The 124,478-nt window shown below is 51.8% G+C and overlaps 1 protein-coding gene across 4 annotated transcripts; it reads right to left on the minus strand.

Moving 5' to 3' along the window:
- Window positions 1–9,466: 9,466 nt before the first annotated feature.
- On the minus strand, window positions 9,467–120,594 carry SCMH1 (Scm polycomb group protein homolog 1). Of its 4 annotated transcripts, none has more exons than XM_054011903.1 (15): window positions 120,517–120,594; window positions 94,974–95,058; window positions 91,641–91,709; window positions 83,918–83,988; window positions 82,705–82,939; window positions 77,639–77,727; window positions 76,201–76,444; window positions 41,188–41,420; window positions 40,221–40,347; window positions 37,565–37,765; window positions 31,623–31,805; window positions 29,861–29,992; window positions 25,786–25,989; window positions 15,672–15,814; window positions 9,467–11,639 (listed from the first exon to the last, which is right to left on the minus strand). In XM_054011903.1, exons 2-15 carry the CDS (start codon window positions 94,996–94,998, stop codon window positions 11,514–11,516), a joined length of 2,082 nt encoding a protein of 693 aa, XP_053867878.1. In that variant the 5' UTR covers window positions 94,999–95,058; window positions 120,517–120,594; the 3' UTR covers window positions 9,467–11,513. The 4 variants fall into 4 exon arrangements, with proteins under 4 accessions (XP_053867878.1, XP_053867879.1, XP_053867880.1 ...); XM_054011904.1 differs by lacking the exon at window positions 120,517–120,594 and adding an exon at window positions 120,115–120,201; XM_054011905.1 differs by lacking the exon at window positions 91,641–91,709.
- Between the last annotated feature and the right edge of the window lie 3,884 nt (window positions 120,595–124,478).

Consider the following 124,478-nt stretch of genomic DNA (forward strand, 5'->3'; position numbering starts at 1 on the left):
GCTGAATGCAGAAGTCCCACAGGCAGAGGGCCTCCTGGCACAGAGCCAATGAACACGCCCCCCCCCCGCCCCCCCGCCCCGTCTGTTGACATAGAACATGGAGGTCATGTTGTCTGTCAACACCTGCACTACCCGACCGGACAGCTGGGGAAGGAAAACACCACAGGCTAGACGGATGGCCCTGAGCTCCCTTATGTTTATATGTAATGTGAGCTCCTCTTGAGACCATAACCCTTGAGTCCGCAGCGTACCGAGATGTGCTCACCAACTGAGGTCAGATGCATCCGAAATCAGGGAGACCGTGGGTTGCAGGCTCGCGAACGACACTCCTTCCATCACCAACCTGGGGTCGGACCACCACTGCAGAGAGGTAAGCACCCTTGGAGGGATCGTGATAACTTTGTCAAGGTGATGTCTGGCTGGGGAGCAGACTGACACCATCCACATCTGAAGGGGGCGCAGCCTGAGTCTCGCATGGCGGACAACATATGTGCATGCTGCCATGTGACCCAATAGTCTGAGACAGATCCAGGCCATGGTGAGCGGATGTGCGGTGATGCTAGCAATCGGATCGGACATTGCCCTGAACCTGGCCTCTGGATGCTCTGGCTCTGGCCGAGTGGAGCATCGCTCCGATAATCCCGGTCCAAGGGATGGAGTTTAACATTGATTTTTGTTCGTTTATCAGCAGGCCCAGGGGTCGACACGTGGCTTGCAGCATCTCAACGCTGTGCTGGACTTGGACCCTGAGCGGCCCTTGATGAGCCAGTCATCGAGATACGGGTAAATCTGGATACCCCGACGCCTGAGGTAGGTCATCACCACCAACATGCATTTCGTAAACACCCTTCACACTGTTGCTAGGCCAAAAGGGAGCACTGCAAATTGGTAATGGGCGTGTTGGAGACAGCTGACGTGCCCGCGGTGAACCGTACTGGCAATTGGTGATGGGCTGCGGGGACCAGCGTCTTGACTCTCCGGAGCGGTGCTGTGAGCTGGGAGACAGGCTCGGGAGCTCTCAGCACCAGGGCTCTGGGGACTGGTGCCACGCCTCTGCGGGTCTGTGCTAGCCCACTGGCTATCACCGCCTCGAGGCTGAGGAATGCTGCCTGGAGTCCAGGGACAAACCCTAGGAACTCTGGCAGGCAAGCCGACCCGCGTCTGGTGGTGCTGCTCAGGTGAGCACTGACGGGGCACCCCCTGCGGCGAGGAGCAGTGCTGCACTGATGGGGACCGCTGAAAGGGTCCCAAGGCAAGTTTACCCCTTGAACGGGGCACCTCAACAGCCAGCATGGGCGGCACCAGAGGGGACAGAATGTCCTTTGCAGCCTGAAAAGCCTCCAGTGTGGACAGCACCACCAGGTGCTGACTGCCTCTGCCACTCCCCAGGGTGGTGGGCGGGTCTTGGAGTGAGCTCAACCGTTCAGCAGGAGTCGGAGCCTGACCACCATCCGGAGGGGAAGAGCTGTCCCTCATGGATCTTTGCTCTCCTCCCCTTTATGGGGTGTAGGAGAACGTCCCCTCCCAGCCTCTCTCTGCTTTTTAGCTGGTACCAGGGATGGAGATCGGTGCCGGTCTGAGGCCGGTGGTGCACTCCGCACCGAGGTCGCAGTGCTCGGAGTAGAGTCCGATCTGGTCGGCTCTGAGGACAGTGTAAGGGCCATCTCCATAAGGAGCGCTCGGAGATGAATGTCCTGCTCCTTTTTGGTCCACAGTCAAAAGCTCTTGCAAATGTGACACTTGTGGCTAACGTGGGTTTCCCCTAAGCACTTCAAACAGCTTCTCTGGGGATCACTGACTGGCATAGGTTTCTTGCAACAGTCACAAGGTTTGAAGCCCGGGTGCTTGCTCATGTCCATTCCATTGTAGGTGTGTGTGCTCGCCACATGCACCAGTGCTGGAAGTTTTTCCCTCAGTGGTATCTGTGGGGGACCGGCTCTGGAGCCCTCTGGAGTGGCACCCATATGGCGCGGTATAAGGAGCGCCGCTGGCTCCCCCCACTCTCAGTTCCTTCTTGCCAGAAACTCCGACAGTGGGGAAGGAGGGTGGGTTGTGGAATGGACATGAGCAACACATCTCGAAGAACACAAGTTATGAAACTGTTTTTTTTTCTTCAAGTGCTTCCTCATGTCCATTCCATTGTAGGTGATGCCCAAGCAGTGCCACCGGAGGCGGGTAGGAGTTCATAGACATGTCGATTGCCACAGTTCTGTCAAACCCAGTGTCATCTCCGGCCTGCTGGGTAATAGCGTAATGCATCATGAATGTGTGTACTGATGACCAGGTGGTAGCCCTGCAGATGTCTTGGATGGGGACATGCGCTAGGAAGGCCCGTGAGGCTGCTTGTGCCCTGGTCGAGTGGGTCTTTAGTATAGGTGGTGACTCAGTCCATGCCAACTCATAACAGGTCCGGATGCCCGATGTGATCTGCGAGGACACCGGTAGGCCTTTCATCCTGCCCACGGTCGCAATAAAGAGTCGGGTCGACTTGCGGAAGGCCTTGGAGCGCTCCAGGTGGAAGGCCAGAGCACGCTGGACATCTAAGGTGTGCAGCTGCCTCTCCTCTGCAGTCGAGGGTGGTTTTGCACACAGAACTGTGAGAAAGATATTCTGGTTAATGTGGAAGTGAGACACCACCTCAGGCCGGAATGCCAGGTGGGCTCGCAGCTGGAGCTTGTAGAAAACCGTGTAGTGTACGGGCGCTCCGAGGCGAGGGCTTTAATCTCGGCGACTTGCCTCGCCGAGGTAATGGCTACAAGAAAAGCTACCTTCCTACAGATGTGACAAGGGGCACGAGGCCAGGGGTTCAAAGGGAGGCCCCATGAGCCTCGAGAGGACGAGGTTGAGGTCCCATTGCGGAATCCGGTCCTGGACCGGTGGGAAGAGCTGCTGTAGTCCTTCCAGGAACCGGACGGACATGTGATGTGAGAACACCGATTTGCTCTGGACCTGCTGGTGGAAAGCCAATATGGCTGCTAAGTGCACCTTGATGGAGAAAAGCGCGAGGCCTTGCTGCTTAAGGTGGAGCAGGTAATCGAGGATGGACTGCACAGGCGACTGTGCTGAGGAGATACCACGCTCCTCCGCCCAGCAGGAAAACCACTTCCACTTTGCCAGGTAAGTCGCTCTGGTGGAGGGCCTTCTGCTTTCCAAGAGGACCTGCTGTACCCGGCTGGAGCAGGCCCTTTTCTCTAGGTTCAGCCACTCAGCAACCAAGCCATGAGGTGGAGGGAGGGAAGGTTTGGGTGCAGGAGCCATGGTCTTGCAAAAGGAGATCCGGACGGCTGGGCAGTAGCCATGGGGGAGCCACGGCCAGGTCCATGAGTGTGCCAAACCAATGCTGGCAAGGCCACACCAGGGTGATCATGATGACTCTCGCCTTGTCTCTTGACTTTTGTTAGGACCTTGCTGACCAGCAGAATCGGCGGGAATGCGTACATCAGACCCCCCTCCCATGACAGGAAGGAAGGTGCCAGAAAGGGAGTCCCTGCAGAATTGCTGGCACTTCCTGTTCTGTCTGATGGCAAACAGCTCCCAAAGAGCACCTGCACTCGTAGGGACAGGAGGAGGACCTATCTGCTGAGGCAATCCGCCAGCGCATTCTGGATGCCGGGGAGGTGCAACGCCTCCAGGTGGATGTCGTGCTGGGTGTAAAAGTCCCACAATTGGAGTGCTTCCCGACAGAGGGCTGTTGAGCGAGCCCCCCCCCCCCGCTCCCGCCTGTTGAGGTAAAACATCGAGGCCGTGTTGTCCGTGAGTACCCACACACTTTGGCCAGAAAGGTGCTGCAGGCAGACTCCGCAGGCTAGGCGGACCTGCCCTGAGCTCCCTGACATTTCTGTGCAATGTCAGCTCCTCTGGGGACCACCTCCCTTGCGTCCGGAACGTGCTGAGATGAGCTCCCCAGCCAAGGTTAGAGGCATCCGGTATCAGAGATACTGAGGGTCGAGGACTCTCAAACAGAACTCCTTCCAGGAGCATCCTCGGATCGGTCCACCCTTTGGTGCAATCATGACAACCTTGTTCAGATGATCTCTGGACAGGGTGTAGACTGTGAACAGCCACCGCTGGAGGGGCCGCAACCTGAGCCTCGCATGGTGGACATGGTGGCCGCCATGTGGCCCAACAACCGGAGGCAGATCCAGGCCATGGTTAGGGGATATGCCAAGATGCTGGCAATGAGACTCGCCATCGTCTCGAACCTGTCCTGTGGCTGAAATGCTCTGGCAAGGGTGGAGTTGAGAACTGCTCCAATGAATTCTATTCTTTGTACTGGGACTAACGTTGATTTTTCCTCGTTTATCAACAGGCTCAGGGCATGGCACGTGAGCTGCAGCACTGAGATATCTTGCTGGACTTGAGACCTGGAGTGGCCCTTGATAAGCCAGTCGTCGAGGTACGAGTAAACCTGGATGCCTCGCTGCCTGAGGTAGGCTGCCACCACTGCCATGCATTCGGTAAACACCCTCGGGGCTGTAGCCCGGCCAAACGGGAGCACCGTGAACTGGTAGTGGGTGAGACCCATCGTGAAACGCAGGAATTGCCTGTGTCCTGGGAATATTGATACGGGGAAGTACACGTCTTTCAACTCGAGGGCGGTGTACCAGTCTCCCGGATCCAGGGTGGGAATGATGGAGGCCAGGGATACCATGCGGAACTTCAACTTCTTGAGATACTTGTTGAAGTCTCAGAGGTCCAGAATGGGTCTCAGACCCCCTTCGGCTTTGGGGATCAGAAAGTACTGGCAGTAGAATCCCTTACCCCTGTACTCCTGAGGGACTTCCTCCACAGCTCCCACTTGCAGAGGCTCTGAACCTCCTGGGTGAGTAGCTGCTCGTGAGAAGGGTCCCTGAATAGGGACAGGGAAGGGAGGTGGAAATAAACTGGAGGGTATAACCCTGCACCACGGTGTCGAGGACCCAACGATCCAAAGTTATAGAGGCCCATGCAGGGAGGAAAGGAGACAGGTGGTTGGAGATGCGCGGGGAAGCACCCTCAAAATGCTCGCTTCCCACCCTGTTGGTGTCAGGTGGATTTACAGGGAAAGCGCGTATCTACGGACTGACAGAAGAGGCTTGCCGAAGCAAGATGATGTTCCAGCACCGTCACTGGCGGTAAGAAGGAACTGAGGGTGGGGGAGCTAGCACCCCTTATACCGCGTCATACGGGCGCCACTCCAGAGGGCGCCAGAGCCGGGAAACACTTCCAGCGCTGGTGCATGTGGGGAGCACACACCTACTATGGAATGGACACGAGCAAGCACTTGAAGAACTAAGGCCTTCTGCTCAAATGTCGCATGGCTTGTGCTCGGTGCACAGGCTGGATAAAAATGCGTTGGACACAAACCAGTCACAAATTAACGGGCGGACGTTGTTGTACTTTGAGCTATTCGGAGAGCAGACAGAAGGCAACGTTGGTCACTGGGAAATAACCTCCCGTGGCAAATCCTGCACTGGTAAACACGGTGAGGCCTGCACTACTCATGGGGTTGGGGCTGGTAGCGCTATGGGAGAGGGGTGAGCAGGGCAGCCCCCCCTTATACTGCTCTAGAGGTGCCTTCTACCTATCCAGCTTCCTCCCCTTCCCGTACAGGGCTAGCTAGAGCAGAAGTGCATTTATATTGATTTCACTGTGGCCACACTGGGGTTGATTGGTCAAAAATCACAGCCCCAGCAAAGCACAACTGGTGCATAGACAGGGCCAGCTGCCGCCCTTGGAAAGAGAATCACTTTAAAAAACTGTGCTTCTGGTCACCCCGAAGATTGAGTCCCACTCCCACCAGCCCAGCACTCAGTCCAGTGGGCTGCTCCCAAGCTATAACCAGAATGATACCGGGGGACCTGGGCAGAGCACACGACAGCACAATCCTGAGGCTTGAATCTTCGTCCCTGACTAGTCTCCATGGACTGGGGGCTTGGGGGAAGCTCCTGCCCCTTCCTAGTTCCCAGGGATCTCAGAAAAGCAAGAAGACAGGAGCTGGGTTACCATCAAAGGGCTGGTGGTCACATCAGTCAGGAGAGAGACTCCAGCGTTGGTCACCCTTCCAAAACTCCTGGTGTCTCAACCCAAGAACAAGCCAACCCAGGGCTTTCCTTGCCCTGCCCGTTTCTGCTGTGAGCAAGGAGATGGCTTTAAACCAGGCGTCTGGATTGTGAGGTCACTGAGCATCATCAGTGAGGTGCCTGACATAAGGTGAGATGTCATTGTGCAAGGAACTGCATGCCAGCAGGAATGGGGCAGACTAATGCTTCATGCACCTGGCAGAAATGGCCCAAAAGGTTGGCCTGAGTGGTTAGCCAATGTTCAGGGCATTCCTGGGTTGGAGGAGATATAGATAATGGAGTCAGAACGTATAGAGTTTGGTTTCCCTGAACGAAGGAGGAACAAACACCAGCAGGCAGTTTCCAGGTCAGAAATCCAAGCCTGCTTTCCAGCTAGTCTTGTGCCCAAAAGAAACTCTCTGTCATGGCTTCCTCCTAGGGCCACACTCCTACTGCTTCTCTTGCTGTCTGGTCCTGTCTGCTTCTCACACATCCAGATACGCACAGCTACCAGCCAGTGCCCCAATATCTGCATCTGCAGTTGGGCCCAGGGAGCCCTCATTCTACCTGGATTAGGCCTTCCCGTGGGGCCTAGTGCTGCGGCTTCTATTGGTTCAATGCCTTTTAAACCAGGGGCCATTGAAGTGCTCCCCCAGGAAGCCGGAATGAAGTGTGGCTATCATGGCCCCCAGTGTCTGCGAGGTCTGTGACTGCCTGGAGGTCAAAGACACGGCAGGCAGACAGGAGCAGCCTCCATCACGGGCCAGTAGCCCATGTGCTGTATGTGGAGAGACAGTGGAGCTCAGCTCTGAGCAGGCGCTGGAACAGTTTGTACAGTGGGGGAGCTGAGAGTCATTGAACCAAACTGTAAACCCTGGATAGGATAGAAACCGCTTCAGGTCAGGGGGTGCTGCAGCCCCATGGCTGTGAACGATGGGCAGGGCTCCCATCTCCCGAAGGCCATGGGGTGCAGCGAAGCCAGAGCCACACAGTGCACGCCAGAGATTTTTCAAAGACATGGTTCACTGCCCAAAGAACATAGAGTCCCTGTTACCTGGAGGGGGATGAGTACAGGAGGGGAGCGGCTACAGGTAAGGGTGGACATGGGGGTGAAGGCGGATGTGGGTGTGCCGGGGCAAGGGGGGACGCAGGGGGTGAGGTGGGGGTGCTGGGGCGAGGGCGGACGCGGAGGTGCCAGGGCGAGGGCGGACAGGGGGGCAAGGGTAGACGTGGTGGTGCTGGGGCGAGGGCGGATGCAGGGGGTGATGTGGGAGTGCTGGGGCAAGGACGGATGAGGGGGGTGCTGGGGCGAGGGGGTGCCAGGGCAAGGGCAGATGCAGGGGGCGAGGTGGGAGTGCCGGGGCGAGGAGGGACACGGGAGTGAGATGGAGTTGCTGGGGCGAGGAGGGATGTTGGGGGGGGGATGCGGGGGTGCCGGGGCAAGGGAGACGTGGGGGGTGATGTGGGGCTGCCAGGGTGAGGGGGGGCATGGGGGTGAGGCAGGGGTGCCAGGTGAGGGCGGACACGGGGGCGAGGGTGGAGGTGGGGGTGCCAGGGTTAGGGGGGATGCAGCAGGGGCGAGGTGGGTGCTGGGGTGGACGTGAGGAGTGAAAGGGGGGTGCTGGGGTGTGGGGGGGTCAGGTGGGGGTGCTGGGGCGTGGGGGGGGATGTGGGGGTGCCGGGTGAGGGCGGACACGGGGGGGGATGTGAGGGTGCTGGGGCGAGGGGGGACAAGGAGATGCCAGGGGGACGTGGGGAGATGCAGGGGCTGAGGTGGGACGCGGGGGGGGGACGCAGGGATGCTGGGGTGAGGGCAGAAGCGGGGGGGTCCTGGGGGTGCCGAGGCTAGGGTGGATGCGGGGGGGACACACGTGGGGTTCCAGGGTGAGGGGGGACAAGGGGATGCTGGGGCGCTGGGGGACACGTGGGGCTGCCGGGGCAAGGGGGGAATGTGGGGGGGCAGAGCAATGCAGTGAGGGTCTGGAGTCGAGGAAGCAGCGGAGCGAGGCTCAGGTGGGAGGAAGGAGCAGAGCAGCGCGTGAGGAAGAGGCAGAGGAGGGGGGGCGACCAGCGAAGCTCTCCCAGGTGCCCCCCGCCGAGGGGAACCAGCTCTGCAATCACAGCACCAGCTGCCAGCGCTCCTGCGTCTAGTCCTGGGACTGGCGCTGCCTCGAGCTCTGAGGCCCATCCTCTTAGCACGCCATGGGGATCACGCCCTGATCTCCTGTACCAGGCCCTGGGCCGGGGCGGGGCGAGGCCAGAGGAAAGGCTGGCCCCATTACTGGCTGTCACCTTCTGCTGGTGTGTGGCAAAATCACTTCTCCGCCCAGCTCCTGAGACTGAGCAACCCCTTCCTGGCACCGCGTTGTGCCGACACAGCTGTGGGGGGAGAAGCTCACCCCGCCCAGAGGCTGGGGGATGGCACTTCATTTAGCAGGCGTCACAAGTCCCAAAGCGTGAGCAATGCAGCGCCCAGGGCACTCGGGCCCTGCCTGATCTGCGCCCCTCACCAGATGGCTTCGGTGATGAAATCCCAGCAGGGAGCTGCCCTGGACAAGGCAGTCGGGGCAGCCGAGCCTAGTTACGCTCACAGCCGCCGTGGGAGCGTCTGCAGCCGAGCAGCCAGGGGAAGGAGCTCTGGGCAGGGACGGTGCATGTGGCGGCGTCTGGCACGCAGGGATGTGCAGAGCGTGAGGACGTAGGCAGCCTGTGGCCAGAGACAGGCTGGCTGGTTCTGGTGGTAAATCGACTGCACTTACCAGAGCAGGTCTGGGATTCGAACTCCCTGCGCAGCCCAGCTTGGCCCACACTCTCACTGGGCCCAGCGCTGCAACAGCAGCACCTGGGGGGGAAACAAAGGAGGAAAGCAGGTGCCAGGCAATGCACCGAGTACCCAGCTCAGGCCTGGGAATGACTGGCTCCTCACTAGGCTCCCCGTCAATTCCCCAAGACGCCTGGGGCTCCCCCAGATGCAGACAGAGGTGAGGCAAGTGAGGAGAGGGGCAGTAAAGACACTGACAGAGTTTGAAAGGTTCCAGGGATTAATCACAATCTACTGCTGGGAACTTCAGTTCTGTGATCCCAAGCCAGGCGAGCTGCTGTTGCAGGCAGACACTCTCGCAGACCGGCCAGGCAGCTGCCTTGGGTTGCATTGGCTGCGGTAGTTTCAAAGGTGTAAATGCTCAGGAGCCGGATGTACAAGCAGACTGGGCTGGAGCCTGCCAAGGGCTCATTCCAATCTGTACGCGCCTGCAGCCTCCGGCAGAACACGCTTCCAGCGGCAGAGCGCGCCCTCCCTGGTGGAGAAGCAACAGTGCAGGGGCAGACTCCTGCTCGCCTTGGGTGGGGAGCTCCCAGGCTGCGTGGGGCGCTGACAGCCCTGTAGACTGGGCCTCGCTAACCCCCTGACAAAGCCAGCCGAGGAACGTTGTTATTCTTTTATTTATAAACAACTCAACAGAAAGTAAGTGCCGAGGAGCACGCGGGCTGCACTGCATTGGGACCTGCCTGCGAGAGGCACGTCTGCAGCTGGACAGCAGCAAAGGAAATGTGAAAGCCAAGGAGGAGGTTAAGGTGCTGCCGCTGGCCATGGGACGAGCGACAAGGCCGAGCCCCTCACCCAGTTCGTCGTGCTGTGCTGGGGACAGCCGCTAGGATTGAGCAGAGACCTTGTTTTACAAACAGCCTTTTATTACGTTTGGGTTTTCTTTCCAATTTCCCCTTAGGGGTAAAGCAGAGCCACATAAGAGCTCCCGTGGCCCTCTGACCCAGGGAGCCCCTGGCTGGGAGAGGACAGACGGCAAGAGGGAAAGGCAGGAGGGGGAAGAAGTGCTTGTGATGGACATTTCCCTACATCCTGTCCATTTGGGCAATGTTCTCAGCGTATGGGTAGCAGGCCAGTGCTCAAGCCCCACCATGCCCTCGAGCTGACTCATGCGCACACCGAGAGGCATGGCAGCTTTTCCCTCTGCTTGTCACACACCAGGCAGTGAGACTGTGCGGGGCATTACCCAGCCCTTGTTTTCCATTGCAGGGCTCTACCAGCTAGGATGAAGAGCCTGCTCCCATCGGAGTTCATGAAAAAGTTCTGTTGGCTCCCTAGGGAGCAGGTTCCTGCCCCATGGCAGGTGTGGGGCACCTGGCTAGGTTCTTCTCCACCTCATTTCTCTACAGCTGCAGCAACTCAGACATGGGACAGTGGGTCACTGCTCAAGTGCCATCACAAATAAATACATTAAACAGCTTGAAACAAGCTGTGCCGACCGGGAGCTGGGACAGGCCCAGGAAGGGCAGCGAGAGGGACGGCCTTCCCAGAAGTTGTGATCCTGCTGTCACACAGCCAGCCCCGGTCACACACCCCTGGAACCTGCTGATGGTTGACAGAAAGAAATGGAGAGGTAAGGCCATTCTAACAGTACCATCTGGACAGACGAACCTTTACATTGCTGGGTAAAGAGCTCTGAGGGTTGCGATTTCATAACAGATACAAAAACATTTCATTGTTGTTTCCTAAACAGATGACCCCTTAAAAAGAGAGAAGAATTCAACAGGGCGCCCAGCCCTCCTAGCCCACAGCCCACGCTAACAGTCCGTTCTGGGCTCTCAATGGTGTCTGCCCCAGCTGAGCTTCCCACCTTGTCAGAAATAAATACAAAGGAATTGCCACCTCGGCATCGCCAGCATGAGGAAGTTCACCAGCTACGGGCCTCCCGGGGCAGGAGGACCCAGCCAAGGAGGAAAGGCTGCTCTGTCAAGACAGCAGGACTAGCAGGCTTGTGTGACCATGCTCTGGGCTGCAGTCCCCCGCACACAGCCCTTCACGGAGGGCTGGGAACAGGGTGCACAGTCTTTTAAGCTTGCCATAGTGTTACTCGGAGTGGATTTGCAACTCCAGGAGTTGGGTTCTCATAGCCTGTCCTGCCCCAGCCTGGCATGGAAAATGCCAGCATCGTAGGATCTGCAGCAGAGCTGTCCATCTGATACAGAGTGAGGAAACAAGGCGAGGCCAGACCAGACAGCCAGGAGAGACAAGGGAACCGGGGCAGAGGAAAGACGTGAGAGTCGCACTCCTGCAGGGGAACAAAGGGGAAAGGATCCAGCACCACAGAAGCCCAGGGCGCTGAAGAACTCCGCGAAACACAGGGTGTCTTCGTCCCCTCGGGTGCAGAGGGACTGGGCTCTGCAGACGAGTGTCAGCGGAGGAGCAAGGAAAGGGTTCTTCTGTTTGCATCAGGACGTCCATGAGGCGAGCTCTGTTTGGTCCCCGGGGAGCCAACAAATGGTCTCCTTTCACATGCCTACTGTGCTCCTGACAGTGGAAGGAGGGGGGCTGGTGGATCCATGTAGTGATCTGCAGGCGTTTCTGGGCCGTGTCTGCCTGCGGTGGATGCATGCGTGCCAGTCTGCAGGGGGGCGCGACTGGGTGTGGCCAGGAGCCCGGCATTCCCACGGGCTGTCCCGCAAAGAGTCCTCTCAGAACTTGCCTTGCTTAAGTTTGTCAATGTGGTAGGTGAGCTTCAGCGCCGGCCCCAGCTTCAGCCCCATGTACTTCATCATCATGTCGCTCCGCAGCAGGAGCAAGGCTTTGCCGTCGATCTCCTGGCACCAGGGAGCAAGAGAAGGTCAGCGTTAGCAAGGCTTGCTCTGCCCTACAAACCCTGGCACCGCCTGGTGCCATCACTAGCCCAAAATTACTGCCCGGCTTAGCCAGGGCACCCCTGGAACTCGCTCTCCCAGGAGTACTGTGGGGGGCGGCACTAAAGGACGCTGGCACCGGGGCTGGGCAGGTTTTCCTTCCCTGCAATTCACTAGGTACTTGTAAACCCTGTGGGAACACCTGACTGACGCCAGCTCAACAAGGGCCTATGTCAGCCATTTCCAAGGCATTCCCTCCCTACCCACTGCTCTGCAGCTCCCACAGGCAGGAATCCTTCCCATCTGCCTGCCCTGGGCCCAACGAGAATGACCCAACATCCCGGGGGGGCAGGCAATTCCTACTGGGAGGCTGGCTCAGGTGGCACTGCCTGGTGGGGAGGGGCTGCAGTTCAGAAAGGAGAAAGACAGGGTCCAAAAGAGCAGGACATTCCTTGCAGTGACACCCTCCGTCTCCCCACCTCATCCTCGGCCCCACAAGGAAATCACAGCTGCTAAATCTTCCTCTGTCCACCGCCCCTCAGCTCTCTCCCACCCGAGCTGTGCCTCTATTTAACCGGGGTATTTGGAGGGGGTTGATCAAGGATACTCCAAGCATGCCATGGCTGGGGCTGTTAGACAACAGGGATGGTTTGTTGAGGCGCACTCCACTGGGGGTATTTGAGGGCTGTCAGGCATGCACTAGAGAGCTCTAAGCTGTGGTCTGTGGCCCATGGGAACTGTTAAAGACCTGGCTGCCCACATGATACTGACTCCCCCCCGCCCTTTGTTTCCAGCTGTTCCTAAAGCTACCAAGGTTCGTCACTGCAAAGAGCAGCCTCACGTCTCTGTGACACCAGCGAGAAACAAGGCTCTTGTAGCCACTACTGCGTAGGAGGAAGTCAGGAAAGAGAATGTGCCTCCTGCCACACCCAGACGGAACCCCCTTCCAAGTCACCCACTGCTGTGGTGCCACATGCAGGTGGGTGACTGCCAGGGGAAAGGGAAGGAACATGTTGGATGCCTGGGGCCTCTTCAGGTCTGGGCAGTGGCTGCTAATCCCCAAGACTTCCCTCTTGAGGAAGGGCAGGCCTGCTGGCAATGTGCAGTAGGGGTTAGCAGGGAAAGCCGAGATGCCCCCCCAATGAACTCTGAAAGTACAAAGGTGAATGTGATTGTGAAACTGATTAAACAGCTACTCTGAGGACTCCCTTAAGACAGCTGAACAGGGATGTTGGCTTGTGTCAACACCAAATTCCATCCCACAAGCACTTTGGGCTTGTGCTATTTTGAGGAGTAGAATGAACTACTTCATGGGCTTTGTCTGATAATGTTTTCATCTTCAGATTCCCCCTCTGTCCCTCACTCGGAGAGAAGTCTATCCAAAGACGGGATTTAAAATCCTGGTTCTTCTGAGGTGGTTCTGTCCAAGAGACAGGCCAGAGTCAGCCAGGGTGCAATGCTGCTGGAGTTCTTTACTTCCCGTGGTTATTAACTGCATTAACCTGCACTTTTGTAGTGCCTTTCACCCAAGCATTTCCACACACTTCACAAACATCACTCACTTTAGCCTCACTGCACCCCATGCACGGGAGCCAAAGGCTGTCCTCCCCGTTCAGCAGCGAGCAAACAGAGGCATGGACTGATCGGGTGACTTGCCTAAGGCCACACAGCGGATCTGTGGCACAGCCAGGAATTGAACTTGGCCTCCTGACTCCCAGTCCAGGGCCTTAACCCCACAATTGTTCTCCTCAATTTCTCCTTTGTTTCAGATTTATTTATTATCCCTCACCTCACCCCCTATCTAGCCCTTCCTGGGTAGCAGGCAAAGCTCTCCCAGTGGGAAGAGGAGCTGACAGGAATCACTGGCGTACAAAGGCACTACTTGCTTCCACGAGCCCTAAGGCTCAAAGCACTGCTGAGGGGCTGCCTGCACTGTAGCGCTGAGTCGTGTTACGGCAGGGTGAGCTAATACACCTGTAAACTCACCCCAGACACAAGCCTCAATGCCCCCCCTTTAATTTCAGGTTGTAGCCTAAGGGAACAAACATTCAACCCCCTCAGCAGCAGGTCTCTGCCTGGCAGGGGCAGGTTTCTGGAAAGGCTGAGCAAACGTCACTTCCTGGAGGTAGAGTCCGGCTACAGTCCACATTGGCAGCCGGTCCCACACCATGTATGTCAAACGTGCCTGAAGCTTGAAACTGGAGCTGGACAAAACCCTCCCTGAGCACAAGAGGGTGGGAACACCATGTTCGAAGTGACCGAAGAATCACTCCTGAGCACGCTCAGTGGGCATCTGCTAAAGTTAGCAACTTATTACTGGCCCCCACCTTGTGACATCATCACTCATCGTTCTCTGTGCCTGGCTAGGCCACACGCTCTGAAGGGACAGGAGGCTGTCAATGGGACAGTGTCCAGGGGGGAGATTTTAGATGTCTCGCTGAAACACACACAGAAAAAGCCTCTAACAACAAACCACTCAACCTAAACCCAACCAACAGCTACTGTGATTTGAGGGCTCTGAAACTTTCGGTCCAATCTGCACTAGCCTGCAAATAGTCACTTTATTTGGTCATGAAAACAACATTTCTCAGAACTGTAGACCCAGCGCCTGCGGCATTAACCCTTGGTAAAGCACCAGGTACTCTTCTCCCATTTCAGAGCCATCTGTACTGTCCATGATAAAAGTGTCTCCCACCAAGCACCAGCAGCCGCCCATGTGCCTCCTCAAAGGGACGAGATCACAACATTTAAAAAAGTCACCAGAAGTCAGGACATGCAACTTTCAACCTGCAGCTGCCCGCTGCGCTCAGGGAGCGTGAGGCCTGCCCCAGCCCCATTCCAGGAGAGCACTTAAGCATGTGAGTAGCGCCACTGACTTCCTGTGGGATGAGAGGCAGGCTTGGAATTCAGCATGTGCTTAAATGCTCTGCTGGAACACGGCCAGGCGCTCAGCACCTTCCAGGTTCAGGTGCAGGCAGCACGGTCTTGTCTTGTTTTTCTGCCTGCACCTGCATTACCATTTAGGATGTGAAATGACAGTAAAAAGTAGCAAAGTGCCTGCTGGAACCTTAATCATAGATTCATAGATTCTAGGACTGGAAGAGACCTCGAGAGGTCATCGAGTCCAGTCCCCTGCCCGCATGGCAGGACCAAATACTGTCTAGACCATCCCTGATAGACATTTATCTAACCTACTCTTAAATATCTCCAGAGATGGAGATTCCACAACCTCCCTAGGCAATTTATTCCAGTGTTTAACCACCCTGATAGTTAGGAACTTTTTCCTAATGTCCAACCTAGACCTCCCTTGCTGCAGTTTAAGCCCATTGCTTCTTGTTCTATCCTTATGGTTGGGGTTACCACCCTTGTTGTAATTTTAACCATATACCCATCTCAGTGAATTGCTGCAGGGTTTTACATTTCACAGAGCTACACAAAAACACACAAACCTGGAACCTTTCAATCCAACCTGGCCTGTGGGGGAGGGAGGGTCTTTTGACCAGCAATTTGCTGTCATTCAATGGGATTCACCATGAAGGAGACATTTCCCTGCAGCAGAGGTGCATTTCAAGGTTCCAGGAGTGACCATTATTTCAGTAAAGGCAGGAAATAATAAGTGGCACAGGCTTTTTCGGTGCTGAACACTCTGGGTCTGAGAGCTGGAACGCCTGCCCCTGTTCACAGCCTTGGAGAGCTTGCCAATGCTCTGCCCTATCTCTCGGGAGATACACATAGATGTTCAATCACTTGAGTTACCTTCAACCACACAGGAAGTGACGCCAGCTCTCACCAGGGCAAGGCTAGGTTAGATCTCTCCAAACACTAGTAAATGTACATTGGGGGTGACCCTGCATTGGCCAGAGAGCTGGACTTGAGCATCTAACTGGGCTTTTCTGCCTCCATCTCTAGGACTGTGAGAGTTAACGTCACTGGAGTACCCCGATTTACACCGGGAGGATCTGGCCCCCAGCTGGACATACACACAGATATATTTACGTGTTTTCGAAAGAGATCGGCATGGGGTCCCAGCTGTGGGTCAGCTTCTCGTACGAAATGCATTACGTCCTCCACTGTCCAGGAAGAGGGGTCTCGGCTGTTCAGCCGGGAGGAGTCTCTAGATCCTAGGTATCTATCAGAGCCTGAAGGGTGAGACAAAGAGAGAAACAGTTAGTTAGAGCATCAGCAGTCTGGCTGTGCAGTGCGGATAGTGCCGGGGTGCAAGGGTGGAGATCAGCGCAGTGCTGCAATGGACACGGGCTGGGAGCAGCACGGTGATAGCATGGACAGGGGTGAGATGAAGGCTGAGGGCAGCAGGGCGCTGGCACAGACGGGGGTGGGATGAAGGCTAAGGGCAGCATGGTGCTGGCGCAGACGGGGGTGGGATGAAGGCTAAGGGCAGCATGGTGCTGGCGCAGACGGGGGTGGGGAATTAGGGCTGAGGGCAGCAGGACACTGGCACAGACGGGGGTGGGATGAAGGCTAAGGATAGCACGGTGCTGGTGGGGACGGGGGTAGGGAATTAGTACTGAGGGCAGCAGGGTGCTGGTGCGGACGGGGTGGGATGAAGGCTGAGGGCAGGACGGCGCTGGCGCAGTCGGGGGTGTGGAATTAGGGCTGAGGGCAGCAGGGCGCTGGCGCAGATGGGGGTGGGATAAAGGCTGAGGGCAGCACAGCGCTGGCACGGACGGAGGTGGGATGAAGGCTGAGTGCAGCACAGCGCTGGCACGGACGGGGGTGGGCTGAAGGCTGAGGGCAGCACGGCGCTGGCACGGACGGGGGTGGAGAATTAGGGCTGAGGGCAGCACGGCACTGGCGCGGACAGGGGTGGGGAATTAGGGCTGAGGGCAGCACGGTGCTGGCGCGGACGGGGGTGCGGAATTAGGGCTGAGGGCAGCAGGGCGCTGGTGCGGACGGGGGTGGGGAATTAGGGCTGAGGGCAGCAGGGCGCTGGCACAGACGGGGGTGGGATGAAGGCTAAGGGCAGCACAGTGCTGGTGGGGACGGGGGTAGGGAATTAGTGCTGAGGGCAGCAGGGCGCTGGTGCGGACGGGGTGGGATGAAGGCTGAGGGCAGCACGGCGCTGGCGCAGTTGGGGGTGCGGAATTAGGGCTGAGGGCAGCAGGGCGCTGGCGTGGACGGGGGTGGGATGAAGGCTGAGGGCAGCACGACACTGGCGCGGATGGGGGTGGGATGAAGGCTAAGGGCAGCACAGCGCTGGCGCGGACAGGGGTGGGGAATTAGGGCTGACGGCAGCATGGCGCTGGCGTGGACGGGGGTGGGCTGAAGGCTAAGGGTAGCATGGTGCTGGCGCTGACGGGGGTGGGGAATTAGTGCTGAGGGCAGCAGGGCGCTGGTGCGGACGGGGGTGGGCTGAAGGCTAAGGGCAGCATGGTGCTGGCACTGACGGGGGTGGGGAATTAGGGCTGAGGGCAGCATGGTGCTGGCGTGGATGGGGGTGGGGAATTAGGGCTGACGGCAGCATGGCGCTGGCGTGGACGGGGGTGGGCTGAAGGCTAAGGGCAGCATGGTGCTGGCGCTGACGGGGGTGGGGAATTAGGGCTGAGGGCAGCAAGGCGCTGGTGCGGACGGGGGTGGGGAATTAGGGCTGAGGGCAGCATGGCGCTGGCGTGGATGGGGGTGGGGAATTAGGGCTGAGGGCAGCATGGTGCTGGCGATGACGGGGGTGGGGAATTAGGGCTGAGGGCAGCAAGGCGCTGGCACGGACGGGGGTGGGCTGAAGGCTAAGGGCAGCATGGTGCTGGCGCTGACGGGGGTGGGGAATTAGGGCTGAGGGCAGCATGGTGCTGGCGCTGACTGGGGTGGGGAATTAGGGCTGGGGGCAGCATGGTGCTGGCGCTGACGGGGGTGGGGAATTAGGGCTGAGGGCAGCATGGTGCTGGCGATGACGGGGGTGGGGAATTAGGGCTGAGGGCAGCAAGGCGCTGGCACGGACGGGGGTGGGCTGAAGGCTAAGGGCAGCATGGTGCTGGCGCTGACGGGGGTGGGGAATTAGGGCTGAGGGCAGCATGGTGCTGGCGCTGACTGGGGTGGGGAATTAGGGCTGGGGGCAGCATGGTGCTGGCGCTGACGGGGGTGGGGAATTAGGGCTGAGGGCAGCAAGGCGCTGGTGCGGACGGGGGTGGGGAATTAGGGCTGACAGCAGCATGGCGCTGGCGCTGACGGGGGTGGGCTGAAGGCTAAGGGCAGCACGGTGCTGGCGCTGACGGGGGTGGGGAATTAGGGCTGACGGCAGCATGGCACTGGCACGGACGGGGGTGGGGAATTAGGGCTGAGGGCAGCAGGGCGCTGGCGCTGACGGGGGTGGGGAATTAGGGCTGAGGGCAGCATGGCGCTGGCGCGGACGGGGGTGGGGAATTAGGGCTGAGGGCAGCAGGGCGCTGGCGCTGATGGGGGTGGGGAATTAGGGCTGAGGGCAGCATGGCGCTGGCACGGACGGGGGTGGGGAATTAGGGCTGAGGGCAGCATGGCGCTGGCGTGGACGGGGGTGGGATGAAGGCTAAGGGCAGCATGGTGCTGGCGCTGACGGGGGTGGGGAATTAGGGCTGAGGGCAGCAGGGCGCTGGCGCGGACGGAGGTGGGGAATTAGGGCTGAGGGCAGCAGGGCGCTGGCGCGGACGGGGGTGGGGAATTAGGGCTGAGGGCAGCAGGGCGCTGGCGCGGACGGGGGTGGGGAATTAGGGCTGAGGGCAGCACGGCGCTGGCGCGGACGGGGGTGGGGAATTAGGGCTGAGGGCAGCAGGGCGCTGGCGCGGACGGGGGTGGGGAATTAGGGCTGAGGGCAGCAGGGCGCTGGCGCCGACGGGGGTGGGGAATTAGGGCTGAGGGCGGCACGGCGCTGGCACGGATGGGGGTGGGGAATTAGGGCTGAGGGCGGCAGGGCGCTGGCGCGGACGGGGGTGGGGAATTAGGGCTGAGGGCGGCAGGGCGCTGGCGCGGACGGGGGTGGGGAATTAGTGCTGAGGGCGGCAGGGCGCTGGCGCGGACGGGGGTGGGGAATTAGGGCTGAGGGCAGCACGGCGCTGGCGCGGACGGGGGTGGGGAATTAGGGCTGAGGGCAGCACGGCGCTGGCGTGGACGGGGGTGGGATGAAGGCTGAGGGCAGCATGGTGCTGGCGCTGACGGGGGTGGGGAATTAGGGCTGAGGGCAGCACGGCGCTGGCGTGGACGGGGGTGGGGAATTAGGGCTGAGGGCAGCAGGGCGCTGGCGCGGACGGAGGTGGGGAATTAGGGCTGAGGGCAGCAGGGCGCTGGCGCGGACGGGGGTGGGGAATTAGGGCTGAGGGCAGCAGGGCGCTGGCGCGGACGGGGGTGGGGAATTAGGGCTGAGGGCAGCAGGGCGCTGGCGCGGACGGGGGTGGGGAATTAGGGCTGAGGGCAGCACGGCGCTGGCGCGGACGGAGGTGGGGAATTAGGGCTGAGGGCAGCAAGGCGCTGGCGCGGACGGGGGTGGGGAATTAGGGCTGAGGGCAGCAGGGCGCTGGCGCGGACGGGGGTGGGGAATTAGGGCTGAGGGCAGCAGGGCGCTGGCGCGGAAGGGGGTGGGGAATTAGGGCTGAGGGCAGCAGGGCGCTGGCGCGGACGGGGGTGGGGAATTAGGGCTGAGGGCAGCAGGGCGCTGGCGCGGACGGGGGTGGGGAATTAGGGCTGAGGGCAGCAGGGCGCTGGCGCGGACGGGGGTGGGGAATTAGGGCTGAGGGCAGCAGGGCGCTGGCGCGGACGGGGGTGGGGAATTAGGGCTGAGGGCAGCACGGCGCTGGCGCGGACGGGGGTGGGGAATTAGGGCTGAGGGCAGCACGGCGCTGGCGCGGACGGGGGTGGGGAATTAGGGCTGAGGGCAGCACGGCGCTGGCGCGGACGGGGGTGGGGAATTAGGGCTGAGGGCAGCACGGCGCTGGCGCGGACGGGGGTGGGGAATTAGGGCTGAGGGCAGCACGGCGCTGGCGCGGACGGGGGTGGGGAATTAGGGCTGAGGGCAGCACGGCGCTGGCGCGGACGGGGGTGGGGAATTAGGGCTGAGGGCAGCACGGCGCTGGCGCGGACGGGGGTGGGGAATTAGGGCTGAGGGCAGCACGGCGCTGGCGCGGACGGGGGTGGGGAATTAGGGCTGAGGGCAGCAGGGCGCTGGCGCGGACCGGGGTGGGGAATTAGGGCTGAGGGCAGCAGGGCGCTGGCGCGGACAGGGGTGGGGAATTAGGGCTGAGGGCAGCAGGGCGCTGGCGCGGACGGGGGTGGGGAATTAGGGCTGAGGGCAGCACGGCGCTGGCGCGGACGGGGGTGGGGAATTAGGGCTGAGGGCAGCACGGCGCTGGCGCGGACGGGGGTGGGGAATTAGGGCTGAGGGCAGCAGGGCGCTGGCGCGGACGGGGGTGGGGAATTAGGGCTGAGGGCAGCAGGGCGCTGGCACGGACGGGGGTGGGGAATTAGGGCTGAGGGCAGCAGGGCGCTGGCACGGACGGAGGTGGGGAATTAGGGCTGAGGGCAGCAGGGCGCTGGCACGGACGGGGGTGGGGAATTAGGGCTGAGGGCAGCAGGGCGCTGGCACGGACGGGGGTGGGGAATTAGGGCTGAGGGCAGCAGGGCGCTGGCACGGACGGAGGTGGGGAATTAGGGCTGAGGGCAGCACGGCGCTGGCGCGGACGGGGGTGGGGAATTAGGGCTGAGGGCAGCACGGCGCTGGCGCGGACGGGGGTGGGGAATTAGGGCTGAGGGCAGCAGGGCGCTGGCGCGGACGGAGGTGGGGAATTAGGGCTGAGGGCAGCAGGGCGCTGGCGCGGACGGGGGTGGGGAATTAGGGCTGAGGGCAGCAGGGCGCTGGCACGGACGGGGGTGGGGAATTAGGGCTGAGGGCAGCAGGGCGCTGGCACGGACGGAGGTGGGGAATTAGGGCTGAGGGCAGCATGGCGCTGGCACGGACGGGGGTGGGGAATTCGGGCTGAGGGCAGCATGTCGCTGGCACGGACGGGGGTGGGGAATTAGGGCTGAGGGCAGCATGGCGCTGGCACGGACGGGGGTGGGGAATTAGGGCTGAGGGCAGCATGGTGCTGGCGCTGACGGGGGTGGGCTGAAGGCTAAGGGCAGCATGGTGCTGGCGCTGACGGGGGTGGGGAATTAGGGCTGAGAGCAGCAGGGCGCTGGCACGGACGGAGGTGGGGAATTAGGGCTGAGGGCAGCATGGCGCTGGCACGGACGGGGGTGGGGAATTCGGGCTGAGGGCAGCATGGCGCTGGCACGGACGGGGGTGGGGAATTAGGGCTGAGGGCAGCATGGCGCTGGCACGGACGGGGGTGGGGAATTAGGGCTGAGGGCAGCATGGTGCTGGCGCTGACGGGGGTGGGGAATTAGGGCTGAGGGCAGCAAGGCGCTGGCACGGACGGGGGTGGGCTGAAGGCTAAGGGCAGCATGGTGCTGGCGCTGACGGGGGTGGGGAATTAGGGCTGGGGGCAGCATGGTGCTGGCGCTGACGGGGGTGGGGAATTAGGGCTGAGGGCAGCAAGGCGCTGGTGCGGACGGGGGTGGGGAATTAGGGCTGACGGCAGCATGGCGCTGGCGCTGACGGGGGTGGGCTGAAGGCTAAGGGCAGCACGGTGCTGGCGCTGACGGGGGTGGGGAATTAGGGCTGACGGCAGCATGGCACTGGCACGGACGGGGGTGGGGAATTAGGGCTGAGGGCAGCAGGGCGCTGGCGCTGACGGGGGTGGGGAATTAGGGCTGAGGGCAGCAGGGCGTTGGCGCTGACGGGGGTGGGGAATTAGGGCTGAGGGCAGCATGGCGCTGACACGGACGGGGGTGGGGAATTAGGGCTGAGGGCAGCATGGCGCTGGCACGGACGGGGGTGGGGAATTAGGGCTGAGGGCAGCATGGCGCTGGCATGGACGGGGGTGGGATGAAGGCTAAGGGCAGCATGGTGCTGGCGCTGACGGGGGTGGGGAATTAGGGCTGAGGGCAGCATGGCGCTGGCATGGACGGGGGTGGGATGAAGGCTAAGGGCAGCATGGTGCTGGCGCTGACGGGGGTGGGGAATTAGGGCTGAGGGCAGCACGGCGTTGGCATGGATGGGGGTGGGGAATTAGGGCTGAGGGCAGCACGGCGCTGGCGCGGACGGGGGCGGGGAATTAGGGCTGAGGGCAGCATGGTGCTGGCACGGACGGGGGTGGGGAATTAGGGCTGAGGGCAGCAGGGCGCTGGCACGGACGGGGGTGGGGAATTAGGGCTGAGGGCAGCAGGGCGCTGGCACGGACGGGGGTGGGGAATTAGGGCTGAGGGCAGCAGGGCGCTGGCGCGGACGGGGGTGGGGAATTAGGGCTGAGGGCAGCAGGGCGCTGGCGCGGACGGGGGTGGGATGAAGGCTGAGGGCAGCACGGCGCTGGCGCGGACAGGGGTGGGGAATTAGGGCTGAGGGCAGCACGGCGCTGGCGCGGACGGGGGTGGGGAATTAGGGCTGAGGGCAGCACGGCGCTGGCGCGGACGGGGGTGGGGAATTAGGGCTGAGGGCAGCACGGCGCTGGCGCGGACGGGGGTGGGGAATTAGGGCTGAGGGCAGCACGGCGCTGGCGCGGACGGGGGTGGGGAATTAGGGCTGAGGGCAGCATGGCGCTGGCGCGGACGGGGGTGGGGAATTAGGGCTGAGGGCAGCATGGCGCTGGCGCGGACGGGGGTGGGGAATTAGGGCTGAGGGCAGCACGGTGCTGGCGCGGATGGAGGTGGGGAATTAGGGCTGAGGGCAGCATGGCGCTGGCGTGGACGGGGGTGGGATGAAGGCTAAGGGCAGCAAGGCGCTGGCGCGGACGGGGGTGGTAATTAATGTTGTGATTTACCTCCCTCCCCTGGTTTCTCTCTTACCCTTTCTGAAACGATGCCAGACACCATGTTAAGAACGCACCCTGCCAAGGCCTGAGCTATCCCTTTTTTCTTGCAGGCTCAACATAGCACCCTCCAGTTCTCCCTAGAGCTGCAGGCTCCCCTCCTCCAACCCCTCAAGGTGCCTGTGCCCATATCTCCGCCTGCCTGTCTTGCCCGATTCTTCTGCCCTCCCCTCACGGCCCCAACAGTCCCTGCTCAGCATGGCGTTCCTTGCGCCCAGCTGCATTTCCAACTACTACCCCATCTCCCTTCTTTTGTTTCTCTTCCCAATTCATTCAGTGCATCATTCACAGCCGCTGTCTGCAGGTCCATTCTGGAATCTGGCTTCTGTCCTCTACTGGAACTGTTCTCGCCAAGGGCTCCGACAGCCTCCCCTAGGCCTGGCTCCATCCTCATCCTACTTGCCTGCTCTGCTGCTCGTCACACTGCTGAGCACTTCCTCTTTGCTGACATGTCATCAGAGACACCTTCAGCCAGCCGGTGAGGTCTCCCTCCTTGCCTACCGTTCTGACCCCCAGCCTGAACACCTAGACTGCCTCCCTTCTAGACTGGATCAGCTTCAGAGCTCGTGCAATCACTTTCAGGGGCTCACAAAACTCGGCCCCTGCTTACTTATCCACTCGTTTCTTATCAAGTCAAAGCCCCTGGAAACTGGTGGGATGGGGTGGAAAGAGCTGAATTACAGAGGGAGAATGGCAAATGTATCCCATTTGTTAAACAAAAGCAGAACAAGGCCAAGTATCAGAGGGGGAGCCGTGTTAGTCTGGATCTGTAAAAAGCGACAAAGAGTCCTGTGGCACCTAACAGACGTTAGTCTATAAATTGCCACAGGACTCTTTGTCGCTTAGAACAAGGACAGTGAATATTAGCCTGATCACTCTAATCCTATGTTACACCCGCTTCCCGCACCCAGCATCTTCCTTCGTCCTTTGAGCTCTTTGGGGCAGGGACTATCTTTCTGGGTGTTTGGGCAGCTCCTACCACAGTGATCTCCAAACTTTATACCTTGTGCCCCCCTTTACCCTGCCCACATCCCCTCCACCCCCCAAGCTGGGGCTGCAGCTCTGGGGGGCGGGGGGGAGGACAAAGATGGGGTAAGGGAGTCAAGACTGGGGCCACAGCTGGGGGTGGGGCCGGGGCTGGCAGCCGAGACACCGGCAGCCTGGACCAGGAGCAGAGGTGGGGGGCACTCCCTCCCTGCTGCCCGTGGGGGCTGGCCTGGGCCCAGCCATGTCCCCCTGAAAGTTTCTCTGAACCCCCCGGGGGGTGCACACACCATAGTTTGGGGACCTCTGTCCTACCACATAGTGGTGCTGCTGCAAGCTAACCACCACCAGCCTTCGCAGGGAGCACTCAGCTCCTTCTTGGTCTCTTCCTGAAGGTAAAGAGTTCTGCACAGCTCCCCAAGATCCCTGGTGCTGTTTCTGAGCTATGGGCGAATGAAGGGAATAGCTTTTCTCTAAAGAGCTGAACAGAGCGGTGGCAAAAAGAGAAGAGGCCTGGCCCTGTTGCTCACTGACTGCACTTGCTAGGTCGGAAAACTTTGGTTTGGTTTTACAGAATAACTAGTGTTTGAAAGTGGTTCCCTGGGCAAGTAAAGCAGATTTTTCACCCCACTAGGAGGTGGGCACTGAGAGAGACCATGTGCAGCTGTCCGCCATGGGGAGGACTGGCAAAGCATCAGCCGTTGGACCCTGCCTCATTGCTGCCTCTTACTATGCCCTGCTCCAGCTCTTCAGCCTCCTTGGTTCTCCCACTACACTGAGGGGTTTATTTAGAACGTGCAGACGTCATTTTTGCCAAATTTAAACTGACTTCGTGTTTTCAATTAAATGGAGAGAAAAGTTCCAGTTTTGAGGGACAAGAAGGGAGTGGCACAGCTGGCAGGGGGAGGAGTTTGTGCATTGTAAAGGACTGTCCGCACATTTCTAAGGGAAATTACCTGCCCAGGTTTGGCAATGCAACACCTACAGACATTAGTGAACCTTCAAATACCTATGAAGCCCACGGTTTGTCAAGCTGGCCGTTGCCAATCGGCACCCATTAGAGAACTGGGGTCTTTTCATTTATTAAAAATACTCAAAGAAATACAAAAAATATGTTAAAGCAACGAAAGCTTCCAAGAGTAAGAACTCAAGGATCAGGAAATGCCAAGTAAACGGTAAATGCAATACTGTAGCTCTGTCCTCTTGAGCATGTGCATTACGATGCAGCTGTTAAATATGATCACTGCTTATCTTAATGGCACATATGCAGCTAATTAAAAAATGTGTCCCTATAAGTAAAGCCTGCGTTATAACATACACACAGGCAGACTGACGGCTGAATGTCAGCTCTCATTTCCTGTCTCAAGAACGCTGAATTGTGCAACCTTAACATGCCACTAACAGAGTCTGTTTGCACATGCTGCAGCCCCTCCGTGCGCTCTGCTCCCTTCAAGTGCTTCATCTGCCATGCCTGTCTTGTGAGGAGCTGCCATCCACAGAGACTGCAACAACTCGACTCTTGAGTGCCAGTGTTAGTTGTGCACAATACCATGGAGAAGGGGACCCAACTCCTAAGTGTGCTGTATTGTTGCTGGTTTTAACGCTCACAGCCTTGGTGCTGTCGTGCACACAATCACACATTTCATTACAAACAGATGGATTTGGCACAAGTGCGGATTTACTGCATTTAGCAGCTTCACTGCACCTGTCCTACACACCTGTTATTTTATATATATCACAATATAACTGATGTGTCACTAGTGATCGGCAAGCACCCACACAACTAGGTTCACCTCATCCGTTCATCAGCTGGCCGACATGCATCCCATCTGCCCACACATCCACCCCGCATGTCCTCATTCATAACTCAGCTAGTCAGTTCTCCTCACTCCTCATTGGACTGCTTCCAATCTCAAATCCCCATCCATTCAGCAATCGATTCATCATCTGAACTGCTTCAACTTACACATCCCAACCTATTCATCAACACCTAGCTCGTCATTTCTACCCATTCAGCCACTGACCTCCACATCCCTATTCAGCCACCAAGCCGTTCACTGACTGTCCACCCACAACTCCACCCACCAACGTACCATCCATCTCTAGAACATATGTCTAACAAACTGCCTGTTTAACTGACAATGGAGAGGCCAGTCTCGGGTACTTGCTGGCATTAGAAAGATGTAACAGGAGCTAGCAAAGCTCCATATTGCCAAACGAGGAGCCTTGGCAGGATGACTTACCCCCAGAGCTAAGCCTACGCAAAGCAGAAGCATTGCCTTGAGTGAGGCTAGAGGGCTGGTGCAGATGCCTGTATCCCTGCAAGCGGTAGTCTCTGCAGTTCCTGCTGGGACTGGATGAGTTGACAGAGTTCAAGGCAGAGTCCATTGGGTCCAGGCGAGGTTCCAGGGGCCCTGGGAGGCCGTCTCCCAGAACAAAGGTTTCACCTGTAAGGCACCAAGCTGCAGTCAGAACCAATAAGGGGTATGCAGTACACAGTTACAATTTTATACAGCACACACAAGCATGAGTAACAGCAGCATTCCCTGTACGGTGTGCTGGAGAAATCAGTCAGAAAGGGGTCATTTACTAAGTGCTGCAACGTGGTGTTTGTCTAGCAAGTTTCAGTCCTGCTGCTCTTGGGCGCCATTTAGCTGCATTTATGGTTCATACCAAGATATGTGCACTACCTGTTCCTTTTGTAGCATCAACACCAGTCCCATCCTGCACTCGCACATCCTCCTGCTGCTTCCACGAGCTCCTTCCTTTGTCTGCCAGTGGCAGCCAAGGGTGGAAAGTCGCCTGTTCTGAATAGGATTTGGAAGTGTTCCCCAAATCCACGCAGAGGGGAATTCCTTCTCTGGCTCACAATTCCACCAGTGAGAACAGGAGCTCTGGGACAATCTGGGTTAAAGGCATTTATTCTTTCCTGCTCTCCCCCTCACCTTGCTATCATCCACTAATGTGAACCCTCCCTCCCCAACTGAGCACCATCTCAGCCCCCTGTTGGGTGGGGGGAATTGGGCCAGGGAGTGAATTGACTCACCCCCTCCCCGCCGTTCTTCACATTCACACTGGTTCTACTGCTTGAGAGGAAGACCGAACTGGCAGTGGCTTGCAGAGCCCACATGGGACATAAGGCTCCAAAGCCTTGCCTGCTTTATTTATCCTTACTGCTGGCCCCAAGCCCTTGCTCTAAGAACAGCTCTCTGAGTGGAGGGAGGTGTTGGCTTGGGAGCCAGAGCCACAGGACTGGGTTGAGCCCATTCTGGGTCACTAACCCTCAAGGGACGGGCCCAGCTGACTGGCTTTGCTTGGGTTTTCCAGCTGTTGACATAGGCCTTTTCTGGACAAGGGCACAGGCTTTCCCCAGACACAGACAGCCCCAGGCTCTCTTCCTCAACCACCAGGGTTAGTTCTAATAATGACACGCGCCATTGTCACTGCCGCTGTCAGGCTGGCTCCAGCACTGAGATGCCATTAACCATCAGCCACTGTCCCTTTCAACCTGCCAGGAGGACTCTATTCATACACAGAACTGGGCTCCATAACGTGCCCAACAGGCTGTAGTTCTCCTCATTTAAAATAAACCTGCCAGGAGGACTCTATTCATACACAGAACTGGGCTCCATAACGTGCCCAACAGGCTGTAGTTCTCCTCATTTAAAATAAGACGTCCCAGAGGGTCTAGCAAATAGAGGTGGGGGAGGCCCTGCCATGCGGCTGGGGCCTCAGCAGGGATGGAACGTTACTGCAGCTAGTAACATGACTGCTGAGCTCGAGCGAGGCCTTTGCAGCTGTGATCAATGGATGCGCTCACACTACCCCTCCCTGGTGCCAGTGGGAGGGGGCGAGTAGCAGGGTGCTCTCGATGCAGGCCCACAGTATTGCAATTCACTTTCTCTCTAGCTCGACTTGAACCAGGATTTACTGACCTCCGGGTCACCTACTAGGGTCCCCTTTTCCCCAGGTGATGGGGGAAGGCTGGGAAACAAGATGGGGGGAGAAGGTGGGCTGTATGTTCTGGACGGTTATATGATGTTCGTAGGGATGATTTACAGCTTAAGCAAGTGCATCTAGTGCCCTGGGATACTCTCCTCTGCTGTGCATGTTACTATGCATGTCATGTGCAGGAACGGTCAGGATAGATTCTGTTAATGAATGCATAGCCACTACACAACAAAGTCAGCCCCGCCAGCCCAGAGCCCTAGGGACCATTCCAGACAATGCCTTGTGAAGGACCTGCTAAATCTAACTGCAAGAGAAGAAAGCGGTTAATGGACCAAGGTGCATTGCCTTTGTACTACAGGTTATGCTATGCAGCCATCACAAGACACCCTCCTATACCGGCCACAAGAGAAACTTTTCCCAGGGCCAGCAAAGAGACTCTTACAACAGTTCTGAGTTATTTGAGCTGCCACTCACCCCTGCCTCCCCCCCCAAAAACCCCCAAAACACTGGTATAGAGGAATCAAATGCATTTGTCCCAGCACAGAATTCAAGCTGCTCTTTGAAGAAGAAAATATTTGGATGGCAAATTCTCCAAGCATGGCAAAGCCTCCACCCTGATTGGAGGAGATGCTGAAGTGACACTGCGAGCACAGCATTCAGTCACAATTCCCAGCCTTCAAACCTGCCAACGCATGACAAACGTGATCCCCATGTAGGTAAAGTGGAACACCTGGACTGTGCTGCATCTTGCGCCAGACATGACAAATGCTAATGTCTTTTAATTGTAAACCTACTACGAAGGCTGTTTTCTCTCTGGGTGAATTAAATGAACCGTTTTTTAAAGAAAAAAGCTGGAAAAACCAATTTCCTGTGCAATGACCAAAGAGGAGCCATTTAACCAGTGACACTGCAGGCTTGGCTGAGGCCTTGTGGACACTACAAACCAAGCTAGGGCTGATGGCAGTTCAACTGCAAGCCTAGCCCCAAATCAAACTGCATTCAGCACCACTTAAGTGCTGAGGTTAGGGCCAAACTGCATTCAGCACTGGAAACCCTCGCCAGCAAGCATTCTCTTTGCAGCGCAGACAAGGGTTTCCCCTCTTGTAGCTGGAGAACCCACTGCTGGAAGGGCAGATTAGCTGCTAGTTATTTGTAGACTGTTACTCTCCTGACCGAACACCCTGATGCCTTACATCCTAATCGTTCCCGTCACTGGGACGTTTCTGGACACCACACTGCACGTCAGTCTGAGCGCAGAGGCTTTGGATGCAGTAATAGCCTTGAGCTGGTCTAGGGTTAAGTGAGTGAAAGGAAAGTGACTTTCATTTCTATTCCCTGGGAAACCTGTTGGCTGGAGGGAATCTTACAGACCAGTGAACGGTGTAAGAAAAGCTGAAAATGGCCTGCACAGATTCTCACTGTGATCCAAGACACGGATTTTATTCCTAATGTTTACTGAACACAGGGATTTAAACAGAGCAACTGATGCTCACACTCATTCCTGGCTAATGTAGTCTGCATCCTTACATCAAGGCCATTCGCACTGCACATCTGTTAGTCTAAAGGCTACAGGACGCTTAAAACATATTTACTCCATTACACAAAGACTGACAGAGAAGCTCAACAGTCCTGGATCTTTCAGCTCAAATCCTTAGGCAGAGAAAGCTTCCAACTACATCGGCCCTCTGGAAATATCTCCCGCGTGCACACTGGCTGATGGACCAAATGACAAAAAGGGCATTCATCCAGCTACGTTTGGTCATGTGGCCCAGCACATCCTCCCCAGCATTCATGTGACTGGCAGTTTAGAAGTCGAAAGAAACTCTCTGAGAGCCAAGAGGTTTGGGCAGGTGGGTTTACTTAGCTGGTTTCATGGATGCTGCTCTTTGAGGTAAATCCTGGTAGAGCTCCCATGCACTGACTGAGGGACCGATGGGATATTGGGGGGGGGAAATGGCTGGAAAAGGGAAGCAGGTTCCCTCTAGCACAGAGTCGACCTGTGGCACTCACTACAGCAGGTGGTCATGGAGTACAATACAGTGGATGTACTGATTAGGAATGCCTGGATAATTTTATGACCGTTAACAACATATAATAATAATAGAGACTAAAATAAGGGTAGTCAAGTCTCATGCTTCATGGCACAAGATGATCAAAGCAGGGGTCATAAAGGGTTGCTCCATGCAACTGGCTTGGGGTATTGGATTTTCTTCATCTTCCTATGATGCCTTAGGCACTGGCCCCTGCTGGAGTCTGAAAACCAGACTTGCTGGACCCAGGGTTAATTTGGCATTGTAAATCCAATCATGCTACACTGGTTAAGAGTAACTATAAACAGCCAGGTTTGGGAAGCGATGCTGTGCTCACCTTCCAAAGGGTGACGGTCATTCTTTGGTAACTTGGGGGAGAGAGGAGCGCTGTATGGAGGGGAATCTTGGGAGTATCGCTTTGTACCTCGGCCTGGTCCCTGCAGAGTGCCGTCTAATGAACTGCTCCTGTCTATAAAAGAGAACAAGCCCTACTTAGGAATGGAGACTTCCTGGGAAATTCAGTCCAGCCTGGATCATTTATGACTCATGTACAACCTCACATCAGCCTGGCAAACCTCTGGGAGCCATCTGGAGCTTGATGGCTTCAAATTTAATTTTCATTTTGCAACATTTTGAAAATCAGAGCTATTGGTGATGGCACACAACTATTAGGTGCGGTGCCATTCTATCTCCTTTAATTAATTTTATGCCGTTTCTCCTAGTTATACATCTCAATTCACCCCAAGCCATTCCTTCCCTCCACAGACTGCGCACTCTTTACATATATGCAGGCCTTAGACAATTAGGAAATTCTCTATCCCTTAGTCATTATTTGGCCCAGTTATACCCTGAGTTCTTCAAACCCATCCCTCCAGCTCCCTCATCAGCACTGTTGCGCTTCTCCAAATGCCTTTCCCTCCAACATGGCTCCAATTTTTGAATACTAAGGTCCATGCACAGTACGCAGCCTGCCAGGAACAGTCTCAGAGGGCCATCTAACAGGATGATCTGTGATGAGATGCCTCCAGATTTGTATCTGATTTTTTGCAACATTTAACATGGCAAGCTCAGATCCACTTTACTGCCCACAATGACCTCTTGGTTTCCTGAAAAGCTGCTGCTTCCCAAGTGTTTCCAGCCTGCACGCACTTGTGATTTGGGTTGTATTTCCCCCCAGGATGTATGTACACTGGAGATTCCTAGTTCCCAGCCACTAGCCAACAGTAGCTGGTTTCCAGTGTGAACCCTGGGCTGCCTTCACTTTTGCTAAGCTAGTCACTCACCCATTTTGGAGCAGCGGAGCAAAGGGACAGGATGACCCATTAGCCCTGGAACCTTTACTGAGTTTGAGATAAAGAGCTTGGGAGGGATTTCCTCTCCCATCCCCTCTACAGGATTCCAGCAGCCTGCCTCCTGCATTGTGGGGTGTCACCACTTAGTCCTTGCTGGGACACTATGTGTCCTCTTGTGAGTCTACCTCGTAGCACTTTAATTGCAGAGCTATATTGCAACCTAGTCTCTGTTGCACAGTGGCATGAGCCAACATGCCCAGGATGTGTTGCTTCAGACAGCGAGAGCACCAGCCATGCCAAGAGACCACAGTCCAACCATGCACAATACGCCAGCAGTGTGGCTCCCAGTCCCGAGGTGTAAACTGAGCTTTCCTACTGACAAGCATGTTCTTTCTGTTGGGTCAAGAGTCACAGCCACGACTTAGGCTGTGAAATTTTCCATTTACCTACTGCATGGGATCATCTTTCTGTTCTCTACACAAAGTCTCTCACCCTAATTCCTAAATGGATCAGTAACCTAGATCAGGTTACATTTCTCAGACTAGCCATGCAGGGAATGAGTGATGCAGAGAGGGTGAGACAGATGAGGGGAGATCTGTTGGCACAAATGGAAATCAGGTAGCACAGGCAGAAAGTGCAGCATCGGGGATCCTGGGGGTGTGAGTGACAGTAGATGTTGTGCAGTAAACCCACAAACTAGACTCTGCCGTCCGTACCACTGCCATCTCTTAGCTGAAGGGTAAAGTCTGGTTAGGACGTGGTGCTTCGAGGGACACCAGAAAGCCCACCCCCAGCCCCAGCTCCTACCTGGTAGGTACCTGTCGTGGCTGTACGCGTGGGAGTGTTGCATATGGTTCAGAGTGAAAGGCTGGTTCCCAAAGAGGTTGTCGCTGCGCAGGTTGTGGCAGAGTTTCTCCAAGAAGCGGAGGACGTAGGTGATGCTGTTTACTGCCGGCAGATTCAGAGTGTGCTGTTCCCGATCAAACACGGCTGGAGACAGAAACAAACAGAGCCGAACACATCAACTCCCAGGCTGCACAGCCAGCTCCTGTACCTCCACCTCACCTGGCTAACTACAGCAAACAAAAGCCACTGCTTTCCCCTGGCTTAATGCCGGGGAACTCTCCTCTCTGGGACAGGCCAGAACCAGCCTGCTGCACCCAGCATCAGGTGTGTCTGTTTTGCCTGAAAAGCTTATCTTTAAAGGTGTACTGAAGGGCATGCAAGGACAGGGGCTGTGCTTCCTGTTCGTGAGCGGTGGATAAATATGACCTCAAAGTACTTAATAAAAAAATAGTGGGTCGGAGAAGGGACTTGGGGCTATCTCTGGGGAGGTTTTTTTGCATGAGAAACAACAAAAGCTCCACCCCTCACCCTCCTCACCTACTCCTGGAGGACTCTGGCAAACTTTGGAGAGTCTGGAGTGCAACCTCACAGCTGGTGAAACCTGCGCTTTGGTTCACTAATACTGCGCCCCCTCAGCTGCGGCCGGGAGAGCTGCCAAGGGGAACGTTCTCTTTTAAGACACCTATTGGGTGGTGTCACATTATCCACCTAAACACTGGGCAAGAAAGAGAAAAGAGAGGCCTTAGGTCTAACTGGTGCTCTCTGTGCACTCTCTGGCCCCTGGCTCGGGGTCCCCGTCCAAAGATCTCAAGGAGGGCAATGTAGCAGCCTTGTGAATTTTTACAAGAAGCTTTTCTGTGTGTAAGGGGTTGCAGGGGGAGCCAGTGGTAGGATGTCAGAAGGAAATGACTTCGGGCTTGTCTGCATGGTGGAATTTGGTGGATTAGATTTGTGTGCACTAACAGTTGCGGAATAACTATTCTGAAGTAATTGTGTGCACATGGCCGGCTTTTACTTACTTTCTTTGAATCCGAGCGTACACACGGCATTTACTCTTTTCAAAGTTCTAAGTGGGTATTTCATGCTGCTGTCCAGCTGCTGGGCTCTGCTCATTCTGGGATTCTTCTCATGGTACATTGGGGGTTATCTACCATAAGGCACTGGAATTCTGAGTCTTGGGGTCAGAGCAGCAAATTCCTATGATTCCTCTCATCATATCCCAGGAGTCATCTGTCTTTTGCAAGTCAGTGCCATTTCCAAACTGCTGTCAGCCAGCACGGAAGGACACAGTTGTGTACTGCGATCCAGGCTGCCACATGTGTATTTGTGATCACACATCTGGGCAGCTGGCGTGCTGCTGAGCTCTTTTTGGTAGAGCAGGAGGAGAAGGATGAAATTGAGCAGCTAACTGTGGATAATGTTTTTCTGGAGCAGTTTTGCCCTACAGGATGCTGTTTCTAGGTTTGGGACCCCAGCTCTGGCTCGGGGTGAGGGAGTGGGGGGGACAATGATCCTGGCCTGAGGTAGAGGGGGCAGAACTTCAGGATGAGAACGGGCCCTTCCCGAGACATCTGCGAAGAACCCCAGAGCTGCAGTGGCATCGTACCAACATGAGAGCTGCCCTCAGCGTGGAGAAGGGCATGACCATCACTATCAGGAAGCTCACCACCCTCAATGCTGCTGATCAGTAGCTAACCAGTTTGGTGTTGGTAGATCAGCTATCTGTGCTGCTGTCATGTAGGTATGTGCTGATGTCCGGGGTCCCAGAGCCTGGCAATGCACAGGAGGTTGTGGATGGATTTGCATAGCTGGGGTTTCTGAATTTTTCAGGGCCATTGCCATATGCCTATCCTTTGCCCCCTCCCCAGGCCTCAGAGTTCACCAAAAGCAAGGAGTATTTCTCTCTGCTGCTCCTAGGCCTGGTTGACCTCCAAGGCAGGTTCACCAATATTAAGTGGGTTGGTCTGGAGAGTCCATGTTATCAGGATCTTTTGAAACGCAGCTTTATTTAATGAAAAGTGGAAATCGTGCTTCCAGGATGGCTATGGATATTAATGGTGCTGCGATTCCCCATCCGTGTGGGAGACCCAGCTCACCCCTGGGCTTATGAAGCCTGTTACAGGAGACTTGGACAGGAACAAGGAGCTGTTCGGCTCTGGCCTGAGTAGCTGCAGAATGACTCTGGAGTATGCATGTGGAAGGCTGAAAGGGAGACGACGACGTCTCATGATGAGGTGGGAGGCTGCGGTGCAGTAGCTGCCTCCTGATCACTGCCTTGGCTGTGCTTTGCACGTCTGAGAGAGCCTGGAGAGAGCCTTGCTGATGGCTGGGAGAGAGAGGTACTGAGACTTTCAGAATGTTATGAATGGCCACTGCATACTGCAGCAAACTGTCAAGGCCACAAGGTCAGGGGATGCCTTGGGCTCCTACTTTGAGGCTAGGAGCTGAAATGTTGCAATGTAATTTGATTGTGCATTGTGGGAGGGTTTCATTGCTCTGTATGGACTAGTGAAAAAAGTTTATTTTGCTTTTTAAATACTCTGTGCTGTAGTTTTGGGAAAGGGCATTTTATTATGTGCATGGGAGAGGTGGTATTTTATGAAAGTTTATTGAACTTTTGTTAAAAATCACTTACTGAACATCAAATAGTGCAAACAACATTTATTGATCAAAACTGTGTATCCATTGTAACATGAACCAGAACATAAAACAGTGCACACTGTGCATAACAATGCAAACTTTACACAACATGACAGTGCAGAAGTGCACCACATGACACAAGTACTGAGTGCACACGTTAGTGCTGCACAAGTCACAGGCATACGTAGGGCATTTCTGCCTAATGTCTTTCCTTGGCGTGTGGAGTGACACGGGAAGAAACCATTGTTTGCCATTATGGGGGTGAAGGAGCTGTTTTCAGTCTGGTGGGTGGGGTGGGAAATGCCTGTGGCCAGAGTTTTGGGAAGGGTACTGCTGCTCCCAGTACACATTCCTCTCCATGGATTGCAGGGTTGGAGTGGGTTGGAATTGAGGTGGTGGGGCTGTGGCAGAATATGGCGCCATCATGTTCTCGATCAAGACAGTCTGTTCTTGCATGAATTCCAGGAGTTGCCTCTGCCTCTCCCAGTCACTCTCTCCATGTTCTCTGTCCTCTCTCTGCAAGAACTTCCTCCACTCCTCTGGCTTCTTATCCCTCTTCGGCAATGCTGTCCTGAGGTCCTCAAACATTGTGTTTGGCCTTCTTTTCCCTGGCCCAGAGATTAGTCAGGCATTTGGAAGTTACTAACAGTCCTTTTCATGGTGTCAGGTGCAGAAGCTGGGAAGCAAGAAACAGAAGTAGTTATTATAATTGCCATAGGAACCAGAATCACAATGATAAAATGTTGCTTTTTCCTTAGTTTCGGAATGCAATTGCAACGGTACCTTCTCAACCTGGGGAGAGCTTGGAGGTGGCAGAAGAGTTTCACCTTACTCCCTCTTTGCACAACTCCTGTTCTAACCCTAGGCAGTTGGTGCGGTGGGGGGCTGCGGTAGGCAGTGGGGCTTAGGCCAGTGGTTTGCATGGGTGGGGTGGTGGGGGTAGGTGGAAGGATTTGGAGGTTTGCCTGGCCTGGGACTGGGGAGTTGCAGAGGCCAGGTTAGTAACTGCATGTGCACCTCTGCAGGCAAGCCTAACGTCGGAGGATGTAACCTTACTACAGATCACCAAGAGCAGAGAAGGGACTTGTTCAGAAAGGTGATGGGAGTTTAATTCTTGCATTTAACTCTGGCACTATACCTCATGAAATGCTAACAAAGCTGGAATCTCAGGGCATTGATCAAACTGTGAAGCAAAGTCTTTTATGTTGTATTATTTTCCTATAAGTGATGTTTCAGTAAGCATGTCTACATTACAACCACCACGGTACCATTAGCTTGACTGTGGCAGGAGGGCCAGTGGACAACTGGGAGAAGGGCCCACAAGGAGGACACGACCGGGGCTGGGGGGGGGGGGGGGTGACAGATAGCTGTGGGAAATGAAAGTTTCAGGGAAGTAAACCTGCAGAACTTTAATTCTGAGGCATGGATACCATTTTGAGCACGAGAGGAGGAGGACAGAAGCAGAGTTCACATCCACCCAAAATGGTGGCATCTAATGGGCTCCCAGAACAAAGTTTTAACCCCATCAACACAGTTTAATTGTAATACAGGACATCATACTTACTGGCCGAGGCCCTCTGCCCAGGACTATCAGGCTGTGTCCTCCTGGGGGCTATCTGTTCCTCGAGATCTGGTCAGGCTCTAGCCTGGAGAAGAGATCCTGGCTTGCTGGGGACACCTCCTCCTCCTCCAAGTCCTGGTTGGGACTGGGGTTTTCCTCGGTGCCTTTGGCACTGTCCTCATTGTACCAGGGAAAATCCAATCCAGCTCCTTAAAGCAGGAGCAGGTAATTGGAGCACTGTCAGGCCATGTCTGTCCTTGGCTGTTCTTATAATTCTGCCAGCAGCGCTGCTTTCCTGTGCTGCAGGAGTGAACTGCATCTCAGGACAGCCCCTCTCGGTCATCCTGCCACTGGCACTACTTCCCCGTGTTGCAGGACTGAGCCATGTCCCAGGATGGACCCTCTCGGCCATTTGCTTAGCTGTACATGTGTATTTTCTCCTCAGGGTGGCTGCTGTTTAGACATGACTGCACTGGCTCCTCAAGGAAACCCCACTGCTGCACATCTCCAGGTGTTTGCTGTAACACTCCAGGAGTGTGGAATCACAAACGGGGTGCTGCTGGCTGTGTGCCACCATTTAAACGTGGGGCCATCCAGTCGCCATGAGCCCAGCACAGCAGACAGCGTACCCACAGACAAGTCAGTCCTGGCGTGAAGCGATGCAGTGTGGGATATCAGTGGGAGGACTGAAAAGTTGATCCAAAATACAGACGTGTCCATATGAACATTTCTCCACACTAACTCATTCTGAAATTAACCTAATCCACTTCAAAGTGGATTATCCAATTCGCACAGTTGATTTGGAAGAACTGTGCTGTGTGGACACAGCCCATGTTAATTAGAAAAAACAGCAGTTAGTCTGCAATAAAGCCCTGCGTGCCCCAGCCCTTGATCAGATGAGTCTAGCAGCAGCATTCTGACAGACCTGATGGAGGCAAAGTCCAGCAGAGAAGGGTTCACACTTCCCAGCCCCTTGTACCAGATCGTGGGACTCTCTCTGGGGCATCCAGGAGGACTCGGAGCACAATTCCCTGGTGCTCATGGGTATATTTGCAGGCACCCTACACTGATGGTTAATGAGGCAGGGCACAACTAACATGATCCACCATGGATCAGCTTGAAGCTGCTGAATGTTCCCCTTTCTCTTACGGGTTTAGGAAGCAGCTGGTATCACTGAAAAGAAACAAACAATGTAGCACAAAGAACACTGATGAAACAGGGGAGGATGGGCTTGAGGCTAATGCACAGGACTGGGAATCTAGGAGGCTGAATTCTGTTCTCAGATCTGCCACCAACGAGCTGTGTGGCCTTGGATAGTCATGTCACCTCTCTGTGCCTCAGTTTTCTCATCTGTAAAATGGGGAAAAAGTGACACTTCCCACAGCACCCCATGAGCTAGGGACTGCATTGATTAGTGGCTGAGAATGACACTGTGATTCTTGGCTGGAAGGCACATGGGAGTTTTATTCCTACATGCACAAGCATGTTATACACCCCTCCTGCGGCTGGAGAAGCGATCCTCGCTTGTTTAGGCTTTATACAGCAGCCCGGTACAGCGCTCAGAGCCTTCCAGACTCCCATGGAGACTTCCCTGGCTGGGGATGGCCACAGCTGACATCAGGACGGTGCTGTGCTCCAGGGAGATGGTTCCATCAAAGATCTCTCAGAAAGCAGGGCAGGGGGGAGAAAGCTTGGTTCTTACCTGAAATGACCTCTCCCCCATGGCCTTGCTTCAGGAAGGAAAAGACAGTTTTCTGATGGTAAGCACAGTCAATACAGGCCTGTACTGCCTGTTGCAGCACCACAGAGGCCCGAGCTGGTCCAAAATGGTCAGGCAGCTGCTGAACTTTCTTTTTGTCCAGGTGAGGCCCGGTGCTGCTGGTCTTGTTCAAGTAAATGCAGACTGCAGAGAGAGAGAAGGCTCAAGGTTATCCTGCGAGAGCTGCTTGCCCAGAACACCCAACCCTGCTTTGCCACAGCCCTGCCCTCCTGCCAGCATGGGGCCTGCCCTGTCATAGGCTCACCATTACCCCGCGAGAGCTGCCCACCCACAGCCCTGCCATCCTGCCAGTACAGAGCCGGCCTGCTGTCATATGCTCACAAACAGGATGAAGCAAGCCAGTCCAGCATAGCCACTAGTCTGCTGCCTACCAGCACAAGGCATATTTAGAAGAGGTACAAGCCCACAATGCTGATTCCTCGCTTCCCTTGGGCTCATCCTCCGCCATGCTAGCATCTCCTCCACGGCCTCTGTCCTAGTGCTCCAAGTATGCCAAGCTGTGGGCGTGCTGAGCGTCCGGATAACGGTTGAGACTCTAAAAGGAGCCTAGGGGAGTTCAGCACCCAGCTCCCACTGAATTTCCAGCCTAGGTCCCTTAGGCTTCCCTAGATATCTGTCCAGCTGTGCTGAGGGAGAGTGGGCCCAGCCATACCGTGTGCTGGGCAGAGTTAGCATCAGACTCCTCTTTCTGGGGTCAGCTTTAATTCTGACTCAGGACTGGAACCCCACAGAAACTTTAGCTTGGTCTTTCTAGGCTCTCGACCCTGGCTCCTTTGTGCCCAACGCGACTCTGGCTGCCCCTCCACCCTACTAGGAGCTCAACGGACCCAGCAAGACTCTGCAGCAGACACCCTGACTTTTAATGCAGGGTTCTGGGGTGACTCAGCACAGCCCAGCCTGCCCCCCTCTCTAGTTTCAGAGATAACTAGGGTGCTGCAGCCCTTCCTGCCTCAGAGCAGCATGGGATGGAGAAATGAGTCCAGAGCGGCTGAGTTGCTAGGATGTGTGTGTCCAACCATACGGCTCCAAGAGAGCACTCTGCCCCTAGCTGCAAGGTGAGCCTCAGCCCAGGGTGAAAGGTCTCAAGTGTCCATGCAGACATCCCTCTGTTCAACCCAGGGGACACCTCTAAGCCAGTGGTTCCCAAACTTGAACAGCCCGCGAACCCCTTTCACTCAATTGTGAAATCTCGTGAACCCCCTCCTAAAAATGAATATTTTCAGGGATTTAAGTTTAAATTTCCTCAGTGTGATGGATGCCCCAACTGCCGGGCCCCAGAATCTATGAACCTCTGAAAAATATTTTTAATTGAAACTTTTTTTAACGAACATAGAAAAACCAGAAACCAAAAATGTTTCTGTAAAATGATTTTTTGGCTTTTGTTTAAAAAAAAAATGGTTTCGAATAAAAATAATTCATTTTTGGTTTTCAAAAATCAGAAAGTGTTTCATGAAAACAGTTTTTGAAAATGGACCATTTTTCCATTTCAGTTTTTTGTAAATTTTTCTTGGGGAATTTTGAAAAATGTGAAAAAAAATTCAAAACTTTGTGAAAATTGCTTGGTATGTTTCACCCACCTCTAGTTTCCGGTGAGGTTGTGGCTGGTGGTAACAAGGAGGGCTGTGGTTCTGGCTTTAGATGAGATTTGGCAAATTCCTGGGGCTCGGGCTGGGGTTTGGGCTGCCGGCTCCGCCGCTGACGGGGGCGGGGCTCGGGCTGCTGGCTGCAACTGCCCGCCCCTGCTCTCCCTGGGGCTCGGGCTGCCTGCCCCGCACAGAGCGCTGGGGTTCAGGCTGCCGGCTCCCCCGCTGACGGGGGCGGGGCTCGGGCTGCCAGCCCCAACTGCCCAGCCCTGCTCTCCCTGGGGCTTGGGCTGCCTGCCCCGCACAGAGCGCTGGGGTTCAGGCTGCCGGCTCCCCCGCTGACGGGGGCGGGGCTCGGGCTGCCAGCCCCAACTGCCCGGCCCCGCTCTCCCTAGGGCTCGGGCTGCCAGCCCTGCGCGGAGTGCTGGGGTTCAGGCTGCTGGTTCCCTGGCAGACAGGGAAGGGGCTCGGGCTGCCAGCCCCGTGAGGAGCACTGGGGTTCAGGCTGCCGGCTCCCCTGCTGACGGGGGCAGGGCTTGGGCTGCCGGCCCCAACTGCCCAGCCCTGCTCTCCCTGGGGCTCAGGGTGTCTGCCCTGCAACCGGGTCCCACCTGCTGTCTCCAATGCCCGGGCTCCTCTGTCCGCCATTAGTGAAATTTTTCTGGCGAACCCCCTGCAACGTTCTGCGAACCCCCAGGGGTTCGCGAACCCCAGTTTGGGAACCACCGCTCTAAGCAATAATTCATGGGAGGAAAATGCAGTGCAATCGCCCAGCTCTAGCTACGTTCCTGAGAAACGGAGGAGATGAGGGAAGGCACCGGGAGCCTCTGGGTCTCTTTGCAGCCTGATTCTTCTCTGCGTTAGGCCACTATTATTCCCACACCAGCCAGACTTGCTGCCATTTTTGAAAATCATGGTATCTTCACTTGATATTTTCTGGGTTCCCCCAGACTCCTTAACTCATCATCTTCCCTGAGGGGGCGAGCCCAGCGTACCTGTGGGGGCCTGCATGGCAGAGCTGGGGATAGTAGCAGCATCCTGGGGCACAGTGCTGGTGTCTGGCTCTGGGGTGCTAGTTGTTGGAGAGGTGGGGGCTGGATTCAACAAAGTCCGAGGTTTCCTCTGCAGAAAGGGATTGGGAAGAGTTCTCCTTTTACACATGCTCACCATCCCGCCACTCCCACACCATCCTGCCCCGCCCACCACCCTCATCAGACCACGCCCCTGCCCTGCTCTACCCCAGGCCACATCAGACCCCACTCTGCTCAAGCCCCCCACCCACATCAGACCCCACCCCCCGCCCTTCTGTCCCCACCCCCCTCGTCTGTCCCCACCCCCATCCTGCTCAACCCCCCCGGCCCACCACCCTCATCAGACCCCACCTCCCGCCCTGCACTGCCCTCATCAGACCACACACACCCGCCCACTGCCCTCATCAGACCACGCCCAACACCCTCTTCAGACCCCGCCCCCACCCAACACCCTCTTCAGACCCTACCCCGTTTGCCACGCTTCCTGACACTTTTAAATATGATCATCCCTGGGGGTGTGAGGCTGCAGTCTAGTTACTCCCTCCATTCCACACCCCTGCCCAGTGCATGTGCTGCCAGCCCCTGCTGGGTTGAGGACCTGGAGTCTAGAGATGCTCCCAACCCCCACACTCCATGGGTGTGCTCCCATTAGCCGGCAGTCCTAGGGCTGGACTTTGCCTCCTACACACACAAAAGCATAGGTGCTGCAACTAGGGGACGGAGGGTGCTGGGGGCGCTTCCGCAACTCCTCACTTAAAAGTGGTTTCCATCATATCCAGGATTTACAGTTTGGTTCGATGGCTCTCAGCCCCCTCACCATACAAATTGTTCCAGCGCCCCTGCACAAAAACACAGCTGCTCTCCACCCCAGAGGCACAAACACAGCACGCTCCATTCACATGTGATCACAGGCACGTACCCTGTCACCTACCTTACTGCCAGGCTTTGGTCCCCTCTTTTTGGGGAATTTCAGAGGCTCCACAGATTTGGAGGGGGTAGGGATGGGGTGATGGATCAAGGCCTTGGGCGTCCGGCCGCGCTTCTTGCCCGACTTGCGACGCTTTTGCTCAGGTTGGGGCCCCAAAGCAGTCTTCATGCTGCTGTGCATGCTGGGCTTCTCAGCACTTCCTTCAGAGACAGGAAATGGGCTCTTTGGAATCACAACTGCAATCAAACGAAAGATGAGGATCATCATTTACACAAGGTTACGATGGCATAATTATTCGTGCACACAGCTGTGGATCAGAATACGAGTGTCTTCTATCTGTAAACGCCGCCGTCCCCAGGTAGCAGCAACTTTCGCTGTACACTAGAGAGCTCAGAGCTGAGCATGCAGATTCTTTTTCTGCATCTCATGTAAGAACCAAAATCTCCTGACTTCCAGTCCAGTGCTTTAGCCATAAGATAGTCCTTTCTCCTAAAATATGGGACATTCTGGCTTAAGTTAGGTGGACTGTTCAATTAGCATAAGAACATAAGAACTGACATATTGGGTCAAACCAATGGTCCATCTAGCTCAGTGTCCTGTCTTCCAACGGTTCCAATGCCAGGTTCCCCAGAGGAAATGAACAGAACAGGTAATCATCAAGTGATCTATCCCCTGTTGCCCATTCCCAGCTTCTGGCAAACAGAGGCTAGGGACACCATTCCTGCCCATCCTGGCTAATAGCCATTGATGGACCTATCCTCCATGAATTGATCTAGTTCTTGTTTGAAACCTGTTATAGTCTTGGCCTTCACAACATCCTCTGGCAAAGAGTTCCATAAGTTGACTGTGCATTGTGTGAAGAAATACTTCCTTCTGTTTGTTTTAAACCTGCTGCCTATTCATTTAATTTGGTGACCCCTAGTTCTTGTGTTCTGAGAAAGAGTATATAACACTTCATTTACTTTCTTCACACTAGTCATGATTTTATAGACCTCTACCATATCCCCTCCCCCCCATCTCTTTTCCAAGATGAAAAGTCCCAGTCTTATTAGTCTCTCCCCATACAAAAGCTGTTCCATACCCCTAATCCTTTTTGTTGCCCTTTTCTGAACATTTTCCAATTCCAATGTATCTTTTTGAGATGGGGTGGCCACATCTGCACGCACTGTTCAAGATGTGGGCGTACCATGGATTTAGAGAGGCAATATGATATTCTCTGTCTTGTTATCTATCCCTCTCCTAATGGTTCCTAACATTCTGTTAGTCTTTTTGACTGCCGCTGCACATTGAACGGATGTTTTTAGAGAACTATCCACAATGACTCCAAGATCTCTAATTTAATTTAGCTAATTTAGACCCCATCATTTTATATGTATAGTTGGGATTATGTTTTCCAGTGTGCATTACTTTGCATTTATCAACACCGAATTTCATCTGCCATTTTGTTGCCCAGTCACCGAGTTTTGGGAGATCCCTTTGTACCTCTTCGCAGTCAGCTTTGGACTTAATTATCTTGAGTAGTTTTGTATCATCTGCAAATTTTGCCAACTTGCTGTTTACTCCTTTTTCCAGTTCTTTTATGAATATGTTTAACACTACTGGCCCCAGTACAGACCCCTGGGGGATATGGCTATTTACCTCTCTCCATTCTGAAAACGGAGCATTTATTCCTACTCCTTGTATCCTATCTTTAAACCAGTTACTGATCCAGGACAGGACCTTCCCTCTTATCTCATGACAGCTTACTTTGCTTAAGAGCCTTTGGTGACGGACCTTGTCAAAGGCTTTCTGAAAATCTAACTACACTATATCCACTGGATCCCCCTTGTCCCCATGCTTGTTGACCCCCCTCAAAGAATTGTAGTAGATTGGTGAAGCATGATTTCCCTTTACAAAAACCATGTTGACTCGTCCCCAACAAATCGTGTTCATCTATGTGTCTGACAATTTTGTTCTTTACTACAGTTTCAACCAATCTGCCCAGTGCTGAAGTTAGGCTTACCAGCCTGTAATTACTGGGATTGCCTTTGGAGCCTTTTTTAAAAATTGGCATCACATTAGCTATCCTCCCATCATCTGGTACAGAAACTGATTTAAATGATAGGTTCACATACTACAGTTAGTAGCTCTGCAATATCACATTTCAGTTCCTTCAGAACTCTTGGGTGAATACCATCTGGTGCTGGTGACTGATTACTGTTTAGTTTATTAATTTGTTCCAAAACCTCCTCTAATGACACCTTAATCTGGGACAGTTCCTCTGATTTGTCATCTAAAAGGAATGGCTCAGGTTTGGGAATCTCCCTCACATCCTCAGCCATGAAGACCGATGCAAAGAATTCATTTAGTTTCTCTGCAATAGCCTTAGCATCCTTGAGTGCTCCTTCAGCATCTTGATCATCCAGTGGCCCCACTGGTTGTTTAGCAGGCTTCCTCCTTCTGATACATTTAAACATTTTTTTGCTGTTACTTTTTGAGTCTTTGGCTAGCTGTTCTTCAAATTCTATTTTGGCCTTCCTAATTATATTTTTACACTTCACTTGGCAGAATTTATGCTCCTTTCTATTTTCTTCAATAGGATTTAACTTCCACTTTTTAAAGGATGCCTTTTTGCCTCTAACTGCTTCTTTTACTTTGTTGTTTAGCCATAGTTGCACTTTTTTGGTCCTCTTACTTGTGTTTTTTTAATTTGGGTATACATTTAAATTGAGCCTCTATTATGGTGTCTTTAAAAAGTTTCCATACAGCTTGCAGGGATTTCACTTTTGGCGCTGGACCTTTTCATTTCTGTTTAACTAACTTCCTCATTTGTGTGTAGTCCCCCTCTCTGAAATTAAAAGCTACCGCGGTGGCTGCTGTGGTGCCCCCTCCAGGGATGTTAAATTTTATTATGTTATGGTCACTAATACCAAGCAGTTCAGCTATGTTCACCTCTTGGACCAGATTCTATGCTCCACTTCAGATTAAATCAAGAATTGTCTCTCTTCTGGTGGGTTCAGGGCTAGCTGCTCCAAGAAGCAGTCATTTAAGGTATCAAGAAACTTTCTCTCTGCATCCAGTCCTGTGGTAACATGTTCTCAGTCAATATGAAAATTGTTGAAATCTCTCATTATTAATTATTATTATTGAGTTTTTTTATTTTCATAACCTCTCTGATCTCCCTGAGAATTTCACAGTCACTATCACCATCCTGGTCAGGTAGTCAGTAGTATATCCCTACTGCTATATTCTGAATATTCAAGCATGGAATTACTATCCATAGCGATTCTATGGTACCGTTTGGTTCACATAATATTTTTAAATCATTTACTTCATTGGCACTGAACTCTCTGAGGAGCAAGGCTCTAGTCCTTCCTCTTCATACAAGTTACCTGGCTTGTCATCAAGTCCCGCCTTTCTTTACCATACGTAGTGGCCTGTCATGGAGAATGCACAGAGAACATTCCAAACAGGAGGGCCAGTCAGCACCCGCCTGACAGTCACAGAGACAGTGCTCCGTTCGAAAGCCCCTTCTAGCACTTGCAGGCAAAAAGTCAAATTTGCAGTGCCCACAACTTTCCAATGCACTGCAGCTGCGAGGTGCAGCCTCCACCCTTGATCCCTATAGACTGGGGCTGCTATCCACAGCCCAAAGTGCTAGCTCCTGTCTGGACCAAATAAGATGGCATGCTCCACTCAAGGTACTGCCCAACCTAAATGAAGTGACATCCCAACTGCCTGCAGCTGGCACATGCAGTCCATTCGCATTTCCTTCTTAGGGCTCTCCAGGCTGCTAGGTCAGTCTGCCCCAGTATCAAAACACAGCCCTTTGGGATACTTGCCTACTATTAAAGAGGACAGTCCCTTTTTCCTCTCAGCCATTTTCTCAAGTTTCCTTGTTTTTCTGCATCAGCCCCCTTATCCCCCCTTAGTCACTCATCTGCTCATATTCTCATAGGGACAGGAGGTGAAGTGACCCAGCTCAGATGATTAACATTTTGCTCTAGAATTTAAACATCTGTGAAAAATAAAGAAATAATTTTGGGAGCCCAACCTGAGACACCAATGGATGTTTCAAATATTTCACATAGATTAGTAATTGCTTTTGCAATCGATCCAGATGGCCATGGGGAAGTTCAGGCTTGAAATTAGATGAAGGTTTCTGACCGTCAGAGGGGTGAAATATTGGAACGGCCTTCCGAGGGAAACGGTGGGGGCGACGGACCTGTCTGGTTTTAAGATTAAGTTAGATAAGTTTATGGAGGGAATGGTTTAATGGTAAAACATAGTAGTCAAGGAATAGCAAGCAATGGTAGGTAAATAGTATAATGGCTAACAGGGGTCAGGCTATAGACTCTTGCCTATATGCTCGGGGTCTTACTGATTGCCATATTTGGGGTCAGGAAGGAATTTTCCTCTAGGGTAGATTGGCTGAGCCTCTGGAGGTTTTTCGCCTTCCTCCGCAGCATGGGGCAGGGATCGCTAGCAGGAGGGTCTCTGCCGATTGAAGTCACTAAAACACAGGATTGGGGACTTCAACAGCAGAGTCCAGGGAAGGGGTAGGGACGGTTTTATGGCCTGCAGCATGCAGGGGGTCAGACCAGATGATCATAATGGTCCCTTCTGACCTTAAAGTCTATGAGTCTATGAGCTACCCTCATGGTCATGGAGAAAACCTTCAACATGTGAACTGACTGTAACTGATGCAGTGATGTCTGTCTACTTCAACAGTTGTAAACAACAGCTTCCAGAGGTGAACTGTTCATCTCCCAGATTAGAGGATTCCCGATGTGCGCGGGCACTGAAATGTCAACACCCCCCAAATTCCCAAGTCCCATATCTTTAGTCTTTGCTCACAGGGGCAGACTCCAGACTCCTCACCCCTTAAGTGACAGCCTGATACTGATTTCAACCTCTAGAGGAGTGGGTGGGAAGGTGGCTGGCCCTTGTGCATCTGGTGAGGAGAGCCCTGTGAGAACCCAGATGAAGATGCTAGTCAGCAAGGGGAAATGCAGTTATGGATCAGCTGAGCAGTAAGTGGCTGATCACCCCATATCCTATCTCTGCCCATTAGAGGGTTACAAGTGTTTGACACAGGAATGGGGTGGCCTAGCCTGCACCTCCAAGAGCTGCCTCACAGGCTTTAACAGCCTGAAGCCCTCAGCACCCAGACCAGAGACGTTGCCAGTGTTACCTAGGCACACAGGCTATTCTAGATGTAGGCTGGAGACTTCAGCTTCCGGGCAGGTGCCCCAGCCACAAGAAAGCCTCCTTAAGGCTATGGGCTCAAACCTTCCTCCCATCGCAGCCTGAGGGAAACTGCTAAGGCATAAGTGGGGATGAGCAGCTCCCCCATTTACATCCAGGGAGAGAGACACCAGACCTTGCTGGTGCAAAGGCAACAGCAACCAACGAACCAGAGAAGAGCACCCTGGGTCAAGACTCAGTGATGGAATGGAGGCCAGACGGCTGTGGCTTTGTGTAGGTCCTCAGGCACTACAGCACCAGGGACCAATACCTAGACAACGGGCGGAGCCGGGAGGGGCGAGGCGCCATGTGGGAGCAGAGGAGCCTAGGAGAAGTGGTCTGTGGGACGCTTGTGTGCACTGCATTGAGTCCATGAGCTCCAGCTACCAGCCACAACAGCAAGGGGTTTACTTGGGAGGAGGGATGAATATGAACTAAGACTTTTAAGTGAAAAAGTCAGCAGTGTCGTCGTCCCCCAGCTCATAAACCAACCCCTCACTTCCATTGGTCACTGCTACAGGAGAGACAGCTGTCCGTCACAGAGCCCTGGCTATTTTCCACCAACTGTCAGAGGAGAGCAGTGGTGCCGTACGACTGTCTCTCTGGTGGGGGCTCAGGCTGGCAGGGTGAAGGGATTCCAGCCCCCACCTGGAAACAAGATGCTCTGCAGAGGTGAGGTTAGCTCAGTGTCCAGTGGACGCCGCAGGCAAGGCTCTGGGGTCCATTCCCATCTCGGCCATGACTCACCGGGCTCTTGGGCAACCGACTCACACTCTCTCTCCTGCAGCTTACAGGAGAAAAGGAGACTTGCTGCACCTGGTGCCTGGGCCATGGGGAGTCTCCCCATTTACCCAGCCCCTGCTGGGATCGTTTACACCAGCGCCGAGTGGGCGTGAAACACTACGCTGCTGACAGAGAGTTTTAGACCCACACTGTCCTCACTCGGCAGTGGGGACAACGACAACAACCCATCCCTGAACTGGGCCCACTGTGGATAATATGAGATTTAGGACGACTTCACTTTTAATTTCCTTGCTTTTATGTGCTTGGCTCTGTAAATGATCTGAAATTAGAGGATGTGGCCAAAAGAAATCTGATGAGGTTCAACAAGGACAAGTGCAGAGTCCTGCACTTAGGACAGAAGAATCCCTTGCATCGCTACAGGCTGGGGACTGACTGGCTAAGCAGCAGTTCTGCAGAAAAGGCCCTGGGGATTACAGTGGATGAGAAGCTGGATATGAGTCAGCAGTGTGCCCTTGTTGCCAAGAAGGCTAACGGCTAATTGGGCTGCATTAGTAGGAGCATTGCCAGCGGATCGACAGAAGTGATTATTCCCCTCTATTCGGCACTGGTGAGGCCACACCTGGAGTGTTGTGTTCAGTTTTGGGCCCCCCACTACAGAAAGGATGTGGACAAATTGGAGAGTCCTATGGAGGGCAACGAAAATGATTAGGGGTCTGGGGCACATGACTTACGAGGAGACGCTGAGGGAACTGGGGTTATTTAGTCTGCAGAAGAGAAGAATGAAGGGGGATTTGATAGCAGCCTTCAACTACCTGAAGGGGGGTTCCAAAGAGGTTGGAGCTCGGCTATTCTCAACAGGTCTCAAGTTGCAGTGGGGGAGGTCTAGGTTGGATATTAGGAAAAACTATTTCACTGGGAAGGTGGTGAAGCACTGGAATGGGTTCCCTAGGGAGGTGGTGGAATCTCCATCCTTAGAGGTTTTTAAAGCCCAGCTTGACAAAGCCCTGGCTGGGATGATTTAGTTGGTGTTGGTCCTGCTTTGAGTAGGGGGTTGGACTAGATGACATCCTGAGGTCTCTTCCAACCCTGCTATTCTATGACTGTATGATAAATGTCAGTACACTGTCACTCAGCAACCTAATTTGGCTTTAAAATAAGGCCATTATGTAGTGGGAAGATATACAGAAAATGGGTGTGGGGTGATCAAGATTTATTTCTACATGTCTGAAATGGTACATTAGCAATGGAATCAATACTTGACCAGACAGAAAAGAAATACAATAGCACAAGTGCGATACAAGCTGAATGTTTGAAATGGCTGGTTATTTTCCAGATGACTGTGATGTCTGCTACAGGTGGTAGTACTGCAGTTCTGGTAAACCTGTGATCAATCCAGGCCTTACTGAGACCAGAGACAGACTTGGGCTGCTCTGGGCCCATACAGTAATGTCCAAGTGAAATATGAATAGTTATTGGCCCATGGAACTGGAATAGCTGTTTCGGTGAGATGCTTTTGTAACAGACTGGTATAGCCAAGGCCTCGGCAGCTTTCCTGGTAGAGGATCTCTTCCCTGGCTTTCTGACGCTATGTTAACCGGAACCTTAAGGCACATCGCCACATGCTGGAGTGACACGTAGTTCATCAGATCTGTGTAGTGGGAGAGGAAAGAGTTCCCTACGTATTTTACAGGGTACCAGACTTAGCCATGCTGCAAAATGTCAGAATGGAAGGCAACTGCCACTTGCATGTGAGCGCTGATTATGCAACCACAGCCCTCATCCACATAGCTATACGATTCACGAATGATCAGAGTGACTGACACTTCGTTATCTAACTACGTTATTTAGATCACTCCACGTGTTCTTAAGCTCCATGAGCTGAACCTCCCTTGCTTATTGGCTCCCGGAAGAATGCTCAGTTTTCTTCACATGTAAGGAATCCTACAAGATAACTAACCATTTCCCTCTATTCAGAGGATATGGAATTCCCAGAGTCTGATCTCACACATCAAGAACCTGCTGCCCTCTTTATTTTAAGCCAGGCCTCCCTCTATTCTGCAGCTGTGAAACTTACCATGGAATTAACTTTTTTAAAAACATGTTTCAAGCCTCACTGTTGAAAAGAAAATCTTCCAAAAGTGCCCCAAGAGTACCTGATGCAGCAACGTCTGCCTGAAAGGCGGGAACTATCCCACTCACTTTAAAGGAGCGTTAACTCAAAAAACGGAACGGGGACAGTTTAACTGCCAACATTAACTACTGCACTGCTGAATATTTTAGTTGGAACATCCAGCAAGTGTGCTTATCCCACAGCCATAACCACTTCCCTATGCCTTCCCAAGTACTAAAAGCTCATTCCGTCCTCTACCCAACTGTTAAAACCTCCAGCTTCCCCTTCGACAATTTCTGCAATGCACTCATATTGCCAGAACAAATATCTGTGGCACACTGAAAATGGGAAATTTAGGGCCCCAGGCTGAATAAATCAAATTGAGTAGCAAATTAACACCAGAATTACATTACTGATTGAATTAGTAATTTAGATATTAATTCCATAAAAATAGATCGGCTGCAGCATTTCCAGCCTGCTGAAGCAGCAAAGACCCTTGCTAAAAAACTTAAGCCATCAGCTTCTAAAGGAATAAACATCTTTTCCCAGCTGTGGAATCCATGATGTATATGCAGTTGGTGTGTAGCACTGGCAATATCTGACGCTTCACCTTGCTGTTAAATTCAGCTAAACTTTGTGAGAGATTCTATTAAAGAGAAGTCTCCTTGGCACTTTAACCAACACCAGAAAACAGCATTTGTCAATTATCAGCTTCCCACAGCCTTGTCCAAGCCTAAATCAAATAAAAACAAGAATCTTTGGGGTCAAGCTGTACAGTGGAGTAGAATCCGTACGGAGATGAAGGGTTTCCTGTCTGTCGTTCTCTTCCCTTGAGACACAGCAGTAGCCATTAAACAGTCAGCATTTACCAGCAGTTACCGTAACAGAAATCCCTGTTCTAAGCAAGGGAAATACTGATGCCACCATGTGATAATCGTTGGCAACTGATTTTCTAATAATGACCAGTGGCGTATGCCGACTGATCAAACAAACAGGTAAGGCACTAGTTCTGTCCAGAAGTCCACACAGTTCATCCATCTTTATTTAACATTCTCTCTACCTAAAATGGCTTTGAAATTACTCTTCTTAGAGGGAGAACATGGTTAGTGGTTCCTTCTTGCTGTAAGTGCCCATGACTGGCAGACCCTGGAGAGATCCAGCCCAGAAGAGAGATTAGAGAGCTATTCAATGGAGATGGGCAAGTTTACCATGCACTTAAAGACAGATTGTTTCCAAAGAAAATCCTGTTAGGAATTTGCTGGATGCAAAGGCTCAAGCATGGGAATTGCAGAAGGATTAGCTTTCAGTATATGTCTAGTAAGAAGACAAGGCGTTGAGTGGCATCCTCAGATTCCTAGATTTTAAGGCAGCTGGAGAATTTTCCCTCAGTGGTATCTGTCGGGCCGGCTCTAGCACCCTCTGGAGTCGAACGGTTATGCGCTGGTATGAGGAGTGCCACTGGCCCTGCACCCTCTCAGTTCCTTCTTGCCAGTAATTCCAACAGAGATGTAGGAGGGTGGATCATGGAACAGACATGAGCAACACATCTCAAAGAATAATTACGAAAGTTTAAGTAACTGTTTTTTCTTCTTCAAGTGCTTGCTCATGTCCATGCCACGCAAGTGACTCACACGCAGTCCCCCCGGAGGGGGGCTCGGAGTTCATGGATATGCTGACTGAAACACTATTCTTTTGAAACTGGCGTCGACTTGGGGCTATTGGGTGATGGCATAGTGGGATGTGAAGGTATGCACCAATGACCAGGTTGCAGCTCTGCAGATGTCCTGGACTGGGACCTGTGTGAGAAACGCTGCTGACGAAGCCTTGTGGAGTGAGTAGTTAAGGTAGCCAAAGGCAGGACATTCGCCTGCTCGTAGCAGGCCCGAATACAGGCAATGACGAGATCCTCTGGGCTCACACAGGAAGCCCTCTCATCCTTTCTGCTATTGCTACGAAGAGTTGTGTGGACTAGAGGAAGGGTTTAGTCCTCTCAATAAAAAAAGTGAGGGCACGCCTAACGTCCAATGAGTGAAGCCACCATTCCTCAGTTCTCATGAGATTTTGGGAAGAAGACTGGTAGAGAAATGGCTTGGCTGTTATGGAATTGACACACCACCTTTGATAGGAAGCCCAGATGGAGGAGCAATTGGACCTTGTCCTTAAAGGACACAGTGTAAGGTGGTTCTGACATAAGGTCCTTGATTTCAAAGACCCTTCTGGCCAAGGTGATCGCCACCAGGAAGGCGACCTTCTGTATGGCATGGACATGAGCAAGCACTCGAAGAAGAAAACAGTTACTTAACCTTTCGTAACTGTTGTTCTTTGAGATGTATTGCTCATGTCTGTTCCATGACCCACCCTCCTACCTCTCTGTTGGAGTTACTTGCAAGAAGGAACTGAGAGGGTGCAAGGCCAGTGGCATTCCTCATACCGGCGCATAACCATGCAACTCCAGAAGGTGCTAGAGCCGGCCCAACAGATCCCACTGCGGGAAAATTCTCCAGCAACACACCAAACATGGAACGGACGTGAGCAACACATCTCGAAGAACAGTTACGGAAGGTTAGTAGAGAGAAGTAGCAGGAGGCACGATGCTAACGGTTTGAAGGGGGGACCCGTGAGTCTTGAAAGAACCAGGTTTAAGTCCCATGGGGGCGGGGGCGGTCAGCTTGCAGACCTGAGGACAGAGCCTCTCCAGCACTTGAGAAACCACACTGTCATCTTGTAACAGAACATTGACCTGCTGTTCACCAGTGGGTGGAAGGCTGAGATGGCTGCTAAATGCACCTTGATAGATGCAAGGGCCAGGCCCTGCTTCTTTAACTGGAGCAAATAGTCCAAGACAGACTGCAGGAAAGATCGAGATGGGGAGAGAGAGCACGCTGAGAAGCCCAAATTGAGATGCACTTCCACTTGTCCGAGTAGATAGCCCTGGTGGAAGGCTTTCTACTATCTAGCAAGATCTGCTGGACCTGTTCCGAGCAAGCCTGTTCTTCAAGGTTCAGCCATGCAGCATCCATGCAGTTAGGTGCAGGGAGGTGAGGTTAGGGTGAAGAAACCTGCCGTGGTCTGGTGAAATTAGATCCGGATGGCATGTGAGTGAAAGGGGAAGTTGCTACCAACAGATCTAGAAGCATGCTAAACTTGTGTTGATGTGGCCATGCAGGGGCTATCAGAATAACTCTTGCCTTGTCCCATTTGATTTTTAGGAGGACCTTGTGAACCAAGGAGATCAGGGCAAAGGTGTGAAATAGGATATCTGTCCACTGGAGCAGGACAGCGTTGGAGAGGGAGCCCAGGCTGAGCCTGCATAGTGAACGAAACTGACAGCACTTCCTATTCTGTCTGGTAGTGAAAAGGTCCACTTGGGGAGCCCCCACCTTTGGAAGATGAACCTGTGACCTCTGGGTAAAAGGACCAGTCATGGCGAGAGGAAAAGGATCTCCTGAGGTGAACCGCCAGTACAGTCCAGGCTCCTGGGAGATTTGACGCCTCAAGATGAATGGAGTGCTTCACACAGAAGTCCCACAGACAGCTGGCAACCTTACACAAGGCTAAAGATCGAGCCTCCCCCTGCTTGTTGATGTAAAACATGGCCACAGTATTGTCTGTCAGTACCTGCACCACCTTGCCTGAGATCTCGGGGAGGAACACTCGGCATGCTAAGCATACCACCCTGAGCTCCCTGACGTTTATGTGCAGGAAGAGTTCTTCTTGGCACCAGAGGCCCTGAAGTTGTTGAGGTGGGATCCCCACCCTAGGTCTTACATGTCCAAGACTAAGGCTATCAACGGCTGAGGGGTCCCCCACCATAACCAATCTCCGGTCTTTCCACCCGTCCAGGGATGCAAGGACCAGAGGAGGGACCATGAGCACTGAGTCCAAGTGGCGTCTTCTCAAGGAGTAAACTTGCACTAGCCACATCTGGAGGGGTTTGAGTACTGGACCACATAAGTACAAGTATATGCCCCAGTAGCCTGAGGCAAATCCGAGCTGTCATGATTGGATAGACCTTGATATTGGATATCAGGTTCAACATGGTCTGGAATCGGGCTTCAGGCAGGAAGGCCCTGGCTTGGGTTGAGTCAAATACTATCCCAATAAATTCTATTCTCTGAACCAGGACAAGATTTGACATCTGCTAGTTTACCAGCAGACCCAGCGCTCAGACGGTGGCTCTGACCATGCTGATGCTGTTCTGTACTCGAACCTGCGACCAACCTTTGATCATCCAGTCGTCAAGTTACTGGTAGATCTGGACATCTCACCATCTGAGGAAGGCTGCTACTACTGCCATATACTTGGGGGGCTGCCGACAGGCCAAAGGGAAGAGTGGTGAATTAGTAGCCAGTGAATGGTGCCAGGGAAGTGCTTTGCACCAATGCCAAAGTGCTTGGTTCCGAATCGGAGCGGCTCAGCTCTTAGGTTGGTTTGAGGATAGCCTTCTGCCTAATGTCTCTGTCTTTTTTACAGCAGGGTCGGATGTCCTGACAGATCTGGCACTTGTCCTTCATGTGAGTCTCCCTCAAGCACTTCAAGCAGCTGGAGTGCGGGTCACTCACGGGCATAGGTTTTCCACAGGAGGTGCAAGACTTGAAGCCCAGGGATCAGGGCATGCCCGGCTCCTGGGGTGAAGGAGTCCCTCGACGACAGGAACGATCTATTTACAAAAAGCGACAGTGTCCGGTGGCACCTTATAGACTAACTGCTAGTCGCTTCTTTGTCGCTTTTTACAGACCCAGACTAACACGGCTCCCCTTGACACTATCCATTTACACTAAATATGATAACTAAGAAACAAGAGTCTCCAAAAACCACTGGGAAGCCTTGCCAGAGTAAGAGGGGCCAACCCTCACTGGCGGGAAGAAGGAACAGAGGGTGTGTGGCCAGCGGCGCCCTTATACCAGCCGATAACCGCACGTCTCCAGAGGGGGTTGAGCCGGCCCAAAGGATATCACTGAGGGAAAGAACTCCGGCAACTGTGCACATGGAGCGCACACACCTAGCATGGAATGGACATGACCAAGAACTTCACCCAGTAATTCCTGCATCAAGCTCAATTTCTGGTTGAGCTAAGGGGCATCCAATCTGGATTTGGTTATAGTTTGTTTGCTGGAAATCATGAGGTGCTTTGCTACACACTCCCCCCTTAGAGCTCACTAACTGGCAACTGTGCATCAGCACTGCCAATGATACAAAAGTTAGGGTCCCGTTGCACGTCCCATCCTGCTTACTGCCTTCTACTCTCCACTCGTGCGTAACTCTGCCCAAGCCTGACGCTGCCCTGTTCAAGCCAGACCTGAGCATCCCAGGCGTAAGTGTGGCTAGAAATTCAAAGCGTGTGCTGAACTGTCTCTCAGGTTCACCAAATATGCAAAATGTTCCACCCAGTTACATGGGGATTATGAATATCTAGGGGAAGAGCATCCCATTTCTTAAAGGCCTAGAATTTTACAAGGTAGGAATAACTGCTTCCTTATTTAAATGAATGTTTGCATGTGTTTGGGCGAGTTCCACATGCCTTGGATGTTACTGACAAAGCTGCTAGTTTAAGTTGTGGCTGCTTAGCTGGCATTTTTTATGTTTTTCTATATATAATTTGTCATTAACCCTCGCAACACCCTTTTGGAGCAAGTGAGGATCATCTCCATTTCCAAAGAGTGGGAAGTGGAGCCAGAGGGGTTTAGTGATTCACTCCTAAAGGTTACAGCTGGGATTAGAACCCAGCCCTTCCAAATTCGCAGACCTGTGCTTATACCACACCTCCGGGCTCTCTCCTGTATTCACAGCACTGGACTCAGCAGGGCCTGTTCCCACAGCCATGTGCGCGCCACTCTGACGACTGGGCTCCCCTGGAGGAGAGCTAAACCAGCTTGGCTCCCTCATTCTTCAATTGGAAGCCTTTCCACGAGACCAGAAAGAGGTCTCCACTTGTGCCTGTGCTAGTTGGGTTTTCTGGAACATGGACACACCAATAGCTCTTATCAAGCGCTTTTCATAAGTAGATCCCAAAGCACTTTACAAATGAGGTCAGTATCATTATCCATGCTTCACAGATAGGAGAACTGGGGCGAGTCCTTCTCTGTGCCTGTCACTCAGCAGGCCAGTGGCAGAGCTAGGTTTTATTCCAGGATCTCCAGAGTTCCAGTCCAGTGCTCTATCCACCAGGCTACTGTCTCTATCATATCCATTGGGAAGGACTATCTACACTATTTGACTTCTCATAAACCAAAAATCTACTGGACAGCAATGACATTAGGACATTCAGTATGGATCTGGATTTGAACAGATAACCTGCAAGTGAAAGACCCTGCATATCATTTCCAACACCCTGAGCTATTCAAGCTCCTTGGCAAAAAGCTTCAGAACGAGACAATGCACGCAACAAAAATGATTAGGGGGCTGGAGCACATGACTTATGAGGAGAGGCTGAGGGAACTGGGATTGTTTAGTCTGCAGAAGAGAAGAGTGAGGGGGGATTTGATAGCAGCCTTCCACTACCTGAAGGGGGGGGTTCCAAAGAGGATGGAGCTCGGCTGTTCTTAGAGGTGGCAGATGACAGAACGAGGAGCAATGGTCTCAAGTTGCAGTGGGGCAGATCTAGGTTGGATATTAGGAAAAGCTATCTCACTAGGAGGGTGGTGAAGCCCTGGAATGGGTTACCCAGGGAGGTGGTGGAATCTCCATCTTGAGAGGTTTTTAAGGCCTGGCTTGACAAAGCCCTGGCTGGGATGATTTAGTTGGGACTGGTCCTGCTTTGAGCAGGGGGTTGGACTAGATGACCTCCTGAGGTCTCTTCCAACCCTAATCTTCTATGATTCTATTCTACAAATTGCAGAATTGTTTACAGGTCTCAATCCTTCTGCTGAAAAAGGACAGGGTCTGGAGGCAGCAGACTTAAGCCACTTTGTCAGCTCTGGCTAAAACAAAGACAAGGTGGGGGAGATAACTGGACCAACTTCTTCTGGTGAGAGAGACAAGCTTTCAAGCTCTTCTTCAGGCTAAAACAGGACACAACAAATTCGATGCTTGAAATGTTTGCTCCGAAGACTTCTCAGCCTGGCTGAAGCTCCTGCAGTGAGTCCAAGATATAAAAGGGGTTGAGTAGAGAGCTCTCACATAGCCAAGGAAGACTATACCTCCACCGAGAGATCCGTAGGAATACAGCTATTGTGACTACTCTTGTCTAATACTATGTAATCATTAAACAGGTTCTTTATACATCATGACAGCCTTGATGGAATCTGGATGATGAGGGTGACTAAGGTTGGAGCACCACTGCCTTACAGACATGTCACTGCATCACACACCACTAACAAGTGCCCAGCCTGACAACATGAACACCACATCTAAGATCTTCATCAGGGACACATGCCGAAGTCTCAAGCGAGCAGGCTGCCTGCTAGTGTGGCTCAGCGGCATGAGAGGCCCAGCACAGATGACTGTTTCCACCGGCAAGTATCACTGTGGGCACAGGAAGATACCCTTGGCTGTATTCACCAAAGGGTAGGAGGTTCCCATTGATAAAGCTCTTCTCCTACTCACCCTGCTCACAAAAAATGTTCTCAAACTAATGCTGTGTGCAGACTTGCACATCGTAGAGACTTTGAAAATCCCCCTGGGGCATGAAGGGAGAGAAACCACCTTAATGAAGTCCAAATTCCTTGGGTGGGGGAGAAATTTCAGAACTAAATGGATGAGGAAAATTGAAGTTGGCTGCAGCCTCCAGGTACTAAGGCCAGGTTAGCTCCTATTTCCAGTGTCACCCAATTCTAACCCATTCCTGCATCTCTGCTTTCTCCAGGACAAGTTCCCTCTCATTTTATGAGGCTTTTGTTAGTCCGCCCACTTGGAGAATCCCAGCAGCCACATGGCCACTACTCTACAGAGGACCGACTGTCATGCTCTCCTCCACTGGGCCCCTTTGATGCAGCCTGTCAGGGAGAGCTTGCCTGGGCTCCACAGCCATTCAAACCGCCACCAGCAGCAGCCCAGGGCACACAGTTATGAGAAGGATCAAGGTACGCGCCTAGCAAATGAGTTCACCTTGCAGCAGGGGCCAAGCTCATTAGGATCAGAGGGCTCTAGTCTGTAGTGTGCTTCGGCAGGTCTTTATCTCCATGCCTATCCAGTGGGCCACCAAGCCACTAAGTGAGCACCTCACCTCAGAACTTCGCATAATTCTTCTGAAGTTGGCTTTTAGACCACAATCCCATATCCCTGGTCCCTCGCTGCCTCTGGAGTCTAGGTCTCTATGGATGTTGATGTTCCACCTTTGGATTTTTGCTTTCTTTGTGCCCCTTACCTCCTCACCCTGAACTCTGCATCGACCAAACCCCTTTCCTCAAGGAGCAGCTCAAAGGGAGCTGAGGGTGACAAACTGTCACTCCCTTGGCATTTCAGAGCAGAGAAGGGATTAGTGCTAAGTACCGTGATCCTGTGCTCCAGATGGTTTCAGAGTCTGGCTGGTTAGTTTCCAGCAATAAACCCAAAGTCAGCAGCATTTAGAATACGTACATTGCAAACACTGTAGATCAACGGAGAGACTTCTTAGCAGAACATTCCTGCTGCTCTTGCTGTTGGCACACAGGTTCTATCTGTGCGGTCCTAACCTTGTAGAGTTCAGGGCCATAAATCCAAGCAGTAACCAGCCAGCTCAGTACAGAAAGGCATGACAGCCCTGTCATCCTCCTCTAGTCAGCTCCCCAGGCCTGGAGTGCTGCCCGCTACCTCGCCTCCTGAGCCCTGAATCACATTCATTTTCAGTTGCAAACCCTACAGTCACAAGTTATTTTTTCTTCTCTCTCTATCAAGCACTGAAGCACAAGACCTTATTTAAATAGCAAATGTTCATCTGTCTCCGCTCAGACTCCCAGCCCCCCACCTCCTACTCCCCCTAACCTCAAAAGGAGGAAAAGAAACTGAGCAACGCTAGAGAGGAACATAAGAAAAATCACAAAGTATCTGTTACCTTTGCCTCTGGGAGGAAATTCTAGTTATTTGAGTCTGATCATCATCTCTGTCCGTGTGAAGCCACGAAGCAATTAACAAATAAATTGCATGACAGCAGCAGCAAAAGGTGAAGGGGGTAGGGAGCCTTGTAAACTTTCTACGAGGGGTTCAGCGTTTCCTGGCTTTCTGCTCCCTCTTGAAGCTTTTGCCTCCCAAATAAACACACAATGGCTGGCCAGACCAATGCCAACCAGGGCTGTGCAGCGCACACCAACTGGAATTACAGGCAAACTGTATAAAGCATGCAACAGATGGCAAGTCTGGGAGTGTATGCAAGCACCACTTAAAATATCCCCATGGTAACTATTTAAAACTATTAACTTTTGCTTGTTTTGTAAGCAGAGCGAGACCGTCTCAAATTCAGCCAGCCTGACAGAGGGAGCAGCGCACTGACAGCTAACAGCAGACAGGAACAAAGGGAGTCAGGCAAGCGCCTGCTGTTTATCTGATTGGAGTACCAGGATCTCTGCTGCACCCACTGTAACTTTCCTTGGCCTTGGCACAGTAACCAAGAGGATGTGTTCTTTATTAGCTCTCTCCAGCCTGGCTGGGCTCAGAGCTTCTCTGCCAGCTGGGTTTGTTCCAAGGCAGAAACTCCACTCCTCAAATTTCCAGCTCACTCGATAAGGCACAGAACTGCCTCCAGTTCAGAGCCTGCCCCAACAAAGTTAACGCTTTCACTGCCACCTCATCAGCCACCCTGCTGCTGTGCGTGAGGGAATACCACAGTTCAGGCCCTTCCTTTCTTGTGCTGTCCCCCTGGAGCATGTTAGTTCAGCAGTTCTCCATTCCATGCACCATTACAGGGGGAAAGAAAAAGAAAAAGAGCTTCCAAGGATCGTCTCCCACCGATGTCATTCTGCTGACCACCAGGAAGGACTGTGCAAGCCACTGAGTTTCCGCCAAGCATCTGAGAACTGCTGTGGAATCTAAACTCTTCTTTCCAAGTCTCCCTTGTTGGTGCCTGCGCATCTTCTCTTGGAGATTGCACCACGCCCATTAGGGTGATTTACCGTATAGCCAATTTAATCTCCTAATTAATCCTAGAGTAACCAAATGAAACACTAACTGCACATGCCCTGAGGAATACAACAAAATCTTAAAACACCGAAAACATTTTTTACAAAAATGACACGTGACCTATACAACTTCCTCACTTCACTTCCAGATTCTCCCCAAAGACCCTGATTATATTTCAGCTGACAGGCTGGCACAGTAACCCCTCCCATTCCTCCATATATCTCAGTGCTTCGCTCAACCTTGATAGCCTCGATGCAGCTTAGGAAGTATGGTGTCATCTCACTTGTGCGCTATGACACTAACTACGACTAGAATTGGTGAAACATCCAGGCTCTGCAGTGGGGAAATCTCTTCTTCCCTGCCTACCAGATCACCTTCAGATTCCTTCTCTGTATAGGAAAGGAAAGTACAAGCTCTTTCAGGAAAGTTGGGTCTTTAGTGATGTACATACAATGTGTTTCCCGCTCTGCTATAAAGTTCTGTAACAACAAAGGGAAAAAGGGAAAGACCTGATCAGTCTTGAGTTCTGATTTTCCTGCAGGAATGGGAATGCCTAGCAACCTCTTCTGATCAGTGTTATGTTTACGATTGTTCCCCCAGCACCTCTGCCTCATTCACTGAACACTGAGGTCCTATTGCTCTTAAACCGGTCAGAAACATTTTGAAAGGGTTAGGCATCCTTAATATACAAGTCACCACCACTTCCCCTACAAAGTAAGTGCTGGGCCTGGTATTGGCTTAGCCTGAATTACTGTGACACTGATCAAAACTTGCCCAAAAATTAAGCACTCGGTTTAAGCACGGGAAGTCCATCCCTATGTTAGCTGCATATGTTAGCCCAGAGAGGATTCCAGAGATGGGGTGTGTATCTACACTGCGTCTTTACAGATACTGTAGATCTGTATACATCGAAAGATACAGAAACTGTAACTGCACAGAAGAGTCAGCTGAGAAAACTCATTCAGAGGCATCACTTTACAATGAACTGTCTGCTGTGACCCACTGCGGTGGATAATCCATAGGCTGGTCCTATGGAGAAACCAAGAACAAAATACAAGTGGCCAGGGTGAGGATATAGAATGCAGCACACTATGAAGCACATGAGACCCGATGTGTGGAGACATCTCTCTAAACTATCTGTATGAGCAGTGTCCATCAATCCCATCTGCACATCCACCCAGAGAGCACTGAACAAAGGGGTGTACACAGGGGCTTCCCAGGATGTTTCCCCCACCCCCATTACAGATGCATAACAAGTATTGCCCATTGGTTTCTGCACCACTGGCTTGGATGGGGAAGAGGGGAAATTTGGTGACTGTCCCTGAAGACAGCAGCATTCCCTGTGGGCCATCCCATCTGCCCTAACTGCAGCTATATTGAGCACCACAAGTGTTAAACTGGACAGTCAGTGAAAATGAGCATCACAATGGATATGAAAGAGAAATTTCACCCCCACCCCCTCCTAAATAACCCAGTGTGATGAGTGCACACACAGAGCAGGCAAATTTAGAGAGAGCAGATCAGAAAGATTATCTCACTACCAACCTCCCCTGGCAGCTCAAGGGAGGGGCACAGGGAAACAAACCTACATGTGTCAATCCACCTACAGCCACACTTCACCCAGGGGGTATAAAAGACATCTCTAGGATGCACTATGTTCATGTGAGATGCTTCAGTGACGCAGAGGTAAAGAAACAGAAATCTGCAGGCATCTGGCTGTGCTGCACCGCAGAGCACTCCCTGGTGAGTCATCGCACAGAGCACCTACCAAAGGCAATGCAATTCCAAACAGGGAGAGCAGAGATTTTTTCCTTCCCTTTGTTTGATCTCTTTCCCCTCTTCACACACGTGCCTTCCCGTTCAGCATGGTTGGCCAGTCCCCGGGGACTACAGGAACTCTGCCTAAACAAACATTGCTGAAGATGGGCTGTTGGGACATGCTGTGGTCAATCAGATGTGCCATATGACCAGGAAATCCTCTCCTCCGCCTCCATTGGCAGCCATCGGAACAGACAGGTTACACTAGAAATAAGTTACTAGCATTAAAAAAAACCAAACATGCCTCAGCTCTTTGAAGCTCTGCTTTTCTTCAGCATGAGCCCACTTCACTAGGCCTCTGTATTCTGCTCTACGAAGCCACCTGTTTAATCAGTTAACCCAGGGGCCGGCGACCTTTCAGAAGTGATGTGCCGAGTCTTCATTTATTCACTCTAATGTCAGGTTTTGTGTGCCAGTCATACATTTTACCGTTTTTAGAAGGTCTCTTTCTATAAGTCTATAATATAGAACTAAACTATTGTTGTAGATAAAGTAAATAAGGTTTTTAAAGTGTTTAAGAAGCTTCATTTAAAATTAAATTAAAATGCAGAGCGCCCCCGGACAGGTGGCCAGGACCCGGGCAGTGTGAGTGCCGCTGAAAATCAGCTCGTGTGCCATAGGTTACCTACCGCTGATCTAAATGGATGGTCCATATAGATTTCGCCCTTTCTGGCTCCCATCTCTCCCTGCAATATTGATCCTCACAAACACCACAGATACTTTTCAAGTTCAGAAGACAGTAGCATGTGCATTTAAGAGGAAAAGCAGCGACTGTACCAGCAACGGGGGGAGGGGGACACTGCTACCACATAAGAACATAACGTAAGAACGGCCGTGCCGGGTCAGACCAAAGGTCCATTTAGCCCAGTATCCTGTCTACTAACAGTGGCCAATGCCAGGTGCCCCAGAGGGAGTGAACCTAACAGGCAATGATCAAGTGATCTCTCTCCTGCCATCCATCTCCATCCTCTGACAAACAGAGGCTAGGGACACCATTCCTTACCCATCCTGGCTAATAGCCATTAATGGACTTAACCACCATGAATTTATCCAGTTCTCTTTTAAACGCTGTTATAGTCCTAGCCTTCACAACCTCCTCAGGCAAGGAGTTCCACAAGTTGACTGTGCGCTGTGTGAAGAAGAACTTCCTTGTATTTGTTTTAAACCTGCTGCCTATTAATTTCATTTGGTGACCCCTAGTTCTTGTATTATGGGAATAAGTAAATAACTTTTCCTTATCCACTTTCTCCACATAACTCATGATTTTATATACTTCTATCATATCCCCCCTTAGTCTCTTCTTTTCCAAGCTGAAGAGTCCGAGCCTCTTTAATCTCTCCTCATATGGGACCCATTCCAAACCCCTAATCGTTTTAGTTGCCCTTTTCTGAACCTTTTCTAGTGCCAGTATATCTTTTTTGAGATGAGGAGACCACATTTGTATGCAGTATTCAAGATGTGGGCGTACCATCGATTTATATAAGGGCAATAAGATATTCTCCGTCTTATTCTCTATCCCCTCTTTAATGATTCCTAACATCCTGTTTGCTTTTTTGACCGCCTCTGCACACTGCGTGGACGTCTTCAGAGAACTATCCACAATGACTCCAAGATCTTTTTCCTGACTTGTTGTAGCTAAATTAGCCCCCATCATATTGTATGTATAATTGAGGTTATTTTTTCCAATGTGCATTACTTTACATCCACATTAAATCAAGGAGCGTTAGGAGGTTCTTTCAAAGGAACCTGGGCACCGAATACTCTCATTGGCACCGTGCCCAGGGGAGTTTCAGCTTCTCCCTTTCCGTGATGCCAGTGGCCCAGAGAAGCCGCTTAGCGGCAACTCTTGACATGAAACAGACACAGCAGGGGCTGGAGCTCTCCCTTGAGACCCGGGTCCCTGCTGCCCAAAAAGCTCATATGGCTGCTTCTAGGGACTACTGTGCTCCCCACTGCCTTCCCCTTTGAGATGCAGATCCCCTGCGATGCAAGACCTAGGCAGATCACTCCGCAGTTTGCGCATTTTAAACCTGAACTCTCCGGGGGGCTGAAAGCTGCCCCGACGGGGGGCCACTCTTGCCCGAGCTCAAGTGCCGCGGTGTTAGATGCACAGACACAGCAAGAGCCTCCCTGTCTCCATCTGCTCTTTCCAGAGGATGCAAAACCCGTCCAACCCCACCACTGCCCGGCTGGCTCAGGGGCGCTGGCGGCATGGCCCCCTCCTGGGCTGATGCAGTGCCAGAGAAGGGGAGAGGAGAGTAGGAGCATGAGGCGGCAGCGGGGCTATGTAAAGAGGGGGGCCAGTTGCGACTCGCAGCGCCTTGCACCAGTCCAGGGGCCAGGAGAGAGTCGCATAAGCCGCTCATGCAGCATCTGGGAGCCCTAACGCAGCTGCTTCCCAGAGCCCCGTTCCCACAGTGCTCCCCAAGCCCCGTGGGCAGGGGCTTCAGAACTCACATCCAGGATCACCGAGGTGCCTTTCCGCTGCCCCACGAGGAACAATCCCTGGCCAGCGGCTGCCTGCCCTTCCTGGAGGAACTCCCTGTCGGAGAGCAGCAGGCTGAGTGGGGCCGGCAGCCAGGACCCCAGACTGGCAGCGGGCTGAGCCGCTCAGCCCGCTGCCGGCCTGAGGTCCCGGCCACTGGCCCCGCTCAGCCCGCTGCCGGCCTGGGGTCCCGGCCACTGGCCCCGCTCAGCCCGCTGCCGGCCTGGGGTCCCGGCCACTGGCCCCGCTCAGCCCGCTGCCGGCCTGGGGTCCCGGCCACTGGCCCCGCTCAGCCCGCTGCCGGCCTGGGGTCCCGGCCACTGGCCCCGCTCAGCCCGCTGCCGGCCGGGGTCCCGGCCACTGGCCCCGCTCAGCCCGCTGCCGGCCTGGGGTTTCTTTCACCCAGGCCGGCAGCGGGCTGAGAGGGGCCAGCAAACGGGACCTCGGCTGACAGCAGCGTGCCATTAAAAATCAGCTTGTGTGCCATAGGTTGCTGACCCTTGAGTTAACCCTTTGTGTGACTTCCATGCATTCTTAGATTGCAAGGCCAGAAGGGACCACTGTGATCATCTATTCTGACCTGGATAGCACAGACCAAAGACCTGCCCCACAATAATCCCTAGAGCAAAGCTTTTAGAAAAACATCCCAGTCTTGATTCAAAAATCGTCAGTGATGGAGAATCCACCACCACCACCCCTGGTAAGTTGTTCCAACAGTTAATTACCCTCACTGTCAACAACGTACACCTTATTTCCAGTCTGAATTTACCTAGCTTCAGTTTCTATCTATTGGATCATATTACACCTTTCTCTGCTATTAAACATTTATTCCCCATCTGATAAGTAAGCTGGAGATATGTGGGCTCGGTGGAACTACCATTAAGTGTCTACATAATTGGTTAAACAACTTCAAACAAAGAGCAACAGAGGGTCCTGTGGCACCTTTAAGACTAACAGAAGTATTGGAGCATAAGCTTTCGTGGGTGAATGCCCACTTCATCATATGCAAGGCAGTGGGCATTCACCCACAAAAGGTTATGCTCCAATACTTCTGTTAGTCTTAAAGGTGCCACAGGACCCTCTGTTGCTTTTTACAGATTCAGACTAACACGGCTACCCCTCTGATACTTCAAACAAAGAGTAACTATTAATGGAATAAGCAACAGAGGGTCCTGTGGCACCTTTAAGACTAACAGAAGTATTGGGAGCATAAGCTTTCGTGGGTAAGAACCTCACTTCTTCAGATGGAAGACTGAATTAATGGAATGATGTCGGATTGGAGGAAGGTCTCAAGTGGGGTTCCACATGGAACTGTTCTGGATCTGGTGTTATTTAACATCTTTATTAATGACCTGGATGTAGGAACAGAGAGCATACTAATCAAATTTGCAGATACACAAAGCTGGGAGGGTTGCAAACACTTTGGAGGACTGAGCTAAAATTCAGAGGGCTCTTGATAAATTGGAGAACTAGGCAATTGTCAACAAGATGAAATTCAACAAAGACAAATGAAAGGTACTATACACCTCTACCCCGATATAACGCGAATTCGGATATAACGCGGTAAAGCAGCACTCCGGGAGGGGGGCAGGGCTGCACACTCCGGTGGATTAAAGCCAGTTCGATATAACGCAGTTTCACCTATAATGCGGTAAGATTTTTGGCTCCCGAGGAGGGCGTTCTATCGGGGTAGAGGTGTACTTGGGGAAGAAAAATCAAATGCACAAGTACAGAATAGGGGAAACTGGCTTGGCAGCAGCACTGCTGAGAAGGATCTGGGAGTGGTGGTGGATCACAACCTCAACATGAGTCAGCAATATGATGCTGTTGCAAAAAAAGCAAATGCAGTTTTGGGTTGCATTAACAGAGGCACAGCATGCAAGTCACGGGAGGTGATAGTACCACTCTACTCGGCGCTGATTAGGCCTCAGCTGGAGTATGGTGTCCAGTTTTGGTCACTGCTGTATAGACAGGATGTAGAGAAACTAGAAAGGAACCAGAAGTGAGCAACAAAGATGATTAAAGGGATGGAATGCAAGCTATATGAGCAAATGCTGAAGGAAAGGACAGTTACCTGTTCCGTGACTGGCGTTCTTCGAGATGTGTTGCTCAGGTGTATTCCACAGTAGGTGTGCATGCTCGCCACATGCACCGGTGCCGGAAGTTTTTCCCTTAGCAGTACCTGTAGTGGGGGAGCCCCGCTGCGACCCCTGGAATGGCGCCTGTATATTGCGCCATAAAGGGGCTGTGGGCTCCCCCGACCCTCAGTTCCTTCTTGCCAGACAACTCTGACAGAGGGGAAGGAGGGCGGGACATGGAATACACCCGAGCAACATATCTCGAAGAACGCCAGTTACGGAACAGGTAACTGTCCTTTCTTCTTAGAGTGATTGCTCATGTGTATTCCACTGTAGGTGACTCTAAGCTATACCTGATGGAGATGGGTAGGAGTTTTAAAGGTTACCCGGGTGGAGTACGGCCCTACCAAACCCGGCGTCATCCCGCGTTTGGGAGACGATCGCATAGTGCAATGAGAATTTATTTATTTTTAGCAGGCCTGCAGATGTCCCGAATAGGGACATGAGCCACACAGGCAGCCGACGAGGCCTGAGCTCTCGTTGAATGAACCTTTACTATAGGAGGCAGGGGAACCCCTGCCAGGTCGTAACATGTGCATATGCACGAGGTGATCCATCGGGAAATCCACTGGGTGGAAACTGGTCGCTCCTTCATGCGCTCGGCCGATGCAATAAACAGCTGGGGGGATTTCCTAAATGGCCTGGTTCTGTCCAGGTAAAAGGCCAGCGCTCTACGCACATTTAACATGTGCAGGCGCCGTTCCTCACTGGAGGAATGGGGCTTAGGACAGAGGACGGGGAGGAAAATGTCCTGATCTATGTGAAAAGCCGAAACTACCTTCAGCAGAAAAGTCGGGTGTGGGCAGAGCTGGAACTTATCCCTATGGAAGACTGTGTACGGGGGCTCGGAGGTCAGGGCCCTAAACTCCGAGACCCGGCGGGCTGAGGTGATAGCCACCAGGAACGTCACTTTCCACGATAAGTGGGACCAAGAACACGTGGCCAAGGGCTCGAAGGGGGGCCCTCTGAGGCGGGAGAGCACTAGGTTCAGGTCCCAGAGTGGGACCGGGGGTCTAGCGTAAGGGAAGGCCCAATCCAGCCCTTTTAGAAACTGGGACGTCATGTGGTGTGAAAACACTGAGTAGCCCTGCACCAGGGGATGGAAGGCCGAGATGGCCGCCAAGTGCACCCTGACCGAGGAGGGCGCCACCCTTGGGTCCTAAGGGACAGGAGGTAGTCAAGGATGAGTTGGAGGGATGCGGAGGAGGGGGAAGCCCCTTTCTCCCTCGCCCACCTGGAGAACCGATACCATTTTGCCAGGTAGGTTTGACATGTGGACAGCTTCCTGCTCTCTAGGAGGACCTGTCTAACACCCTCCGAACACCTGCCCTCCTCCTCATTTAACCCTGGAACAGCCACTCTGTCAAGTGGAGCGCGGCCAGGTTGGGAGGGAGGAGACGTCCTCCCTCCTGGGAGAGGAGGTCCAGCCGAAGCGGCAGCCTATGAGGGGGGGCCACTAAAAGCTGCAGGAGGGTCCCGTACCAATGCTGATGGGCCCAATCCAGGACTACAAGGATAATCTGCGCCCCGTCCGCCTTCACCTTCTGTCGGATCTTGCCTATCAGGGGAAAAGGTGGGAAGGCGTAGAACAGGCGGTCTGACCATGGAATCAGGAACGCGTCCGATATCGCCCCTTCGCCCTCCCCCCCCCGGAGCAGAATCGTGGGCACAGGCGATTCTGGGCAGTGGCGAACAGATCTACCTGGGGAGTGCTCCAGTGTAGGAAGAGGTGCCTAGCCACCTCCCTGTGTAGAGACCACTCGTGTTGTTGGGAGAAAAGCCTGCTTAGATGATCCGCGAGCGTATCGCGCTTGCCGGGCAGGTGAAAGGCCCCCAGGAGGATGTCGTGGGGCTATACAGAACTCCCACAGGAGTTGGGCTTCCTGGCACAAGGCCAGTGAGCGTGTGCCCCCATCTGTTGATATAGTACATCGCGGTCGTATTGTCTGTTAGGACTCTGACCACCTTTCCCCCTAGGTGTTGGCTGAAGGCTATGCACGCCAGGCGCACTGCTCTGAGCTCCCTAACGTTTATGTGTAGGGATAATTCCGAGGGTGACCATCTGCCCTGGGTTTTGAAGCCCCCCATGTGGGCTCCCCATCCCAGGTCCGAAGCATCCAACACCAGATTTAGTGAGGGAGGGGTCTCCCGGAAGGGGATACCTGAAGCATGTTGCTCGGGAGGGACCACCACTGCAGGTCGGCCACTACATTGGGTGGCAACATGACGATCTTGTCCAGGCTGTCCCTGGACTGGGAGTACTGGGAGGCCAGCCAGAGTTGGAGGGGCCTCATCCGGAGCCTGGCATGTCGCACCACTGAGGTGCATGCTGCCATATCATAGAATCATAGAATAGAATATCAGGGTTGGAAGGGACCTCAAGAGGTCATCTAGTCCAACCCCCTGCTCAAAGCAGGACCAATTCCCAACTAAACCATCCCAGCCAGGGCTTTGTCAAGCCGGGCCTTAAAAACCTCCAAGGAAGGAGACTCCACCACCTCCCTAGGTAACCCATTCCAGTGCTTCACCACCCTCCTAGTGAAATAGTTTTTCCTGATATCCAACCTGGACCTCCCCCACTGCAGCTTGAGACCATTGCTCCTTGTTCTGTCATCTGCCACCACTGAGAACAGCCGAGCTCCATCCTCTTTGGAACCCCCCTTCAGGTAGTTGAAGGCTGCTATCAAATCCCCCCTCATTCTTCTCTTCTGGAGACTAAACAATCCCAGTTCTCTCAGCCTCTCCTCATAAGTCATGTGCTCCAGACCCCTAATCATTTTTGTTGCCCTCCGCTGGACTCTTTCCAATTTTTCCACATCCTTCTTGTAGTGTGGGGACCAAAACTGGACACAGTATTCCAGATGAGGCCTCACCAATGTCGAATAAAGGGGAACGATCACGTTCCTCGATCTGCTGGCAATGCCCCTACTTATACAGCCCAAAATGCCGTTAGCCTTCTTGGCAACAAGAGCACACTGTTGACTCATATCCAGCTTCTCATCCACTGTGACCCCTAGGTCCTTTTCAGCATATGGCCTAGGCTTTGAAGGCACACCCATGCCGTCGCCACAGGGAAGGCCGTGACCGAGGCGATGAGAGCTTTGAGCATATAGAATCTGTCCCGGAGGAGGGAGGCCCTAACAGCGCCCCTATGAAGTGTATGCGCTGAACCGGATTTTTTCTCTTTTACCAGTAGGCCTAGACTCGTGCAGGTGTCTAGCAGGAATTTCATCTGCGCCTGCACCTGGAACCGAGACTTGCCCTTGAGCAGCCAGTCGTCCAGGTAGGGGAAGATCTGCAGCCCGTTCCTCCTGAGGTGGGCTGCGACTGCCACCATGCAGTTGGTGAAAACCCTGGGGGCCGTAGAGACACCAAAGGGGAGGACTGTGAACTGGTAGTGGTCTATCCCTACCAGGAAGCGGAGGAAGTGTCTGTGGCCCTCGAATATGTGGATATGGAAGTACACATCCTGGAGGTCCAGGGCTGCGAACCAATCCCCCGGGTCCAGGGACGGGACAATAGAGGCCAGGGACACCATATGGAATTTGCAGCGAACCAGAAACTGCTTGAGATTCCACAGGTCGAGGATGGGCCTGAGCCTGCCTTTTGCCTTTGGGATCAGGAAATACCGGGAGTAAAACCCCTTGCCCCGGAATTCCTGAGGTACCTTCTCCACCGCACCTAGGGTGAGGAGGCACGTCACCTCATGACTTAGGAGAAGGGCGTGCTCCGGGTCCTCCGGGGCACCCCAGGACGGAGGATGGTGCAGTGGGGGTGAAACGAACCGCAGCTTGTACCCCTCAGAGATGGTACTGAGGACCCACCGGTCCGACGTTATACGGGACCAACGCACTCTGAAGGCTGATAAACGGTTGCCAAAAACCAACTTTATTAACTGGGGAGGGGCGGGGGGGGGGGTTTCCCTGGTAACAGGCCAAGTGGCCCCCCACAAATAATCAAAAACGCCTCTTGCCCTTCAAGGGTCCAGGGCATGGGGCCGAACGGGACTGCCGCTGTGACCTGCATCTCTGGTCCCTAGGCCTCCTGGCCGGGGGCTCATACCTGCCCCTTGCGGGGGGAGCCGAGGGCTGCGGTCTGGGTTTGTCCTTGGCTGGCGGGACATAAGACCGAGCGTCTGCAGGGGGCTGCGGGAGTCCTTCATCCCATGCAGATGAGTGTCCATCTGGTCTGCAAACAATGCCTTGCCGTCAAATGGCAGGTCTTGCATCAAGGACTAGGATTCCACTGACAGCCCGGACAGCGAAAGCCACGAGGCCCGTCGCATAGAGATAGCCGAGGCCATTGAATGAGCCGCTGTGTCAGCTACATCCGAGGCGGCCTGGAGAGCTGCTTTCGCTGCCGCCGCACCTCTTCAACCAGAGCTCAAAACTCCTTCCTGTCCTGCTATTGGAGGGAGGGCTCGAATTTTGGTAGGGATCCCCACAAGCTGAAGTCGTATCTGCTCAGGAGCGCTTGGTGGTTTGCCACCCTGAGCTGGAAATTGGCAGAGGAATAAACTTTTTTCCCCAAAAGTGTCCAGTCTCCTGGCATCCTTGTCCTTGGGTTTTGGCGCGGGTGGGCCGTGTCTTTCGCGGTGGTTGACCGCCACCAGTGAGTTCGGGGTAGGGTGAGTGTAGAAGTACTCATGCCCCTTCGTTGGCACGAAGTACTTCCGCTCTGCCTTCTTGGAAATGGGCAGCAGAGAGGACTGGTGTGATGAAGTGGGACTGTTCTTAATGTTTCCTCTGAATACTGTGTGGGTGCCTCAGTTTCCCCTATGCATTTCTTAAGTCTCTAGGTGGTGGGGAAAGGCCAGTGTGCATAAATCACGGACACTCTGTCTCCCTGGCAACAAATGGCCAGGGCCCCTTCGCCCCCTGCAAGGAAATAGCGAAAGGTGAACAAAGAGATCAGGTGACCTCCTGGCCCAGGAAACAGACAAAGCCGGGAGAAGGAGGGGTGGGAGGGGGTTTCAGAGTTGGAGTGACCTGGGGACTAGAAGTGAGGGCAGACGTGGGTGTCTGGCTCTCTGAACCCCATAATGGACCCGGCCGAGGGGTCCCGTTCGCCGCTGGACCTACAAGCTCTGTTTTAGACCGTGTTCCTGTCATCTAATAAACCTGTTTTACTGACTGGCTGAGAGTCACGTCTGACTGCCAAGTGGGGGGTGCAGAAGCCTTTGGCTTCCCCAGGACCCCGCCGGGGCCGACTCACTGTGGGAAGTGCATGGAGGGGCATATGCTGAATGCTCCCAGGAGAGACCCAGGAGGTGAAGCCGTGTGAGCTTCTTACCCTGAAGACAGTCTGCTCCCGTCTTTGGTGAGAGGAGGCTCCCCAAAGTCCTGACTGGCTTTTTGGGGAGCAGTTCCAGAGCATCGCCCGGGGACTCCGCGACAACGGGGTTTGCCATAGACCAGTCGAGATGTTGGCCACCCCCTGGTGAAGCGGCAGTGCCACATGGCCCGGTGCCGAGGAGGAGAGGACGTTGAACAAATTGTCCAATGGCTCCTCCATCTCCTTCACCGGCAGCTGGAGGTTGGCAGCTACATGCCTGATGCGCCTTGAAATCCTCCTGAGAAGGAGGGAGCAGTGCCGCTATGGACTCGTCCAGTGCCGACGGGACGACCGGGACGGCCCTTAGGGCATCAGGCGGTGCCGGCAGGTCGCACTCCGCGTCCAGGTCTGGGTGCGGTGCCAGTGGTGCGGCACCCGAGGACTGCTCTCGGTGCCGAGGCGGGGACGACGAGGGCGCTTGGGATGCCCCAGCTACGGAGCAGGGCCTCGTCAGTGCGGGCACCTGGGGCCATAGTGCCCACTGGCACCACTGTCCTTGCCATGGCGCCCCTTGCCACTGAGCCGCCTGGGGTCCTACCAGGGTTATCTGTTCCTGGGGAACGGTGCAGCCCGGGGAAGGACGGCTGGGAGCAGAGACAGAGGTGGCCGAGGAGCGCACAGTGCCGTAGGAACGGCTCGACTGGTGCCGTCCACATCAAATCCTGCCCCAGGACTTAGACCTCGACGACGATGAGAAGTAGACGTGGGAGGTAGTATCCCTGGAGTCCCGTCGGTGACTGCGGCTATGAAGCCGCGGTGCTGGTGACTGCCGGGATGCACTCCGAGCGTGGCGCGCGTCACAATATGATCGGCGGTGCCGCTGGCGTCGAGACCTGCTATCGCTGTGGCTGGACAAGGAGCGTTGACGCTTCCTGTCCCAGCGCCAGCGGCCCCTTTGGGTTGAGAAAGACTCCGGCGACTCGCTCCCAGGCGAGCCCGGCAACAGAGTGGAGGTCTGTTGCGGGCTACGGGAAGGGGCCCGGCGGATCGAGCAGAGACGTCGACCGCTGACCTGGCCGGTGAGGGCTGGTGAGGCCTCGGGACCGGGGCCCCAGCTCAGGCGGCCCGCTCGGTACCGGCATGACGAGGATGTAGTGCGCTGCCTCCGGCGTCGACGGAACCCTTATCGTCGGGGAGGCACGCGCAGACGGGGCCAGAAAACTTCGCTCCGCATAAGTCGAAGGTCTGGGTCTCAAGGGGGATCGTGGGCTGGCCAACTCGGGTCCAGCCTGACCCCTGTCCTTGTCTCAGCGCCGCTGGATCTTGCCTTACTTCTTGGCAGGGGAGCAGTGCCGACTGGTGGATGGGGCTTCGCTCCGCACCAAGGACGCGGTGCCCAGCACCGGGTTGGGTCAGCGCGCCGGTACTGGGGCCAATGCCGACTCCATAAGCAGGGCCCGGAGTCGGATCTCGCGTTCGCGTTTAGTCCGGGGCGTGAAGGACTTACAGATTTTACAGCGCTCACTTTTGTGAGCCTCACCCAGACAGCGAAGACACTCGGAGTGTGGATCGCTTCTGGGCATGGAATTGCGACAGGAGTCGCACGACTTGAAAACCTGGGGCTCGGGGCATGCCCCGGGCCAGGCTACTAACTGCAGAACTAGTAACAGTCGAGGATCATACTACCAAGGATAGAAGCTACAGCAATGCTGGAGCACAAGTTCCGACTACCTTCACTGGCGGCAAGAAAGAACTGAGGGTGGGGGGAGCGCGCAGCCCCCTTTATGGTGCGATATAGAGACGCCACTCCAGGGGTCGCAGTGGGGCTCCCCCACTACGGGTACTACTAAGGGAAAAACTTCCGGCACCAGTGCACGTGGTGAGCACGCACACCTACTGTGGAATACACCTGAGCAATCACTCGAAGAACTGGGTATATTTAGTTAGGAAAAGAGGAGATTGAGGGGGGGACATAACAGTAATCTTAAAATACTTGAAAAGTTGTCATAAAAAAAGAGGAAGAAAAGTTGTTCTCTCTTGCCACAGAGGGCAGGGCAAGAGGCAATGGGTTCAAACTACAGCAAAGCAGATTTAGATTAAATCTCAGGATAAACTTCCTAACTGTAAGAAGAGTAGGACAACAGAACAGACTGCCTAGGGAGGTTATGGAAGCTCCTTCATTCCAAGTTTTCAAAAGGAGGCTGGAGCCATTTGTCTTGGATGGTTTAGACACAACAAATCTTGCACCTTGGCAGGGGGTTAGACTAGATGACCCTTGCGGTCCCTTCTAACCCTATGGTTCTATGATACTTAGAGACTGATCAAGTCACTCCTTAATCTTCTCTTTGTTAAGCTAAAGAGATTGAGCTCCTTCAGTCTTATCACTATAAGGCTGGTTTTCTAATCCTTGAATCATTCTCATTACTCTTCTCTGAACCTTCTCCAATTCATCAACATCCTTCTTGAATTGTGGGCACCAGAACTGGACACAGGATTCCAGTAGCGGCTGCACGAGCCCCAAATATAGAGGTAAAATAACCTCTGTACTCCTACTCGAGATTTCCACTTATGCATCCCAGGATTGCCTTAACTCTTTTGGCCACAGCATCACGTTGGGAACTCACGTTCAGCTTATTATCCACCACAACCCCCAAATCCCTGTCTCCCAGGATAGAGCCAATTCTCCCGTAAGTTGGGCCTGCACTCTTTGTTCCTAGAGGTAGACCTGTAACCTTTAACAGGTAGCCATATTAAAATGCTGACTGTTTGCCTGGAGTTTGTCTGAGGTGAACCTTCCCCCCAACTTCCTTAGGAGCAGCAATTCACAGGCTCTGGAGGGAGCTGTGTTTATCCCTTCTTGCCCAAAGGGAAGGCAGCTGTTAGGAATGAACAGATGGGGTGAGAATTTTAATGACAGAAGGAAAGAAAGGATCCTCAGCACTTCTCTTCCTCAGGATAAAACCACAGAGTTGGGGCAGTACTCACTGGGGGGGGGAGGGGGGGGGAAATCTTGTGACAAGAAGAATCTGAGCTGAACTTGCCTGGGGAAATGCTACCAGCCAAGGAAATTTCCTTTCAATTGCCATGAATGAGGCTCTTCCCCCCGGTACGGGCAGGACAGGAGTGACCACTGTCCGCATATCACATCCAGAAGCACCCTTCTCCTGGTTCTACGGGAGCTCTTCGTTATGATTTCCCATGCCTACCACCTGGCTGAGGTCAATGTAAGAGGGAAAGCTTGTCACAGCTACCTGCTAACTGAGGTAGGCAAATGCTTCCCAATGATACAGTACTGTTCCCCTAGACATGTATCATTTCTGGATGCCCCTCCACTTCCTCCCCAGCCCGGAGCACAGATAGGTCTGAAGGAGCACCCAGCTACCCAGGCTGAACAGATAAGAAGGTCTCATAGAATCAGTTCCCACTGCGCTGAAATCATCCTCAAAGCCCCCTAGGTTAACTTCAAGGAACAGAAGCCTCCAGCCAAAACCTACAAGGATGTCAGCCATTTTCGTGTACCAGAGAAGTGCTGTGAACCTGGCTGGAGCTCAGATCTCAAAGGAGCTGGGTAAATCATATAGGCTCAAGAGCACCTCCTGCTGGGCAGCTGGAGCACTGGTTGTAAAGCGTGTAAGATGACAGCGTAGGGAGAGGCAGCAGGCAAAACACAAACAAACAGCAGGGAGTGGGGGAGGCTGGGAGCACAACGGTTAACTATACTGGAGGCAGAGATCCAAGATAACCAAAGAGTGCCTTTCAGCTTCCATCAGCCGGATGCATCTTCCTAATCCCAGGGGAGCTCACATCTGGGTTTATTCATAGGCAAAGTGGAGGAGATCTCCGCTCATCAGTCTCCGGGAGGACCGCCTAGCTGTGCGGCACTAAGAACAGGGAAGGCTTCCATCAAAGCCAGATCCTTGGCTTCAAAGGTCACAGATGATGCGGAGGGTGGAGCTAAAGGAACAACCTACTGATTTAGCTGCTGCCTTGCACTGAAGGTTTATGCTTTATACTCCCCTGCTGAACCTGCCAGCCAGCACGTTACTGCCAAATGGCCACGGCTGGGGAAAGTGGCAGCCCTTATGTCCTTTAGGGCAGTTCCAGCTACAGGGGGCAACAGGTGTTAGAGCACCTCAACAGCCCCCATGTAGCGTCCAGACACTGGGGCACCCTCAAGGCTGGAGGGTCACAGCCACCAACCCACAGCAGACAAGGCTGCTGGGGGCGGGGAGGAGAGGCAGACACAGCTTCTCATCTCAGCACGACCTGCCTTTTCCAGGTCCCCAGTGGACAGCACAACCTAAGGGAAAGCAAAACAACTCTGCCAAAAGCATGAACAGCAGCCACTGTACTACTGCCCCAGGATGGGCCTCTCCCTCGCCTCCTCACCTTTCCTGTAGGGAGCAGAGTCCTTTCAGTTAGGACGGTCCTGGCTCCCCAGCTCCCTGACCCCATGTGACCCGCATCCCCCTGCTATATTCCCAGCAGTCCCAGGACTACCAGTTTGGATGGAAGGCACCGGGACCCTGTGTTTTCTGAAGAGGCAGGACAGGTTCTGAGGGATCTTGAGAGGGGTGAAGAGCTGAGTAATCTCACTGAGCATCACAACCTAATTTTGGGGGGAGGGATAACTCAGTGGTTTGAGCATTGGCCTGCTAAACCCAGGGTTGTGAGTTCAATCCTTGAGGGGGCCACTTGGGGATCTGGGGCAAAATAAGTACTTGGTCCTGCTAGTGAAGGCAAGGGGCTGGACTCGATGACCTTTCAAGGTCCCTTCCAGTTCTAGGAGATGGGGTATCTTCCATTAATTTATTTTTATTTTATTTTATTTAACCTGGTCCTTCCCTCCTCAGGAATAGCTGGGACTTACAAACCTGCTTTCAGAGTCTCTCCAGCCTCCACTATATTGTTACTGTTAATAGTGATTACTAAATCTCCTGCTCAGGGAAAAACGCAAAACTCCTCTGCACCTTCCATCAAGGATTTCAAACCAGCCCCAGGAGCTGAGCAAATATCATCTCCCATATTGTGGGGAAACCGAGGCACAGGGAGGGCAGGGATTTACTCAAGGACACACAACAGGTCTGTAGCAGAGCCAGGAACAGAACACAGGACTCATAGTTGCCAGTCCCTGTCTGCTTTGCAGGGGCTGAGCAGACAAGGAAGCTGAGATGGGATGTGGCCCTTACCTTTTGTCCCAGGGGGCTGCAGGTTGTCTCCTGTCAGTGAGCACCAGCCGACAGGAAAGATGTCCCTGGAGTCGTAGCGGCACCAGTAATCGAACGCACCTCTCCAGCCATCGAACGTCACGAGGACCTCGGAGCCTCTCACCTCCCCAATGGTGGCTGGGCAGATGAAGTGTGGGTTCTTCCTGTCCACTGCCTCCAGCTTCATGCCCGTCTTGAAGAAGTTTTGGGATGGAGACGGTGGCTCCTACAGGGGAGGGTTCAGAAAGGTGATTACAAAAGAGGTAGTGTGTGTCGGTGTCTCCTGGGTTTGGATTAATCCCCTCCCTACATCATCACAAGAGCAGGGCTAGATGGAGCCAGAACCAATTCAGCTCCATGTCAGAGGGTAAAGAAAGTGGCTCCAGTTTATACCAGGACTGGTTTAAAATGTGCACCTCTAGGCAAGGCCTCTAGTTATGGCACCCTGTGCCTGCTGCACTCAGGACCAAACAAACCGGGTGACAGAATGCAGCTACCTTGTGACAGCTCCTCAGTGGCACACTGATGCGAGAAAGTGTCACAGGCAGCCCCGCTTTCAGAGTTCCCAGTAAATCCACTTCAGGCTCTCTTGCTTAAACACCATCCTTCCTTAGAGCGGTTTTACTCCCAAACACAGTTCTCTGAATCCCCACAAAATCCCAACCATAGTACAATTCCCACACCCAGTGTCTATAGCCCTTAAAACCCCACTTTTCCCAGTGGGCACCGCCTACCTCTCTGCTTTCACACTGCACACTGGTATCTTCGGTCACATCTAAGCTCCTGTTCAGCCCTCTTCTGTCCCTCCGCCAGCACAGCCACCCCAGGCCTTCCCACTGGAGTGTAACGCTGCTCTTCCCTCCCCAGCCTCTCTGCTGGGAGCATCCCCCACTGCCCGGCCCTCTCAAGGCTCCTCTGGGCCCACCTCTCTCTCACAGAGACGTCAGCAGGTAAGTCCTCCACTGCTCTCCCGCCTTTGGCCCTCTCCGGCTTCAAATCATAGGCACCTCCCACTGCCTTCAGCTCTCTGGTTTGGGCATGCCAGCCAGCAAACCTCTCTTGCTGCTCTCCTTGTCTTCAGCCTTCTCCCAGGGACAACTTTCTGCTTCCTTCTGGAACCTTCCACGGTCCCCTGGTAGCTCTCACCCGCCCCTGACTCCCACTCAGGCAGCTCTGATTCACCAGATCTCACTGGGACTCTTTTTCATTGGCCAAACTGGAGCACCACCTCAAGGGTCCCAGAGCTCGGGTTCCAGCCCCAGCCAGAATGTCTAAACCACAATTAAACAGCCCCTTAGCCCGAGCCCCGTGAGCCAGTCAGCTGGCACGGGCCAACCGCAGACGTCTAACTGCACTACACACCAGAGAGCTGGCCTGGGTGTCCTGTGCCAAGGGGAGCCCTTTGCATGCAATACGATACCTTGTGAAAAATCCGGAGAGGAGCCATCTCTGCTCCATTCAGAGTTTTCAGGAGGAACATGGGCCAAGAGGAGGCATTCAGCCGAAAACCTGCAGAACAGATGCAGAGATGGAGACTATTACATATCGGTGGGGCCCATTGGGTGAGGCAGAACCCAGGTTGCTCTGATGAACACCTTGCATATCACACCCTCTCCACACTATTCATCCAGTCTCAGCCTTCATGCACTTTAAGATCCCCCAGCATTTTCCTCTGAAAACGGGAGAGCTAGGAATGGCCCTTTCCGCAAACTGGATTATGTCAGCCGCGGGTCCCCACTTGGAAACAATCAGATGTGGCTGTGATTTTGTTCATTGTAATAAAAGCCCCCGCCCTGGCCCTGCTCACAAAGCACTTTGCATGGAATTAGTGTTTGCACATGGCAGTCAACTGGGCGCAGAGCAGACACCAATGGGCAAGGACAGGGTCAGGCCCATGACGTTATCCCTGGTGCATACATACATCCTATGGAGGCCAGCAGCTTCCTTGCTGACCTTTCATCCGCACAGAGGTGAGTCGCAAGCAGCTAAGATACAGACATAGGTAGGAGCTGGGCTGGGCAAGATGGTGACAGCAATTGGTACCAATACCATGCTGGGCACCTGGGTATCAGGAATGCCCATGGAAGTACCAGGAAGGGGCTTCTGGGGAGCAGAGGGGTATGTTGAGGAGAAAGAGGGTTTCCATGTGTTACTGATGAGCATAGGCGCTGACTCTGTGGGTGCTCCGGGGCTGGGTAAAAATCGTCAGGCCCCTATCAGCATTCCCCCCTCCCCCCAGCATCTTCTGCCCGCCGGCAGGCCCTGCCGATCAGCGCCTTCCCTTCCCGCCCCGCGCCTCCCGCCTGTCACGATCAGCTGTTTCGCGGCATGCAGGAGGCTCAGGGGGAAGGAGGAGGTTGGAGGAGCGAGAACGCAGCACACTCGGGGGAGGGGGCAGAACGGGGTGGGAAGAGGCAGGGTGGGGGTGGGAAAAGGTGGAGTGGGATGGGGCCTGGGGCAAAGCCAGGGGTCGAGCACCCCCCCCAGCACATTGAAAGTCAGCGCCTGTACTGATGAGTTCCTCATTACAGGAGTCTGTACCTGAGAAGCTAAACTATTGGCAAGTATGAAAATGCATCATGTCTGAACAGCAATGCCAGCAGCCAATGCTTCCCACCCCACACGTGCCAGCACCACAAGGGGGAAAGGAAGGGGAACTACGAGGCTTGTTCTTTTTAATGGTTGACATTATTGATCCCAGAAAGGCCAGACTCTCAGTCCTATTTGGGAGAGTACAGAAAAAAAGACAAAAAGGAATAAAAGAACAAAGAAGAAGAGAGAAAATGGAGGTTACAGAAATTGTGCTAGGATATGGTGTGAGGGAGCACCCCTCTGCTAGCCCATTACCTTGGGCATTCCGCCAATGCAAAGTGGGAAGCCCCCCGGGGGGGGGGGGAGGGGGGAAGCTGGCAGCCACAGGAAGTGCAGACCCTGAAAGCATGCTCACAAGAGGAGTCCAGTGTCAGTGCCTTGGCTTGACAGCCTGGCACCTCAGCGCCAAAGGGTCAATTTCTGATGCTTAGCAAGGGGATGCCCTTTACATCCTTACAGCATTTCAGAGTTAACCCTGGGGCTGGATTTCCACTGACAGTTCCCTGGGAACTGCAGCAGTGATGACCACAGGGGGAAGTTTTGCCATTGTAGACAGGGCCTGAGTGCCAGAGATGTCCCAACGAGCTAAGTCAAAGCTGGTGTTTTATCTACGCCAGGTTCTCAAACTTCATTGCATCGTGACCCCCCGTCTAACCAAAAAAATTACTACACAGCCCCAGTAGACCAAAGCCTGAGCCCACCCGAGCCCTGCCGCCCACTGGGGGAAAGGGGGGACAAAGCCAAGCCCAAGCCCTGCCTCCCCAGGTCGAAGTCCTTGATCTTTGGCCCCCGGCAGTGGGACTCGGGCTTTGGGCCCCAGCAAGTCTAATGTTAGCCCTGACGACCCCATTAAAATGGGATCACGATACACTTTGGGGTCCTGACCCAGAGTTTGAAAACCGCTGATCTACGCAGTTCTGTCGTGGAACCCGGGAAACAGGACATGAAAACCAGCTGCTCAGGTAAGCTTGGGAAAGGGGAAAACCTCCCCACAGCCTCAAGTTCACCAGCAAGCAGCCGCTTCTATTCATGCTACCAAGAAACAACAGCTGAACAATGAAGCTTCAGTAGGCATGAAAGACACCAAGTGACAGACTTGGCATTTAGTGCCACGTACACATACCAGGCTTTGGTGCTCTGTGAAGAGGGAGCAGAGGGCCAGCAGCTCAGGAGTGTGGTTTGTTACCTGTACTTGGGCTATGAGAGATCAGCAGATAAGGGGGTGACTATCTGCCACCTCTTGTCCCCAACCCTGCCTCTACGACAGATCACAAAGGTAACCAGGTCAGTGACACGGACTGTCCCATCAGGACCCAGCATGATAGATGCTCCACATCCAGTTCAAACTACCTACCACCTACAGAGCCACATGAGATGAGCTGGAAGTCTAACATGATTACTCTTATTGCCCTCTGGTGGCAGACCGAGGAATAGCACAAACACCTCTGTCATCAAACCCAAAACAGACCCTTGGGCTTTATATGCAAAATATGCATGTGGGCATGTCCAGGTAACTGCACATGCACAAGATACAGCTGCCCCTATTGAGTGGCATCTTATCTTGGGCTGCCTACTGTGGGTAGGCAACAGCAGATTTTATGGGCACAATGCTGGTACTTCATTTATTAAAAATGAGGCTCAATCAAACGTTGACAGACATAGCAGATCTGACTCGCCTGTTAGTGGGAGAGGTACAATGCATCAGAAATGATCAGCTTGCTCATGGCAGGAAGATCCATAGAGGCCAGACTCCAGTTTGTTATGTAGCATTTGGAGGAAGTGAACTGCCTCTCAACCTCACCCTCCGAGTCCCCATCTCTGCAGGCAGGTCTTAGCTGCTATGACCCGTTGGAAATGACAAGGCAACAAGACTCATGGGGTCCAGCCAGTAAGCCAGACCTGGGCCTCTACACTGTATGCTCCAAAGCTCCAGTTTGGGACCACTTCAACAGCCAAAGGAACCTTATTTCTCACAGACTAGGCTCTCCAAAGCTGGTTCATTCTGACAGAGATGTGCAGGAAGTAACTCCATACAGGGTTTTTGCCTCAGCTGAGTGAAGTGAGTGGCTATGATCAAAGACAGATTTCTCATGCCAGTGTCTTCTGCACTGAACTGGGTTAGGGACTCATAGGGCCAGATCCTCAGCAGATACACATCAGTGTGGTCTGGGGAACCCACAATCACAGCGCCCTGTGCTGGCAGTGAACTAGGACTCTCATACCCTCACGTGGTAAGGTGTGTGGCTTCCATCCCACACCACTCCCTTCCCTGCCAAGATCCCTCTTCTTGTGCTCCCCATTCCCAAGTCACGGCTAGCTGGCAGCCTACACAGTATGTCCACCTGACCCTCCAGAGGGCACTTTAGGGGAAATGGTCTCCACTGCACAGTCTCATATGCAAGTCCTTCATCTTCCACCACCTTTCAGCTCGGTACACTTCTACAGGGACGTGCTAACTGGACGGGTTCTTTATAGGAACATCTCATGAGGACCTGGCAGCTGCCATTCATGTGAATTGGGACAGAGTCAGCATCAGTTTGGCTCACTGGAGACCCATTTGGCCACCGCTAAGGAGTGAAGCAGTGTTTAACTGAGAGATAAGAAAGGGCCATTTATAGAACTGTAGCCAAATAAAGTTTAAAAACAACAACGATGAAATGCTGTGTCTGTCCCTTTCATTCACGGCAGGGCTGAGAGTTATTTGAAGCAGATGTATTTTTTTCCTTTCAATGACCTCAGTTAGTCTGCTGCCCAGCAGGGAGCCCTAATTAAGAGGAGTGGAGTGATTTAAACCCATCCAGCTGGTGCTCCAGCCAGCGTCTACACTTGACACCCGATTCTCTGCGCTGGCCCTTAGTACATGGGCACAGGTGTGCCTGGATGGCCGGAAAGTAAATGGAAAGTGCTGTGGGTTGAGGAGCAATGACTGAGCTGGACTCTCAAACCTCTCCTTGGTTATTCTCTACATTACACTTGACAGGGTCCAATACGGCGCCCTCCATCCTACGGCTCATGACCATGATCTGAACACATGGAAGTGAGGCCTGGTCTACACTAGGGGGTGGGAATCGATCGAAGTTACGCGACTGCAGCTATGTGACTTCAGTGGTGTCTTCACTGCGGTAAGTTGACAGCTGACGCTCTCCCATCAACTCTGCCTGTGCCTCTTGCCCTGGTGGAGTACCGGAGTCAATGGGAGAGCGCTCAGCGGTCGATTTATCGCGTATTGACCCCTGCTGGATCGATCGCTGCCCACTGATCCAGCGGGTAACGTAGACAAGCCCTGAGAGAGAAGGGCTGATGGTGTGAAAAGAATATATTGTGTTTCACAGATTTTTAATAGTAGGTAACTTGCAAGTTAGATTGGCCACCACTCGCACCAATGTTCCCTCTAATTTTTTCCATCCAGGTGTGGAATACATTTTGTTACGTGCACCAAGGTATGTGCGGATGTGCGCCACCAGTAGAAACAAAAAAACTAGATATAATATATATATTTTAAAAGTTACCATAGGGATAATTAATTACTCCAGCCAGGACAAGTTAAGGCATTTTAGAACTCACTACTCACTGAATTAAACTTAAGTGCAAGAGAGAAATAAAAATTATGAAATGCATTGACCAGTCAAAACACTAAAATAACACCCTTTAAAGAATAAAATTACAGAGAATATATGTGCATTGCAGGAAGAACCAAGAAGTAACAACAACATTAATGCAAGTATGTGTTGGGAGGTGAGTGAGACACACAGTGTGAGAGTGTGAAACAAGCCCTGGTAGGCGAGTACAGTCCATGCCTTCCTGTACTGAGCAGGAAAGCAAAAAGGGTACTAGGTATCCCCCCACAGCTTGTGGCTGTTTTCCATTGGTCGGATGACAGGATTTCAGGCTCACCTAGAGGCGGCTGCAGCATCCCTCCATTCTTCTCGCAGTTCCCTATGGGCTGGATTTCAGCAGAGTCCACCAGCCGCCAGAAGTCATTCTTGTTGTCACTGCCATCGAGACGCAGGCGCAGCCGTGCGCCTGTCAGACCCACCACAGTGGCGATGCAGGTGGAGGTGGTGTTTCTGGGGTCCTGGGCTTCTAGTTTCATGCTGATCTTGAATTCATTGCTGGGTGGAGTGTACGACTGCAGAGAACAAGAGCCAGGACTTCACATCTGCCCCATTTCCTTCCCAGAACCCCAGCCCCAAGACCCACTGCTCCTGGCAGCTGAGGATGGACAGTGCCCTCCTTGCCAATGCTGAAACAGGTGCCACAGAGAGCAGCAAGGAGAGCTCAGTGAACGAAGGCCTTGGCACCCAGCCACCCACAATCTATCGCCTTTCGCCACAAGTTTCACCTTGAGCCAGGTCCTTTTCTGGGGCCTTGCCCCATCTGAGACACCCACCAGCATAACACACAAGGGGTTATTTAACAGCCCCAAACACACACACACAGACTGTCTCTTTTGCTTTTGAAACACAATAAAACAAATACATTTGGAGTGGGTAAGGGAGGCGCTCCAAGCACTAGCCTGCACCAGCTGTAGCACAGGCTTATCTTGGAACTCCACAGACAGTTTGGCTGATGCATCTTGACCCACCCCCTCCTGCTAGCTCTGTCCTGGGCCCTCACATCAACTTGACTGATGATTTTGGCAGCCAGCAAGCCAGGCAACATAGCCAGATACTGGATACTACAGCCCAGGAGACAGTGAAACAGCTTACCAAGATCCAGGGAATTTTGCAGAAGGGAAGCTGTTCAAGAAACTCCCTTTACTGGCATGCATCCAGCGAAATCTAAATTATAACTACACTAAGCAATGATCCAGCTTATATACACTTCCCTCCAGCACCTGAGCTCAGCAGAGACACAGAGCTTTGATGTTCCCACCCATCCACATCTGAGAGTTAAGTCCCCTGGGTTATTCTATACATTTATACAAGCCATGAACATCATCTCTTTTATCTTTGCTTAACAGTCCTGCCAAGGGTCTGCTTTCCCTGCTGCTCCTCCCTCTTGGATTAAAGGGCCAGAGCCTATTCGAAGGCTTGTCCTGAATTGGAGCTCTAGGATCACAAACAGACCCTCCCCCCTGCACCTGAGACACCACCCAACAAATTACCTGCTTGAAGCAATGGGCAGGAGCTGGGATGGCACATGTTTCTTTCAGGTATTTATCCCAGGTGAAGTGACCTGCAAAGAGGGGGGGAAGGGGATTAAAATGGGACCCTAGAAAACAGCAAAAAGCTCAGGAAAACAGCAACCCAGGGCTCCTTACACCATTATTGCCAGATCTCTACCCAAGAGACGAGAAGAACTGGCTTGAATTGGCCTGGCCTCTGCACCGCCCAAGTCCTGGATTTCCAGGCTGGAGGGGGGAGGTGTTAGCACTGTGCTGGGTACAAGCTGCTTTTCTCCCTGATCTCACAGACCCATAGGCTGCCTGATGCTGTAAGCTGCCAGAGGAGAAAGCAGAGTTTCCTAGCGACTTGCTCCTTCAGGCCATACATTAAACACACGGCTCAATCTTGGAACTAAGAACAAGTCACTGAAGGATGAGCTCTCAGTCACCCCCTGTCATAAGCAGATAGTTACGGGTTAATGCCTCTTTTACCTGTAAAGGGTTAAGAAGTTCACCTAGCCTAGCTGACACCTGACCAGAGGAACCAATGGGAGGACAAGCTGGTTCAAAGGGAAGGAGGGAAGTTCCCTTTGTCTAAGTCAGAGTTTCACTTTTGACCGGAGTGGGAAAGCTCCAGAATTCAGCCCCTTATCAAGTAGTGAGTATTAGTGAAGGGAATAAATAGGTTTATGTTTATTTCTTTGTAACTTGTCTTGTGCAATTAGAGGAATAATCAAATTGGGTGTTTGGGTATTTTTTGTGTAAGTTTTTGCCCAGGGGAACATCCTCTGTGTTTGGAATCGGTTGTCTGTGAGAGTAGCTGGTATGCTAATCTCTCCCAGAGGGTTTTCTTTTACCTTTCTTTTCTTTAATTAAAAGTTTTTTTTTAATAACCTGATTGATTTTTCCTGATTGTTTTTAGATCCAAGGGGTTGGATCTGGATCCACCAGGAGTTGGTGGGAGAAAGGATGGGGGATGGTTAATTTCTCCTTGTTTTAAGAACCAAGGGGTTTGGATCTGTGTTCACCAGGAAATTGGTGAAGTCTCTCAAGGCTACCCAGAGAAGGGAATTAGTGCTTGGGAGTGGTGGCAGCCAGACCAGATCTAAGCTGTTAATTGAGCTTAGAGCTTCTCATGCAGGTCCCCCACATCTGTACCCTAAAGTTCAGAGTGGGGAAGGAACCCTGACACCCTCTTAGCCGGGGCTCTTTTTCCTCTTAAAAAAACAAACCGATCTGGACAGGAATCATACAGTTTCTAGTAGCTGATTAGTGGACTGGTCAGCAATAAATCACCTGTCCTGGACCGTTAGTTCGTAGCTTAGGGTCTGTCTACACTGCAAGTAAAAACCTGCGGCTGGCCCATGCCAGCTGACTCAGGCTCACGGAGCTGGGGCTAAGGGGCTGTTTAACTGCACTGCTGATGTTCGGGCTGGAGCTGGAGCCCAGGGTCTCAGACCCTGCACAGTAGGACTGCAGCTCGAATGTCTGTACGGCAGTTAAACAGCCCCTTAGCCAGAGCCACGCGAGCCCAAGTCAGCTGGCAAGGGCCAGCCGTGAGAGTCTAAGGGTAGGTCTACACTGCCCACGTTACAGCACGGCAGCGACGTGGGCAGTGTAACCACACTTTAATGCCGGGGGAGAGCTCTCCTGGTGATTAAAAATCCACCCCCCAAATGAGGGGTGAGAGCTTTATCGCCAGGAGTGCAGCTCCCAGCGACAACGCACTGGCTTTACTGGCGCTTTTATGCACTAAAACGGTTGTCGCTCAGGGGGGTGTTTTTTCGCATACCTGAATGACTAAAGTTTTAGCCCTGAAAGTGGCAGTGCAGACACTAAGTGAGTGTCTAATCGCAGCCCAGACATACCCTCCAGGCAGGGATTTACAGAGGAGATCCTATTCAAGGCAAAGGCTCCTTCAGCTGGAAACCACCACTAGGGGAAGGGCTGAGCACATGTTATCACTGTCTGCACTGCTCTGCAAAGCTATATGCAGGGCCAGGGAAAGTGTTACGCTTCCCTAGAAGACTTCTTATTAAATGAGGAATTTACTGAAGTGGCCCAAGCAGATCAAGACTCCTGCCACTTAGACTGAGCAGATGAGAAAAGATCTTTTACAAGAACCTGCATGACATTAGCTTCTATTCATCCAAACAGCACCCATGAGACCTCTATTTTCAAATCATCACAAGAGCACCAGTGGCAGAACAATTATAGAGTCAGTTACAGTTCCCATTATGAATATCAGGTTTTTAATCAGCTTATTATTTGATATAAAAGCTTTATTAAGGAGAAAATATAAGGTGGTGTGGTTAAGCACTCAAAGGTCTGAAAATGCAAAAGTTAATGTTATACACACAACCTTCACTCTGCCCCATGTGTATATGCAGGAAGAACAATGACAGAATCTGTAAGGACATGATCACCTACTATCTCTCAAATAATACATTAGAAATACCATTCGTCTATAATCTTACATGCACCCTAGTAGAGCACACGTTTTTTCATTCTTTTACACTGTACTTAAACTTGTTTCATTGCTATAATGGCCCACTATATTTCTGTTGACAGATTGTTAATGTAAGTGCTCCTCTCTCTAAGATATGTATTTTAAGCAGTTAGTCAGCACCCATTGTCTCTTCAAACAGCATGGCCTCCCATAGCTGCAATCCAGAGGATGAAAGGCTTAACTGCAAAGCAAACTGAGGCTGGTTTACACACAAAAGTTGTCCCAGTTTAACTAAAGCTGTGATTTTAAACTGGTTTAGTTAAACAAGTGCAACTTGTGAGTGGACATTCTTACATGTCTTACAAACTAAATCAGTATAAGCCAGGTTTAAACCAACCTGCACAGACTCTACGTGCTTAAATCACTTTTGAAAAGGGGGCTAAGGTGCTTTTAAGATTTTTACCCAAAAAAGCTTTTCTTTTTTAAACTATGGGAGAAGTGGGTTTATTTTCCTCCTCTCTCCTCTTACGCAACATCAGTCAAAGCCTTTCTGCTCGAACTTTCTAAATCAATCCACCTTTTGGCAGAGACCAGACCTAGAAGATTCCAGACTGAACAGTGGATTTTTAAGAAAGCTGTGTGCCACTGAAAACAGAGTGTTAGGATGGAAACTTATGTAAGCTTAAACTCTAGTGTTGTTTGCTGCCATCGCACTATAATGTGAGCAGACATACAGCAGTGAAACAGAGACTCACAGCTCTCAAGGGCTTTTTTAGTAACAATTTATTTTTAAAGAATTGAAGCAAAAAAGGGGGGATAGAGGATTTCTCTGTTTAATGAAAACTGACTTTTAAAAAAAAATAAGAACAAATGTGGCACACGTAGGGCCCCACAATCTTGTATTGGTAATTCCTTTATATACATATGCACACATTTAATTACAGGACATTTCTTTTTTTAAAAAATCACTCCCTCAGACAATGAATGGCACAGATAACTTACAATAAACTTTGGATGACTTACACTTGTGCATGCTACACAAATGCAATGTATTAGTAGCAGAAGTGATAAAAATTCCTAGCCCTTTGTATAATGCTTTTCATCCATAGATCTCAAAGTGCTTTACAAAGGTGGGCAAATATCATTACCCCATTTTACAGATTCCAAGTAGACTGACACAAGAGTTTTGTCAAGGAAGGGAAAGCAGTCAGTGATGCAGAACAGGGCAGGATACATCCAAAACTTTTTTTGGCCAGGGAGTAGAGAACATATCCAGAGCTCTGCACTAGGAAACAGAGCAAACAATTTAATACAGCTATATTAGGCTTGGTCATCTTAACCTTGGCTTCTCATCTTAACCTTGGCTTCTCAGGTCCCTCCCCAAATTGATCCAAACATGATTATTAACTTGCACATTCAATTCCAACTCTATCTGCACTGGAGCCTAGCAGCCCTGGTGCACACTCTACAGAGAGCACAGGAGCCAGATGCCAAACCCCCTTCTGATGACATCTTAAAGGAATGGTACATTCATAGATTAGAATACCAGAAGGGACCACTGTGATCAGCTACTCCGACCTCCCGTATAACACGGACCAAATATTCAGTTTTCAGTATTCTGTTACTATTCGTACGTTTTGCTAGCTTTAAATAAATCAGATACGATAGTGGGCTATGGATCATTCTGCCTCTAGGGCCCAGGTTGGTAGCAACTGAACATTGCTGAATGGCTGTTCAGTGGCTTATACAAAATGAGTTGGTGGCTACAGTCCAGTTCTTAGTGAGCTCTTCACTTCACATCAACTAGCATCTCAACTGGAGCTAATTGGGCCCCTTGCAGGCTGACTCAGCAGAGGTGCCGAGGACTGAATGGACCATGAAGACCGAACTCTCTCTCTCTCACCCCTAAAAGCAGAGAGCAGTGAAGCATGTGGACGGAGCAGAGAGAGAAAAGCTTGCCTTGCTGATGCCTGCTCTATGGGAAAAGAGGTTGGTCTCTAGCACTGGCTGGCATCTTTCCCTAGCACTAAAGTCACTTCTCGTCAGACACTGCCCCCCCTGGCCAATATACAGGCAGCACCACTCTTACATGAACCCGAATGATCACACATTCAAATAGCCGTTATTCAGCAGAGTCAAATAAACCAGTACGCTTACAAAATAACAAACCCAGGGAATTATGTGAGGAACATGCCAGAATACAGAGTTACAACTGGGACTTAAACACACAAAAGCCAAGAAGTTCAAAGCTACACCACCCCGAGTAACTTGGCCAGCATTGATTAAAAGCCCAATTCTGTCACTTTTCTTTGCTCTAGGCAGTGCCTTGCTCCATGAGTATCCTCAATGAAGGGATTAATCAGTGTGAGTAAAAGTGGCAGAATTGGGCCCTAGCCCACTTTAAAAACCACGTACTCGAGAAAAACACTCCGTGTGCACAAGGGGTCAAGCTACGGGACTTGTGACCAACGTAAGTCTTAACTCCCTGACTTGCATTGGTTTAAATTCACAACCATATGTTGTACTTAATGCAATTCTTTTGCCTGGAATTTGAATGAAGCTGGAGTTTTTGTTTATGTGTTTAAATGAAATCTGTTTTGGGCTCCATTAGCATTTCAATCCTCAAGGGTCATCACTCCTATTGAACATGATGCATGTGCATTTCGTGTCACATCTGTGCAAGGAGAATTTGCCCTACCCAGATCAAGGCATCCCATTAAAGTCTGCAGCCCATACGTGAGCCTGCTAAATAGTGTCAGGGCAGCACACGAAAGCAGGACAGTCTATCCAGATTCAGTATAGGAAAATGACAATGCAAGTGTCTTCTCTGCTTGCAATTCCAATCACATTAGTGGCTTTCCAAAATGCAAGACTTCACCCTCCCAAGCAGCCAGGCTCTCATTGATGACAGCAGAATTCCTGCAGCTCCTACTTTACTGTAATTTCCAAGGGTTCTCGCTAACACAGAGCTGTTAATCTAGGTTTCACATTCACCACAAGTACCAGTGAAACTCATAGTGCACTCCACCTTCTTGCCCTGCAACACACAGAATAAGAACTCACTCAGGATTAATGGGTTTAGAACAGTATGTGCTGCCACTCCCTTGTCCTAAGAGGTGCCTTGGTCCAGTTTTAACTCTGCCAGGAAACATTTTCACATTGTGTTTAGGACCCAGTGTCACAGATCCAGGAGTCTGGTGCTCTCGCGCGGCTCTGGAACAGTCCCTGGGAGGAACACCTTCAATGTGTTAACCCCCTTAGGGTCATACTCTCACTGGGGTAAGTCCGTTGGCTTTACTGCCTCCTGGGACCAAGACTTGGAGCCTTCAGCACCCCTGCTTCACACCACAAGCTCCCCTCAGCAAGTCCACCTGAATTGGGCACGTGGGAAGACTTACCCACCCAAAGGGAGCAATGCACCCCCCAACTCTTGACTCTGAGCCAGCGTTGTAAAAGCAGAAGGTTTACTAGATGTCTGGAACACAGCATAGAAAGTCCTTGGTTATCACAGAGAACAGAAAGTTACAGCCTGGTCTATCTGGGTCAGTTTGGAGCCCAGAGGTCTCTTACCGTCCTTTTAGTCTCAGTCCAGAAGAGTGAGCCCTGCTTCCAGCAGCCCACACATAATGACCCCCACAGGGGCCCTCCTCTGCCCTTTGTTCTGGTTTCCCATACAAAAATGGTCATCTTGCTCTTTGCTCTCCAGCTGGTCAAAACTGGCTGGCTTCCTGTAGCGGGTGGGCTCCCCCAATCGTTAGTTGCTAGGTACCAACTGGCTGGGCCATTGTCTGGGGCCAGCGCCCAGACAGCTACACGACAGTCACACCTGGATCTCTAGGTCTCTACAATGAGCAAACACCCTTTTCTCCCCATCTAGTTAACCACGGAGCACATAGGAGAAACTCAGGCACACATAATAGTCATACAAAATATTATGAAAAATTCCCATTTTGTCACACTGTCACCCAGAAAGCAGCTGTAGCTGCACTGTCACAGCCAAGTGTGGTGGAGCTTTGTGACATGCAAGTCAGCATTCGTTGTAGTGAGGGGATTCCTATTGTTACACAAGTCCTTGTTCAGTTTATAGACAATTAACTGATCCTGAGCACAGTGCAGCTTTTGAGCAATTCCTCATCCTGACTGAGGGCGTGGAGACTTTCAGCCTGGGCTGGAGAATGAGAAAGGAGAGCAAACCACACCACGTTATCAAATTTCAGAGAGAGGCACCATTTCAAATCAATCTTGTCCCTGAAAAAAGTACATCCCTCCCCATGCCCTCGAACGATGCAGCACCCAGCAAAACAGAGATCATGAAGTAGCTCCTACAGACCACCAGGAGGGGCCTAGGCAGGATTCTCCAAGCCATGATGGCCACCCTATGATGGTGGATAATGCTCATGACTTCAGGCAGAGTCCTGAGACACAGATGAGAATCCCGAGTTGCCCCCTAGGATATACCTCAGGGCCCAATGACACACAGAGACCCAACACTTCCCTACAACATAGAGCCCCCATGCACCTCAGGGAGCTGTTTTAATGGCTCTAAGAAACATAAGAACGCCCTACACAAAGGCATGCAGTGCTCTATGTTAGGAACTATTCACTCTGGGAATGCTTTGTTAATTTCTTATGGCTCAGTGGATGCGTTTAGTGGGGAATCTGTAAATTAAACCTTATTAACAAACCCAGATTATAAAGATAGGTAAAAAGTGGGGCCTTGTCAGAAATTACACTGCCCCAAGCAGTCAGAACTCACCCAGACCTCTCTTCTGAAAGAGGGTAGGAACTGTCAGTTTTATAAACTTAATCTGCAGATGCTCTGCACACTACCACAACCTGTCCTGCCAACGGTCTCTAAGGGAGGGAAGGAGTGAGTAACTCTCATGCTGCTAACTCCAGACCTTGTCCTCAGCTCCTAAGAGACTGCCAGCTATGCTGACTCACAAGGGGCTCCAGTCTACTGGGGTGGACGCCAACATCCTGCTGCTGGAAAAATGGGAATGTGCAGTCACAATCGCACCCACAGGACTGGGCCTGGATTAACCATTTCACATGAATGTGAAAGAAACAGTTCACCTAGAAGTAAGGAAACCCTATAGTGCCAGAGAACACATACCCTCGTGCAAACAGTCAATTCTACATACTACTGCTACGGGCAAGGCCCCTTACATGCAGTTTGCATCAGTTTTCCAGCATATGTGGTGAGTTTCGGTTCTCAGCGATTCAATGACCTCAAGGAGAGGAACAAGAGGGAGCTGAGAAGCACCTTCTTACCTTGGTACTGGGAAGGAGACTCTGATGGGCGGCCATACTTGTGCTTTCTACCATCTTTCCAGTCTATGGCTAAGATAAGAAACAAAGCATTCATGTGAACGAGGAAGCCCGCCTGATTCAGCTCTAGTCTTCAGCATGAGGTGGTCACACAGCTACACACTGGACACTGACTTGGTTTCCTCTGACTCACAGGCCCTTTGTATCTCCCAGGGAAGAACTGACCCCTGGACAAGAGGGAAGCTCCCACTGTTTGACTTGCTCTCTCCCCATCAACATCCACCGCAGAATCTACCAAGCCCCCATCTCAGTTTACATCTGCCTCATCCCACTGAGCTCAAGAGAAGGAAAATTGGGCCTCAGGTGTCTGCTGGGTCTCAGTCTCTACCAACTCTCACCTGCTAATATTCATCATTAACGATGAGCCAAGAGGCAAGGAACAAACCCTTTCACCTTCTAGTTTTTAACATTTTAAACGAGGCTAAAGGCTGGTAGGCTTCAGGGACAGACTCTGAGAGGGGGGGAAATGAAAGTGAAAGGGGGCTGCCTCCCCCTGTGCTGTTTTATGGGAGGGGGAAGCCTGGATCAGATCCCCATTTCCAAATAAAGATCAGTGCAGCTATTCCCTTCCCCACCATCCACCTAGCCCCTCTTCTGGTGATCCAGGGGCTTGGACATCAATGGGTTTCCTCCAAAGTCCTGAAGGATCACACGCAAAGTATCAGGAGTCTGAGCTCCAATATGGGGTGCTCGCTGCCCAGGTCACCAGGGCCTGAGACACTGAGTATTGCTCAACTCCTGCAGAGAGAGCCAAATTCAGCTAGATAGCATCCCACTGGCTGCTCAAGAAATGGTGCTGATGGCTCCACAGGCTGTCACTTCAAGTCCTCTTTGCTCACAAGGATGGTGGCCACAGACTGTGAAGTGGCATAAAAATGAAGGGATTCTCAAGACCCTTCCCAAAGTGTGATAAGCAACAAAACAGGCAACTCCACACATGGAAGCCCGACAGACCATGCATTAATAGGCTATTAGTCCCTGTTTGGGTGAGCTGCTTATCAAACGAGGCTGCATCATGCACTGGTAGCTGACGAACGCACAGCCCGGCATGCCTTATTGCCATTACAGTCTAACTCATTTATTTTACATTGCATTTTTAAAGCTATTTTAACGCTGTTTTCAGAAGTAATTTTGTGAAGCTCTATGTAATATACTCTTCCACCATGAAAAGGAGTTTTTAGTGAAAGGATATGAGAAAAAGATGTAGGGAAATGGATTTAAAAGCTCTCAACAAGAAGCTGAAAGAGCCACAAACTGCTGCTGAAAGGGCAACTGGACCACCTACGGGAGAGGCCAGGTTAAAACAGCCATTTTCTCCTTCAGCTCTTCATTTTCCCCACAGCTTCCAAAGCACCTCCCTTTGCTGTCACATACAGTCAATGTAATAGTGAGGACACCCCACATGTGACTCACTGGACTTGGTGCATAACTGTGACCATCAAAAACGAGCCCAAACGGCCAATCAGAATGTGCCTTTGGGCAATCAGCGTTCCCAGGCAGACTAACAACTGATATTGCACATGGAGGGAAATGCTCTACCACCTCTTGAGAAAAGCAAGGACGGGGCAGACAAAGCTCAGAAGACAGAGATGGAGAATACCTATGGGGCACTTAATGCCCCCTCCCCCACACCATACTGCTGTTCAAACGCTCACTACTTTGGGCATTCTGGATTACTTCACTGAGTTCTCTGCAGGATAAGTCACATTTCTGCAGTTAATTTTTTTTAATGCAAAATCCTTCATAAGCAGCACACAAAACCAACAAAAGGGGAAGGAAACTCCAGGAATACAGGGGCTCCGCTGTGCAAATTACTTTAGCTAAAAAAGTTCAGTGAATGATAGAAAATCAGGTCAACAGGACAGGAACCAGTTTGTATCCAGCACATGCATTGATTCTGGAACATATGGCACCGCATTCACAACACAGAGGTCACAACGGCAACACTGCCTAGCCTCCTGCTCCACACGGCAAAAAGATGACAAGCTGTGTGAGAGGCCACACTGCTGACTAATCAACCTGCCTCTTTTATTTCCAGGCCCTCCAGCTGCCTCCCAGCATGCGCTCCCTGTTTTCCGTCATTTACTTTCACTTCATTAAAGGACAAGTGGTGCTAGAAAGAGGATAATGCTCCTGTAGGATAAACCTCTGGAGAAGCAAAGGAGACATAAAAAAAATAAAGGGAAGGGGGAAGAAATCAAGCATGGAAATCTCCTGCAATAAACATGTGCATGTGGCAGATGTGAACAAAACTGCAGTGGCTGCTTCACTCTTTACTGTTCTCCCCTCCCCCATCCTCTGTAGAAAGCATGATGAGATCACTCCAGTGAAATGCACATGTATGGAACAACACTAAAGGAAATCAATATTTCTTTAAAGAACAAAAGCCACGAACTGCTAAGATGCAAACAGACTGCTTGGGTTTATCCTTCTGTTTAGGCAAACAGCACATAGGTAGCTTGCTTGTAACTGCACAGTGCTCCCTGTGCTTGCAGTTGCAAAAGCCTTGTAATGGGATGAAAGATTCAGGCAACTAGAGTTAAGTTCCTGTGATATATTTGATCTCCACAAGGCAGGCTGGTCTTCAGTTTCATGCCTCATTAGAAGGGGGAGGCTTCTAACTGCGGGCACTAGCTCAGATCATGCTGGGAGCACTAGCAGATGGTGCATGGACCAGGCTTCACAGTGGAATATCACTGCCTGACATGATGCCCCAGATGCTGCAGGGGTGCTATGAGGATAGCAAAAGCTCCCTTCAAATGGCCTTGCCACCCAAGCCAGACTAAGTGCTTCCTTAAAAAGGTCTGTGACAGTTATTATCGTGCACAAGATGGTGAAGGGACTCTGCAGCAATGGGAACTGAAGTTTTACCTAGGAAGCAGATACAGCGCAGATAGCGGCAGTGTGAGCTCCCCCATGCTATTCCCCCAGTGATCTCTGCCCTGACCTGGCAGCACCCTGCAGCATCACTGGGACTGAGAGGTCTCCATAGCAGTTCAGCTCTGTGTCTCTCGTGAGCAGACTGCACTGGCATGGGGATGGACTACATGACAACAGAGATTTTTCTTTAACTTCTACCCATCTGGACTACTGTCCAAGGGGTCCAAGTGAGACCTACTCCACTCCCTTCTCTTCGGGCTTTGCCCCAGACTGGGACACAGGTCCCAGAGCTTCCTCTCCATCTTCATACCAACTCTCTAATGATCTGCAACTGATTCATTAGTTTATACCCAATTAACCAAGGGGCCTCTGCCTAGACCGAGCACTACCACTTACCTTTCTGAGGGCCTGGCTTCCGCATTATACCGCTTGCTGCCGTCCTTAGGCTGGAACTAGCTCGGCTTTAGCTACCTGAAGATGTCTAGGGACAAAAGAAATAAACATGATAAAATTCCCAGCTCTGCATCATACAAGTGTCTGCAATATTAAATAAATATGCAGCAGTGGAGAAGAAAAAGTATCCTTTCATCCCAAACTGCTTGGAAAATCTCCTATTGCTAATGTGGACGATACTGTCAAGCCTTCTGAAACCAGAACGGTCTTTCTCCAATAAGCGAGCAACTTTAAATTTATAGCAGCAGCAGCAGCACAAATTAGTAAGAAGAGCATATGCCAATCTCTGTGCTCCCCGGTGGGGGGTTGTTCTTGCTCTCTAACAAAGAGAGAGAGACCTGACATTTATTAAAGAAACACATGGAAATGTAGTATTAACCTGGCGATGAGAGTAACCCAATTTCCAGCATGGCACTTGAAGTTTGAATTGCACATGGCAATTCTGTGCAATTAGTAAAAGGAATTGGACATGGAGGCAGGAAATATTTTTCCTGGTACTGCTGCAATGCAAGTCCTAGCTGCTGATGTGTGTTTGCTTCCCAGTTTGAGGAGGGCTGGCTAGTAAGTCCATTTCCAACAAGTCAAAGGATTTGTATTTTTGTCATAAGAAAGCCAGCTGGAGATTTACTCCAGACATTTAGGTCAAAGGTCATGCTTCCCTTCTTAGCCAGGTCACAGGAGGTCTGAAGGCCAGTTTCACTTGTACCAAGTGATATATAGCATACTGCCTAAACCAGGGGTCTCAAACTCAAATGACCATGAGGGCCACATGAGAACTAGTACATTGGCCCGAGGGCCACATTACTGACACCTCCCCCCCCTCCCCCCGCGCCACCCTCGGCCCCGCCCCCCACTCCACCCCTTCCATGAGGCCCCACCCCTGCCCCGCCTCTTCCCACCCCTTCCCTGCCCCCATTCCACCCCTTCCCTGAAATCCCCACCCCAACTCTGCCCCCTCCCTGCCCCCAGGGGGTGCAGAAGGGGTGTGGTGGGGGCTCAGGGCAGGGAGGTGGGGTGTGGGGTGCAGGAGGGGAGAGGGGTACAGCAGGGGATTCAGGGCAGGGGGTCAGGGTGCAGGGTGCGGCATGGGGCTCAGGGCAGTGGGTTGGGATGCAGGAGGGGTGCAGGGTGAGGCAGGGGGTCGGGGTGCAGGGTGCGACAGGAGGCTCAGGGCAGGGGGTTCGGCTGCAGGAGGAGTTCGGGGGACAGGATCTGGCCCGGCGCATACCGGGGGCAGGGTAGGCTTCCTGCCTGCCCTGCCTGCCTGCCCGCGAGTCCCTCGCAGCCCCCCCGCCCTCCCCTACTGTTTACCAGAGCGGCTCCATCCAGACTTGCACCGGGAGCAGGGCATGCTCCGTGCCTGCCTGCCCTACCCTGTGCAGCTCCGGGAAGAGGCTGGAACGTGGGGAAGGGGGGGCGGAGGGGCTGTGTGTTTCTGTTGCTTGAGGCACCGCCGCCAGCAGCTCCCATTGGCCGCGGTTCCCCGTTCCCGGCCAATGGGAGCTGCTGGGGGCGCTGCCTAAAGCAACAGCCACACACAGCCCCTCCGCCCCCCCTTCCCCATGTTCCAGCCTCTTCCCGGAGCTGCACAGGGTAGGGCAGGCAGGCATGGAGCATGCCCTGCTCCCGGTGCAGGTCCGGATGGAGCCGCTCTGGTAAACACTAGGGGAGGGTGCGAGGGGCTCGCGGGCCGCGTGTTTGAGACCCCGGCCTAAACCCTGATTGAAAATTCCTAAAATAAGTGGCTAAGCCAAGGGTCTCAAACACGCGGCCCGCCAAGTTATTTGTTGCGCCCGCCAAGCTCCCCGCGCCCCCCCCAGAGTTATTTCCCGCAGCCGCCAAGCTCCCCTCCCCTGCTGCCCCAGCGCGCCACATCTCCGCTCCTCTGCCTACCTCCAGGCGCTTCCCGCTGCCAGACAGCTGTTTGGCGGTGCTTAGCACTTTCCAGGAGGGTGGGGGGAGGAGCGGGGAGCCGCGCGCTCAGGGGAGGAGGCGGAGAAGAGGCAGGGCTGGGGTGGGGATTTGGGGAAGGGGTTGGAATGGGGGCGGGGAAGGGGTGGGAAGACGCAGGGCAGGAGTGAGGCCTCATGAAAAGGGTGGAGTGGGGATAGGGGGGCACTTTTGTACCTTTATATGAAAAGGTGTCAGTGATACAGCCCTCCGGCCAATGTACTAGTCCTCATGTGGCCCTTGTGGTGATTTGAGTTTGAGATCCCTGAGCTAAGCCCTACACAAGTCCACAGCGACAGAGTCAGGAAAGCTAGCACAAGCACGTACTGACACTGAACTAAATGAAAGATGCAAGTATGTCAATACAAATTCCCCCATTTAACAATGTGGGCAATTCCAAAATTGGAATCTCTCTGCAAACGGAAGTCACATCACAGGATGCAATGCTAGATTCCTGTTTAAAGAGACACTGTCAGGTCCAATTTAGCTACAAAATTTTGATTTTGTAGAACAGACTTTTACCAAACCTAGGGCAAGTTTTTTATTCTAATGGATGATTTTTTGATTTTAATAAAACTTTCCTCTCTGGTGTTTGCAACCTTAAACAATCTCCAAAATCAACATGAATAGCAACAACAACAACAAGACAAACTGTTTTGGTAACCAATTTGAGAGAGCAGCAAAAAGTAAACTTTACATTATCTGTATATAGTGAAATGAAACTGCAAAGCTTCTTTTCATTTCAATAATTTAAGGTGAATTATAAGGAAGTTGATTTAAAATATAATTTTTAACCTGGGAGCATAACTTCAATGTCTCCTCCCTAAAATGTTCTTTCATAATTTCACTTTGTTAAAAGGTGCTGAGCGAAGAGCCTGCGACCTCTAGCCGTAGACCAGGAGGAGGATCCTGCATTTAAGGCACTGCACAGAGGCTCAGGAGACCTGGGTTCAGCTCCCTGCTCTATCACAGACTCTCCACGAGGGGTGAGTTTTCAAAAGCATAAATCCCTCTGAGTACTAATGGGATGTGAGGTCTAAGACACTTTGGTGAGTTTGAAAGTCCACCCTGAATCTCTAGGCACCTTAGTTCTTCATATATGAAGTGGGGATGACACTGCTCTCTCCACCAGGAAATTTGTGAGGGTAAATTCACTCATGTGCGTGAGGCATTCAGACACTATGGTGACAAGGACCATACAGTTGAGGAGAGAGAACAAGTGCAGCATGGGCACTATACCCTACCCTTCCACCTGGGCTTCAACCCTGTGCTGGAGGGATTGACTACTGCCAAGTCTCCACAGCCTGTCCCCTCTTCAACTTCTCCACAGACATTGCCACCGAGGAACACAACAGGAAAATGGTAAATGTGTTACCAAAAAATAGGGACTGCCTCTTCCTTAAAAAGGGTAGTAGGATGATATTCATAGTGAACACCTCGCTGCTAAGAGCTGGACTAAGACAACCAATTCATTTGCAATACTAAATGTAACATACATAAGCTGTCCTGATGACAAGAACCCCCTACCAGGAGCATAGGTAGAAGAGTCAGACTTATCATGACAACAGCCAGGTAATTTGCCTACAGGGTGCTACTAGGAAGGCTCTCATACAGCATGTAAACAGCACGATAGAAAGTTGAGGTGGAGCCTGTCTCTATCGATGGTCCATATTATTACCAGGGATCCCAGGTTCCTGTGATAAAACCCCTGAAATTCTCCAGTAATAAAACATAAAAATCCGCATTTTTCCATGATCAAAATGAAATGCTGAACTTCAGTTTCTCTAGCCACAATATATATAGGGATCAGTTGAACACAATGTTTTATTGATCTACAGTAGACCCCCATTTATCCAAGCCTCCATAATCCAGTTCTCTGTATTAACCGAACCATTAGCCATCAGGGAGTGACTGCAGCGGGGCTCGGGCTGTCACCTGCAGGCAGCTGGTGGTTCAGTTAACATGGAGAGCCAGATAATGAAGGCTTGGATAAACAGGGTTCTACTGTACATGTCCCCTCTTCCCCCCCTCCCCCCACACACAATGTAAAAACCAAAGATTCTCTGTAAAAATGTAAATTCAGCATTTTTCCACGGCAAATGGATTTCTAGGACCCCTGGTTATTACCAACACCACAGCGAAATGTAGGAGCAAGATTCTGGAAACTAAATACAGATTATTCAGAAGAAGTCTGAAATCCAAAGCCACTATGGCAGCTTTCCCTGAGCCACTCACAGTTCCACATGCTAGGCCAGCTACACAAGGGAAATAAAGATTCTTCATGTATTAGTTAGAAGGAAAGCCAATAGAGAAGAGAAAATCTCCGTCTTCATCCAAACAGCCAGAGTGCAAGACTCTCAATGTAGAAGCGATCAACAACCAGCCCCTACCTCTGTAAGAAACCAGCCTAGCAGAAGGAAGGTGTAGAAAGCTCTGCCTTCCAAAGGTAACTGGTGTGATATTTAATGCGGTGAAGTGTTCAAATACCAGTGATGAGCATCACGGACATGGCTATAAATAACCAAATTGGAACCAGAAGTCTAATGTGAAAATGAACAAGGCTTGACAAATCCACTTGTCTAGCCACGGAGGAGGCTTTCCCAGGTAAGTACTATCAACTTCAGCAGAATCCAAGGGTTTGTTTAAAACGGCTCCTCAGCCAGAAAGCCAGAATCTTTAGTCAGGTTCTTTGAATATTAACCTGATCCTCAATACATAGTAAGTAACCTACAATATAGCATGTTAACATTTTATTGCAACTTTGCCTTAAAAAACAAAAAAAAATTCAGCTATTACTGTTGCAAAAATAACCTTTTACAGATGGAGAAAATATAAACCAATACAGTGCTGTCTTTCTAGGTCTGTACACACAGCTCCCTTGCCCCAGCTACTGCTCAGAGCATTCCCAACCTGCAGCAAAGTGAAAACTGATCAGTCTAGTTGGATTTCATTGCTGCTTTTCAGAACCCTATAAGCAGCCGAGAAACTGACCAAAAAAATCGAGTCGGTTTCACCCACAGAAGCAAATCCTAGAGCTATTCACTGGAGAGACCTGAAAAAAAGGAGACTGGGGGAGGGTTAGCACAACTACACCACAGCAACTCAGGGAATGGGGGGAGTAGGAAAGAGAACGTTCCTTTTCCCTGCAATCTGCAAGAGGGGATTCAAATTTATCAGGCACCTATTATCTGAGCCCAATTTTTAGAAGGAAGCCTCTGAGAAGGGTCTAGAGCAGGGATCAGCAACCTTTGGCCCACCAGGGTAAGCACCCTGGCAAGCCAGGCCGATTTGTTTATCTGCCGCGTCCGCAGGTTCGGACAATCGTAGCTCCCACAGGCCACAGTTCGCCGCTCCAGGCCAATGGGGGCTGTGGGATGTGGCGGCCAGCACATCCCTCCACCCGCGCCGCTTCCCGCAGCCCCCATTGGCCTGGAGCAGCAAACCGTGGCCAGTGGGAGCCATGATCGGCCGAACCTGCGGACGCGGCAGGTAAACAAACCGGCCCAGGCCGTGTGCCGAAGGTTGCCGATCCCTGGTCTAGAGACAGCACTGCGGTAGGAATGTCAGTACCCTAGCCCTTCTCAAACTGGTATGAGGTTGAATTTGTGTACACTAGGAGTTTTGGGGTCTGTAATTCCCAGTGGGTATTTATCATCAATAAATAGACCTAGTAGAAGCTGTGGAGACAAGACCAGCAATTTAATCACCGTGTTGGCAAGGTTATGTGACACAGTGATAGAAATGCCAAACCTTATCTACACTTCACTGGTGGTAACAAAGGGAAGCTGGAGATACACCTAGAGGGAATTCCAAGCCTGAAATATCCTAGTTTGATTCTGTGAGCCTTCTCTATAGAAATATAGGGATGGAAGGAACCTCAAAAAATCAGCTAGTCCAGGGGTCGGCAACGTTCGGCACGCAGCTCGCCAGGGTAAGCACCCTGGCAGGCCGGGCCAGTTTATTTACCTGCTGACGCGGCAGGTTTGACCAATCGAGGCCCCCACTCGCCGCGGTTCACCGTCCGGGCCAATGGGGGCGGCGGGAAGCAGCGCGGGCCAAGGGATGTGCTGGCCGCGGCTTCCCACTGCCCCCATTGGCCCAGGACGGCAAACCATGGCCAGTGGGGGCCGCGATCGGCCGAATCTGCCGCGTCAGCAGGTAAATAAACTGGCCCAGCCCGCTAGGGTGCTTACCCTGGCGAGCCGCGTGCCGAACGTTGCCGACCCCTGATCTAGTCCATCCCCTACACTGAGGCAGGACAACTATATCTAAACCATCCATGACAGGTGTTTGTCTAACCAGTTCTTGAAAACTTCCAATGACGGGGATTCCACAACCTCCTTTAGAAGCCTATTCCAGAACTTAACTATCCTTATAGTTAGAAAGGTTTTCCTAAAATCAAACCTAAATCTCCCTTGCTGCAGATTAAGATAATTACTTCTTGTCCTACCTTCAATGGACATGGAGAACAATTGATCACCGTCCCCTTTATAACGGTCTGTCATAGCGTAGTCACTGAGTCCTATCAGCCCTTAACCACTAACCACAACCCCTCCTTCCCCACCACCCTGTTTTATTGTATTTTATATTTACAATGAGTCACCAGTTTCTCCATTTGCTTCTGAGGAAGGGTGCTGTAGCAACAGCAGCCAGGACTGCCTACTTCTGCTTTCCTTCAAGCGCCCAACTCTTCCTCTGACACTCCCTTTCTGTCTGCGTATATAGAACTAGCTGCTGGGGATACTTCCACCCAATTAGCCCCTGAGATGTACCCCCACTCAGTTATTGGCCTCATCTGCCCACTGCCTTTCAATCAGAGCTCAATCAGTGCAAACAGGTAGGGATTTGAATGATTGGGGTGCTGAGTAAACTCCAGAGCCAGCAAACCCTGTTATACAACCCCTAACGTATTTGAAGGCTGTTATCGGGTCCCCCCTCAGCTTTCTTTCTTCAAGATTAAACACGCCCAGGTTTTTTCACCTTTTCTCACAGGTCAAGTTTTCTAAACCTTTTAACAGTTTTGTTGCTCTCTTCTGGACTCTCTCCAATTTATCTACAGGATGGTACCCAGAATTTGACACAGTACTCCAGCTGAGGCCTCACCAGTGCCAAGCAGGGCAGGACAATTACATCCCATATCTTACATAAAATATTCCTGTAATATACTCAGAATATTAGACTTTTTCATATTGTTGACTCATATTCAATTTGCAATCCACTATAATTCCCAGATCCTTTTCCACAGTATTACTACTAGCCAGTTATTCCCCATTTTGTAGTTGTGCACTTGATTTTTCCTTTCTAAAGTACAATACTCTGCATTTGTCTTTATTGAATTTTACCTGGTTGATTACGTTGGTAAATTGGAGAATTGGTCTATAATTTTGAATTCTAATCCTATCCTCCAAAGTACTAGCAACCTCTCCCACCTTGGTGTCATCCACACATTTTAAAAGCACGCTTGCCACTCTGTTACCCAAGTCACTAATGAAAATACTGAATAATACCGGACCCAGGACAGACCCCTGTAGGACCCCACTAAATACATCCTCCCACTTTGACAGCAAACCATTGATAACTACTCTTTGAGTATGAGTTTTCAACCAGCTTTGCATCTACCTTATAGAAATTTCACTAGAGCACATATCCCTAGTTTGGAACTCTGTCAAAAGCCTTACTAAATGCAAGATACATCACATCTAACGTCCCCCTCTCCACTAGCCCAGTAACCCTATCAAAGAAGGAAATTCAGTTAGTTTGGCATGATTTGTTCTTGGCTACTCCTTATCACCCTATTATCCTCTAGATGCTTACAACTTGATTGTTTAATAATCTGTTCCAGTATCTTTACAGATATCAAAGTTAGGCTGACTGGTCTATAATTTCCCGGGTCCTCTTTGTTTCCCTTTCTAAAGATAGATACTATGTTTTCCCTTTTCTAGTTCGCTGGGACTTAGGGTGACCAGATGTCCCGATTTTATAGGGACAATCCCGATTTTTCCGTCTTTTTCTTATATAGACTCCTATTACCCCCCAACCCCGTCCCGATTTTTCACACTTGCTGTCTGGTCACCCTACTGGGACTTCACCCATTCTCAATCAGGGGAGGTCCTGGACGATTGGGAAAAGGAAAATGTAGTGCCTATATTTAAAAAAAGGGAAGAAAGAGAACCCGGGGAACTACAGACCAGTCAGCCACACCGGCCCCCGGCAAAATCATGTAGCAAGTCCTCAAGGAAACCATTTTAAAGCACTTGGAGGAGAGGAAGGTGATCAGGAACAGTCAACCCGGATTCACCAAGGGCAAGTCATGCCTGACCAACCTGATTGACTTTTACGATGAGATAACTGGCTCTGTGGATATGGGGAAAGCAGTGGATGTGATAGATCTTGACTTTAGCAAAGCTTTTGATACAGTCTTCCACAGTATTCTTGCCACCAACTAAAAAGTATGGATTGGATGAATGGACAATAAGGTGGATAGAAAGCTGGCTAGATTGTTGGGCTCTACAGGTAGTGATCATCCTTAGAGTGAAGCATCCTTAGAGGTTTTTAAGGCCCGGCTTGACAAAGCTTTGGCTTGGATGATTTAGTTGGTGTTGGTCCTGCTTTGAGCAGGGGGTTGGACTAGATGACCTCCTGAGGTCTCTTCCAACCCTAATATTCTATGATTCTCCATGAGTTCTTGAAGATAATCACTAACGGTTCTGCGATTGCTTCAGCAAGCTCAAGTACCCTAGGTGAATTTCATCAGGACTTCCTGACTTGAAAAATACAGCTAACTCATCTAAACACTCCTCAACCTGCTCTTTCACTATTCTGGCTTCTGTTCCTTCCCCCTTACTGTTAATATTAAATTTGTTAAGCATCTGCTCACAATTAACCTTTTTAGTGAAGACTGAAGCAAAACAGACATTAAACACCTTGGCCTTACTGGTGTCATCCATTCCTAGCTCTCCTTCCACACTAAGCAGAGGACCTACACTTCCCTTCACCTTTATGTTGATCCTTAGGTATTTACAGAATACCTTCTGACTGGCTTTTATGTCCCTTGCTAGGTGTAACTCATTTTGTGCCTTAGCCTTTCTGATTTTGTCCCTGCATTCTCGTGCTATTCTTTTGAACTCAAATCTTAGCAATGTGTCCATGTTTCCACTTTTTGTAGGATGCCTTTTTGATTTTCAGATCATTAAAGAGTTCCTGGTGCAGCCTATGTTAGCTTCCTATCTTTCCTTTGTGGCCGCATGATTTTCTGTTGTGGCTTTAATATTGTTTCTTTGAGAAACTAGCAGCTCTCCTGAACTCATTTTTCCCTTAGATAATTTTTCCATGGGACCTTACACTGCAGATTTCTGAGTTTGTTAAAGTCTGCCTTTTTGAAGTCCATTGTCCTTATTATGCTGCTGAGTCCTTCTTTTCCTTAGAATCATGAAATCTGTCATTTCATGATCCCTTTCAACCAAGTTGCCTTCCACATTCAGATTCACAACCAATTCTATTAGTCATAATCAAGTCGAAAATGGCTGCCTTCTGGTTACTTCCTCTACTTTCTGAAACAAGAAGTTGTCCCAAACACATTCCAAGAAGTTACTGTATATTTTCTCTTTTTCTGTATTACTTTTTCAACAGATGCCTGGGTAGTTAAAGTCCCCCATTGTTATCAGATCATGTGTTTTGGCTATTTCTGTTGTTTGTTCCAAAAATGCCTCCTTCAGCTCCTCCTCCAGATTTGGTGAATGAATTGTAGTGGAGAAAGGTAAAGGAGGCGAGGAGGAATAGCAAAGAGAAAAATGGTGTACATATGCATGCCCGCACATGCACAACATGGTATAAGGGAAGATATTTGAAGAACAAATAACAAAAAGCTGTGTGCCAGTAACTGATGGAAGAATTTGGCTCTAAAATAGATGAGGAATTCTTCAAGAACTTCAGAAGCAGTGTGCCCTGGGGAGTGTGTGTCAGCTGGACCACCAACATATAAAGGAGGCAATCAAAGAGGACAAGGAGACAATACAGAAGCTAAATTATAGCTTTGCACCAGTGTTCACCATAGGATAAGAGGGAAGTAGCTTCCTTGGGGTTACTCTGCACTGTCAGTGACAGAGGTATCAAAAGAGAGGTGATGGCACAGTTAGACAAATTAAATTCCAGTAGATCTCCACAGCCAGATGATTTACATTGGAATTTAGAAAGAACTAAAGACCAAATTAGCTGAGCTAATAATAAAAATAAATAATATAGCATTAAAAACAGCTACTATGTAGGAAGACTAGAGGGTGGCCAATGTTGTATGTGTGTTTTTGCAAAGGTGCTGCTGAGGATGATCCTAGGAATCAGTGGCCAGCGAACCTTAACTATTTTGTCTGATACTGAAGTAAGGATTAAAAAACACTGGTAACCAGTATCCTGGGATGCTTTGGCTCCAGAATCCACCACTGCACTCCAGAATCAAAGCTTTCATTTTTTTTTTTTTTTTTTTTAAAAAGAGTAAGTTTCCAGCCCATATTATCATCAAGTTAAATTAGAAAGCATGAACCAAATGTATACCGATATAGTGCTATCTTCCTGAAAAAATAGGTCAGAGGTGCAAATTCATCTCAATAGGACATTAACTCTGAAACCTAAAGAGTTTAACTATTTAACTGAACATCGTTTTAGCAGAAACATACATTTAATGTACTTATCCCACAATCCCCTAGATGCCAAAAGCCCCAATACGCCTCTATAGAACTGCTGTAACTTCCAGCTCCCCCGGACAACTTCTACAAGACAGTTATGCCTTGTCAGTACACATACAAAGCTCTGTGGCATATCAAAAACTGAAAATATGGAGACAAAATAAAAAACTGAATTTAATCTCAAATTGAATAACAGAGGCTAATGTACTGCTTGCTTTATGCATTTTCATATTTTATGCGTTAAAACGTCCATATTTTAATTTAAATGAAGCTGCCACAGAATTCTCAATCTACTACACCAAAGTGCCAAAGAGTTCAGGTATCCTGACATACACCTTTGATGTGGAGAACAAAACAGAAACAAACCAATACATCTTTTGTAAATGTAAATCATGTCATACAAGGAAAGAATAAAGAGACCAGAATTGTTTCGAGAAAAATCAGAGGAGAGATATTAGATAACGAACAGTGTGGAGAAGGTCACTCAAGGACTCCCATTTGCCCCTCCCAGAGTACGATAGATACTTCTACAGCATTAAAAACATGACACGTCTAAAACAGATAGAAGGGAATAAATTTTGCTGCTGCTGGACACTATCAATGCAATGCAGCAGTACCATTCAAAAAAGGATTAGACATCCCGATAAAAAACATCATCTATAATTATACAGACCATCAATCCCATGCTCCAAGGTAAAAGCTGAATGGTAGCTGGGGTGACCAAGAAAACCTCTCTCTATGGTCTAATACTGCATAAGTAGCTGCATTTTGTGAGGCAAAGGAAGGAGGGCAGGAGTATGTCTTCCAGCTGAAACTTCTGGCATTGACCACTGTCTAAGGCAGGATACCAGATTCTAGCAGCCATTGGTCAGTTCACACATGACAGTTCTGGTCTCCAGAATTCTAAACAGAAATTTTAAACCCTCCTCAGAAAGCCAGAACTTTTTTTAAAAGTGTAGCATTTAGGAGGAGAAAAACCTTCAAGCCATAGAATTAACTGAGACACATTGAGTTTACAATCTTTTTAAAACCCTGTAAAAGCTCTGCTCTAAAGGGAGTCCTGGGTCTGCTGCTTGGAGGTAGAGAATTCTAAGAGCCCCTCATGAGGGATGGTTCTAAGCCAGCAGTGGGCAAACTTTTTGGCCCGAGGGCCACATCTGGGTATGGAAATTGTATGGCGTGCCATAAATGCTCACAAAATTGGGGGTTGGGGTGCGGGAGGGCTCCGGCTGGGGGTGTCGGCTCTTGGGTGGGGCTGCAGATGAGGAGTTAGGGGTGCAGGACAGTGATCCGGGCTGGGACCGAGGCGTTTGAGGACAGGAGGGGGATCAGGGCTGGGGCAGGGGGTTGGGGCATGGGAGGGGGGCAGGGGGACAGGCACCAAGCAGCTCCCAGAAGCAACAGCATGTCCCCCGTCCGGCTCCTATGCGGAGGCGCAGCCAGGCAGCTCTGTGTGCTGCCCCATGTGCAGGCGCCACCTGGCCAATGGGAGCTGCGGGGATGGCGCTCAGGGTGGGGGCAGAGGAGCCGGAGGGGGGACATGCCGCTGCTTCCGGGAGCCATGCGGAGTGGGGCAAACCCCCGACCCTGCTCACCGGCAGGAGATCGAGGGCTGGATGTGGCTCCCGGACCATAGTTTGCCCATCCCTGTTCTAAGCCCTGCTCCAGAGCAAAGCTCTGCCTCCAGTTGCCCTGGAGATGGGGAACACCCCACTGTGAAAACTGTCTGACATGAAGGGGATTCAGTAATCAAATCATACAAAACGAATTCCACTGTTACCGTAGATAGGGTTACAGAGGCTGCAGCTCTGTCTTTCAATTACTCTGGGGAGTTTTTTTTCATCATTGGTTCTGCTGCTTAAATGATTTCCAGCACTTTGCACTGCCCTATCATTTCTCCTCCCTGGGGTTACAGGTGCCCAAGTGCCAGATCCAGATATGAAAGGAAGGTCACAAAGACTCTGCCTTGCCACAAATCTGTTCAGCAGCTCTTGAAAAAGCAGCAGGTTCCTGTTTCACAGTGCTTTACAGAGGCACCGCTGTCAGTAACCTTAGGCCCAAATCATTATTAGCTGCAGTGGGGCCCTGCCAGCATAGCTGCACTCCACAGAGGCCAATCCACCGATCTTCCTGTCCCAGGGGCAGTCTTTCTTACAATCGAGCTATCGAAAATACCTAGATGGCCTCCATTACAGCAGCATCCAAGCACCTCACAATCTTTAATGTATTTATTCCCACAGCACAGCCAGGAGGCACTGAAGTATTATTTTACAGATTGAGAATTAAGCATGGAGAGACAAAGTGACTTGTGTGAGGTCACCCAGAAACGAGGGGGCAAAGTAGAGAACTGAACCCATGTTTCCTGAGTCCCAGGCCCTATGTCTGGATATCTGGGTTTTAATTCAGTTTTATTTATTGACGTTTGTTTGACGCTGGTGGGACTAACAGCCTTGAAGAATGAAGATCTGTGTCCACAGAACAGGAATAGCTTGAGCAGCAGCAGTGAAACTGTGCCCCATGCCAGCATGCCAGTGAGTTCCATACCTAACCTGGAGGGATCGTGTCTCTAAGAAGCAGGGGAATTCACTCATACCCCAAGCACTCAGATGAGACTGAACAAAGAGGCCAAATTGGTGCCAGTCATGATTGTAAAGTTACTATCATGTATCTGTTTTAATTTGCACCGAGCCATATGCCAAACCTTAAACATAAAATCAAAACAACCTGCAATTTGCCCTGGAATTGCTATGTGGTTCACTGGAGTCCTTTAACTAGGATTCTGCCTTTGCGTGTTATGAAGGCACAATCATGCAATAGTATCTAGAAGGCAGTTTCAGCACTACATATTAGAAGACTGTTTTAAAACAGAAGCATGAGACAAACATTTGGGCTCCATAATATCATCAAGGTGGAATGCCAAGGTGCGACTGTCCTCCCTACACAGGAGGTAACTCAACACCCCCCTGTGCAAAGGTACAAATAGAAAAGTAGGACCGAGACCCAAGGCTCTACTCAACACACATGCTCAGGGAATTTTGTTTCATTTAATTAACCCTGCACCTATGCTTTGCAGGGCCCTGTCTTATTTAGACTGTGAAGTTCATGGCAGGGAACATACAGGAGTGTGTAATGTGGCATATAAATTAGCGGTGCTATATAAATGATTCAGAATACCACTAAATTATTTCCACTTAATCAAAAGAGTCCCAACAAAACTCCAGGAATTTACACATTCTCCCTAGAGATATATATAGAAGCTTTCCTTGGCTAAACAACCCTTCCGACTCACCACAAATAAAATTCTCCAACTCAGTCTTCTTCCTTATTCAAATCACTGTTTCAGAGAAAGCCTAGGGAAAGTGAGCCCTACCACATGCCCCAGGAGTCAAGAAATCCAGGCTCTGTCATGCCAAGCAGGTATATAAGCTTCAGAGGCAAGGATTCACCTCTGAAAAGGAGAGATTACTCTTCTTGGGCAGTAACTGGGGTTCTTCGAGATGTGTTGCCTTATGTATCCGTGCATTCTGAAAATATCATGGACAGACCATGTTACCAAAAAAACAGCATTGGAAATTATTGGAACCCAGCAAAAGCTAGTCAGAGAGCTTATGAAAACAAAGTTTCAATTTGCAGGGCACATTTTAAGAGGTTCAGCAGGTGATGAATGTTTATGGGCACTGGAAATGAAAACAGATGGCAGAAGAACACGAGGCAAAAAAAGAAGTTGGATGGATGATGTGGTATCCTGGGAAGATTGAAAAGGACTAGTCATCCACAAAGAGTCTAGCAGAGGATCGTAACGAATGGGCTACCATGGTTGCAAACCGCTGGTAATGAAGACACTACATAAGACAATGGGGAATGAGATTGTCTGGAGCACACGCGGAGGCTGAATGGGCACTGCTACCAAAAATCTCCACATGCACACCTGAAATGGAGTACCCTCAGGGACACTACTCAAAGAATACCCTTGTACCAGATCTCTTTTCTGAACCTGGGAGATGTTAGTGCAAATGCTGACGATGATTGTAGCTGCTAGGGTATCACATGGGGAGAGTAGGAAGCCATTCAAGGTAGCCAACACCAGCCTGCCCCTGATTGCATGTAGCAGAACCAAATGGATGACACACCTGCTATTGCTGAAACCAAAGAGGAGAGCCTCAGCTGCTGTTTCAAGGGGAGAAGAGATGCAGAAGTCCAACTCCTGACAAAGTGAGAGGGAGACAGTGGAACAGCCCACCCAGCAAGCCTAGAGCAGAAGCCATGCCACACTTCAACTTTCATACACTAGACCTTGCCTAGTCTATTGTCTCACCAGCAGGAGCAGCAAGAACAACAGTCTGATCACACCAGAACAGAGCCCCTGCCAATGAGAGTGGAGCCCAGCCAAGCCAGCTGGGAGAAGGAAGGGAACTTGGAGGACCCCAGACAGACCCCAGAGAGTGGGGGAGCAAAACCAGTGAGTGTATGTGTGTACACAAACACGTACACACACACTTATTTTATTTTCTCAGTCACACAGATCTGTATTAATACATCTGTGCCTCTTGGGAGAAGAAACAGGGAGCTGCAGCAGCACCAGTCCAGGGGAGTCCAAATGAGCTCAGAGAAGATTTCTATTATCAATTGCTATTTGCATTTCATATTGCATAGAATTAACTTTGGTTTGTCTTGTTACTTAGGAAGCTGGGATCCCAGAATTCAACATCTTGAGTCTATTGAAACAGGCAAAATATCCTCTGGAATCTGTTGAGTTTGACTGTGAAGAGAAGTCCAGCAACATGCAAACAATACTTGTGAAGATTCCAACAAAGAAAACAAGTGTCCCTGTGTGCCACTTAATTACTCTATCCCAATAGCACACACCATATCTAGCAGAAAAGCGCTGAATGGCAATTCTTAGCCAGTCCCTGTGAGAAAACCCAAACTGATTATCCAGAGCTAATTGCAAGGAACAAGGAGTTGGGTTGTTCTGTGTGCCTGAAAGGACAAGAGTTTGGAAACTGACCAAAATAAAAATAAACCACACATGGTACTCAATTCTCTATGAAGTGTGGTTCTATGTAGTCTTACTTTGACTACTGTAGGTGCAGTAGATGTCAATTAAAAAAAATCATGACCACAAGCAATCAAAATCCCATCCTGTAGCTGAGAAAGAACATGCAGAGTATGACTAACAAGGAAAAAATACACTGTTACAGAGCACAGTGCTGGACTTAAAACTACCTGCCAGATATTCTGTACAGCTTATAAAACCACAAAATATAAGAGGGCATTTACTGATATTTCAGCTGACACAAATATGCAGTAACTGAACAGGTTCAATACAAGAGGAGTTCTTTAGTCTGAGGCAGCATGTGCTGGTTCACTGAATGTTCACCACAATAAATGAAAATTAAAGCGGTCTCAACAATGCAGAAGAGTGCAAAGCTCAGTGTGATGATAGATAAATCAAGATCATCAAGCAACCACTTGGACCTCCTGTGAGACTGAGAACAATAATGAGGTTACCCAGTTTTAGAACCACTTTCTTTCTGGTGCTGAATGCAAGGACATCATCAGATTCTTTGGGACAGTCTGAGGCACAGTAATTCACTGAAGCCTTCCTGAAGCAGAGCAACTATTTCGTTTGCATCTGTTGAAGAAACTGCCATGCTGGGGGGAAATGTGTGAAGTAGTTTTGACTTCACTGCAATCTGGTCATCTGGCATTGCTGCCGTCACAGACCGGAAACATGACATGACAAGAAAGTGGGGTCAGTCACCTCCAGAGTCTTCAGCAAGTTTGATGTCCTTTGTAACTCCTAAGAATCAAGGACTCAACAAGAGTTGTGAGTGTGAAGAGATTGCTGATCACAGCTGGTCGGTACTGACAAGCTGTCATTGATATCCACTGGATGACATCAAATCAGATATCTATAAAAGCCACCACTAATGCCTATCCTCCACTACACAAACATTTCAGTGAGGACTTCATGGACAACAGAGATGCAGAACACTGTGCCAAGTGCAGTGGTCTTAAAATCATTCTGACCTCCAGTGATTTGGTGCACAACTTAGGAATCATGAGAGACATTGCTTCTGAACTGGTATTCAGATAGATGCAAATTAAAAAGAGTAACATCTAGTGGAAGCTGACATATTGCTGCCAGCACAGATTCCAGTGTTTGCCTCAGTGGCTGACACCTCAGGACTGTATGTGGAGCATACAGGACAGGCTATGTCACTTTGAAATACCAAACTGTACCACTGAACGTGCTTGAATTCATGCTGGACAGTTATGCAGGAGTCTAGCTAACACCACAGAAAGTAGGTCAATGAGTATAAGGGCCTCCAATGCTTGGACATCTGTCTGAAGTGTATGCAGAATAGTCACTTGTCAAAGCTACCACAGATACCAAGAGTTATGGCCTTGTAACATGGATATATTCTATGTAGACAGCAAAGAAAAAAGTTTTTGCAGGAAATTGAGCATATGCAAAATGGAAGAAGAATGATTGTTCAGGGCCTACAAAGACTGAAAACTACTATAGCAATGATTTCCACTGCCAAAGAGAGAATTCACTACCACGAACATGTACAATTGTGGCTCCAGCTTCTCACAAGACAGTCTACAATGATGCTAATGAAGCTGGATAGACCAACACTCTGAAAATCTAATCTAGGAAAATACATCAGAAATATGTCCATTTTGGTGGAAGGCACTCCGTAGATGCTACTGCACAGAAAACACAATGAAGAAGTAGTATAGTCATATTATGAATGCCTATGTATACTACTGAGAGCCTCAATACTTCCACGACAATAATACATCTGAGACGAAATCCTAGCTACATTGAAGTCAATGGCAAAACTCTCACTGATATCAACAGGACCAGGATTTCATTTTGGTTTTGCAAGGAAGGAATTCATTATCATAGTCAGAGTTTCCTCCAACTATAGAATGGATCTCAAGCTATTTCAGTTTTATATATCTCATTTCAATGTGGCATAAAAATTATCAACCAGTTACCTGAAAAACATACAGATGTTATGATATTCCCTTAGAGAGGTTACAACTGCCTCCTTTATCCATAGATGGTAATTAGCTGTAAATCATAAGGTTCCACAGAAAGTATATCTTCATTTAAAATGTTTATTATTGTCTCGTGAGGGCGAACATTATTACTGTTGTTTCCTCGCCAGCAATGGCTTTATCAGTAGTATCACTAGATCATGTTTTGAAGTAATATCCAGGTGTAATTTTTAATGACATCCTGTTGGTTTAATGAAGGACATTACTTCCTGAAAACTTTATAAAAACCATATGCATTTTAACTATGAAAATATCAAGTAACTCAGCAATTCACACTATACACCATTGGAAAGCTTATGCTCTAATAAATTTGTTAGTCTCTAAGGTGCCACAAGTACTCCTGTTCTTCTTTTTGCGGATACAGACTAACACGGCTGTTACTCTGAAACTTGTCATTAATAAAATATGTTTCACCTTTACCCGCCACTATCACTGATGATGTCAGCAGAATTCTAAGACTGTTAATTATTGTGATTAGCACATTGAGGTCCTGGGTCCATGACTGAGACTCCTCCATGCTACTGCAATGCAAACAATAAATAACAAAATAATACTGTGCAAGAACCAGAAGCAGACACTAGAAACACTGTTTGTAAGGGAAGTGGCAGGGGTAAGTCAAAGCCCACACAGCTTTGATATTTTAGGATTTTTTCCCCTCTCTAGTTTCTTGGCAATATAGTGGGTAGAATTTAAAATCTATATAAATACATAGGATCCAAAGGACTTTCTTCATCAGATTATTCATAATTTACATTAAGTGCAAGTTTGAGGCTGAAAACTTTGCAGTCTCCTGTTAGCTGAACAGTAACTGTGGAGATGTTTTTCACGTGTTCTTGTAATTTGCAGGAACAGGACAAACAGCGCCCAGGGTCAGTGTATAAATAAGAGTGGCCAATGGGTAGCAGGAACACTTACATTTTGTAAAATATAATTTTTTTAGAAAGGAGATTCTGTGTAAGCACCTCATTCCAACTCCACCATCTTCCCTTTCTGGTCACTATCCCATTGACTGGATACACACCCCTCACGCAATATGGAAACGTGCAACATTTCTCATGCAGAGTCATATAGCTCTGTGGTAACTGAAGCAAGAAAATCCATGTTACGTAAAAAGATAGGACCAAGATTGATCAAAAAGATGCCCCACAGGAAGAGACATACAAATATCTCACTCTCTGCAGTGGTGGGTGTTGCTGCAGAAGATGAGTTGCCAAGAACAAAATCCACCATGTCTCCCAGAAAGACATTATGGGAGAGGGAATGCCCACTCATAATGTCTAGCCCAATCCACATGCTGTAAACCTTGAGATACACACTAATCTCCAAGCATTTGAAACTGGGGACTGGCCAGTTCTACAGAGTTAAAGGCAACTACTATGCAGCAGCATGGCAGGAGGTGGGCTGTGACGGGAAAGAGTATGTTTCTGGCCAATGCAAGGCAGTGCCAGAGCTGGACACTTGCCTAGAGTGAGTCCTACTGGTCCACTTTCCCCTGCAGAGAACATACCTCTTCCCAGCCAGCCCTAATACAGGGCTCCACCTCCCTCTATTTGCTGGCTCTTGGCTTGGGAACAGCAGGGATACTGGGAGGGCAGGGCAGAGCCCAGAGAGGACGTGCTAGCACCCATGTCAGGAGACAGCGGATAAGGAGCATAAGGCTCTCTGCCAGCAGGGAAGGCGAATCACTGGGTGTCCTACTATTTGGAATGCAAGGGGCTGGGGGCCGAGAAGGTGATGACTTAGTTGGAGCTGGGAAGGAGAGATGGCGCTGAAAAAGGAAATATGGCAGGGCTGCCGTCCAGGGGGAGGTAGTTGAAAACAAAGACGGAAGCAGAGTTCTCAGCTCCCATCTCCCAACACTCTATGGATGAGTAAAAAGCAACAGAGGGTCCTGGGGCACCTTTGAGACTAACAGAAGTACTGGGAGCATAAGCTTTCGTGGGTAAGAACCTCACTTGACTTGCATCTGAAGAAGTGAGGTTCTGACCCACGAAAGCTTATGCTCCCAATACTTCTGTTAGTCTCAAAGGTGCCCCAGGACCCTGTTGCTTTTTACAGATTCAGACTAACACGGCTCCCCCGCTGATGTATGGATGAGGACACTCATTCTAAGGGTTAATCAGCCACTGGCCATATACTCTTCATGGTTTAATTAACCCCATAGTTGAACTACATGAAGGCAAGAGAGACATGACTGATATGTTATGGGTTCTAAGCAAACATGGTTTTGGGCCAGGACTTGCAACGCCTAGTTTTCAATGTGGATTGCAGCATATAGACACCAAAACTGAAAGAAACACCAGATGTTTCCTTTAACACACACGAACAGCTAGTATGCACAGCTGTAATCCTTGCTGCAAAGTAACTACTCATCCTAGTGTCCTTCCCAGCACCACAGACATCAATAACACATTAGGGGGAAGCCAGACCGATTCCACTGAGATTGCATTGCACTGTATCTGCCCCCAGCATGCTCACCAAACAGCAGTAAATGTGGCTCCAGCAATGCATGAATTGGAACAGCTCCCTTGATAATATATCGACCTGAAGGAGCCCCACACAGTCTTTGGCACATTGTCAGGAGAACCGAGAGTGGAGAGGATCTGTGTGTTTCTGAATGGGAGGATTGCTGAGTTTTACATACTTGCAGTGACACTAACAGCTCCATTCCTGTAGCATAGCAAAGCTCAAAAAACAACCCCCCAGGAGATTTCTGGACTCCTCATGTTATGTCATGCAGGCATACACAAGAGCTAATTAAAGTAGAGCCAGAGGGATTGAGTAGGTTAGCTGTCGGACATTTGCAAAAAGTGCTTGTGAATTTAGATCATATTGATGCTATTTGATTGGTAGCATGAATAAAGTTTTGAGAGAGAGGTGTTAGATCTAGTGGCACAAGCACAGACCTGGAAGTCAGGAACTCCAGAGTTTTACTCTCAACTCTGACAAACTCCTTCTCTGGCCTTGGCAAATCAACTCATCTCTGTGCCTCAGTTTCCTTATCACCAAAGGAAAGATAATACTGACCTGTTACCTACTGCACAGTGGAGTTGCAAGGATTACTTAAAACTTTTTAAGAGGAAAAATTCAGTAAAAGCGTGAAGTATCATTCTGCTCTTTTGGGCAAATGTATCACAGATCAACTGCCCTACAAACAGAGATTCTCTGTCTATCCACAAAATTGGTGAAGCCCAGTCCATAGTGAGACCAACTTCTCCACTAACCTGAAAAATGGGAGAGTTAAAGACTAACAGATTCAAAATTTGCCCTTCTCATCACAAAACATAACTGAATTTCAGCTGCGTTCCCTGAATACCCAGTGCAATGGGAAAAATAGGCAAGAAAAAGAAAAAGAAGCAGACAAAGATGAAAATATTAAGGTTATGAGAAACTCAGACATATCAAATTCTCAATTATGATGGCACCGAAGTACAAGTTCACATACCTAGCAATGGGTAGTATATTGCTCCAGATTTTGAAAATAAGAGTGGTTCATGTAACAAGCACAGGCCTCTGCATAAAAACACAACTCAGCACACAGGTATGTGAATTTCACAGCCTGACAAAACATATATTTGGTCTGCTTTGTAGGACAGCAGTCACACACATTCTAAAGGTGCATAAAACAAGGCCATCCAGAGCTACATTCCTCCTCTCCCCCCACAGATGCTCAACTGGTTTGTTTACATGCACTTTTACTGTTTTCTTTCTTCATTGTTTCCCCGCCACCAAATCTGATCAGTGCTCTTTCCACCCCTTTGTCTCAATCTTTTCTTGTGTTACTCTTACATAAAGTAAAAAGATAAAAGGTGCAGCTCATTTCTCCCCCCTCCCAACCCAAAAAATATTCCCTGTAGTTCAAAAGTCGGTTCGTTGGTGAATACCAACACTTTGCCCTTCTACATCACCTTTCATCCAAGGATGTCAAGGTATTTTATAAACATTGTTTCCAGACAGGTAAGTCAAAGTTAAGTATCATCCCCATTTTATACCTCAGGAATCCAAGACAGAGAGGGTGAAACAACTTGCCCAAGGATATAGAGCCAGCAATGGCTGACTCACTCTTTTGCTCTAATCTCTAGACATATCTTGGGGGCTTCTGGGGAGAGGTTTCTTTTTCTTTTTTTAATAAAGTGAATTCAGTCTCATGCTTGCTGTTTTGAAAGAAGAATATAAAGTTATTATTAACAGATATGGACTTCTCTTGAAGTGAAAAGTTATGATTCATGGAGCTGTGATGTAAATACACCTCTGCCTCGTTATAACGCTGTCCTTGGGAGCCAAAAAATCTTACCGCATTATAGGTGAAACCGCGTTATATCGAACTTGCTTTGACCCGCCGGAGTGCGCTTTACCGCGTTATATCCGAATTCGTGTTATATCGGGTCGCGTTATATAGGAGTAGAGGTGTACTGACCAAGAAGAATTTGAGGTCAATATCTGCCTCAAGGGAAAACAAATTTTGACATAAAAAAACAAAAAATAAATAAAAATATGTATTGTTATGTTACATACACTCTTACCTATTGTAATGGACTGACTTATTAGTATGTGCACCACACTCTCTATTGGATGGCTTCAGAACTACTCAAATGTGTGTCAGAGAGAATTGGCCTTGTCAACACTGGTTCGCCACTTGTGAAGTAACTCCCTGCTCTCCATGTGTCTGTATATAATGCCTGCATCTGTAGCTTTCACTCTATGCATCCGAAGAAGTGAGGTTTTTACTCACGAAAGCTTATGCCCAAATAAATCTGTTAGTCTTTAAGGTGCCACCAGACTTTTTGTTGTTTCTACAGCTAATGGTAACTGTCCTTTAGCTCAAGTGGTAGGAATCTGTGCTTTCAGAGCAGGAGATGAGTTCTAGCCTTACTGTCTTTGTGAAATTCTATATGGCTTTGGTGACGATCATGAAATCCTTGGTGTGTTCATCATACTATGTTCCAAACGTCTTGAGCCAGAATATCTGGAAATCTTCATCACGGCCAGGATGGGAAAAGTGTGAAACAAACATTCAAATGGGAAAATGAAGCTGGAGGTCCAGAAAAAGCTATTGTCCTTTTTTGAGAGGTGACTTTCTGCAACCAGTTAGCAGGTACTTATTTATATACGAAATTTGATTGATAAACACTCTTCCTGACCAGTGTTACTGATTTCCAAAGAGATAAATAGAAACTGTCATTACATGGATTTTTTAGCCAATATGAGGCAGGATTTATCATATAAACAACAACAGTAAACAATACTATAGAGCTAAGGCCAAAATAGCCAAGCTTCAGTACCCTAAAGGTAGGCTTTGATCTCCATATTTTAGGCACCTAAATAATTGACCTGACTTTCAGAAGTGCGGAACACCCACAACTTCCACTGAGGTCAAAGGAAGCTGAGGTACTCAGTAATTCTGAAGATAAGACTTAACCATTCAGACTTGAAAATATTGGCATAATTCTACACAGCAGCTTCAAAAAAATGTAAACTAAACCTCAATGACATGCAGCAGCAAATTTGACACTATGTTTATTTTTAAACATCTTGCTATTTATACAACAGTCTCAAACCTTTTCTTGCTCTGCTTCCAGTTCTGTCAGAGTGCATCATTCTGAGGGTTGTGGAAGGATCAGATGTTTTCCTACAGATACCTTTCAAAGGGTAAACAAAGAAAAGCCCCAAGGGATAGTAATTATGGGATTTATCTGCCCAGTCACTGGGATTACCCTTTATGTCACACCAGAAATGCCTCAGGAGTAAGGGACCACATTTTTCAGTGCTAGATATTCCAGCACCATCCTCTACTTGATCATTTTTATATTGCGCTGCATTGAGCGAAGTACTTCAGCAACATCCCAAAGCATCCACATAGAGAGAAGGAAGCAGAAAACTGCCTGGGAATTTCCTGTGATGTCCCCAGTTTAAAAAGACAGCAGTGTGGCCTACTGGTTAGAATGCTGTCTTTGGCAGGTCATTTCACCTCTCTCTGTCTTGTTTTTCTCTTCCTGTGAACCAGGGATAATGCTACTCACCCACTTTCCATGAGATTGTGAGGTATAATTAGTTTTCATGAAGCACTCAGAGCCTTGAATAAAAGTTGCCATATAAACACTAAGTATTATTACTGAATTAACTTATACATCCATTTATCTAAGCACTTATATGGCCCTCATCCTCACAGTGTCAGAGCACCTCCCAAAATTCATAAAAAGAATAATCAATAAGTCACAGGCAGCTGGTCCCCTCCAATCTTCCCCCTGAAATATATTTTACTAACAGCCCAAGCTTTTATTAGCAAGATCTGCAGGTAACTGTCTAAGTAAAACACAGCAAACTTTAGATTCTAAGTCAGCTTTTGATGCCCACAGCTGATCAAATAAATATCAAAAACACCAGCAAATCTGAAGAATACAGAAATGACAACTATATCAAACCAATCATCAACTGCACTGCTTGCTCCATCCAAATTCCCTTCCCTGGCTGTGTGAATACAGTTCAGCTTATTTCTTTATGAGTCTTGCTTTGGACTTGAACCTGGTCCCAGAAAGGAAAGCCTGAAGTTTTATCCACAAGGCCATCCTGCCTCGCCTAGGTTTAAAAAAAAATAACACTCCGTTCTGACTGGTCAGATATTTGGGAGTTTAGCAAAAGCAAACGCCTTCTGAAATTTAACCCTATCAGTGCTATAATACAGAAGCACACATTGTGGCAAAGACAAAATGACAATCAAGCAACAGGTGGCAGCTGTTATACAGTACTTTAGGCTTCCTCCAGCATCAGAAATTGAGCAAAAGACAGTACTAAATTACCCTGTAGAACTGTGCAATACATAGAATGTATGTACACAACGTGCACATACACACAACAAAGATGAAACTTTTTTTTTTTTTTTTTTTTTAACCGAGGGAGTATTAAAGTACAGAAAGAGGCCCCACTCCTGCAAGTTTCTCCATGCCTGAACAGAGCGTCCACGAAGGCAGTAGGGATTGCCAATAGGAGTATCCTGCAGGACTGGGCCAGTCTGGAAAGATAGCATGAGTTCTCAGCTTGACCTTCTCTCTTCTCTTGGAAAAGAAAAGAAATACTCCCCTCCTCCTTAAAAGCTTTGCATTTAATTATGGCTGAGAACTAGCTAGCTTCCATGCCATGAAAAACGATGCATGCATGTCCTGCTCTTTCCTCTTCCCAGAGTTCAGAGAATAGGGCAGCGCTACTGTCAGGACTGGAACAAGCAAGCTGTAGGAAGTGCTGGGGTATGAGCCACAGGGCTGGCGGGGAAAGGCTGTTGGAGGTCAAGACAATACTGATGTATCTAGCAAAGCTCTGCAACCCCCAAACACCCTTTCTGGAAGAACTCTAGGATTTCCCAGGCCAGCTTCACCAGAGCCCGGTACCTGGGCCAGGTGAGGGGGGAGGATGAGCGGATCCCCCCAGGCCTGGGCTGCCCTTTGCACCCCCTCTTGGGTTTCTTTCTTCGGGGAGGTTCCTCCAGACAGGGCCCGTGCTCGGGGCCAGGATGGGGGCCCCAGGCAGACCCCATCCCACGGGCTGGGCGAGGGGCGGGGCGGGCCGCTGACAGGGCACCGACACCCGGCGCAGAGCCGGCGGGCGGGCGCGGTGCCCGGGCGGGCCCGTGCTGGGAGCCCCTGGCGGGGGGCCGGGCCAGGCCGGGTGTCTGCGCGCCCGCCTCCCGCCCTGCCCCGAGGCAGCCTGGGCGCTGCCCGCCGGCCCGGAGCGCTCCCCGCAAGAGCCCGGGCCCAGGCGCCGCCCGGCCCCCCGCCCCGCCGCCCCCTCACCTGCGCGGCCGCCGAGCGCTGGGGCTGCTCAGTCCCTCGCCGCCGCCATGTTTCCGATGCGCAGCGCGGGGAGGGGGGAGCCGGGAGGGAGGGAGCGGAGCCGCCGAGCCCGGCCAACGCCGCCCCCTGCCGCCCGGGGGACAGCAGGAGCCGGGGGGCGCGCATAGGGGGCGGCTGTGGAGACCCCCCCGGCACGGCCCTCGGGAACCGCCCGTTTCCCCCCGGCACGGCCCCTCCTCCCGGGGCACCCCCGTCTACCCCCCATCTCCCCCCCCCACAGCCCCCTCCTCCCGGGGCACCCCCGTCTACCCCCCATCTCCCCCCGCACAGCCCCCTCCTCCCGGAGCACCCCCGTCTACCCCCCATCTTCCCCCGCACAGCCCCCTCCTCCCGGAGCACCCCCTTCTACCCCCCATCTCCCCCCGCACAGCCCCCTCCTCCCGGAGCACCCCCTTCTACCCCCCATCTCCCGCCCACAGCCCCCTCCTCCCGGGGCACCCCCTTCTACCCCCCATCTTCCCCCGCACAGCCCCCTCCTCCCGGGACACCCCCGTCTACCCCCCATCTTCCCCCGCACAGCCCCCTCCTCCCGGGGCACCCCCGTCTACCCCCCATCTCCCCCCGCACAGCCCCCTCCTCCCGGGGCACCCCCTTCCACCCCCCATCTCCCCCCGCACAGCCCCCTCCTCCCGGGGCACCCCCGTCTACCCCCCATCTCCCCCCGCACAGCCCGCTCCTCCCGGAGCTCCCCCGTCTACCCCCCATCTCCCCCCGCACAGCCCCCTCCTCCCGGGGCACCCCCGTCTACCCACCATCTCCCCCCGCACAGCCCCTCCTCCCGGAGCACCCCCTTCTACCCCCCATCTCCCCCCGGCACAGCCCCCTCCTCCCGGGGCACCCCCGTCTACCCCCCATCTTCCCCCCACAGCCCCCTCCTCCCGGAGCACCCCCTTCTACCCCCCACAGCCCCCTCCTCCCGGAGCACCCCCGTCTACCCACCATCTCCCCCCGCACAGCCCCTCCTCCCGGAGCACCCCCTTCTACCCCCCATCTCCCCCCGCACAGCCCCCTCCTCCCGGGACACCCCCTTCTACCCCCCATCTCCCCCCGCACAGCCCCCTCCTCCCGGAGCACCCCCTTCTACCCCCCATCTCCCCCCGCACAGCCCCCTCCTCCCGGGACACCCCCTTCTACCCCCCATCTTCCCCCCACAGCCCCCTCCTCCCGGAGCACCCCCTTCTACCCCCCATCTCCCCCCGCACAGCCCCCTCCTCCCGGGGCACCCCCGTCTACCCCCCATCTCCCCCCGCACAGCCCCCTCCTCCCGGGGCACCCCCGTCTACCCCCCATCTTCCCCCCACAGCCCCCTCCTCCCGGAGCACCCCCTTCTACCCCCCACAGCCCCCTCCTCCCGGAGCACCCCCGTCTACCCACCATCTCCCCCCGCACAGCCCCTCCTCCCGGAGCACCCCCTTCTACCCCCCATCTCCCCCCGCACAGCCCCCTCCTCCCGGGACACCCCCTTCTACCCCCCATCTTCCCCCCACAGCCCCCTCCTCCCGGAGCACCCCCTTCTACCCCCCATCTCCCCCCGCACAGCCCCCTCCTCCCGGGACACCCCCTTCTACCCCCCATCTCCCCCCGCACAGCCCCCTCCTCCCGGGGCACCCCCGTCTACCCCCCATCTCCCCCCGGCACAGCCCCTCCTCCCGGAGCACCCCCGTCTACCCCCCATCTCCTCCCGCACAGCCCCCTCCTCCCGGGGCACCCCCGTCTACCCCCCATCTCCCCCCGCACAGCCCCCTCCTCCCGGGGCACCCCCGTCTACCCCCCATCTCCCCCCGGCACGGCCCCTCCTCCCGGGGCACCCCCGTCTACCCCCCATCTCCCCCCGCACAGTCCCCTCCTCCCGGGGCACCCCCGTCTACCCCCCATCTCCCCCCGCACAGCCCCCTCCTCCCGGGGCACCCCCGTCTACCCCCCATCTCCCCCCGCACAGCCCCCTCCTCCCGGAGCACCCCCTTCTACCCCCCATCTCCCCCCGCACAGCCCCCTCCTCCCGGGGCACCCCCTTCTACTCCCCATCTCCCCCCGCACAGCCCCCTCCTCCCGGGGCACCCCCTTCTACCCCCCATCTCCCCCCGCACAGCCCCCTCCTCCCGGAGCACCCCCGTCTACCCCCCATCTCCCCCCGCACAGCCCCCTCCTCCCGGGGCACCCCCGTCTACCCCCCATCTCCCCCCGCACAGCCCCCTCCTCCCGGGGCACCCCCTTCTACTCCCCATCTCCCCCCGCACAGCCCCCTCCTCCCGGGGCACCCCCGTCTCCCCCCCATCTTCCCCCCACAGCCCCCTCCTCCCGGGGCACCCCCTTCAACCCCCCATCGCCCCCCGCACAGCCCCCTCCTCCCGGAGCACCCCCGTCTACCCCCCATCTCCCCCCGCACAGCCCCTCCTCCCGGGGCACCCCTTCTACCCCCCATCTTCCCCCCACAGCCCCCTCCTCCCGGGGCACCCCCGTCTTCCCCCCATCTCCCCCCGCACAGCCCCCTCCTCCCGGAGCACCCCCGTCTACCCCCCATCTCCCCCCACAGCCCCCTCCTCCCGGGGCACCCCCTTCTACCCCCCATCTCCCCCCATACAGCCCCTCCTCCCGGGGCACCCCCTTCTACCCCCCATCTTCCCCCGTACAGCCCCCTCCTCCCGGAGCACCCCCGTCTACCCCCCATCTCCCCCCGCACAGCCCCCTCCTCCCGGAGCACCCCCTTCTACCTCCCAGCTCCCCCCGCACAGCCCCCTCCTCCCGGAGCACCCCTGTCTACCCCCCATCTCCCCCCGCACAGCCCCCTCCTCCCGGGGCACCCCCTTCTACCCCCCATCTCCCGCCCACAGCCCCCTCCTCCCGGGGCACCCCCTTCTACCCCCCATCTCCCCCCGCACAGCCCCCTCCTCCCGGAGCACCCCCTTCTACCCCCCATCTTCCCCCCACAGCCCCCTCCTCCCGGGGCACCCCCTTCTACCCCCCATCTCCCCCCGCACAGCCCCCTCCTCCCGGAGCACCCCCTTCTACCCCTCATCTCCCCCCGCACAGCCCCCTCCTCCCGGGGCACCCCCGTCTACCCCCATCTCCCCCCGCACAGCCCCCTCCTCCCGGAGCACCCCCGTCTACCCCCCATCTCCCCCCACAGCCCCCTCCTCCCGGAGCACCCCCTTCTACCCCCCATCTTCCCCCCACAGCCCCCTCCTCCCGGGGCACCCCCTTCTACCCCCCATCTCCCCCCGTACAGCCCCTCCTCCCGGGGCACCCCCTTCTACCCCCCATCTCCCGCCCACAGCCCCCTCATCCCGGAGCACCCCCTTCTACCCCCCATCTTCCCCCCACAGCCCCCTCCTCCCGGGGCACTCCCTTCTAACCCCCATCTCCCCCCGCACAGCCCCCTCCTCCCGGAGCACCCCCTTCTACCCCTCATCTCCCCCCGCACAGCCCCCTCCTCCCGGGGCACCCCCTTCTACCCCCCATCTCCCCCCGGCACGGCCCCCTCCTCCCGGGGCACCCCTTCTACCCCCCATCTCCCCCCGCACAGCCCCCTCCTCCCGGGGCACCCCCGTCTACCCCCCATCTCCCGCCGCACAGCCCCCTCCTCCCGGAGCACCCCCGTCTACCCCCCATCTCCCCCCGCACAGCCCCCTCCTCCCGGGGCACCCCCGTCTACCCCCCATCTCCCCCCGCACAGCCCCCTCCTCCCGGAGCACCCCCGTCTACCCCCCATCTCCCCCCGCACAGCCCCCTCCTCCCGGGGCACCCCCGTCTACCCCCCATCTCCCCCCGCACAGCCCCCTCCTCCCGGGGCACCCCCGTCTACCCCCCATCTCCCCCCGCACAGTCCCCTCCTCCCGGGGCACCCCCGTCTACCCCCCATCTCCCCCCGCACAGTCCCCTCCTCCCGGGGCACCCCCGTCTAC

The sequence above is a fragment of the Malaclemys terrapin genome, chromosome 22 (assembly GCF_027887155.1).
Source record: "Malaclemys terrapin pileata isolate rMalTer1 chromosome 22, rMalTer1.hap1, whole genome shotgun sequence".
Taxonomy (NCBI): Eukaryota; Metazoa; Chordata; order Testudines; family Emydidae; genus Malaclemys; species Malaclemys terrapin.

Bases quoted from the DNA above. Each gene is read 5' to 3' on its own strand.
- SCMH1 (XM_054011903.1), bottom strand. From the start codon at position 94,998: ATGCGGAAGCCAGGCCCTCAGAAAG. The intron at 77,728-82,704 runs GTGAGCCTGAAA...TCTGTTCTGCAG, and splicing joins GATGCTGCAGCCGCCTCTAG to GTTTTCGGCTGAATGCCTCC. The intron at 40,348-41,187 runs GTAGGTGACAGG...CCCTTTCTGCAG, and splicing joins GACCAAAGCCTGGCAGTAAG to AGGAAACCTCGGACTTTGTT.